The sequence below is a fragment of the Hevea brasiliensis genome, chromosome 16 (assembly GCF_030052815.1).
Source record: "Hevea brasiliensis isolate MT/VB/25A 57/8 chromosome 16, ASM3005281v1, whole genome shotgun sequence".
Classification (NCBI taxonomy): domain Eukaryota; kingdom Viridiplantae; phylum Streptophyta; class Magnoliopsida; order Malpighiales; family Euphorbiaceae; genus Hevea; species Hevea brasiliensis.
Window position 1 is genome coordinate 64,852,495 of NC_079508.1, and position 144,179 is coordinate 64,996,673.

The following is a 144,179-nucleotide window of genomic DNA, read 5'->3' on the forward strand; positions in this document are numbered from 1 at the left end:
AGATGGGAAGAAGGGTTCATGCATTACTGGAAGAGTGTTAAGGCTACTGCTACTCCAAGCCTCAAATCCGGACATGATCAAGGATAATAATTCAAATGTTATCTGATATATCTATTAGTTCAAATGTTTGAATTTTTATTACCTTGTTTGTAGGATTTTGTAACTGATCACATACTATGTATTTATTAATATCATCAATGAACAAAAGAAAGGTAAGGTTTTCAGTTCTAAATTTTCTCCTATTATCAAAGCTTTTCATGGTATCAGAGCTTGATCCATAATCATCAATTTTTCTTCTATTTTCTGCAAACCTATGGCTTTATCCAGTACTAGTAACATCACCCATACCTCTGGTAAATCTTTGGTTGCAATCAATGGAACTCAACTTCCATTGAAGTTTTCAGCTCAAAATTACTCTACATGGCATGCTCAGATCACTCCACTTCTTCAAGGACACAACCTCCTGGGTTATGTCACTGGCACTATCACTTCTCCTCCCACTCATTTTGAGAAAAATGGTACTCACATTTCTAATCCATATTATGAGTTTTGGGAATGCCAAGATCAGTTAATCCTGGCTGCTATCATTGCTTCGGTTTCCTTCTCGTTTATGAACACCATTGCAGATTCTAAAACCTCAGCGGAGGCATGGAACAAACTTCAGGTAGCCTTTGCAAATAAATGGGCTGCACGAATTCTTTCTTTGCTAGAAAAGCTATCACGAACCAAACGTGATTCTCGCCCAGTTGCTGAATATCTTCAACTTATCAAATCCATTGCGGAAGAACTCTTCCTGTGTGGCAGTCCCGTAAATGATGTTGATCTTATCGTTCATGTCCTGGGTGGAATTGGCTTAGAGTTCCATGACATTACAGCGGCAATCCATGCCAGAGATACTGTCATTTCATTTGACGAACTTCAAGATAAGTTGCTTGCCCATGAATTATATCTCAAACAGATTGATCCCAATTTCGATCCCACCCCTGTAACAGCAAATCATGTTCGCAAGGCAAATTCTAGCAGGCCATCCTATCAACGACAAGGTAATTCCTATAAACCATCCAATCCAATTCAGTCTGCTAACAATAGTTCTCAGTTTTTAGAGAACTCTTCGAGCCTCGTCAACTCTGCATCATACCATCAGTCATCTATGTCATCCTTACAATCTCGAAATTCCAGCTCCCAAGCCAAAGTGCAGTGTTAGTTTTGTGACAAATATGGTCACCATGTGAAGAAGTGTTTTCAGGCTAGAGATTATTTCAGGGATCTGTTTTCGCAAAATCCACAGGCTCACCACTCCACAACCAACTCTAATTCAAATTCTCAGTGGCTTCTAGATACTGGAGCTTCTCATCAAATCACCAATGACTTGAGGAATCTCTCTCTCCACGCACCATATGATGGGAATGATGAGCTACATCTCACAAATGGTTCAGGTTTGTCTTTATCACATGTTGGTTCTGGTATTGTGTCTTTACCATCCAAAAAGTGTCATCTATCCAATGTTCTTTGTGTCCCATCTGCAAACCTTATTTTTGTATCTCAATTTTGTGATTCCAATCAAGTGTCTATTGAATTCTTTTCTGACTCTTTTCTTATCAAGGATCAATTCATGGGGGAGATTCTGTCCAAAGGCAAAATTGATCAATCTCTTTACAAGCTCAAATCCTCACTTGCACCAACTTGCTTCAATGTTCGCCATTCCTCAACCGCCTGGCATCAACGTCTTGGACACCCAAACTCCAAAGTTTTTAATTTTCTTTTATCTAAATTTGATTTGCCTGTTTCTTCTGTCAAGGAGGACGTTTGCCATCCGTGCAAGTGCAATAAAAGTCAACGTTTATCTTTTGGTACTTCAACTCTTTCCAGTTCTAGACCTCTTAAACTTTTGTATTCCGATTTATGGGGTCCAGCCCCAATGCAATCAATAAATGGTTTTCTTTATAGCATAATTTTTGTGGATCATTTTACTAAATATATATGGCTTTACCCGTTAAAGGCAAAATCTGATGTTTACAGCGTTTTTTCAGCATTCCAAAAATTGGTTGAAAATACTATCAATGCTACAATTCACTCCATTTACACTGATGGGAGAGCGGAATACATTGCCCTTAAAAGATACTTTCAATCTTGTGGCATTAATCACCTTCAAACACCTCTGCACACTCCCCAACATAATGACACCTCTGCACACTCCCCAACAAAATGGGGCTGCTGAGCGTCGCCATCGACATTTGGTAGAAACGGGTCTCACTTTATTACACGCTGCTTCACTTCCATCATCTTTTTGGTCCTTTGCATTCCAAACAGCAGCTTACTTAATTAACCGATTAGCCACACCCCTTCTCAAAATTTCCTCACCTTACCAAAAATTATTTAACTCATCTCCCAATTACAATTCCTTAAAAGTATTTGGGTGTCTCTGTTATCCGTGCCTAGACCATATGCAAAATCAAAGTTTGATCTCAAATCACTCCCCTGCGTGTTTCTTGGATATTCTCTTAATCAAAGTGCGTATATTTGTTATGATTTCTAATCTCAAAAATTCCTTTTATCTCATCATGTTATATTTATTGAAAATAGTTTTCCTTTTCAATCTCAATCACCTACAGAGTCCTTATCTTCCTCCACTTGGTTTGATATTCCTTCAGCTAATCCACAACGCATTCTCATTCCTTTTCATTCTCCATCTATCATGCAAACCTCATCTCCTATTTTAACTCCATCCATTCAGTCCACTTCCCAAGAAGAGTCAGCTTCCCAACTTATGTCTCCTTCTCACCCTCCATCTTTAACATCATCCACTTCAACCCAAAATCACCGTCACATGGTCACTTGGTCCAAAAATAATATATTTAAACCCAAAATCGTTCATCAAGTCACCAAACATCCCTTACCTGAAATACCAGAACCAACTAATGTCACTCAAGCTCTCTCTCACTCCCAATGGCGGTCTGCAATGTCAGAGGAATTTAATGCTTTACTTAAGAATGGCACTTGGGTTCTTGTTCCTCATGAATCCCACCAAAATTTAGTTGGTTGTAAGTGGATTTTCAGGATTAAAAGACATGCAGATGGCTCTGTTCAGCGACACAAGGCTCGTTTATTTGCAAAGGGGTACAATCAGAGGCCAGGCATTGATTTTGGTGACACATTCAGTCCTGTAGTGAAACCAGTGACAATTCGGGTTGTAAGTGGATTTTCAGGATTAAAAGACATGCAGATGGCTCTGTTCAGCGACACAAGGCTCGTTTAGTTGCAAAGGGGTACAATCAGAGACCGGTGTCACCCCACAAATTTTTACTCCCGTAGAGGTCCAATTTTTTCGCAAGGTGGCCTGCAGAGTGAGGTTCAGTGGGCGTAAGTCCTTGCGAGGCAAAGGGGTGGTACGCATTGTGTGGCAGGCAATGCGGGCGGAAAATGAGGTTTTTCTGCTAAACAGGCCCATCAGGTGAGCTGGAGAGCAATTCGGCAAGTGCTGGCCGAAATGAGGTTCAAGCTGCCAAGCTGGGACCAAAATGAGGTTCACTGCGGGCTGGAGGCCTACTGGCGCCTGCGGAGCGTGCTGGGGAGCTACGCAGGCCAAAACGAGGTTCAGGAGGCCTAGCGCGGGCCCGAAGGCCAATCGTGCATGTGACAGCAACCTACGGGCGAGACAGGCCCAAAACGAGGTTCAGCAGGTGAGGCGCGGGCCCGAGGCCCAGACGAGCGCGCGGGAACAGGCGCGCGGGAAAGGCGCGCGGGCAAATGAGGTTCAAACTGGCGCGGGAAGGCAGGGCGTGCGCGCAGGCGAGGTTCAAATCGTGTACGGGAGCTGCGAGGCGCACGCGGGACGCCAGGCGAGGTTCAAATCGCGCGCGGGAGCTGCGAGGCGCGCACGGGAAGCGCTGGGCACGCGCGGGCTGGGCGCTAGCCCGCCCAAACGAGGTTCCTATCAGCGCAGCAGCCCGCCAAAACGAGGTTAACGCGCCAGAAATCTGCAGCCCGCCCATTTTCGAATTTTGGCCGCCAAAGGGAGTTCCAACTCGGCCAAAACACTATAAATAGGGGTCCCAAGGCATATTTTCATGCATAGAGAGTTCCACAAACCTCCTTGTACACTTAGCCAAATTTTAGCTCACTTGTGAAGTTTTAGGCTTGTAAAGCTACTTTTCTTGAGTTATAAAATTACCTTCCTTTTGCCCAAATTCTTCCCACTGTTATCTTTGTTCTTTTTGTACCTTCTCACTTTGGCATACTTTTGCCACCCTTATTAGTCTATTATATAGACTAAGTGTGTTGGAAGGCTGACTTAGTCTTAGGGGGAAGACTAAGGCCGCACGGGTTGCTTGAGTTTGGGGTTGATCAACTCTCAGTCCGTGACAAGTGGTATCAGAGCTTTGGTTGCTCTAAGGGGTGATCATGTCAGATCCGAGTGAGATCGTTCCAGGTACAAGTGTTGCTCCTACGGTTGTGGAGCAAGGCAGCAGGAGAAGGAGGGGCAAGTCCAGAGATCCCAGCCGAGCCAGGGAGGAGCTTGGGGACCTTGAGACACGGCTTGCCAAGATAGAGCTCCACTTGATCGATGGAGATGAGAAAGTTGAGGAGTTGGACACCCGCATAGAGGAACTCGACAGAGGGATGGAAGAGTTCCGAGAAGAGATGCAAGGGGCCCTCAACCGAGCCGTCGACAAGATAATGGGAGAAGGTGAGTCTCTCAAAATTTCCTTCTCTAATGAGGTTGCTGCTTTAAGGGAAGAAAATAGGTTCCTGCGGGAGGAACTTGATAGGGTGATGGGGAAGGTCAAGGACATGGAGGAGCAAATGTCCTTGGTCCGAATGGCTATACTGCAAGGTAGTGTTGTGGGTGCTGCCACTACCTCAATTGCTCCCACGGCTAGGGTGGAGGTACCTAAGCCGAATGCGTTCCATGGAGGAAGGAATGCAAAGGAGATTGATAATTTCCTGTGGAGTTTGGAGCAATACTTTAGGGCGCTTGGGATTACGGAGGATGCCAGGAAGATCGACCATGCCCCACTATACCTGGCAGACACCGCAATGGTCTGGTGGCGCAGGAGGCTACTAGACATTGAAAGAGGTACGTGCACTATCTCCACCTGGGATGATTTCAAGAGAGAGTTAAAGAGACAGTTTTATCCGGAGAATGCTGCACACGAGGCAAGAGCCAAACTGAGGCGTCTATCACACAAGGGCAGTATTCGGGAGTATGTGAAGGAGTTCATGGAGACCCTATTGGAGATCCCGGACTACCCAGATACGGAAGCTCTCTTTGCCTTCACTGATGGCCTGCAGAATTGGGCAAGGTTGGAGATTGAGCGGCGTGGAGCACGAGACTTGGCCACTGCTGTCTCCATTGCTGAGTCCCTCATAGAGCTCCATAGGCGTGAAAGGAACCCAAGTCCACGGAAGGAGAGGAACGAGGGAAGCTCCAGCCATGGCAAAGATGGAAGCTATAGACCGTACAAGCCGAAGGAAGGGCACAACAAGGTTCAGAAGGAAGACCAAGGTATGCAACGCCCTCCTCTTTCGTGCTTTCTTTGTGATGGACCCCATAGAGCCCGGGAGTGCCCAAAGAAGAGCAGACTCTCGGCATTGATTGAGGAGAGGGAGGAGGCCCCTTTCCCACAAAGAGAGGCAACCATAGGCTCTTTGCAGTTATGCGCCTTGAAGGTAGAAGGGCAGAGAACCAAGGAAGCCAGCAAGGGGCTGCCTTTTGTCCAGATAGAGCTGGGAGGACAGGAGGTGCTGGCACTGATGGACACAGGGGCGTCTAACAACTTCCTGAAGGAAGAAGAAGCCAAGAGGTTGGGTATCCCATATGAGAGAGAGATGGGATGGTTGAAGGCGGTCAACTCCACACCCAACTTGGTGCATGGCCTAGCCCGAAATGTCAAGGTACGCATCGGTGACTGGAAAGGTACCTTAGACTTCTTTGTTGTGTCCATGGATGAGTATCAGTGCGTGCTTGGGGTCGAGTTCATAGATCGGGTCAAGGCGATCCCAATGCTGTTTGCCAATAGCATATGTATCACAGAGGGAGGTGGTACATATATGGTTCCTGTGTTGCGGGGGAAGCCCTCACCGTCGAAGACCCTTGCAACCATGCACATGGAGGTGCAGAAGCCATCATCAACCACAACTGCTGTCGTCCAGGGGAAGGAGCAGCATGGAAAGGGAGGAGGTACTCCCAAGAGTGGACCAAAGGAGTGTAAGGAGGGAAACACTCCTAAGTTGCTAAAGGGGCATCCACCAAGGAGGAAGGTGGACTGTGCACAAGGGAAGTCAGTAGCCAAGAGTCCAAGGGATGTGGCATCGCCAAGGCAGGAGAGTCCGAGGCAAAATCGCTCATGGAGGAGCAGACGGAGGTGCAAAGCCAAGGGGAGAGCTGGTGCACCAAGCCACAAGGACGAGGGAGGCACTGAAGCACAGTTGGAGCAAGCCCGAGGCAACCAAGTCGAGCATGGACGGAGACATGGGAGGAGGTCCAAACGACGAGGGCGTCGTTGGGATTGAGTGGGGGAGAATGTCACCCCACAAATTTTCACTCCCGTAGAGGTCCAATTTTTTTCGCAAGGTGGCCTACAGAGGGAGGTTCAGTGGGCGTAAGTCCTTGCGGGGCAAAGGGGTGGTACGCATTGTGTGGCAGGCAATGCGGGCGGAAATTGAGGTTTTTCGGCTAAACAGGCTCATCGGGTGAGCTGGGGAGCAATTTGGCAAGTGCAGGCCGAAATGAGGTTCAAGCTGCCAAGCCGGGCCCAAAATGAGGTTCACTGCGGGCTGGAGGCCTACTGGCGCCTGCGGAGCGTGCTGGGGAGCTACGCGGGCCAAAACGAGGTTCAGGAGGCCTAGCGCGGGCCCGAAGGCCAATCGGGCGTGAGGCAGCGACCTGCGGGCGAGACAGGCCCAAAACGAGGTTCAGCGGGCGAGGCGCGGGCCCGAGGCCCAGACGAGCGCGCGGGAACGGGCGCGCGGAGTGCTGGGCGCGCGCGGGAAAGGCGCGCGGGCAAATGAGGTTCAAACTGGCGCGGGAAGGCAGGGCGCGCGCGCGGGCGAGGTTCAAATCGCGCGCGGGAGCTGCGAGGCGCGCGCGGGACGCCAGGCGAGGTTCAAATCGCACACGGGAGCTGCGAGGCACGCGCGGGAAGCGCTGGGCGCGCGCGGGCTGCCAGCCCGCCCAAACGAGGTTCTTTCCGCCCAGCAGCCCGCCAAAACGAGGTTAACGCGCCAGAAATCTGCAGCCCGCCCATTTTCGAATTTTGGCCGCCAAAGGAGGTTCCAACTCGGCCAAACCACTATAAATAGGGGTCTTGAGGTGCATTTTGAGGCATAGAGAGTTCCACAAACATCCTTGTACACTTAGCCAAATTTTAGCTCACTTGTGAAGTTTTAGGCTTGTAAAGCTACTTTTCTTGAGTTATAAAATTACCTTCCTTTTGCCCAAATTCTTCCCACTGTTATCTTTGTTCTTTTTGTACCTACTCACTTTGGGCATACTTTTGCCACCCTTGTTAGTCTATTAAATAGACTAAGTGTGTTGGAAGGCTGACTTAGTCTTAGGGGGAAGACTAAGGCCGCACGGGTTGCTTGAGTTTGGGGTTGATCAACTCTCAGTCCGTGACACCAGGCATTGATTTTGGTGACACATTCAGTCTTGTAGTGAAACCAGTGACAATTCGGGTTGTACTCACATTGGCTGTCACTAATTCAAGGCCATTGCTTGAGCTTGACATCAACAATGCTTTTTTACACGATTCTCTACAAGAAGATGTGTATATGAAGTAGCCTCCGGGTTTTGTGGATCCCACCAGGCCTACTCATGTTTGCAAGTTAGTTAAGGCTCTCTATGGCCTCAAACAGGCACCCCAGGCCTGGTACCCAGCCTTGAAATCATTCACTTTAAAATATGGATTTCAAGCGTCTCGCAGTGATCACTCACTTTTTATATTTCGGAAAGGTTTATTTTCTGGCATATGTTGATGATTTAATTGTGACAGGCAACAATTCAGCATTTATTTCCCGGTTTCTCCAAGATCTTGGAGCTCAATTTTCCTTAAAAGATCCAACAGATTTGTCCCTTTTTCTTGGCATTGACGTGTAGAAAACATCAACAAGAATTTTTCTATCTCAACACCATTACGTTCGCAAGCTTCTTCAACTTGCTCACATGGACGGTGCTAAGGAGGTCACCACACCTATGGCTACTGCCTCCCATCTAGTTAAGTCTTCTAATAATGCACAGGCAATTGATCCTACTGAGTATCATCAACTGGTTGGAGGGTTACAGTATCTAAATCTAACTAAACCTGACGTGGCCTTCTCCGTCAACAAACTGTCTCAGTTTATGCATTGTCCGAGCAATTCTCACTGGCAAGCTCGCAAGAGATTGTTGCGATACCTCAAGTCCACAATCAATTTCGGTATCCATATCACACCTCAAAGTCATCCTGTTTTTCATGCCTATTCTGATGCCTATTGGGCGGGTGATCCATGAGATAGGACTTCTACTTCTGGATATTTGTTATATTTTGGTCAGATTCCAATCAGTTGGAGCTATAAGAAGCAAAGAACAGTTGCACGTTCCTCTACCGAGGCTGAATATAGGGCGGTTGCATCGACAGCTGCAGAGGTACAATGGGCTAAGTCTCTTCTTTGTGAATTTGGGTATTCGGTTCCCATGCCAACCATCTATTGTGATAATATCTCAACCATATATACCTGTCAAAATCCAGTACTTCACTCCAAAATGAAGCATCTGGAAATTGATGTGCACTTTGTGCGAGATTTAGTTCAACGTGGGGATCTTCGTGTGTCGCATATTTCATCAAAAGACCAGCTTGCTGACCTGCTTACAAAGACTTTGTCCAAGCAACAATTCATCTTAAATCGATCCAAGATTGGCATCGAAGATGGATCCTCAATCTTGTGGGGGAGTGTTAAGGCTATTGCTATTCCAAGCCTCAAATCCGGACATAATCAAGGATAATAATTCAAATGTTATCTGATATATCTATTAGTTCAAATGTTTGAATTTGTATTACCTTGTTTGTAGGATCTTGTAACTGATCTCATACTTTGTATTTATTAATATCATCAATGAACAAAAGAAAGGTAAGGTTTTCAGTTCCAAATTTTCTCCTATTATCAAAGCTTTTCAAAGAGAAGGGTTTGGGTAAGAAAAAAGCGGTGAGGAATGCATTGGTTGATATGTATGTAGCATGGCTAAAGCAATGTTGTTTTTTGATAGGATGGATGAAAAGGATGTGACCAGTTGGACTTCCATGATTAATGGGTACATTTTGAATGGTGATGTGAGAAGTGCCTTGACGCTCTATAGGATCATCAGACTGAAGGAATAAGACCAAATTCAGTGACAATAGGCTCACTTCTTTCGGCTAGTACTAATTTGAGGGATGGTTGTAGTTTTCACAGGTGGACAACAGGCATGATTAATGGGTACATTTTGAATGGTGATGTGAGAAGTGCCTTGACGCTCTATAGGATCATCAGACTGAAGGAATAAGACCAAATTCAGTGACAATAGGCTCACTTCTTTCGGCTAGTACTAATTTGAGGGATGGTTGTTGTTTTCACAGGTGGACAATAGGCAAAATCTTGATTTGGATGTTATTGTAGTAACCTCATTGATTGACATGTATGCAAAATGCAATCATGTGGACCTTTAGCTTTGGAGTTTTTACAAGAAGTCAACAATAGAACAGTTCTATGGAATGCAGTGCTCTCTTGGTGCATTCATAATGGTCTTGCAAATGAGTAATAGGACTTTTCAAGCAAATGATAGTGAAAAGGAGTTGAATCAGATGGTGCAAGCCAACAATGAACCGTCTACTTCCAGCATATCCCATTCTTGCTGATTTGCAGCCATCGAAGAATGTACGTTACAAGATCTGGGTTTCTTTCAGGAATAGAAGTTGCTACATGTCTGATTGACATATATTCCATGTGTGGAAGTCTAGAATACACTCACAAGATTTTAAACGCTATCCCCATTGATGTCAGGACATTTTTTCTTCGGAGTGTAATAATAGCTGGTTATGGAAGGCATGGCCATGGTGAGACTGCTGTCTCACTTTTCAGACAAATAGTTCAATCTGGGTGGGACCGTGGGACCGTGGGACCAAATGAAGTTTCTTTTACTTCTGTATTGCGTGCTTGCAGTCATGCTGGTCTGGTGGATGGTGGTTTGTGTTTGTTTGCATTCATGCTCAAAGACCACGAGATATATCCTTATGATGATAACTACACTTGCATTGTTGATCTGCCTGGTCGTGCAGGCCGATTAGATGAAGCATATGATCTTATTAGGATGATGCCTTTTGTACCTAGCCATTCCGTTGGGAGTGCATTGCTTGTTGCTTTTTGCTTGTGTAGTGCATGGTAATGTTGAAGTGGGAGTGGTTGCAGCAGAGCAGTTTTTAAAGCATGAGCCAAAGAACACTGGAAATTACATAATGCTGGCAAAACTTTATGCTGAAGTGGAAAGATCCAGAAAATGTGAGACATATAGAGTGGCACAGGATTAAGAAAAGCGCCAGACTAAAGTCTCATTGATGCCATAAATATATGAAATCTAAACATTTTGTTCAAATCAAATGGTAAAAATCATCAGCTTGGTATGGTGCATATGTAAAAATGAATACTCCATACAATGAGCCAAAGCCAGGGTGAACACCCATACTGAAGGGCGTATGATAACAAAGTTGCTAATCATTGTATATGAAAGGCTCATTTGATTGAACCAAAGTAATTTACTTGGAAGTGGATTCAGTAACCTTAAAATTCATGTGAGAGTAGTAATGCTTTCCTACATAACTTATGATTGTGAGAATCAGATATTTCAATGATGCACCATTGCAAGTGTTGTAGCAATTCTTTGGTCAAACAAATTTTGCAACGTTTCGCAAAAATTGTTTTGTGGTTACCTTTTCTTGAACTATGTTTAACGCCTGGATTGTTCTGGTCCAAGGGGAAGCATGATTGATGTTATGGAATGTTTAGATAGCCTGTCTTGGCAAGTATGATACACCTGTCGAGCAGGATTGGCTCATTACATGGCCATGTCAGATCTATGGGGATTAGCTGTGGAGATATGCTGAGGTGGTTCATACTAAATATAGAGCGAGAGTTGGTGTGAAGCACAATGCAGGTTTTAATTTATTGATTTGATTTTATTTGTGTTGCATCACCACTGCCTTCTAGTATATTGATTGTTAAAGACTTCTGGAATTGAAATGTATGTCAACTTGCCAAGTATTATTCTTATAATCGCTCTACTTGTGAATCTATTTTCCCTTTATTTGACAAATAAATGTGTCTTTTTCCCTAAAAGAGAAAACAAGTGTGCATGTCTTCGTATCATGCATATACTTGGCAAAATGTAATCGCACCCCCAAGAAAGTATGCTTATCTTGTAGTTGTTTACTAGAAACAAAGATTGCTATTGGGAATTACACGTTGGAGATGAAGATGTTGGGATTTAAACCAAAAGTAGCTGTTGACCACTTAAAAGGATGGTTTTGCTGACCTAATTGGTGTGATGGTTAGGCAAGAAGATGCTTAGTTTGACATTCTCTTTTAATATGATAATCTTGTTTTCAACATCAGTTAGTTGAATTAACTAAGTCAAATGAAAATGCCAATGGTAGGCATGCTCTGAAGCTCTCAATCCATGGTGAATTAAATCCAAACAAAAATTTCTGCTTGTCAAGATGACTTAAAATCAATGGATGGCACAAGTCAAATAAATAAAACTTATATGTGTCTTGCTTATAGTGTGGCATTCCAATGGGAAAAGGCCACTATTAATTCATAGAGCTAAAGATGAAGTTTATGCAATCTTGTTTTAAATTAGATTACAAGCTATTTCATTTATGCAATTTACCCTTCCTCTCAATACATATGGTAACTTCCATGGTGCAGGACCACATGTATTGTGTAAGAGTGCTCTTGAGGCAGACAAATGACAAGGAAATTGAAATTTTGAGAGAGAAAACAAATAGAGTTGGACAAATAAAGAGGATTTAGACAAATAAGAGGAGTTGGCTGCATAGAACACAAAGGGTGGTTTTTGTTTAATTTATATTTTATTGCTATAATGTGATAATATTATAGGCATATCACATTTAATTTAACTAAAATAAATTATGCAAACAAAAATTAAAAGAATTTCAAGAAGAAATTTTCTTTTTAACTTTGTCTTAAAAGCCATGACTAAGAAAATTAGTTAGAACTTTTAATTGTGGATTTGGATTATAATAATTTTTTTTTTCCATCAAGGAGTGAGGTCTCATGTCTGGACTTTCAAGGGTTGGTGTCATAATTTTAATTTGGGTATTTTTTTAGTAAAAAATTAAAAAAAAAATATTTAATCTGAATTTATCAAGCCAATGACTTGTCTTTCATTATTTGAATAAGTCATATTATTGATTTGGCATAATTAAAAACATGAAATTGTCTACATAACTATTTAAATCTTTTAATTTCATACATCACATAACATGCAATTAATATGATATTTTTATTTATTTTTTTAATTGTGAAGTCTTAGTCATCCACTATTATATGAATTAGTTCAATAACTGATTGGGTCCAATTATTTTTTTATATTTTAATATTTTTTTTTCGAATATAATTTTTTATATTTATAAATATTTTACCAAACCGATTCATTAAAATAAAGCAAATTATCAATATCTTTATTTATCAATTCGTCCGATTATAAAAATATATATGAAAATGATTGAGCTAATCAATTCATTGTAATTGAAATTTTTTATTATTGAAATTCCTAATATTAATAGGATGAGAATAAAGATAGGGTATTATTCCGCATGTCAATATCTACTATTAAAAAAATTTATGATAAGAAGACAATTTGTCAATGTCATTTGTTTATATAATTTATTTATTATTTATATAATTTTTTTATTTATATATTATTATTTTCATTATTTTTATTTATTATATTTTAATTTTATTGAAAATTATCTATTACATTTAAAAAAATTAGATAGTATTAATTATTTTTTTTAATTTTATTCTTTATATCTACTAATTATAATAAATATTTATATATTTTTTTAAGTGAGATAAAGGATAACTTAATCAATTACTAATATGTTTTCATAAACATAAGATTATTTAGTCAATTCTTTAATTATCATGTAAAATCTAATATTTTCAAATTTTTTTTATGTTTTTATTTATTTTTTTAGAAAAATTAAGGAAACATTATGAGGAGCTTAAATCACACTCATAATCCTCAAAACGGATAAATAAACATTTGGAAGCTTAGCTCTCTCCATCCACAAAAATAAATATCATATATACCTAAGTAATCTCCTATAATTAAGTTTACAACTCTATAAAATTCAGTTATTACAACCCCATATAAAAAATAATACATCTACTGGTACATGCGAAGTTTTAGAATTGAACCAAAAATAATAAAAGTAAAACTAAACTCTTCTGATTTGACCTATGAGAAAATAAAGCAGATTATTTTCAATAAGTCCACCTGTCAAGGAAAAAAATAATTGAACAGGGTTAAGCATTCAGCTGATAGAGTAAGATATTAATTTTAAATATAATTTCTATAACTATCTAAGCCTAATGTATTCTTATGTATGAAATGCAATATATTCACATAGTTTCAAATAATATTTCAACAAAAAATAATCTGAAGCATTTATATAGCTCTCTTAATTCTAATACCTGCCAACGAGATCAATTCAAGCTGGATTTTCTTTTAATAATCCAAGTGCGGAGGTTAACCAGATTGACTCAAAACCATACACACCCCGACTTATCCATATATAAGGATCGGGTCCTAGCGATTCAAGCTCCAGTCGCGACTACCCAACTTAAGTCCACATCTATACCATACACACACCAACACACGTGTACAGCTCCAAATTACCTTAAGGCGACATCCACAAATAAATTTAATAAAGTATGCAACAAAAGAGCGTGCCTAGCGTTTAACTAAATATATACATGCACATATGTAAATACATGAACATACATTGAATATAAATTATTAATATTGAAATTATAAATAAAATCAATATCTACTCACAAATTAACTGAAATTCACTGAGGCGACAAGGAAGAAGAGGAGAGTTAACTCGGATTACTTATGTCAATTCTGACACTTGGAACACATATGGGGGTCTACTATAATATTAACTCACTTCCGAAGTGAGTCCGACAACCCGTGTATCTAATCTGAAAAATATAATCCCGATCGTAAGTGAAATTTTCTGGAAATAAAAATACCTACGCAAAATTCACAACACCAGAAATTAGGATATAATTTTTATTTAAAATTTTGAGACGTTGTAATAAAAGTTAAAAAAAATAATGATTAAATGTTACCCTTTTAAATTTTAACATATAAAGAGAATAGAAGATTAATGAGAATAAAAGCGGATTAAAAATTATAGAAGTAATAATTACCGATTGTCATAATAAAAAAAAATAATGTTTGAATATTTTTAAAACAATTTTTGAGTAATGAAATTAAGTTTTTTTCTATGAGTAATTTTAGAGGCACACTTCTCTACGCTAGTACCATATATTCAAAATAAATAATTTAAAAAAATTCTTCAACATAATTAAATTTTGATTAATCTCATAATTATTAATTAAATTAATCTTTTAATTAAGTATTGAGATGATTGAAACAAGACTAAAACATTGCAACAAAAGATTACTAATTCGAGTGGTAGGTTTTGATGAACCAAACATTATTCAAAAAATTAATTTGGGTATGGTTATACGTTTCAATTGGACCTAGACTAAAATTAAAGGGTAAAAATCCTAAGAGAAGTTAAATGGTTTAAGAAAAAAATAATAAAAATTATTGATAATTTCTAATTTAATGATATTAAAATTGTCATTAGATTATAAGATATTAAATTTAAATTTTAATTAAAATTAAATGGAAATATAATTAAAAAGTATACTTTTTCTCAATAAAACTATCCTAGTTAGTACAACTTTGCCTCCCAATTCACAACATGAAAACAAATCCATTTTAATTTTATGTTTTGTGTAGAGAAGATGGAAAGCTTAACTAAAATTAAGAATATATTGTGTCAACATAATGACCTATCAAAGCAGATGCTTGCCCATAAACATAGGAGACATCCAAATTTAGTTCTCTGAGACATCCAAATTTAGTTCTCTGAGATCACACTGTAAGGTCAAACTTTCTCTCTCTACAACCCCAGTTTTTCTTCCTCTAAACCCAAACGCGGTTTTGACTATGATTATAATTATTTTTAATTATTGAGTTTAATTATATTTAATTTTTTATAATTTTGAAAGATAGGGTAATTAGATCGCACGATCCACCAATCAAAGAAAAGAAAGCAAGGAAAAGCGAGCAAGAAGGGAAAGAAAATCAAAAACAAAGAAAAAAAAAAAAACCTTTTTTTTTCTCTCTGCTCCTTTCTCTGGTTTCTGCTTCTCTTTCTTCCTTTGATCCATGGTGTGGTATGGTTTGAGGAAAAAAGAGAAAACCCATTTGCCCCATATTGATTGTAATCTATTCTTTAATTAAAATCTTTGGTTTCTTGGAGGGTATTGAAAAAAATACCCATATTGCTGTTTGCCAAATCTCCAATGCAGTCTTTGAGAAAATCACAAAGACGAGAAAATAGCATCAGTAGGAAGACAACCCAGGAAAGAAATAGTAGTGGTGGATCTCAGAAAGAAATAGAAAGATTGGATAACAACGGCCGTGGATCTGATGGTGGCTGGGGCATTATTGGGATTGGAAGGAGTCAAGCAGCTGATAATTTGTTGTTGTGGAAGTGGTGCTGCTAGGGTAGTGGAGGTGTCGCTGCATAGGAGAGGAATATGCAGCTTCACATCTCGCCTAGCATGAGAAGCATCACGATATCGAGCAGCAGCAGCAATGGGTTTATTGACTTGATGAAGATCAAGGTCGCAGCTCGCCACATCTCTTATCGAACCCTTTTCCATACCATCCTCATTCTCGCTTTCCTGTTGCCTTTTGTCTTCATTCTCACCGCTCTTGTCACCCTTGAAGGTGTCAACAAGTGCTCTTCATTTGGTACCTCTTTTTTTTTTTCTTTATCCTTCTTCATTATTATTTTTATTCTTATTATTCTTTTCTTATCTTTCCTTGGTTGATTTTTCTCTTTATGCATGCTTGTACTCATTTATTTTTAAATCATATGTAATTGTATGCCATGAATAAATGGACGGATCTTGATTGATTTGAGTTTGTGATTAGTATCCTCATATGAAGAGAGTTCTTTGTCCTGTATTAGTCTTCAATTCCGATTTCCTTATTTCTCATTGTTCGTCTATGAATATCTATGCTGTCTATGCAACTACATATTTTTTTTGTGATTGTTATCTGATGAATGGATCCTAGTTTGATTTGATTTGTCTTTCATACGACATTTACTGTGTTATGTCATATTTTATTGCACTCTTGCACATCCAAGGATCGTAATAGATCACAGGTTATGGTTGTTATGTCCATGTAATGGTTTGGCATGGTATGTCTAAAACCTTATTCTGTAATCCCGATAGGTTGTTTTATTTGCTATTACATATGCAGAAACGCATATACATGACCTGTATTCATTTGATTTTGATTTGATTTAGGTAATATGTTATACCCTACACTATTTGTTGCTGCAGCAATGTTCTCTAGATGACCGTATTCATTTGATTTGTAAATTGGATTTGGATTCTTGTGTTTGGCATGATTAATTTATAGCTGAATCTCAATTTATTCATTTGATTTTTTGTGCATGTGCTGCATCTTTTGTTTTTAACCAATGGGGCTTTGCCATGGTAAATGATTTGTGATGGGTTTCAAATTCCCTTAATATCAAAATGCTGGGAGATTAGGCTCCAATTGTTATGGCAGAGATGAAAGTTTGTTTGATGGATTTTGCTTGTGTTATTTTTTATGTTGGACAGTTTATCATGGAATTATGGGGGGATTTGGTCCTTGCATGACAACTAGATTTAGTTAATGGGGGGATTCAAGCCCTAATTTACAATATTCAGAAAAAAGTTCTAAATGGAGTTTCAACCCTTAACCACATTTTATAAAAATTGCTTTTCATTCTTCTGGATTCCTTTCAAATTTCTTCCAGAAATTCCTTCGTTGATGAGGGTTCTTTTTCTGGTTTCCAATGCACATTATTGGAAATTTCTGTTACTGTGCATCTGTATTTTTTATGGTCTGTTTCCTGGACCAGGATCTAGAATTCTCTTTCATTGTGCTTCTACTGTGTCTTTGGTGGACCAATTGTGCTTGTTCTTAGTAGACTTCTTTGATTCAGATTGTTTAGGTAGGCGACTGGGACCAAGGCTTCTGGGTAGAGTGGATGATTCAGGGGTAAATAACTTTTTCCCTTTATTTTCTATTGTTCTTTCAAATGACATCAAACTCATATTTTTGGATAATTTCCTGGCCCCTAGTTTGTTAATCTAGTTAAGATAGCTGAATTCTTTTACTGGTGGTGATGATGCAGCAGAGGCTGGTTAAAGACTTTTACAAGATTCTCAATCAAGTGAACAAAGAGGAAATCCCAGATGGTCTAAAGCTCCCAGATTCTTATAACCAACTTGTGTCTGAAATAAAGAGCAACCAGTATGATGCAAAAACATTTGCTTTCATGCTGAGGGCTATGGTATGTTTCACGTTTTATGGTGTAGACTTATATGCTCAAGTGTTTATTTTCTTTGCTTTGGAATTTCTTGAAGGGGAATAGGGTGGAATACTGATGTAGTGTCATTTTTATGAACTTCTGCTAACTGCACTTTTAATATGTTGTTTTGAACGGGCATTATTATGGATTGAGGTCCTAATTGACTGCACAGGCTAGACGGAAATTAGAAGGAACTTTTTCTTTCTAAACTTTAGGTTTGTGCCTTTTGGTGATCATGGTCTTTGTACTGTGGGAATGATACTTGGGAAACATCTACATTTTGGTGACACACTTAGTAGCATTGGTGATTATACTTTTCGTTTGCAAAACCAAGAAGGGAAGATGGAGTGTAGATTCCTAGAAGATACTCAAAGTTTTCCCCTTTATATGCCTTCGTGTCATGACTTTCCTGATGGGATCAGATCAAAATTGTTTGCTTGGGCCATTTTGGTTTATCAATGACCCAAGTATTGCAAAAGGAGTGATTTACTGGTGAATATGATACATTTGAAGATTTAGATGTCTACACATTAATTGATAAGATCCATTTCTCTATATCTATCTCTTTTTTAGTGTTGAAAGTGTTTTTGGCTGGAAAAGTTTGAAGTTCATGTACAAGCTCTGTGATAAGCATCACAATATAGTTGGTTGAACTTGCTCACATGCCATATGTATTTAATATTTGATATCTTAATTTTTATGCCCTTTATTGTGTCCTGCATGGTGATGCACTGCATTTTCTTTCCACTGAGTTATGTGCGAGGCATATTTATTCATGTATATAGAATTATTAAGCTAGTCTGAATGAATGCCTGATTCATGGGTTTGTAGATAATGATATCAGTTAAGATATCTTTAACTAAGTCGGGCACCTTAACTTTTTGCTGGTTTCTTAAGGAAGTACTCTCACAATTTGTTTTCTGGGTGAATAGCAAATTTTGTTAATTTTTTTCTTTTTATTTTAACTTTTTTTTTTGGGTAAAATATATGTATATGTTTTTTATTTCTTGAGATTTAACAAAGTTTGTAGGTGCAACTCCTATGAAGTTCTACTTCGTGACCCCACAATACCCCAAACTAAACAAGTCCATAATATTTTTAAATGAATCTTCACTCTTCAATACAAAATTTATTTCTTTTACTTTGTTGGAGCATGATTGGTATAGTCATGAGTGCTACTACTGGTGGATAACTGAATATTTAGCATTAGATCTTTTACTGCAATATGTTTGTGATACTTCATATGGTTGGAATGGGGAGAGGTGAGATGTAAAAGAAGTGTCAATGGAGTGTTAACAGCATGATTTCCAACTAATGGCTTTCTTTTCTGGCACAGTTGGAGAAATTTGAAAAGGAAATCAGGGAATCTAAATTTGCAGAGCTGATGAATAAACACTTTGCTGCAAGTTCCATTCCGAAAGGCATCCACTGTCTCTCGCTACGTTTGACTGACGAATATTCCTCCAATGCTCTTGCACGCAAACAATTGCCATCTCCAGAGTTGCTTCCTTTGCTTTCTGACAATTCTTACCATCACTTTGTTCTATCCACTGATAACATTTTAGCTGCTTCAGTTGTTGTCACTTCTACTGTACAGTCGTCTCTAAAACCTGAAAAGATAGTCTTTCATGTCATTACTGACAAGAAAACTTATGCGGGTATGCATTCATGGTTTGCACTAAATTCAGTCTCCCCTGCTATTGTTGAAGTGAAAGGTGTTCACCAGTTTGACTGGTTAACGAGGGAGAATGTTCCGGTGCTTGAAGCTGTAGAGAACTCTAACGGTATCAGGAATTACTACCATGGGAATCACATTGCAGGGGCCAATCTCAGTACTACAACTCCACGAATGTTTGCTTCAAAATTGCAGGCTAGAAGTCCGAAGTACATATCCTTGCTCAACCATCTCCGCATATATTTACCTGAGGTAATCAGATAGTGAAACATTTCATTTGACTTTTCCAGGGGCATTGTATTTACTATGGCTGCCATAATGAACTGCAGACTGAAAGGGGAAAAACTACAAAGGAAAAACTAAACTGGGAAAAAAGACTTGTGATGCTTGATACAAGACTGTGCCTTTGAGTAGTTACTCTGTCTGCATGGATTTATAGTTTGCCATTAATGAGGATTAAGATATGTCAATAAAGATGGGTTTCTGAGAATTCCAGTTTATAATTCGGAAAAATATGTTTGGTACACTGCTTAAAGCGCCTGGGATTGCTATGGGAACATACTTGAATTTGTATAGAGAGGGGTAATGTTAATAGACTGAAATTGCCTTGTTCAAATTAAATTTATACTAATAAAGTGATGTTTTTCAGCTAAACTAGGTGGTGTATGGATAAGATGTGAAATATAGGGTGATTTATCAAGAAAAGAAAAGCTAAATTTGATGATTTTGTTCATAAGAATATTTGACTGTTTGTTGATACATTGAAGGACATTGGTTTTTGGTTCCTAAAAATTGGGTATTATAATCTGTTACACCAAGGAGGGTGGCCATGGGTGTATTAGATTTTTTTTTTTTTGGGGATACTATTTCATTCATTTTTTATTTCTTTCATCTTTGCTCCAAAATCATTATTCTGATTATGTATATTCAACAGCTCTTTCCAAACCTTGACAAGGTGGTCTTCTTAGATGATGATATTGTCATCCAGCGTGATTTGTCTCCACTATGGGAAATTGATCTTGAGGGAAAGGTTAATGGAGCTGTTGAAACTTGTAAAGGAGAAGATGAGTGGGTAATGTCCAAGCATTTCAAAAACTACTTCAACTTTTCTCATCCCCTCATTGCAAAGAATTTGAACCCTGATGAATGTGCATGGGCCTATGGAATGAATATATTTGATCTTCGTGCTTGGAGGAAAACAAATATAAGAGAAACCTACCATTCCTGGCTGAAGCAGGTAAGGACTTAACTATTCTTTTCCTGCTCATTTCATTTGTATTATTCTTTTTGCCTTCTTTATGCTTCTCTTCATGTGTTTATATAGAAGATTAAGACTAGACTCCAGAGCTGAAAATTCACCTTGTAGCAAATGATTTATCATTGGCTTGATCTGGAGAATCCATGGCACTTTCTGCATGAAAATGAATCCCAAAATTCCCAATATTCATCTATTACTATTAATTCTTTTCTCTATCTACTTGACCAAGGACCATGCCATGCATATGCTGGAAGTTATTTTGTTGGTTCTGTTACTTGTAATTAATTATGCAAGAAGTGTATCACTTTGTGTTGTTTTTATCAGAAATGTTTCAAAATGTTGCACTTTTCCAAGTCTTGCATCGTTTCTTGGTAGGTTGATAGAATATTATAAAAATATGCAACTGGAATACATGGTCCAGTAATCCTCAAATGTTTAGTATTTGCTTTGTTTTGGATTGTCTTTATCAATGCCTATTTATTGTTGATAATAAATTGCATATCATTGGTATTTCTTTGCAGAACTTGAAGTCAAACCTGACTATGTGGAAACTTGGTACCCTACCACCAGCTTTAATTGCATTTAAAGGTCATGTCCACCCAATTGACCCATCTTGGCATATGCTTGGCTTGGGTTATCAGAATAATACCGATATTGAGAATGTGAAAAGGGCTGCTGTCATTCACTATAATGGCCAGTCAAAACCGTGGCTGCAGATTGGCTTTGAGCATCTACGACCGTTTTGGACCAAGTATGTCAATTACTCCAATGATTTTTTAAGGAACTGCCACATCTTGGAGTCATAGTTGATCAATCATAGGTCCATAGTTGCTAGAAACTAGAGGTGGAACAGGAAATGGCACAAGTGATTTTTGGTCACATCAGTTATTTCATGGCATGGAATTTTGTTGAGACCTATTTGAGAAGGCAAGCAGAATTTTGTCAAGGGCAGTGTTTCAGTTCTGAATTCACTGTCATCCTTCACCATTGCATGAAAAGGCCTGCACCATTAGCACAGGCATAAGACAGGCATGAGATTCATTCTTTCAATTTTGTAACATAGCAATCCGTCATAATTTTTTGGTTGGTAAAGGATTTACTGCAGGAAGTCTAGCTTGATTTCTTGGCTCATATATTTTCGAATAAAGTGATATACACAGTGCATATGTCAATACATCATTGGTGCAAGGAAGAGGAAGCCTGGGATGGATCTTTTGTGAGGGCTGCTGCTTAGCCCGAAAATGTTGTCTTCCCTCGTTTTTTTGGTTCACCTGTTGTTTCATTTTTGTTAGCGTGTCCCATTTTTTTGCTTACTCTGATATCATGATGGTGAAATTTAGGAGTAGGTAATGGAGATTGCTTTGTTACAGGTCCCATTGAATGGGGGAACTATTTTTAGGTTACATCAGTATTTGTTATGTACGATTCACGAGATACATCTAAAATGTGCAGATAATTCTTTTTCCAAACTTCTTATGATGTCTTCAGTAATGTTGTGAAATCACCAAACCCCCTTTCTATTTCGTCTTCCAGTATACTGGACATTAAGAAATGGCTTTTAAGCTCACCTTCCATTACTTTTTGTACGGGCACAAACATGAGAAACAAGTGGGAGGACAGGTTTTTTACAACACAAATTTTATTCTGCTGCTATTGGGGTTCGAACTCATCCCCACTTTTGATCCAAATGTATAAACAACGATTAAAATGTATAATCAATTATTTTCATATGCAAACAAGTAATATTAATATATGCCTTGGCAGCCCATGTTTTGCTCACAGATTCTGACTCATGAATTGGATGTGCACCAAGGGAGCCTTGTCCGTTATGATATTCTTGACAAGCATGGATTTTGTTTTTGCTCCAACGTAGAGATAGAGTTTGATTACAATGTCGTTAGCGACAACAAAAGTTATTCTTTTTCTTGGAATTTCCTATGTTGATGATGACAAGAAATCCTTTAACTATAATTGTCTTTCTTTAAGCATCAACATCCCATTTTGGTGATTCTGAATATCTGATCTTTCAAGGTGGAGGATTTCTCGTGTAATTGTCTTAAAATACCCCCACATTTGATTGGACCTTCTCTTTGTATTTGTGCTTTTCTTATTGTTAAACAGTAAATTAACCAAATAATTAGGATTGGACAATATTAGTTGATTCTCACAAAGTTCAAATCAAATGGAAGTATCTGAAAGGTTCTTTGACAATACAACTACCTACTCTTTTTAAATGAATGAATATACATTAGCACATGAAAATCACCTCCAACCCACCATCCAGAAAACAAAAAGCTTTCGTCATCAGTATTCAGTACAGGGAAAGCAGGCAGCACCTGCTAAAGGATTTGCAATTTTATTTGACATTGTCTTCTGATGAGGTGGTTCTGCCTTGACGGGTCCCATGAATTCTTGGTCAGAGTTCACATGATATGAAAGCTCCCCTTCTATATTGAGAAATTCTCCTAAGCTTGGCTGCCTTCAGTTCTGACCATTCTAAATTGATACCTTGAATGGGCCCAATATCTGTCATGATAATTTGTATTGCAGGCAATCACCAAAATGTCTCTAATTGGTGATTGCTATCCCATCTAATCCTCTAGCTGCATTCTTATAACCAGTTGCTATGCTCTAGTAGTATCCGATCTATACTAATTTGCATTCAAAATCAACTACCATCAATAAAAAGCTAATATATATATATATATACACACACACACACTCACGTGATTAAAGTAACTTTAAACTAATTTTGATAAGGAAGTAGAACTCCGTTCTTATCAACCAATTAGACTAATCCTATTAGAAATTTTTTTCCCTATAATATTATGGTGTGGGGTTCAAAAGATAACATTAATCTATTTCATTTTTATTTTGTTAAATTTTAAATTTAATTCTATTAATAAATTATTAATCTAATGATTTTTTTTTCTTCATTATTAATCTAATATTTTAGTAATACATCTTAAAGCCCATGTTGTATAACATCATACATTCAATAAATGCGTATAATATTCATCCATTTCTGTTAATCATTTTACACTATATTGGGCGAAGATCCAAATTACTGGAAACAAATATAAAAATTTGTGACTTTGGCTTGTATAAAAAGGGAAAAGGCAGTGGATCTTGATCAATGGCTAGGATGGTGGACACACAAAATTTATGTGAAACACGATAGTGTGGTCTGATTTTAACATTGGGTGACATGGTGCATGGTGGGAAGCTGGCCAAAATGGTCTGTCTATGTTTTCAAAAGAGAGAAATCTGTCTATTTCCATGGTCTTAGGAGATTGCTAGGAGAAGCAAGAATGGAAGCATTGACCATAGATTTGGAAGACTTTGAAAACTCCGAAACAGCCTCCTTTCTGGGGAGTTATTTGATCTCTTCATCTCCATTTACCATTCTCCATTGATATACAAATCACTTTTCTTCTCCTTCTTCTTCTTCTTCTAAAGCCCGGATTTTTAGCCAAAAAGAGATTGACCCAGATCAGCTTTGCAGCCAAGTAAGCTAACCGATTAAGGAGTTTCAATTCTTTTGAGTATTTGTTTTTGATTGGTTTGGGGATGACCGAGTTTAGGATTTGAGTTGACTTGTGTGTCCTAGAGGGTATCCAACTGGTGAATTGTTGGCGTTTTTTGTTTGAATTGATTTGGAGTAGACCCATTTCTGGACTATACGAGGTTTTGTGATTTTTTGGCGACTCGTTGGAGTTTAGAATTTCTACTCTGCCTGTGGGTAAATGTGCTACTTTGTGTGCTTTTCTTTCTTCTTTTCCTCTCTTTCTTAGGCATGATTGGTTACGAGAATATGTTTCTGTCTCTGGATAGACTCAACAGGTCATGTTTGGTTTGCAGGGAAATCCCAATTTACAGCTAAATCTTTTATGGCGTTTCCCTTTTGCCTCATAGTTTCCAATTCCATACTTCTTTGGCTTATATGTATTTAGGGATTGAAAGACCACTTCTCCTAATTCTGTTTCTGTTTTTAATTTAGCAGGGGTAAACGATTCAGAATTTTGGTTAAATCTTTGTCTTCGTGAGGAGCAGGTTTAGGTGGCTATCGAATTCAGATAGAAAATTTCACTGAGATTTGTGGATAGTTTAGGTCGGAAGTTGGTGATTCTCTAAAGATGGCTGGGGTGCAAGATCAGTTAGAGATCAAGTTTCGATTGACTGATGGATCTGATATTGGTCCCAAAACCTTTCCTGCTGCCACAAGTGTTGCAACCTTGAAGGAGAGTATTCTCTCTCAATGGCCTAAAGGTGAGTTGAGTTCTTGTTTCTTTTTGAATAATTTCAAAATCATTATTTTTAATAACATGTGGTCTAGAGTAGAACAACACATACTGGTGGGAGTTCAGAAGCGAAAATCATTCTTTTCCTACTTCTTTCTGTTTGCTGCTGAAAGTTCAGAAGCAAGAACTTTGCATATGTCATAATTCTCACACTTTGCAGTGAATCGTATATGGCACTAATCCAACCTTTGGAATGAACTCCATACAATATTATAAGACGATCAAATTAGTGATAGCCTTATTGAATTAGAATACTTGATGAAATTCTTGATTTCTGGTTTGTCCTTTGAAGGCAACTACTTGAAGTCACTATCCTTGGAAAGGCATGGATGCTTTGGAGAGAGGAAGAGCTTGGGGGCCAAGACCCCTTTTTGCTTTGCCTTCTTTCCATATTTCTTTTGGCACCTTGATTGTGGACAGAAAAAAAAAATACATATTATGAAATCTATGAAAATAGATTGTAGGCTTCTTTGAATTTTAGATAACCATCCAAGTAGACCATAAAAGCATGTTATGGTGCTTATCTGATGGATTATTGTTTGGGTGCATTTGCATTTCTGACCTGTTAATGATTATGATGCAGTCTGCTTTTCATGAAAATATTTGTGTTTTGGTAGCAATTTTGGGAATATATGAACTGTATGCAATTGAATTCTTACATATTGAAGATCTGTAATGAATTTCCGTACTGCTATAATCAATCAAGCAAGCCAACAAAAAAGTATTGTTGCTTTACTTGTTTTGTCATTTCCTCTTTCTGGATCAAAGTTTCAGCTTTTGCGTTCTTGTTATTTCTGGAGTGATAGTTTAGAAATCTGTACTGCATAGAATAGCACCATGGAGAGACCAAAAGTGAGCATGTTGGTTTTAGGTCCATTTGTAGCCCAGTGAGATGACCTTTTAATTTTCAGCTAATTGAGAACTGGGAAACCTGAAATGGCAAATATGAATATATAATTTCAGATTTCTCGGCCCATTGGTGCTAGATCAAAAATTTCTGGTCTCTCTTTTATCACTGCTCTTGTTGTCTAGTAAACCAAGATTTCCCTTCATTAACTTTGATGCTTTGTCTAATATTGAGTATTTTCCGCCTTCTATGATTAAAGAAATTTAAACCTGTTAATATATGCTTGACCAGAGAAGGAGAATAGTCCAAGGACAGTGAAAGATCTCAAGTTAATAAGTGCGGGAAAAATACTGGAGAACAACATAACTGTGGGGGAATGCCGGAGCCCCCTGTGTGATATCCCTGGTGGCGTTACAACCATGCATGTAGTTGTTCAACCATCTTCCTTGGATAAAGGTACGAATAATCTCTGTAACCTTCCTAAAACCATGGCCAAGAGTTTTATGTTATTTATCTTTTTCCCTGGCTTTTTCTGGGATCCTCAGCCTCTTGCATATAATTTTCCCCTTTTGTTTTGAATAACTCCAATGGGCATTTTTTTAAACAAAATTTAAAAAAAAAAGGAAAGAAAAAGCTAATCTTATGGTTTTAAGAATGGCAATCCAATCAATTCTTTCTTGTGCTTTCTAATTTATGTTGAATGATGGCTTCATTTCTGTGGTCCCATTTAGGCATTTACAAATCTATTAAGGGCTAGGGACAGCAGGTTGACATTATTATAGTAGCGTGTCCACCAAAATCCTTCTTTAATACAATAATATATGTTAACTCATGCTATCAGTGATCATCTTATAGGGGAAAGTTCTAACTGTTGCCAACTCTGTATCCTATAATTGCATTGGCTGTTTCTCATTTTCCAATTTTTTTTTTGAATGGATTTTTCTACTAGTTTCCTTTTAAATTGTGTTTAGCTGAATTGTTATAATAATTATTTAAATTCTTCCTTATTTGAATTGGTCTCTTTTTGTTGGAGCAGAAAAGAAATCAATCAGCCAATCAAAGCAGAACAAATGTGTTTGTGTTATATTATAACTACAGCTCCCTGAGCAAGGATGACATCAAGGTAAATTTAGTTTCATGATATCCCTTTCACTATCAATGAAGGTATTTTCCTCTTGAAGTTAATTTTCTAATTTTTTTTTTCCTGTTTCTTATTATACAGGTAAAGAGTTTGGAGCTGGTTTAGATAACAAAGCTGGTGAATTGCTTATTGGTGATAGGCAATGGCATTTTGCACACTTATCATAGGTCATCTTTTTGTACCATTCTTTGCCTTCATCATATAGCCGTGTTTCAATCCATTTGGTATACTGTGATTAATGTTAAGTTTGAATTTGCCTCAGCTTGTATGCAACTAGATCTCAGATTTATATGTTGAAAGTTACCGATAGATGAATATTTTCATATTTTTCATTTCAAATTCATGTCATGTTGTCTTGTATCATTCATAGTTGCACAATTCAACTGTACTTCAACTAATGTCCATGGTCATTATTTTACCAAGTTGAAAGTTGAAGCACTGAAAGCTCCAAACAGAGTGGTGGCATGCAATAAAATTCTTGGCTTGTCCTGGACAAATATATTCATATGCATTTGAACATTGAGGGAAATTTAGTTTGAATAGTCCTTGATTAGTTTATATGGTTCTTCATTAGCTACCTTTAACCACATCTTGTGTTCTTGTGATGTTCTGAACACATTTGATTGATCTCTTTCACAGTTGAAATGTCTTCATGCTACAACTTGTGTGTCAGAACCTATATAAAACATGAAAATTCTTTTTCTCAACTCCATGACGATTGAAACATCCTTTGATCCTTTCCATATTTACACTTTTCCTGAATAAGAAATGATGTAACCTGATTCTGTCAGTATAAAAACTATAATAAATGATGACATGTTCTCTACCAAATACCCAAATAAACAAGTCAAATTTTGCTACTTTCTTGCCAAATTTGATTGGTATCGTCATGTGCCTCCTTCCACCCTGGAATTTCAAATGCATTATTTCTAGATGTTTTGTGGCAGTAGCTCTTAAATGTTAATTTTAATGCGTCAAATGCAGATAAGGACCCTGTGAATTATATTAATCCTTCAGTGTTTGTATCATAATGTAAAAAATTACAGATTTAAAATTATTAATTTAAAATTTCATAATTTCTTTTATATACTTTTGGAAATATAAAAATATCTATCCTCTCAAAGTCATCTAATATTTTATTTGGAGATAAGGAAATCATTTAAACTCAATGGAAATCATTAAATTTGAATTCAAATTCATTTCATTTCAATCCGGATCTTTGAATTTAAAATTAAAATTGATTTTATACTTTTTATTGAAAATATAATTTTAAAATTATTTTTATTTTAAAAAAGCATACTATTCAAATGAAATATCTTATTCATTTATAAATTTTTAAAAAAATTTCACAGAATTTAATTAATTATCATTTTAAATTGATTAAATTCTTATTGAGACTAATTTTTTTAATCTATAAATACATAAAAAAATAAAATTAGCCTCACAATTTAAGTTTAATAATTAAATAAGTGTTTAATATTTTTTTTTTATCGTCCATAATCTGTGGATTTCTAACGGATGCGTAACTCTATTGGAGTTTGGGTCGATTGGGGCTGAAATTAAGATTTTGGATTTGAACATGTGGGCTGTGGCCCAATGTTGTAATATAATCTTTTTAATTTAGCCAACAAAATTTACCCCATATATATATATGGGGTAAGCATTTAAAATTCTTCTATAAGAATGTGCCATCTATATTAAGAAGAGTGCTTAAAAAATTACCACATGGCAAATTAATATATTATATTAAAAATCAAATTTTTAAATATTTTCAACTTTCAAATACTAACAACTTATCTCATCAAAAAATAATTATCTAAAATTCCTTTAATTATGTCTTAAAAAAATTTTAAGATTTCTAAGTTTACAATGCTCAAAATCTTATATATTTTTAAAAATCAATCATTTTTAATTATATTTTTTATTATATAAAATATAAATTATTATTTTAAAATTATTCAAATAATAATATATATTTTATATTTTAATAATTAATATTTCAAAATTATCATATATCATGTATAATTTTTTTATTTTGTTTATAATTTTATTGGATATATATTAATTAATTAATTAAAAATAATAAAAAATGTGCTAAGAACTTATTTATTTATTAATATTTAAAACAAAATTATAATTAATTAAAAATTTTTCATCAATTAAATTTTAGAATATGATTATAAAAATATAAAATATAAAAAATATTTTAAAATATATTATAAAATAAAATATAATAAATAATATGAGTACGCTAGCATAGTAAAAAACCATATCCGGTAGAATCTTCTATCGCATTCCAGAATCCAGAAGCCAACAACACCCCTTTCTCTGTCATAGGGCGAAACACAGAGGCGCCACGTGTTTACACATGGTGAACAAGGCGAGAACCGTAAAGCGCCATCACTGCACATCCCAGCAAAGCAGCGAGCTTTCACGAACACTCCATAACACTAGCTCTTTATTCTGATTTCTTGCTCTTTAACATCAAAATTCAAATTCCTCTCTTTCTTTAATTTCCTTCTTTCCCACGCCAAATCCTTTCCCTTTCTCTTTAATTACTTGTAACTCCTAGCTTTCTTTTGTGTTTATTCGTCTTTCGATTTCGTCAAGCAATCCTTCCTTCTGCCCGCTGCTCCCGAAATGGCTGCGACAACTACGGCGTCGTTTAGTGGAATAAGTCTTTGTCCTCCGTTTCCACATCAGAGTATTAGGAACGCGTTGTTTTTGCAGTCTTTAAGCTTCCCTGCAAAACGGAATTCTCTCAAGCGTCTTTCGTTGAAGAGGACTGGCTTTGGTTATGAGAGGATTTCGAGGAATCGAAGGTCCTTCGTCGTTAGATGTGATGCCTCTAATGGAAGGGTAAGTGTCTGGTGCTTTTCTTGCTTTGATGAGGATTAGTGTATTGTTGTTAAATCCTTGGTGTTGGGATTTGGGATTTACATGAGCACGAGTGATGTGTTTGTTTTGCTGACTTTGGTATTCTGGGGCTTAAACAGATTACTCAGCAAGAATTTACGGAAATGGCATGGCAAGGAATTGTTTCTTCTCCTGATGTAGCCAAAGAGAACAAGCATCAGATAGTGGAGACAGAGCATTTGATGAAAGCTCTATTGGAGCAGAAAAATGGGCTTGCTCGTCGGATCTTTTCAAAAGCTGGGGTTGATAATACTCGTCTTTTAGAAGCTACTGATAAGTTTATCCAACGGCAACCGAAGGTATTTCTTAAGTTTATATACATTTTGCGAGATATTCCAACGAGGACTACGCTAGTTTACAATTTTTAAATCTTTAACATTTCATGTCACAGAATTTTATTACAATAATTTGATTGCTTTAACTGTCTGTCTGTCCAATTACACAAGGTTCTTGGTGAATCTGCTGGTTCAATGTTAGGACGTGACTTGGAGGCTTTGATACAGCGAGCTAGGGAATACAAGAAAGACTACCGGGATTCATTTGTTTCTGTCGAGCATTTAGTTCTTGCTTTCACTCAGGATCAACGATTCGGGAAGCAGTTGTTTAGGGATTTTCAGATCTCTCTTCAGACACTGAGATCTGCAATAGAATCAATAAGGGGACGCCAATCAGTTATAGACCAAGGTAGAAATTTTTTTCTTTTTAAGCTTGTTAAATGCATGTGTGGATGCACACATACATCCTCGCATGCACAAGCCTGCGTATGCATGTATCTGATCGTGCTTGTGTTGCATGTATGCGAAATTTGTTTTCTAGTCCTTTGTTGTTGTTGCTGTTGCTTTTTTTTTTTTAATTCATTATGCATTGCTTAGTTAGTTCAAAGTTATGATTGTGTCAAGCTATTGGCCAATTGAAGCTTTTCTATTTTCCAAATTGAACTGTAACTGGTTTTAAACTATAATCATTAAGCTTGAACCATCCACTATTATTTATTTACAATTGGGGCAAGGATTTTTGGCAAATAAAACTCATATAGTTGCTTATAAAAAATTGGAGATAGTTGCTTTTAAGAAAAAAGGCTTTCATTCACCTGTATTATTCAGTTGTTTATTTATTGATATGTGTCGCATCATTTTGTATGTTGGTGTTTGTTACATTCAAGGTGTTGGATTCTTGATAACGTAAGCAAGTCTCACGTTTGTTAGTTGTACAGATCCTGAAGGGAAGTATGAAGCACTTGAGAAATATGGAAAAGATTTGACAGCTATGGCAAAAGCAGGAAAGCTTGACCCTGTCATCGGAAGGGATGATGAGATACGTAGATGTATTCAGATTCTCTCTAGGAGAACAAAGAACAATCCTGTGCTGATTGGTGAACCAGGTGTTGGGAAAACTGCAATTTCTGAAGGGTAAGAACTAAGCAAGTGTTTGCATGTTTGTAGAGGGCATTGTTATAACAGTTGAAAATCTAGTCTTTTTGAGATAAATGGGGTTCTTGACTTCTTGTTCTTTTGTGTTTATGGCTTATTTTTTGTGTAATTTAACCAGCCGTTACTTGTTTGACATAGTGCTGACACTGTTAATATCTCAAATTTTTCTCAACTTTGGAGTTTAATGTCCTACATATGCTAGAATAAATGCTTATGTGCTGAGTCCTGATTGCTTGCTTGCTTGTTATGGATTTGGTTTGAAGTTGTGGATTTAGTGCAAGTTCTAAGGACAATGAATTATTTTGGTCCGCTACTCCATGCTACTCAAGATTCCTTACTTTGGCGGTGTTTATTTCTGCATTCTGTGGATTAATCTAACTGTATCTCTTGGACAGACTGGCCCAGAGAATTGTGCAAGGGGATGTACCTCAAGCTCTGATGAACAGGAAGGTATGTTCTTAATGTGCTAGTTCAATTCTGTTAACAGACTAGTCACTTCCTCTGTTGGCTCCCCCCTCCTCTCTCTCCCGGCGACTCTCTTGCCTCTTGAAGGGTAGGGTTGTGGAGATACCTCCGAGAGGAGTGATATTACTGCATTGGCTGTATTCCATCCTGTCTATTTAAATTTGTTGCTGATATTGTCCACTTCTGCTTTACAGCTAATATCACTTGACATGGGTGCACTCATTGCTGGGGCAAAATATCGGGGAGAATTTGAAGATAGACTGAAGGCTGTACTTAAGGAAGTTACAGAGTCAGATGGTCAGATTATCCTTTTTATTGATGAGATACACACAGTTGTCGGGGCAGGTAATATGCATGTCAATTATCAGATTTTTCTCTTTCTTCATTGAGTTCCTTTATTGATCTCTTAAATCAAAGATTAATCGTTAATGAAATTTTGACTGCATTGTGACACGAATGTAAAATTTAAAGGGCAGGTAGCATGGTACTACCATAGTAGCTGTCCCTAGCTTATAAAATTGAGGTTTATTGAAAAAGTGGTCGTGATAATTTGGATAACTATGAATAATATATTATTATCTGTTTCAGGTGCTACAAATGGTGCAATGGATGCGGGCAATCTCTTGAAGCCAATGCTTGGTCGGGGAGAGTTAAGGTGTATTGGTGCAACAACACTGGATGAATATCGAAAATATATTGAGAAGGACCCAGCCTTGGAGCGTCGTTTCCAGCAAGTTTATGTTGATCAACCTTCAGTGGAGGATACAATTTCCATTCTTCGGGGACTACGTGAAAGATATGAGCTGCATCATGGAGTTCGCATTTCTGACAGTGCACTTGTGGAAGCTGCAATTCTCTCTGACCGTTACATTAGTGGAAGATTTTTACCTGACAAAGGTACAACCAAAGCATTGAGATGAATTACAGCCTGAAGTGTTGGTGGCTGTGTTCCATCATTTTTCCTATGGATGCTGGCATGCGAATTGCTATAATCGTGCTCTGTTAGCAAAAGCAAGCGGAAGTGCAAAAAAAAATTTCTGCACCATTTTCTGATTCTACTGAAACTTTTATTGGATTTAATAGGCAAGTCAAAGTATCATAAGGAGGGGTATTCAAAATCTTTTTTTTTTTTTTTTTAAGTTTGTTTTCATTTGCATCACTTTTGTGAATTTGCTGCAAAATTTCCAGGTTTGAGACGTAATATTTGTTTCCAGCTGCATGTCATCAACTCAAAATTTCTACAAAATTCATTTTAAGCACCTATTAGTCTGATGGAGTTCTAATGTGTTTTTCAAATTGCAGCTATTGATCTAGTTGATGAAGCAGCAGCAAAACTGAAAATGGAGATCACTTCGAAGCCTACTGCTCTTGATGAAATTGACCGTTCAGTATTGAAATTGGAGATGGAGAAGCTATCTCTTACAAATGATACAGATAGAGCTTCAAAAGATCGGTTGAGCCGTCTTGAGGCTGAATTGTCCCTGTTGAAAAAGAAACAAGCGGAGCTGACAGAGCAATGGGAGCACGAGAAGACAGTCATGACTCGCATTCAGTCAATTAAGGAAGAGGTATTACTTTTTATTACTACTAAGTTGTTGTTGACTTAATATCTTCTAATAATAATTCTTCATAGGAATTGTCTTTCTCAACAGTCTCTGGTTTAAAGAGTCTAAAGTCAGTCAACAAAGTTAACAAAATGAGTTTTGAAAACAGGAAACTGGCATGACTATGCTGGCTTCTGAAAATCCTCAAGGACATTCACCTCAAATTATAAACTAGTGAAATACAAGCATTGCAGATCTAACTTTTTTCCCTTCCTGTTTTATGCAGATAGACAGGGTAAATCTTGAGATTCAGCAGGCTGAGCGTGAGTATGATCTTAATCGTGCTGCTGAACTGAAGTATGGCAGCCTGAACTCTTTGCAACGCCAGCTTGAAAGTGCTGAGAAAGAGTTGGATGAGTATATGAAATCTGGAAAGTCCATGCTTAGAGAAGAAGTTACAGGAGACGATATTGCTGAAGTTGTTAGCAAATGGACTGGCATCCCTGTTTCAAAGCTCAAACAATCAGAGAAAGAGAAGCTTCTACATTTGGAGGAAGAGCTGCACAAACGTGTGGTGGGTCAGGATCCTGCAGTGAAATCAGTAGCTGAGGCAATTCAAAGATCTCGTGCTGGTCTTTCAGATCCTCGGCGTCCAATAGCTAGCTTTATGTTCATGGGTCCTACTGGTGTTGGAAAAACAGAACTAGCTAAAGCACTAGCTTCCTATATGTTCAATACTGAAGAAGCCCTTGTGCGAATTGACATGAGTGAATACATGGAAAAGCATGCAGTTTCACGGTTGATAGGTGCCCCACCTGGTTATGTAGGATATGAGGAGGGGGGACAGTTGACAGAGACAATTCGAAGGAGGCCATATGCAGTTATTCTCTTTGATGAGATAGAGAAGGCCCATTCTGATGTGTTCAATGTCTTCCTTCAGATTTTGGATGATGGGAGGGTGACGGATTCGCAGGGTCGCACTGTTAGTTTCACTAACACAGTCATCGTCATGACTTCCAATGTGGGTTCACAATACATACTTGACACAGATGATGACTTGCCAAAGGAGGTAGCTTACGAAACTATCAAGCAAAGGGTGTTGGAAGCTGCAAGATCAGTCTTTCGACCTGAATTCATGAACAGGGTGGATGAGTACATAGTTTTCCAGCCGCTGGATCGCAATCAGATAAACAGCATTGTCAGATTACAGGTAATTTGCTTTGCTTTGAAGTATGCATGGTGAGGGTCATCTTAATTCTGTTATTTAGTTTTCATTGTCTTGAAATTTTTGATATAAAACATCAGCCGAGCATCCGAAATCTATTGACCAATCAAATATTTCGTATATCATTTATGTTCGTAATTGTCTTTGTAATCAGGACAATGGGCCAGTTGATTAATTGCAACCATCTTTAAGTCTCATAGATTAGGATCGATGCTTTTGTAGATTTTGAGACATGTTTTAGTGCACATGTGAGGTAGATAGGATATTCCACCCACAACATTATATGAGGCTGAAGAATATAATTTTTGTTCTCTGAAGTCACTGGTGTTCGATCTGGATTTTTTGGTGTTGTCCTCAGCATGAGATGATTCTCAATTTTGTATTTTCAGATACTTAAGTCGTGTTTATGTGTGCATTGCAGTTGGAACGCGTGCAGCAGAGGATTGCAGACAGGAAGATGAGGATGCAGGTCAGTGAGGCAGCTGTCGAGCTTTTAGGGAGTCTTGGATATGACCCCAACTATGGAGCTAGGCCAGTCAAGCGGGTGATTCAGCAGTATGTTGAAAATGAACTTGCCAAGGGCATCTTAAGAGGGGAATTTAAGGAAGAGGACACTATATTAGCAGATACAGAGGTTACAGCATTTTCCAATGGCCAGCTTCCCCAGCAAAAGCTAGTCTTCAAGCGGCTAGAAATTGATGCATATGCTTCAGCTGCAGAAAACCAAGCCGTTTCACAGACTCTTTGAGCGTCTCGGTTTCTCAAAAACTATAGCACCATTATGAAGGGGTTAAAGGAACTTTTTTGGTACAATGTTTTCCTACAGAAATTATAAAGCGTCAAGGTGTATTTACTCCGTTTTGGAAGTACGTTACTGGTTGATTGCTTGGCTTCCTAATATTTTTGTAGCCCCCTTTCATTTGGAGGTCATTAATGTCAAGCCTTGGAGGTCGTTTATGACTGCATGATATACCATAAGTAGGGTGGGTTAGGTGATACAATGTAATAAAATCTAATCGTCAATTTCAGAAATAAGAGCAACGAATTATGGAGTATTTCAATAGCGAATAGCTTAGATACCAATATACAATGTTTTACTTTATTATGTCATGATATACAACTGCGAAAATGAAATTGGATAATCCTACAATTGCTGGTCAGCTCAGTAACAGGGAGATATTTGATAAAACAGACTACCTCCGCCTTTTAGTTGAAACCTTTCGCAGGTTCTGAAGCATCAAAGCTCGTGTTTTGCCATCAGGTTTGAGACCGCTTCTACGCATTTCCATATACAGCTTCTTAGCAGATTCGATCTTGCCTCTTAAACACATTCCATGAATCACAGCATTGTAGAGAGACACATCTGGTGCAACTTGCTGTAAACACAAAATAAAGCAAGTTACTGAAATGCTAAGGACATGACGGAATTGAAATAGCTCTTCTAGAGAGGATAAAACGTTCAAGCATACAATCCATCGACGATAAGGAACTGAATATCCAGATGGAATTTAACTCTGAAATTTATAGATGTAGGGTCAGTTGGACATCCAATTCACAAAATTTATTTGCTCCACTGGTAAGTTGATTATGACTATCACTCGGATAAAAGATGGAATAGGCACTCTAGTGCAAGAAGCCCAAGCATGCATGCATGTTTGGGTGAAGGAAAAATGTTGTAATGCATCATTTTCTTTTGATCTAGAAAATATGGCGTTCAAGGATAGGAAACGTTAGCAGGCATGGGTAGCTAACTAAAACATTTAGTTCGAAAAATGTGAAGAAGCGGATGAAGAGTGAATTCAGGAAAAGCACAAAGATGAAGAGTGGATGATTACAAGCCACACAAATCTAAGCATCCGATTTTTATTTTTTTATTTTTTATAAAGCACTATAGGATAAAATTTATTCAAAGAAGTTTCGCATATAATGCTAAAAGATGAACTTACATTTAGAATTTCATCCACTTCACTCCAAAGAGATGCCCATATGCAACTTCTTATTAGAGACAAATAAGTAAAAGTGTCTGGAGTGCAATTCTGGTGGACCATGTGCTCGTAAACTTGCAATGCAACTTTTGGCTTTCTTGCAATCTCACATGCACCAATAACAAGATTGTAAGATGTAGTTGAGACAGACAGTTCGGAAGCTTCCAATTGCCACAATAGCTGAAGAGCTTTATCCCATAAACCAAGCTTCTGGCATGACATTAAAGCAGTGTTGTACAAATGCTCATTGATTTGAGAACTTTTTTCTCTTTTGATGCTCTCAAACAGTTGAAGAGCATCAGCAAGTCGATTTGCCCTGTATAGTCCATTAAGCAATGCGTTCCATGTATATGCATCAGGTGTATGACCCAAAGATTTAGCTATTTCAAAGACCTTGAATGCTTGTTTGAGTTCTCCAGCTTTTCCAAGTGAATTTATCAATGCATTGCTTGCAATAAGATTTGGCTTCAGCCCATGATTCAACATATTCTGGAAAACATTTAGAGCTAAATCCCACTTTCCCTCTTTTGTGCATGCCCCAATTACAGCCTGCAGTGCATCATCTCTTGGTTTAATACCATTTTGAATCATCTCACTGTATGCAGCAAGAGCCAGCTCATTCTGGCCACAACGCACAAAAATGCTAACCAACAGTGAGAATGTAATTTGTGTTCCATTAATACCTTTTTGTTTCATGCTTTTCCATACTCTCTCCGTCTCAACCCAATTGTTCACTCTTCCACAGACAGATATCACTGTGTTATAAACAATGACATCAAAATCATTCCTGTCCCCGGAAAACCCTCCTAATTCTCTAAACATATTAAGGGAGCAATCACATCCCTCATAATCTGCAACTGCTTTTAGTATTAAGGCATATGTATGGCTTGTTGTGATCTCATTTCTCTTCATGAACTCAAAGACACTCAATGCATGGTCAAGAAGTTTTTTTCTTAAGAGACAAGAGATAAGAGAATTACAAGCATGTCCATTGGGTTGTAGACCTGAGAACTCCATGGACCTGAACAATTCTAGTGCACTTCTAAACTTATTGGATCTGCTAAGCATCAAGATCTTTCTTGATAACTCTTCTTCATCTGTTTCCTCTAAAAGTTGTACCCTAATTTCATTAACAGTGATCATATCTCTTGACAGCATTGAATGCTGAGCGGTACTTTCAGAATCCATATCTGATCTGTGGTGAGTTATCAAATTTCCCCAAGGAGGCAAATATTGTCCAAAATAATCTGTCTGAAATTCATCTTTTCTTTTTTGAATAAATTCATTGTCTTCATTTTCTTCAGAAACCAACCCAGGTTCATCACTAGCAACAAAATTTGATACACCAAAAAAATTAGTCATTTTAGTGGATCCAATTAATGAACTCAATTGGGGTATCTTCCGTTGTGCACATCCAAACCATGCATACCCCTCCATTGGCATGGAAAAAATAATGAGCTCGGATATTCCCACGGGACCTCCATTCATTTTCATAAGCGAACTACCGTACAAGCTACAATTATAACTCCTCCATACCCTATATTCACAATTACTTGGAATATACAAGCTATTTTGGCAAGCAAACCTATTCCATTTCAAATTAACTGAAATTGAAGTCCCCCACATTTCTCCCATAACAAGAACCAAAATAGAGCAACAAACAGATGAATACAGTTATTCACTTCAATACAAGTCCTTTGAAACCAAAATCTGCAAAATCCAGCTTAGGACCTCGAATATGGACAGCAAAGGTTTTTGTTTGATAAAACTAAAGCACTGCCACTAGAAACAACTGTTCTTTAGACTAGTAGGATGAATAAAAACAAAACATCTGACCCATAAAAGTTTTATGCGGAGACTGCAAAATCGAGCATGATAATGGAGAGCGGACTCCTTTGCATATGACTATAGTAAACATTTACCTGGAGAGAGGTTGGATGCTGGAGAAGAGAGAGAGAGCGAGAGAGAGAGAGAGAGAAGAAGAGGGTAGGGGGTTGGGGGTTGGGCTGGGATGATACAGACTGCAGAGAAGATTTTGTCATTTTAGAGGGCAGAGATTGCAGCAAAACGGCATTGTTTTATCCAAGAAACGGTACCGTTTTATTCCAGGAACTTCCAAATCTCACATTGTAGCCAACTTTCCGCTGATTGTACACCCTCGTAGACCACGCACCCTTTTCCGGATTCCCTCTCAGCCACTGTTATTCAACTGGGCTCCGAATTCGGCTCGGCGGGGGAATCGAATCGATGAATGGGTTAATAAAAAAAATAATTAAATATATATAAATTTATTAAAAATTAATTATAACATTTATCAATATAAAATTAATTAATTAAGTTTTAATTATTTAAAATTAAAGTTTTAATATTTATTAAATTATTTTGATAAGAAAATATTTATTAAAAGTGTTTTCAAATTTTTTATATAGACAGGCCTACGTTAATGTCAATATTTAGGAAAACCTTTGAAACGTAATTCTTGGTGAGCTAAAGAGGCTCATATTCATGGATTTGTTATACGTCTAAAAGTAAGGAGAAGTTATATACAGAAAGGTTATCGAGTTACAGCATTATTTGACATATTGATTGTTTGAAGTGCCTTGCAGCAGATGAGGTTGGACTTCGAAGCAGATGATGTGATCTGATGAATTTAGTTCCAATGCTATACTACTTTTGGAGTATTTTCTGTTAAGGTGGTGAAATCTTTAAGAAGTAATGCACTTTTTATCAATTTTTTGAAACCGCTATTAACAAAATTTTTCATTTGTATTGTTAAGTGAATAAAAATTATGAACAGTGATTACACAGAGTATTATAGAAATAAAAACTATAAATTGAAATTTTAATTAAATCCGCCAGTGTCTATCACAATAACTAGTATGTGCCAACTCCATCCATCCCTGGAACTCATGTTAATAATCCATCTGCCAAAAGCACGTACGGTTCTAAATTGCACTAAAATTTGCAACAAGCAAACTGAATTGTGAAGCAACTGAATCATAAACAGAGGTGCGAATTATTGCAGATACAATCAGCTATCTGGATATATATATATATATATATATATATATATATATATATATATGGGGACACTCATAACATGTACACAGTACTACATGCTCACAGTAATTAATAGATGATTAAAACAAGATGGTCAGAAACAGCCTCCAACCATTCACTACGAATCATTTAGCCAGGGTAAGACTGGGAAGCAGCGTAGTTGAAAGTTCAGATGAGATTGTAATGGTTTCAGCCTCCAGACAGCTTATCAAATATCTCGTCCACATTTGTCAATTCCATGAGAAGTAAAATCCATGGCAACAATGACTAAATTCCAAAGAAAAGGATAAAATCTTGTCAGTTACAACTTTTCAAGGAAAGAAATCAAATAAAATTACTCTGCGGACTATTCCGTCATACTAGAATATGATAAGGATTATGCAGTGCCAGAAAAATTATCATTTCCTTCCACTAGGAACTAATACACGCTACTCCATTCTTTATGGCACAAATACAAGACATCTCTTATTGCCATAATCAAAAGTCACGTCCTCTATTCTTCTAATTCAGTATTAATTCATTCATCTTTTTCGCATAATTGCTTAAAATGTAACAAATCAACCAGCAGAATAATTTGCTCGGACTATTAAAGGTAAGAGTGAATGGCTCAAATTCTTTGACAAGTCCAAGACAGTCAAAAAGCTGAAAACCAGCCTTTTCTGCCAACTTCCATGACAAGAGTCTGTTTTACTTGAACAGCTTACCAATTACCATTTTCAAAAGCCCCCGAAAGTTTTACCTCATTTGGATTCAAGTTCAACAAAAACAAAAATGCTTGGTGGAGGTACCTGATTACTATGCCAACTATCACTCCAACTCGGATGCCTCTTCTGAATCTGACAAGGGTAAAAGGGTGCAGATTCCAAGCACATGTCCATTGAGGCACACATAATACTCAACACAATCTTCATAGGCACCCAACCTACAGCTGGCACTCTGTGGTATCATTTTGGCTTGCAGCATGCTCCACAGCTTTGCCTTGCAATAAGGGCACACCTCTGTTGGATGAAGCAGGGCTTTCCTTTTAATCAGCATCTTCCTAACCTTTGACATTGAGAATGACTTGAAAATTCCACGGAAAAATCCAACATCACCTTCTTCCCCTTGATCAAGATGTTCACAAGGGTCAGAGACATACAAAACATCTGTTCTGCATTGTGGCAAAAGAAAACTTTTCCCTGAAGTTCTAGAAAACCGAGTCCTGTAAACAAAATGACCAGGGATATGAATGCTATTGAACAGGCCACCCTTGCTACATCCTGAGCAGTAAATAAGCAATTTTCCAAGTGCTCTCCAATTGCCATCAACACTATGACTTCCGCTAGATTGCAGATCAAGCATCATTTTTGGAGCCCTTGCTCGGCAAAACTCTTTCCATAACACTCGCTTGGCCAAATCATCAAACCATTTGCATACACATGACAGGGTGGCAATCAATTTAGGGTTCCAGTTCAGCTGTTGAAACACTAAAAAAATTGCATCTTCACTTAGATGCCCTTTTGTGCATTGACAGCTTGATGAGTGTATACAACGATATTGCTTTGTTAAAATCATGGTCTCCACCTGGTACAAACAAAAGAAACAAGGATACTAAGCCTTTGTTAAAGATTCCCACAACGATAAACAATCTTCAATTACAGTTCTGGCATTCCATATTTGCCAATCAAATTTCTCAACCAAACAATAGGATCCTATTTATAAGCCCAGTGGTAACATTACAGTTGAACTATGAAATCAAATGATTAAGAAGCCCATGACAAAATATAACAATAGGTCCACAAGTTTCTTAGAATCCATGTAACACAAGGAACGACTAAGGTTCTTATGCAGTTACATCTTACAAGTGAAATGCAAAACATATACTAGTTTTATTTTAGTAAAATCAATCACCTATAATCTAATTCAATGACAAATTAATCCATGTAATAGGGAAAAAACTGAATAAAGTCAACCTTCGAACCAGCAGACTTACAAGCTAGTGCTGAGAATACACACAGCCAACTAAGAGACTAAGAAATGGCAATGTTAAGCAAGATCATAAACTGTCATACAATTTACAGTTGTATAAGGTCAACAGGTGATCTAACAACGAATTCATTATGCTCTGCATTCGCAGCTGAACTTAAAAGCATTATTCTAAAATGAAGACATTGACATAACTTTTTGCTAGAAACTTATACCCCATTCATTTTTCACTTCATTACTTTGTTTGGGGCAAAACAAGTAAAAAGGGGGGAAAAAGGTGGCAGCTTCAAGTTAAAAATGAACAAAACATGTACAGCAGAGCAGTACTAATAGCATTTAGTATCCATTCAATGCATTGAAATTTTCTCTAAATTCCAGCATCCACAGCAACCCAATCACAAAAAACGTTTGAAAGGCTTTTCACTGCATGTCAGTTACTGCCTAAACTTCAGATCCACAAACCCCCTATATCAAACTTCAAGGCATTTTGGCAAAACCCATTACAAATTCAATACAATCACTTAATCCAAAACAGACCCACTCAACGAATTCACCAGTTTGCACAAAATCAGTTTGAAAATGAAGAGCCGACAAAAACCTAGCCCACATCAAAATCAACTGAAAAAAAAAACAAGAAAAAAGAAACTAAGACTAGGCTGGATCATAATTTCTTTGAAATCAAGACCCAATCTCTCACCTCAGAAAAAGAAGTATCCTCTCCCCATGACCTCAAAAACCTTTAAAAAGAAAAACATCTATATGAAAGGAAAAATTAAAAAAAAAAAAAAAAAGATTAGAATTTTATCAAGTAGGAAAAAAATCCAAAAGAAAAAATCAAAGATATATACTTACATGCCAAAAAGGTAGATAATTTTGCTACCACAGAAGGGTATTTCCGTCCAAAAAGAATAAATAATACACTTCAGATAGATACAGAGCAAACGCAGAGAGATGGGAGTTTGAGGAAGAGCAGAGAAGGGCTTCGGCCTTGGGGTTCCATATGGAAGAAGAAATATTATAATAAGGCAAATACTTGAACTTACAGAGTTACAGCCTTACTAATTCTTTAAAGCAAGGACAAATTGTAATACGCCACGCCATCCCACGACAACTAAGAAAATGAGGTGTCGCTCGCATGGATGATGATGAGGACCAGTTAGTATGATGTGTCAGAAAATAGTTGGGGGAAATTTTAGCGAAAATGAGATTGAGGTAATTTAAATGTTGCCGCTGGTTTTACTGTTGATATTTAAAAATTTAGTGCCGTAAAGGCAAAATGCCAAAGCAGTATACCATCATCCGCAAAAAGATTCTAAATCCCTAATGTTTGTCCACGTTTCGGGCCTATAATTTTTTATGGGTTCCATCATTGGATTGTTACTGCTTTGCCGATGGCATCCTCTGATTGGTTGGCTCCTTATTTCCTATTTGTCTTTAGACTTTCCTAAAAGAGTAATGCTACTTACACCGCATATTATAAAGATACTAAATTAAATCAAATAAAATCATTAATATAGTACGAGTCATGATTTTGAAGAAAACTCTTGAGGGTTTCATCACATCTGAAAATCTAGAACTTGTGGCTGCAAAATTTAACGCTAATACACCTTTTCTATTCAAATATGAACATGCAATACAATGATGACCCATCAAACTCTGGATATAAAAATATGTTTAAATTTAAGGTGGTGAAACTTCTGTTGTTGAATTAACTGTCAGGCTACTCTTTTCCGTCCTGAGACAGTCTTCTTTACAGCTCCTACTGAGACTAAAAATTGATCGAGGGATGATAAGGTCTTCATGTCATCAGGTGGGAAGTAATTGGCGGCCTTCCCATAAGTGATGTGAATAGAAGAGAGAGTGAAGGCCAGGTAAAATAACGTTCCCCCAAAAGGTCATCAAGGACAGCAAATGCAGCTAAGAAATCAGACCTGCCTGCATTTATTGGAGCAGCAAAATGAGCAGGGATAATTCTCTTGAATCTCCAGTCCCGAGCAATTCTATCAATCCAATCCCTGACCTGAGGATTTGACAATATTAGAAGAATGTTAACCATACTAAAATTTAAATCACTTATAGACTCAATATAGCAGGGATGGAAACAATACAAACAAAATTCACCACATTTCTTTGTTTTGATCAATTACCACTCGTAGCATATATCTATAGACAGAGTTGGCAGTACAATAATTGTCGTGTTTGTACAATATCCAAACCATAATAAACCCACTAAAAGGAAGTTTGCATCATAATCATTTCATTACCTTATCAGGAAATTTGCTGAAGACTAGAGTCTTCACAATGGGGGATACAATCAACTTTTGTGACATTTGAGCAAAACTAGCATTAGGTTCCAACAGGTTGGATGGGCCAAGAAACAAGATCTGGAGAACCATTCTTTCCCACCCTGCACAGAATACTATATTTCTGCAATTTCTTCATGACAAAACAAGTTCGCTATCAAATTGCACTCACAGCATCCTTGGTTCTATTGGACTTGGAACTGAAGAACTGACCTTTTTGACGGTTCATCTGATTGTCAACAACCGGTTCCTCAGGGACTTCTTTTCCTTTACTCAGAAGTTTTGCCAAGCCATTCTTTGCTGATGCTAACAAGGATTCCTTACTAATACATTCTGTTGTGAAAATCACACTTTAAAGAACACAAAATTTAACATAGTTCGTCATAAACCTACTCCACCAATAAATCCACTATCAAGAAAAAATAATTACAAAACTAATTAGTTTTCTCACCCTCAAAATCACTCAAATAAAACTCACGGAATTCAACACACCTCTCCACTTCGTAAGCTCTCTACAATATATTCCATATAATGGTTAACCAACTACACATATATATAAGCTATCAAAATCTAGTCCTTTTAGAACTCTAATTATTAAACTTTATAATTTAAATTATATTAAACTTCTTAAACTAATTATACTTCCTAATTCCAATTGGACTTGAACTCTAACAATCTCCACCTCCAAGTCAAATGGAATTAGTCTTCACAATTTTTGCAAAAGTCAGTTTTCTCTTGGTACTTTCTTGCACTATTGATTGTTGATATTGCCTCTTGCTTCCACTTACATTCTTCCAATCAATGTGCTTCCTTCCAATCAATGTGCTTCCTTCCAATCTGTAGAGATTCTTTATACTAATTTTCTCACCTTTCATGATCACAAAAGCAAGGCTAACTCTCATGATTTCACCATGAATTGAACACCCATAACCCAAAAAATCCAACTTATCCAAGGAAATTAAGTTTCTTTCAAATTTAGGAACGTATATCACTTCATCGAACACTTTTACACGATCACCATGCAGTTTGATCTTCACTCTTCCAATACTTTCAACTTTTATCTTGTTCCCATTAGCTGGCTTCACTCTTTCTCCTTCAATTACATTAAACTACTCATTCTTTGAGCAAATATGGAATGGGTAAACATAATTCATTAACCACTCATCTTGTAATGAATCTTTTGCTTTTTCCTTATCATCATCTACATTCAAACATTCACCGTCAACACCATACTCAACTCAACTCAACAAGCCTTTATCCCAAAAATTTGGGTTTAGCTATGTGGATTCGCTTTCTCCACTCTAAACGATTTTGGGTTAAATCCTCAGACGTGTGTAATGCTTTTAGGTCATGTTGTACTATTCTCCTTTAAGTTAATTTAGGTCTACCGCTTTTTTTCTTTCTATCCTCTAACCTAATGTGCTCTACTTGTCTAACTGGAGCCTCCGTATGTCTACGCTTCACATGACCAAACCACCTCAATCTCCCTTCTCTCAACTTATCCTCAATTGGCACCACTCCTACCTTTTCTCTAATACTCTCATTACGGACTTTATCTAGTCTAGTATTACCACTCATCCACCTTAACATTCTCATCTCCGCAACTATTATCTTAGACGCATACGACTCCTTCAGTGTCCAACACTCACTACCATATAACATAGCCGGTCGTATGGCTGTACGGTCAAATTTTCCTTTCAACTTATTGGAAATCTTGCGATCACATAAAACTCCCGTGGCACGTCTCCACTTCAACCATCCGGCTTTAATCCTATGACTCACATCCTCCTCACATCCCCCGTCTACTTGAAGGACTGAGCTGAGATATTTAAAGTGATTACTTTGGAACAGTACCACTCCATCCAAACTAACTCATTCCCTATCACCAGTTTGGCCTTCACTGAACTTGCAATGCATGTATTCTGTCTACATTCTACTTAACTTAAAGCCCTTTGAATCTAGAGTACTTCTCCAAAGCTCTAGCTTTCTATTGACTCCTTATCACGTCTCATCTATCATAACAATATCATCCGCAAACATCATGCACCAAGGAATACTCTCTTATATATGTTTCGTCAATTCATCTAAAACTAATGTAAAAAGGTAAGGGCTTATAGTTGATCCTTGGTGTAATCCAATTGAGATAGGAAAATCTCTTGTGTCCCCTCCCACTGTGCGCACAATAGTAGTTGCTCCTTCATACATATCTTTCAACACTTGTATGTACCTAATAGATACCCTCTTTTATTCTAACACACTGCATAAGACATCTCTTGGAACACTATCATAAGCCTTCTCCAAATCAATAAAAATCATGTGTAGATCTTTCTTCACATCTCTATATTTCTCCATCAAACTTCTAATGAAAAAGATCGCTTCCATAGTTGAACGATCGGGTATGAGACTAAATTGATTGAGAGAGATAGAAGTATCATGACGTAGTCGATGCTCCACAACTCTCTCCCACAACTTTATAGTATGGCTTATAAGTTTAATTCCTCTATAGTTTGAGCAACTCTGTATGTCTCCCTTATTTTTAAAAATCGATATTAAAATACTCCTCCTCCATTCATCAGGCATTTTCTTTGAATTTAGAATCTTATTAAATAATTTAGTTAATCATACCACTCTCATATCTCCCAAACACTTACACACTTCAATTGGTATTCCATTGGATCCACAGGCTTTACTAACTTTCATTCTCTTAAGTGCTTCCTTTACTTTTAAAGATCTAATCCTTTTAGAATAATTCACATTCTTTTCTATTGTTCTATAGTCTATATTCACGCTATTACCATTTTGACTATTATTAAAGAGATCATTAAAATAATTTCTCCATCTTTCTTTAATGTCCTCATCTTTTACCAACATTTTTCCTTCTTTATCCTTAATGCACCTAACTTGATTGAGATCTTAACATTTCCTTTCTCTCCTCCTTATTAATCTATAAATATCTTTCTCTCATTCTTTAGTTCCAAGTTTCTCATATAACTTTTCAAAGGCCTGTACTCTTGTTTGACTAACTGCCTTTTTTGCCTCTTTCTTTACTATCTTGTACTGTTCATATGCCTCATTATTATCACATTTAGGTAATTTCTTATACCATTCCCTTTTTCTCTTCACTGCCTTTTGTACTTCCTCATTCCACCACCATCTCTCTTTTGAGGGTGGTCCATGTCTTTTAGACTCTCCAAGTACTTTTCTAGCTACTTCTCTAATCTTTGATGCCATCTGTATCCACATATCATTGGCCTCCATATCAAACTTCCATGCTTCGGACTCGAAAAGCTCATTTTTGAACTTTACTTGCTTTACTCCTTTGAACTCCCACCACTTTGTTCAAGCTACACTATTTCTTCTGACCTTACTTGAATTGTTCCTAAACTTGACATCCAAGACCACTAACCGATGTTGACTTGTTAAAGCCTCTCCTGAAATGACCTTGCAATCCTTACATAGAGTTCTATTTGTCTTCCTGGTTAAGAGGAAGTCGATTTGGCTTGTATGTTGCCCACTTTTGAAAGTCACTAAATATGACTCTCTTTTTATAAAGTAGGTATTTGCTAGTATTAGGTCGTATGCTATAGCAAAATCTAGAATGTTTTTTCCCTCCTCATTTCGACTGCCAAAATCAAAACCTCTGTGAACATTCTCATAATCTTGCCTATCACTTCCTACATGTTCATTCAAATCTCCACCAATGAAAACATTCTCTTCATTTGGTATGCTTTGCATTAAATTATCCATATCTTCGCAAAACATTTGTTTACTATCACTATCTAGTCTTATTTGTGGGGCATAAGCACTAACTACATTTATTGTTTCTCCTTATAGTATTAGTTTTACTAGTATAATTCTATCTCCTACTTTTTTCACAGCTATTACAGCATCTTTCAATATCCTGTCTATGATTATGCCCACTCCGTTCTTATTTCTCCCATTTCCGGTAAACCACAGTTTGTACCCTGAATTACCCACTTTCTTGCTTTTTTCTCCTACCCATTTAGTCTCCTGAATGCAAGCAATATTCACCCTTCTCCTTTCCAAGATATCCACAAGCTCCATTAATTTCCTGTAAGTGATCCAACATTCCAAGTACCAATCATGATCCTCCTTCTATCCTGTCCCTTCCTAATTGGTCTCCTTCTATGATATCTTCTATTGTTTTCTATGTCAATCTTGTGTTATGTTCCACTATCTGTTCTACTATTTGTCTTATGGACTAACTTTTTACCCACACCCGTCCATGATGTGGGAACCCTCACTTAACACCACACCCAGGCGCCGGCATAGGGCACTGCTTTCGGTGAACGCCCTACACCCTTGCATATTTCTCGCTACACTCAGGCTCCGATGTAGCGTGTCGTAAGTAGAGGACGCCCAACGTTTATATCATTTGAATTCATATCATAAGGTGTGACGAAATTTTTACGCTGGTTGTCACTTACCGTAACCCTCCTCATTTATCTGGGCTTGGAACCGGCTAAGCGCAAATTACTTAGGCGGAGTTATTCACCATCAACACCATCATCTATTATAATTGCAGTAGTTCCTTCTTTTTCTTTTCTCCTACTCTTCTTGAATTATTTAAATTCTACAAGATCTTCCTTCATTTTTATACAATGGTATTGAATATGAACCTTCTCATGACAATAGAAACATTCTCTATTTTCATGGTCTACTCATGATCTCGAACTCGATCTACTATTCCTTCTCCAATTGTTTCCACATGGATTGCTTCTATCATGATTAGAACCAACAACTAAAGCTCCAACTTCATTGCTACTACCTGTCTTCTTAAACTTCTCATCATCCAAGATAACTACAATAACCTCTTCCACCTTCAAAGTCTCATTCCCAACTGTTAGGGCTGTCATCAAGCTTTTATGAGATTGTGGGAGAGAGGTTAGAAGCAAGAGGGCTTTATCTTCATCATCTACCTTCACACCAACACTAACCAATTGGGTAATTAATTTATTAAATACATTAAGGTGATCTCTCACATCAGTACTTTCATTTATTTTGAGTTAGTACAACTCATTCAAGTACAAACGATTTGTGAGTGACTTTGATATGTGCAAAATCTCTAATTTTTTCCACAGAACAATTGGCGAAGTCTCCTTTAAGACATTATACTTCACATCCGAGGCTAACGTCAATCTAATCGTACTTACAACGCTTTGTTGAAGCTCCTCCCAATCATCATCTTTTATAGTCATCAGTTGCTTCTCGTTCAATGCTTTAATTAATCCTTGTAGTACAAGGACATCCTTCACGGTGCTTTGCCATAAACTGAAATTATTTTTCCCATCAAATGGCTCTGCCTCAAATTTTGTGCTCGCTAACTTTGACATCTCGAACCATAGCTCTGATACCAATTGTTGTGAAAATTACACCCACAGATTAAAGAACACAAAATTTAATGTGGTTTAGCGTAAGCCTACTTCACCAATAAATACACTACCAAGAAAAAATAGTTACAATACTAATTAGTTTTCTTACCCTCAAAATCATTCAAACAAAACTCACGGAATTCAATACACCTCTTCACTTCGTGAGCTCTCTACAATACATTCCATATAATGACCAATAAACTATACACGTATATAGGTCACTAAAACCTAATCCTTTTAGGACTCTAATTATTAAACTTCATAATTTAACTTTTACTAAACTTCCTAAACTAATTATACTTTCTAATTCCAATTGGACTTGGTCTTTAATACATTCAGAGGGCTTTCTTGGGACAAAAATTATAGCATCCATTACGAGTAGTGTTCTTGAACGCTTATGATAGAAAGCTACTTCTACATATGGTCCAATCCTTGAAACAACCGACAAGAAAATTTGTTGGCAACATTATTCATCCAAATTAAGTTTGATTTAGTGTGCAAGTAATTTGCATTACCAACTTCTGGCAAGCTTAAAACTTTTTGTTCAATCTCATCAGCCCATGGTGTAGACAAATCTTCATCTTTTAAGGTTTTGGCATGAGAAATCCCAAAAAATTCAAGTGGCAAATTCAATGGCCAACTCCATTGCCTTGGTGCTACTCATATTTGGGCCCGTGGAAACTTTCTTGAAAATAGGCCAACAAAAATTTTATGCTCATAAGCAAATGTAGGCAGGACAATGTATTCTACTGGAGCCCCCAACTCCTTCACAAACTGGCAAGAAAATCACTTGTTAAAGTGTCACCCAAATTTGCAGAAGTGCAGACCGTGCAGAATTTAATAGAGATGAAAAACTAAAGTAATAAAAAAGGCTATAAATATGATACAGAAAATTCTGCTAATCACAGATAATCAACTTCTATAAATACTGGCTGGTGTTTCTCTCAGGTCATCCTCAGGCAACTAACACTTCAGGGGCTATTGGACTCTCATTTCATAGTTTTTGGCCTTTAAGAGGGAAAACATAGGTTATATTCTGATTAAAAGTAGGTACTTTCATTCAGTAATCCAAGTTTAGAAAAGATCAGGTATATAAGATGGCTTCACATGTTGTGGAAACAAAGTCAAAATTCATGTGCTCAAGTTCCAAATAATACAGCTAAATTGACTATTTAGTATCCTAGCTAAAAGGGGAAATTTAGAGAACAAGATAGAACCTGAAAACACTTCTTGGTTGGAGCAATGGGTGCATGGATCCATAATCCTCTAGATTTGAGTTTGATAACTGTCATTCGAATGTTTGTTGACACACTGCTTAAGCCTAATGCTTGCTCTTGTTCAAATAGCCATATGGAACCTTTCACTACCTACAAAGTACATTAACAGAAGAAAAAGAGAAAACTCCATCAAATGAACTAAGAAAAACAGAACTAGTTACTATTTATATATATATACATTAACAGAAGAAAAAGAGAAAACTCCATCATATGAACTAAGAAAAACAGAACTAGTTACTATATATATATATATATATATATATATATATATATATATATATATATATGTCCTTTACTTAATTATCTCAGTCAATCAAATGGGAACTCTTTCTTTTCTGAGTCACTAACAAGTCAACTTACTATTTGGCTACATATTCAATCACGTAGAAATTGAAAAAACATATTATCCTCTTACAAGTCCTATAAATTAGGCTAACTTCTTGGGTATAGTTGTTATTCGTATATCCCATAGATGTCTAGTACTCAGCCGTTCTGCAGTCTAGATTAAATAAGCCAATATGTCATTTGTTTCCACTTCAAAGACAGAACTTGGAAATGTGGATGATAACATAAAGCCACTGTGTCAGTCAAGAACTTTGGCTCATAAGGGAAAAAAAGTGCTTGCAAAGAGCATCCTGTTTAAAATGATTTGCCTCTCTCCTGTTCTTCCCGCGTATTCAAAATACAGCAATTTGTAAGTTTGAGCAAATGGCATACAAAAATAGCATCCCAGAATTATAATAAGGAAAAAGCTTTCTTCACAAAGCATCAAATTAAATAGTTGAAAACAGCTATTAGATAAGAGACTTTTCAAAACAAAAAAGATAAGAGACTTCAAAAATTTAAAGTGCTACCCACCCCTTCCCCCTTCGCCTCTGCCCAATTCAAGCCGGTTAATATAAGACATAAAAGTGACAGCAGTTGAATTACAGGAAAAAGACACGCCAGAATGTAAGCTCAACACAAAAATTTTAACAACAACCATACGTGCAAAATTAATGAAGCCCATCTAATTAACATGAAAAAAATACCAACTTGCATATAGGGAAATAAAGAACAGAAAGACGGATCAATTCACCAATACAGCATACAGTCACAATTTCTCTTTCTAATTTTGTAAATTTCAATAAAACTTGAAGATAAAATAAAGATACTGACCTCAGTCTTCATAGTACGTCTATTGAGGAAAGGACCAAGAGGGAACGGAAACCCTGTAATGTTAAGATAAAACCTGCCGCGACTGGTGCTGTTGGTGCTAGTTGTGGAGGGGTACTGATTTTTTCAGCCACCAAACTGATGTTATCTCTTCTCTTATTTCAGGGTTTTAACGGTAATGAAAGACCCTTGAAGGAACCACCGAGAAAACTAGAATTTGGCTCTTTTAGGGAGATTGGATTCTCTAAGATTGCGGGTTTTGGAGAAGAAATGGTGATGCCTGCCACCATAGCTTGAAACTGGTTTTGTTTTTACAATAAAGTAAGTGGGGTGAGTATGAAATTTAACAGGATCTGTAATTGCAACTTTCAAGGCTGTGTTTGTGACACGTGGATACTGTCTGTGTTGGATTTTCCTACATGGACCTTTTTACTTGGGAAAATTATTTTGATTTGTGGACGGCGAGTGAGTATACAGGGACAGAGAGAATGGATTGAAAATGAATAGCATTGAACTGGAACCATAAATCAAATTCAATTTCTGGAACAGACCAGCAAAATTTTGAACCCTAATATCAGGGTTCAGAATTCGTTATTAGTTTGGCTAAGTTCAAAAAGAAAGAAAATTGTCGAGATGAATCCACTCACCAATCAATCAGCTGACCCAAATGTGGTTTCTTGCGTACATGTAATTGCTTTGACATTTCTGTCCTAACAAGCTTTGAAAGAAAGGCCACTATATTATGTCTCGTTTAACGGATTGACGAGAAGATTGCAGTATATGATTTTGCAATATTCTGAAATTACCGTATAAACATTCGGTTATACAAGCATACCATATTACCAATTATCAGAAACTCCAGGGCAACATTAGATAGCTCAGCGGTTGAAATTCAATGGTAGCATTGTTATTGGTGAATAACTTTTTCCCCATTCCCTTTCTATCCATCCTCTTTCTCCTCTTCATCCTCTCCCTAATACTAGGAGAAAACAATTCTTTCTCTCTCTCTCTCTCTCTCTCTCTCTCATATAACCAAGATTGCAAAAATTTTTCCTGTTTAGCTTACATCTGCAAAGCAAAACAGCAACGTGAAGAATGTGCAAGCCCTCATTGTTTACTTCCATAAACACCAACTCCACATTTGCATAACACAGTAAAGCGTTGGACAGATCACATAAGCAAATCGGTGGCAACTTGATGCATACACTTTGCATAGTTATTTAGGTCTAATTTCATAATCATTTTATTTTATTATTAGTTATTTTTAGCTAATTTCATTAGTTATTTAGTTAGTTTTTCATAATTGTCAATTTTGGATTAATTTGTAATTTTTATTTCATTTTGTAGGAAAAATAGTGTTTGTGAATGACTGAAAAGAAATTTTGCCATTGAGGAGTGACTTCCACAGCCAAAGATGTCAAAAACAAGTTTTCAAGCTGAAATATGCATTGACCAAAATTGTGCATAACTTGCCGCATAAGCTATGCGGATCTGCATAAGGAGAAAAATCACTGTTCCAATACCTGCCGAAATGTGCATAAGGAGACTGCATAGCTTATGCACATTCACGCCTCCCTTATGCACTTTCACGGAATTGTGCATAACCTATGCACCAAGTCATGCAGTTTCGCATAAGTGAACCAGAAACCAGCCAAAAACTGCGTAAGGGACTGCATGACTTATGCAGTCCACTTATACAGTCTCATAAAGAGTTCATTAATGAGCTGGCAGAAGATTCCCTCAGAAAATCCCTCCTCAAACACACCATTTTAGGGCTCCATGTCAGAAAATGCTATAAATAGTCTCATTTCCCATTTCCCATTTTAGAAGGGACAAGAAGGAGGAGAGCAGAAAAAGGAAGAGATGTAGGCAGCAGCTAAAGAGTCACTTTCACCTTCCACACCACTTTCAACCAAGATTTGCATATTTCTTTACTTTCTTACATTCTTCCTACATTTCTAGTGTTTAGTTTATTGTTTCCTAGCTTATATTAAAGTTTTATTTCCATACAAACTAAGAATTTCTTGTAAACATTATGGGTAGTGAGTAGTTTTATTTTGATTCTGGAGTATGGGCTGTAATATTTGAGATATTTTGTGGATTTTGATTGGGTAATCCATATTTTGTGGTCTTAATGAGTTTTATTCATTTCTTGTGTGCTTAATGACATGCTTAGTGTAGGATCCCATTAAGTGATGTTCTTAATCCATGGTTAGGCACCGAAAGGAGAAGGCCTTGTGATAGATAATCAAGAAATTGGACTTAATTAACTTAGATCTAGAAATAGACTAAGGATTAAGAGGATTCACATATTAATTAAAGAACCTAATGGGCCTTAATTAACTCTAACTCCACGAAAGTAGGATTAGATTGATTAATGCACTCTTTGTCTCACTCGAAAGGGTATTCAAAGGATTTAAGAATTAATCTCCTTAAAACCCGTAAGTTCCGCAAGATTTGATAACCAATTCAAAATCCCAAAATAGCTCGAATATGAAATCCCGAACTCCGGAATCGCCTTTTTATCATTGTCAATTTCTAATTGAATTTTATTACTTGCCATTTTAAATATTGCCATATTTGAACTTGCTTATTTCAATTTGATGCAATTTTAGTTTAATTAATACATTTTTGGGTAGATTTTTGATTTTGCACATATAGATTTCATACTCAAATACCCATCAATTTGTTACTTTAATTTCAAAGATAGTTCAATTTAGTCAATTTTTTATATCAAAAATTCAATCATTAACACGACTCCTCGTGGGAACGATATTTTTTTTTCTATACTACTTGTACGACCCGTGCACTTGCGGTTGGGCCACATCAAGTTTTTGGCGCCGTTGCCGGGGAGTTGTTTGTTTAAGATTGAGTTCTTGATTATTTTAGTTGTTTATAGTTTTATTTTTGTTATCTTTTCATTTTGTGTTTGTTTGTTCTTTTTCAGGTACTTTTAATCTTTTATGAGAAGAGCTAGAAGCACAAGTGACACATCCTTATTATTCAATCCTGAAATTGAGAAATTTTGTAAAGCCAACAAGAAAGAAATCAGAAAAAGAAAAGAACCTCTGAGAGAAACTGAATTAGAAGAAGTCATGGCTGATGAAAGAATTAGAATTGGTGGTAATGCTGGAAATGATCGAAACAATGAAAATGTAGCCCAAGGAGAAGAGGTTGTAAATGCTAATGTGCCTAGGGGAAGTATGATGGATCATGCTTTTCCTCGTTTTGATGACTTGAGAGAGAGCATAGCAAGACCAAGAATTGATGCAAATAGTTACAAGATGGATTTTGGAGTTCTTCAAATGATTCAAAATTCTCAATTCGGAGGACATCCTTCTGAAAATCCACACACACATCTGAAGAAGTTTGCTATGATCTGTGACATGCAAAAACAACCTGGAGTATCTGATGATGCAGCAAGATTGAAGCTATTCCCATTCTCTTTGAAAGATAGAGCATTGGATTGGCTTGATTCTTTACCTCACAACTCCATTACAAATTGGGAGCAGCTCACTGATGCATTTCTTGCACAATATTTTCCACCTGGAAAAACTCAAGAATTGAGGAACCAAATGACAGCTTTTAGACCAAGAGAAGATGAAACTCTCTATGAGTCATGGATGAGATGGAAGGAATTAGAGAGACAATGCCCACATCATGCCATTCCGAAATGGATGATAAATCAGAATTTTTACACCAATGTTACTCCTGCAATCAGAGGGATTATTGATGCTCAAACAGGAGGAGAATTTATTATGAAGCATGAAGATGAAGCTTATGAGCTATTGGAGAAAATTGCAAAGAATACTCATATTTGGAGTAGTCCAAGAGGACCAGCTCCAACTCAAAAAAGGCAAGCTGCTGGAATATATGATCTTGATCCATTCAAAATGATTAATGCAAAGTTTGATGCACTTACAAATGTCTTGGCTAAGAAGATGGAAGATTTGAGTATGTTGGTTAGTTCAACATTATCATCTGGAAGTTCACAACAAGTGGCTTATACAGAAGGAACTACCAGCTGTGGAGTAGACTATGGAGAGCAAGCAGCATATGTTGGTAATTATGGAAACAAGCAAATGGGGAATCCTTACTCTCAAACTTATAATCCAACTTGGAGGAATCATCCCAACTTTTCATGGGGAAATCAGCAAAGTCAAGTTTCAAATCAGAATTTTCAGCCACAACAGCAACAAGGAATTCCATATCAGCAAAATAGGCAACCATTGCCTAATTTTCAGCAGAAAACTATGAATCCTCCACCAAAACAGCAAGAACAAAGTTCCAACACTGAAGCTTTATTACAACAGATTCTTGCTAACCAAACTAAGCATGATGAGGAGATGAGAGAGATGAAAGCAAGGCTAGAACAGATGCAAACACATAATGAATCTTTGGAAAATCAGATTGCACAACAAGCATCTTCCTCAAGTACCAAGTCTTTTGGAAAGCTTCCAAGTTAACCAGAAAACCCAAGAGAGCAGTGTCAAGCTATTACTTTAAGAAGTGGGAAAGTTGTAAATAATGAGAAGAGTGAAAAAAATGAAAAAAGTGAAAATAGTGAGAGGAGAGAAAATGAGAAAGAAATTGATGAGAATGAAAAACAAGAGAGTGAAAAACAAGAGAGTGCAGAAAAATGTAAAGAGAAAATTGAAGAGAAGGAAGAGAAGTATATACCTCCAGAGCCCTACAAGCCACAACTTCCCTTTCCACAAAGATTTCAAAAAGCCAAGCTTGATAAGCAATTTGAGAAGTTTTTAGAGGTTTTGAAGAAGCTATACATAAATGTGCCTTTTATTGATGCTCTTTCACAAATGCCCTCTTATGCAAAATTCTTAAAAGAAATTCTCTCAAACAAGAGGAGAATTGAAGACCATGAAACTGTAGCTTTGACAGAAGAATGTAGTGCTATCCTCCAAAGGAAACTTCCTCCAAAGCTCAAGGATCCAGGGAGTTTTTCAATTTCATGCCACATTGGGGAATCATGTTCTACAAAAGCTTTATGTGATTTAGGGGCTAGTGTTAGCCTTATGCCCCTCTCCATCTATGAGAAGCTCAATATGGGAGATCTTAAGCCAACTCACATTTCTCTTCAGTTAGCTGATAGATCAATTAAGTATCCTGAAGGGATTTTGGAGAATGTGCCTCTGAAGGTTGGGAAGTTCTATATACCTGTTGACTTTGTCATCTTGGACATGGAGGAGGATTCTAATATTCTAATTATCTTGGGAAGACCCTTTCTAGTTACAGCAGGAGCATTGATTGATGTTAAGGGAGAAAATTTGACTCTTAGAGTTGGTGAAGATCAATTGGTTTTCAATATTAATAACACTATGAAGAAGCATCATTCTGAAGCTGATACTTGCTTGAGAATTGATATCATTGATGAGCTGGTTGAAGAACACTTCAGAAAGAGATATCTGGAAGATCCACTTGAAAATTGTTTGGTTCATGGAGGAGGCATAGACTATGACAACCCTCATGTGGCTGTATATGCTCAACATTTAGAGGGTAGTCCACCATTCATTTCTGTTCCAGTTTTTCAACTCACACAAAAGGAAAAAGCAGAATCTAAGCAACCATCATTCAAGGAAGAAGATGCACCTAAGGTAGAACTTAAGCAACTTCCTTCTCAGCTCAGGAGGATGCCATTTGGGTTGTGTAATGCACCAGCCACTTTTCAAAGGTGCATGATGGCAATTTTCTCATATTTCATTGAAGACATAATGGAGGTTTTTATGGACGATTTTTCTGTTTATGGATCTTCATTTGACATATGATTGGCTAACCTTTCTAAAGTTTTGCAGCAATGTGCAGATACTGATCTTGTGTTAAACTGGGAAAAGTGTCATTTTATGGTTCAGGAAGGGATAGTGCTTGGACATCTGGTGTCTAATAGAGAAATAGAGGTTGATAAAGCCAAAGTTGAAGTGATAGAGAAGATGGCTCCTCCTACCAATGTCAAGGGAATTCGAAGTTTCCTAGGACATGCCGGGTTCTACAGACGCTTTATCAAGGATTTTTCTAAAATAGCCAAACCTTTGTCTAATTTGTTAAGTAATGACATACCATTTGTATTTGACCAAGAGTGTTTGGATGCCTTTTGTAGGTTGAAGCAAGCTCTTATCACTGCACCAATCATGCAACCTCCCGATTGGAGTCTACCTTTTGAAATTATGTGTGATGCTAGCAACTATGCAATTGGAGCTGTTCTTGGTCAAAGAAAAGACAAAAAGGCTTATGCTATTTATTATGCTAGTAGAACACTAGATGAGGCTCAAACAAATTATACAATAACTGAAAAGGAATTTTTAGCAATTGTCTTTGCATTGGAAAAGTTCAGACCTTACATTATTGACTCAAAGGTGGTTATATTTTCAGATCATGCAGCCATCAGGTATTTACTCCGTAAAAAGGAGGCTAAACCAAGGCTCATTAGGTGGATTCTGATGCTACAAGAGTTTGATTTGGAGATTAGAGATAAGAAGGGAGCTGAAAATGTAGTTGCAGATAATCTTAGTAGGCTGAAATTGGATGATGAAGAAATGGATGAAGTCCCTATTGATGAGTTTTTCTTGGATGAACAACTTTTCTCTCTTGTTGCTACACTACCTTGGTATGCAGACTTTGTGAATTATCTATCTTGTGGAGTTTTACCTCTAGGTATGACATGGCAACAAAAGAAAAAGTTTTTGCATGAGGTAAAATTTTATAGATGGGATGATTCTTTACTCTTTAGGAGATGCTGTGATGGTTTAATAAGGAGATATATTCCTGATGAGGAGACACAGAGTATTATGCATCATTGCCATGCTTCTGATTATGGAGGACATTTTGGAATCTCTAAAACAGCTAGCAAAATTTTGCAAGCTGGTTTCTTTTGGCCAAATCTTTTTAAGGATGTGAGGAAATTTGTGTTGGAATGTGATAAATGTCAAAGGAGTGGAAATTTGTCAAAAAGAGATCAAATGCCCCTAAATGGTATTCTTGAAGTAGAATTATTTGATGTCTCAGGAATAGATTTTATGGAGCCATTTCCTCCTTCATTTGATAATAAATACATTCTAGTTGGAGTTGACTATGTGTCAAAGTGGGTGGAAGCTATTGCAACTCCAACTAATGATGCTAGAGTGGTAGTGAAATTCTTAAAGAAATTTGTTTTGAGTAGATTCGGAGCTCCTAGGGCTATAATTAGTGATGGTAGTTCACATTTTTGTAATAAATAATTTGAGAGCTTAATGAGGAAGTATGGTGTAGTGCACAAGATAGCTACCCCATACCACCCTCAAACTTCAGGACAAGTTGAAGTTTCTAACAGAGAGCTCAAACATATCTTGGAGAAAACAGTGAACAATTCTCGGAAAGATTGGTCTATCAAACTAGATGATGATTTATGGGCATATAGGACTGCTTACAAAACCCCTATAGGAACTACTTCCTTTAGGTTGGTGTATGATAAGTCTTGTCATTTACCTATGGAGCTAAAACATAGAGCATATTGGGCCATTCAGACCTTGAATTTTGATCTTAAGCAAGCTGGTGAAAAGAGACTATTGCAACTTAATGAGCTTGAAGAACTGAGGATGGATGCTTATGAAAGTGCCCGTATATACAAAGAAAGAACCAAAGTTTGGCATGATAAGCATCTTAGAAAAAAGGAATTCAAAGAGGGTGATTCAGTTTTATTTTTCAACTCAAGATTGAAATTGTTCCCTGGAAAACTCAAATCAAAGTGGACTGGTCCATATATAGTTTCTAAGGTTTTCCCTTATGGAGCAATTGAAATTTAGAGTGAAAAATCTGAGAATTTTAAGGTCAATGGGCATAGATTGAAACATTACATAACTGGAGACCCAATAAAGGGAGCAAGCTGTTATAAGCTCTCCAATCCCTCACCTCTTTTCACTGAAATGCATGAAAAGTCCAACTAATGACTATAAATTAGCCCTCTTGGGAGGCATCCCAAGTCCTTTTATTTTGCTTTTGCTGATTTACTTTTACTTTCACTGCTTTTGTTTTTTTTTATCTTAAATCTCCCCAAATTCCATTTTTGACATTGTTGAATCTTGTCCCTTGTAGATGTATTTCAATGGAGGAAGGTTGGTGAACTGCTGGGGAGTGATTCTTAACTTGAAAATTTTGTCCTTCAAACTCTCCCAAAAACTGATTGGTTTTTGCTGCATAACCTGTGCAGGGGCTGCTATCTAGTTTATGCAGAGAGGAAGAAGAAATTCTGCAGCAAAGAAGGGTCTGCAGCAGATTACTTATGTTCTTGGTGAGGTTGGGTGTGTAACTTTTTAATATTTGTGCTTATAAGGTTAATATGGTGGTAAGTGAGTCATTTTTGCAGTTTTGAACTTATTTGGATTGTGGGATTCAAAGTGGATATATTGCATTTTCTTGGCAAAACTTGGAGAGTTCATTTCATCATTTGTGGGTAGATGCAACTTTATGCAGATTTTATTGAGTTTTAATGTGCTAGATGTTGATTTGCAGAATTTGAGTCAAAATGGCATGGGTAACAAATGCCTTTTATGCAGGATTCACTTTTACAAGCATGTGTGATATAATTTTGTTGGATTTTGTATATATTGATGTGTTTTTGGTGATAATTTCTCATGATTTATGCTTAATAGAATTATATTTCTTCATTCTAGGGTATTTTTCACACTTGCAAATCATTTTCCATTGCAATCTCAATCTTGTTGAATTGTGCATAAGCAACTGCATAGCTTATGCAATCCTGCATAACCACAATTCTTGCCATTTTTATCTCTGTTGCAAACTGCATAAGATAGTGCATAGCTTATGCAACTCTACATAGCCACATTTTGTCAAATTTCAAACTTGCCGGATGGTGCATAAGCAAGGTGCATAACTTATGCACATTTGCATGACTTCAAATCCTGCATTTTCTCTCTCTGCCGAAGTCTGCATAAGGAGGGTGCATGACTTATGCACTTCCGCATAACCAGAAACTCTGAAATCCAAAATCTGCCGAGAGGTGCATAAGCAGAGTGCATGACTTATGCACTTCTGCATGACCACCAACCCCAAAACCCAAAACCCACCGAAAAGTGCATAAGCAGAGTGCATAGCTTATGCACTTCCGCATGACCACTCTCCCTGAAAGTCAAAACTTGCCGAACAGTGCATAAGGACAGTGCATAACTTATACACTTTTGCATGAGCTATTTCTCTGAAGTCCAAAACAAGTCGAAACATGCATAAGCAGGGTGCATAAGTTATGCACACCCATTAATCCCCTTATGCAGTCTTACACATCCAAATCCAAAAATTTTCTTCGACTCCCATTTTTCCCACCTCCCGACTTTTCTGTTCACTACCGTCCGTTCACTCCCATTTATTCCGGCATTACCTCTTTCCCTTCTTCTCCACGCTTATTTCCGCCGCCTTAACCCTAATCTCTTCTTGCATTTTTCTTTTCTTCCTCACCTTCTCCATCTTCACCATCGGGAACTATGGAGTCGCCTCCTCATTCCCCTCTAGCTTCTCCTCTTGAGGTCTCGCCATTGTCAATGCGACCTCCTAACCCTAATTCCCCTCCACAAGAGACACCCCCGCCACCCTCCACAGCCACGTATAAACGAAAAATCAGGTCGAAATCTACCCGACCCATGGCCTCTGCACCTCCTCTCTCAAAACGCAAAGAACCACCCACCACCCCAAGGTCAGAGCCTCCACCCAAAAAGCCAAAAACTTCAACCTCCACACCCTCTTCCAGCAAAAAGCAATTGTCAGCAACCTCACAGGTCTCAAAACTACCTTGGTCCCTTCCTGATGCAACTCACAAAGCAACATTTAAACGACTTAAGGAAAGGAAGGTGCAACCCACTAGGTATATTTCTGTGGACTCTCTCCAGTCACTTGGTTTATTTGACAATGTAGTTGCCTATCTTGATGGTATGGGTTGGATGGAATTTATGTACAAGCAAGAAATTGTTTACCCAGCTTTAGTTTTGGAATTTATTTCCTCATTCTCTGCCACCCTGAAATTGCATGATGTAGATTTTAAGCCAACTATGAAATTTAGATGTTTGGGGCAAAATAGAGAGTTATCATTAGATCAATTTCATAGCATTCTTGGTTTTGCAATTGATGGGCTATTTAGAGTGCCATATACAGGGGTAGAGGTAGCAAACAAGGGTATTTGGAATGCTGCTCAATTTTGGAGAATTATCACAAACCAACCTCAGACTTTTTCTGCTGGCATATCAAAAACCTCTCAAATACTTGACCACACTTAGGTTTTTTCATAGGTGATTGCTAGCACTATTTTGGGCAGAGGGACTAGTTACAGTCTTTGTGGGGAAATCTGAATTATTCATGTTATGGTGTGCTTTTCACAAGGTCAAGGTTTCTCCTGGTTATTTCTTTTGTGAGCATGTGTTGCATATTGCCACAAAATCCATAGGTGACATTGTCTTGGGTGGGCTCATAACTGTTATAGCCAAGCATTTTGGTTTTAATCCTGAAGAGCACCCAATACCAAAGACTTGTGGACACCTTATATTTTGATCTCGCACACCTATCCAAAACAGGGTTCAGTTTGCCACATTCTGACATTGCACAACCAGCAGCAGAAACTGAACCCACTGCACAACCAGAAGCCCAACCTGTCCCATCAGTCCCACAGCACTCTACTGAACCTACCCCACCCCCTCAATCTGCACAGGACACCCCAGCAGCTTCTGCTCAGCCCACACCTCCTACAGCTGAACCCTCCTCATCCACAGCCCCTCCTGCATTCAACACTAAAGCCTTATTCACCTATCTTGAAAGGCTTAGTGATGATATATACTTTGTGGATAGGAAGCTTGACACTGGTCTTGATACCCTCAAGGATCGTCATGATCACCTATTTGACCTTGTCATGGAAACCAGGGACAAGCAAAAAGAATTGAAGGAGATGATGAAGAAACTCATGATTTTTCTGGGAATGCCACCTCCACCTCCATCACCTCCTCCAGCACCATCATTTCGACAGCAGCCAGATGCAACCAGCCCCTTAGCAACATCTATCGACAAGGGCAAAACAATAGAACTAGACTAGTTTTTGTTTTACATTTGTTCAAACTTGTCGGACTTTTTCTTTGTACATATGTTCAAACAATTATAGTTTGTTTTGAATTCTGTTAGTTTGTTTTGAATTAGTTTGTTTTGAATTAGTTTGTTTCTTAAAGTTCTATTGGATGGCCATTACATTAGTTTTCCATTGATTTTCACTGCCTTTACTGCCCTTTTGTGCATAATTGTCCATATATTGTATATTCTGTTTTGTATATTGTGGTTGCACATTTTTCCTTGCTAATCATCATGCAGCAGCTTTTGAATATACTACACAGGCTGTGAATTCCCTTATGCAATTATTTTGCATAGCCTGTGCAGCCCTTATTGCTACTTATGCAGAACCGCACGGCTTATGCACCCTACTTATGCACCTGTTCTGGACAGCACTTTATTCTGCATAACCTGTGCAGCTACTTATGCATTCCCATTATCTCTTGAATTCTCATCTGCTTTATACCAGGTAACCTTTTCTTTTTGCTCTTAACATTTCACAATTTCTGGTAATTACTATTTGCTTTGAGTTTTGATAATACATTGCTTGAGACATTGAGGACAATGTCTAATTTTGAGTTTGGGGGTGTGCATTTTGATTTTTGCTTCAGTTTTCACATTTTGAGTATAAGAGCATTTCATCCCATTCCATTTACATATACTGTAAATATTTTATACATACATCCATACATACATATACATTACACATTTACACACACATTATACATCACTTAGAAATTGTACATATTGCACACAAATAGATTCCCTCCATTTAGTTAATGCATTACTCATTTTTAGGAATCATGCATCATGCATTAAAATCTTTTGCCAAATCCCTTGAGTATTGAAAAGCTACCTATGAGAGTGATTTGACTTACCTTTAGTTGGGTTTGTGGATTGAAAGTTTCCTAAGAGACGCAAGGTTTTGAAGTGTCTATCCCTTGCCTATATCTTCTTAGCCAAAAAGCCACCCAACTAGTAATTTGGAGATGGAAGTGTTTAGAGAGAGTTATCGGATATAAGGTAGTCAAATGATGTCTCACCAATCCTAGAACAAATTTTCTAAACCTTTAAAGGCGAAATACCAACTTGTACTTGAAAAGAGAGATGATTAGGCATTCTTTGATTTAAATCTCTTCATTTTAAACCTTTGGCCCTTTTCCTAATTAAAATTGACCATTGCAAACCCCTTTGAGCCTTTTTGTCCCTAATTTTTCTTGAAACCCTTATTACTACCTAGCCAATGAACCAAACACTCCAACCCTTTTCATGAGAATAATTATTTACAACATTAGGTACATATTTAAAAATAAAAAATAAAAATAAAAAAAATAAAAAAAAATAAAAAAAAAAAGAGAAAAGAAAAAAATGCAATAAAATGGAAAAGAAATGCTTGTCACCTTGTAAAAGTGCTAGTATATGTGCTTTTCACCATTGTCATTCGAAATGAAAGAAATCCACCCAAAGTATTAAAAGAAATGAGTTTGAGGGTGGCAAATTTTAGGGACAATCATCAAAAGAAAATGCAAAATACAAGTTTAAAGAATCAAATGTCCCTCCATTTTTATGTGTTTTGTAAACTATGCCAGCACTTGACAATCCTCATTGTGTATTTCTCTCCCCCGTATAGAAAAATATATAATAAAATAAGAAATGTACCTTATGTTGTCAAAAATTGAAAATATTCTCATGCTTTGAATCCTTTTTACCCATCTTTCTTCTTAGCCTCATTTTAAACCCCATGGCCCCATTACACCCCTAAAAAGACATTTGATCTCTTGATAGTACTTGTCACATTAGTGGAGATAGGAGTAGGGAATTTGCCTATGGGATTGGAGAAATTATCTATTCATTCATTTAATTCCATCATTCTATATAGAGACACTTTGCCTATTGATTGTCCTAGAATTCCTTTTGAGCATAACTTTCTCTTTTGATTGGTTGATTTGGGGATTTTGAATGATAATTGACTTGATGGCTAAGCGGTGAAAGCTTGGATAAGCATTAGATTCTTTGCATTTTGAAGGATGGTATATGGATTGTTGGTGTGGCTAAAGGTGTGTTATGTTACTTTAATAGTTGATTTTCATAGCTCTTTGGATAAGGCACCCCTAAAAAAATTTGCATTGCAATTTTAAGTTTGCTTGAGGACAAGCAAAAGCTTGAGTTTAGGGGTATTTGATGCATACATTTTGCATAGTCATTTAGGTCTAATTTCATAGCCATTTTATTTTATTATTAGTTATTTTTAGCTAATTTCATTAGTTATTTAGTTAGTTTTTCATAATTGTCAATTTTGGATTAATTTGTAATTTTTACTTTGTTTTGTAGGAAAAATAGTGTTTGTGAAGGACTGAAAAGAAATTTTGCCATTGAGGAGTGACTTCCACAGCCAAAGATGTCAAAAACAAGTTTTCAAGCTGAAATATGCATTGACCAAAATTGTGCATAACTTACCGCATAAGCTATGCGGATCTGCATAAGGAGAAAAATCACTGTTCCAATATCTGCCGAAATGTGCATAAGGAGACTGCATAGCTTATGCACATTCACACCTCCCTTATGCACTTTCACGGAATTGTGCATAACCTATGTACCAAGTCATGCAGTTTCGCATAAGTGAACCAGAAACCAGCCGAAAACTGCATAAGGGACTGCATGACTTATGCAGTCCACTTATGCAGTCCCATAAAGAGTTCATTAATGAGCTGGCAGAAGATTCCCTCAGAAAATCTCTCCTCAAACACACCATTTTAGGGCTCCATGTCAGAAAATGCTATAAATAGTCACATTTCCCATTTCCCATTTTAGAAGGGACAAGAAGGAGGAGAGCAGAAAAAGGAAGAGATGTAGGCAGCAGCTAAAGAGTCACTTTCACCTTCCACACCACTTTCAACCAAGATTTACAGATTTCTTTCCTTTCTTACATTCTTCCTACATTTCTAGTGTTTAGTTTATTGTTTTCTAGCTTAGATTAAAGCTTTATTTCCATACAAACTAAGAATTTCTTGTAAACATTATGGGTAGTGAGTAGTTTTATTTTGATTCTGGAGTAAGGGTTGTAATATTTGAGATATTTTGTGGATTTTGATTGGGTAATCCATATTTTGTGGTCTTAATGAGTTTTATTCATTTCTTGTGTGCTTAATGACATGCTTAGTGTAGGATCCCATTAAGTGATGTTCTTAATCCATGGTTGAGGCACCAAAAGGAGAAGGCCTTGTGATAGATAATCAAGAAATTGAACTTAATTAACTTAGATCTAGAAATAGACTAAGGATTAAGAGGATTCACAGATTAATTAAAGAACCTAATGGGCCTTAATTAACTCTAACTCCACGAAAGTAGAATTAGATTGATTAAGGCACTCTTTGTCTCACTCGAAAGGGTATTCAAAGGATTTAAGAATTAATCTCCTTAAAACCCGTAAGTTCCGCAAGATTGGATAACCAATTCAAAATTCCAAAATAGTTCGAATATGAAATCCCGAACTCCAGAATCGCCTTTTTATCATTTTCAATTTCTAATTGAATTTTATTACTTGCCATTTTAAATATTGCCATATTTGAACTTGCTTATTTCAATTTGATGTAATTTTAGTTTAATTAATACATTTTTGAATAGATTTTTGATTTTGCACATATAGATTTCATACTCAAATACCCATCAATTTGTTACTTTAATTTCAAAGATAGTTCAATTTAGTCAACTTTTTATATCAAAAATTCAATCATTAACACAACTCCTCGTGGAAACGATATTTTTTTTCTATACTACTTGTACGACCCGTGCACTTGCGGTTGGGCCACATCACAACTATTGTTTGGAATAATATTTGTATATAAATAGGCATATGTACAAAGTCATTGATACATAATGGCACTTGGGACAGATAGAGCTTCCTTGTTGAGGGTAAATACATCTGATACAAAACAAGAAAACACAATGGAATTACAGCCATTTAAAATTGAAGTTCCACTCGTTATTCAGCAGTTCAGAAAATATCTGGTTGCAATAGTTTAGAACATTGAAGACTCATTAAAATACAGCACCAGCACTGCTATTTCTTTTGGTTTTCCTTTCAGAATCCATCAGAACTCATACACAGAAAATTATACACATGGGGAGCAGAACTACAACATAGATTCAATAAACATGGGTCTCCATACAAAGAAGAAATCAAGCTAGTTAGTAAAAGCCCTCACACTACTAAACTATGTTGTACACTTACAATAGCTTTGCTAATCCGCAAATCAACCCTAAATTGGCAGGTGAGGTTTCCATGGGTCGGGCCTTCATTGTCTCCAAAAATTCCAGACTACACACACCCTTGATCCCAGCCAAATTATACAGAAGCTGATGTGCATCTAAACATGTACGATTTTAAGAATGTGTACGTAACAGCCTGGAAGCCAAAAAAATTGAGGCAGCCTTGGAAACTGGAAAGTCGTCAAATTACATAGGCTAGGAATCTAAATAAAAAAGAAGCCACTTTCTATGTGCAAACTTCTATTCACAAAGATAACAGACTAAGAAGCTAATCGCCTATCAAGTGAAGATTTCTCTGACAAGCCAATCCAAACTAGGATAAGCAAAGTACAGTATTAAAAATGACGGGATAGCAAACAGAACTGTAATAAGAATGTACAGGGCCAAAATGGCTGCACTAACAGGTATGGCATATAAAATGATCAAAAGGAATATAATGACCAAAGGAAACTTAGCTGTCAGATGAATGAAGAAAACCAGTGACTTCTGAAGGGAAGAATTTATTCTTCCAAAATTGAGGATAGCATTGCCCTGATTATGGTCATGGTTTGTTCTTGATGGTTCTAGAATATGTCCCCTTCTGATGTTACTGTGACTCGACTCATTTCTGGGGGCTAAATTGCTGTCTGGTGACCATTGGGGTTGATGATCTTCACAGAAGGTATTACAGGACTTACGTCCATCATCATTCTTACTTTCAACCATCCAAAGTAGAAAGTAGTTCTTGCGAGGAAACTTCAAGTGACCTCTATAGACAAGACGGAAGGATAAGAGATTGCACCACGGACAGGAAATAAAGAGGGGAAGTTGAATTGGTAATGTCGGGAATTTCACAACTGCCCATTGAAGTCCTAGTACGCAATTTTTACACAGCGTATGACCGCACCATAAAACATAAGGAACATTTTCCACAATATTGAAGGACTCCCAACATATTGGGCACTCTAGGCCTTCTTCTCTGCTAACAAGAGAAGACACCTCATCATCTGAGCAATCTGATTCTGATGCATCTTGAGTTAGCTTTGAAGTACTGCTCAAACCAACATTTCCTGCTATGCAGTTGGATGCAAAACTCCACATTTTTATATCAAGGACAAGTATCTTGAGAAAGCAGAATCACATGTTATGCCTATAGCAACTGAACCTAACAATGGTCATCAATAATCATAAACTTATACCAAGAAGGTCTCCCCTTGCTAATTATTAGCACCATTAACCATTTTGTCAAGCTCACCTGGAACAAGATAGAAGTAAGAATGAGAATCAAACAAGTTTCCTCATTATTCAAGGCAGAGTTCAGTTGGGCATCCATTTCCAATTTTTCATTGCAATGTGACAAATTGCCAATGAGTAACGTATTATAATGACAGCCCAGTTAGGTGCTCAATGCTATCAGTACTCAGTAGCAAACAATCTCATTGAATCAATGCATAATCACCAAAAGAAAATTGGAGAATTAAATCAATTGATTAGAAAGAATAAGAATAAGATGACCAAAAGGCCTCAATAACCAAGACTGAACAAAAAATATGCAAAAAAATTTAACCTAATGATGAAGTGATCCACATAGCTAAACCCAACTAGTTTGGGATTAAGACTTGGTAGTTGTTCTTGTTATTTGATGAATGGACCTATCCAGTTTTCAGCCAAACCAGATACCATTGCTTCTAACCCCAAAGCACAATGAGAAATCCATGGCAACAAGGCATATTCATCACTAACTATAAGATTAGAGTGATCTTTTGATTAAACACACGGCTCTTACATTATTTACATTCTAGTCACATAAATTCATGTACATAAGTTGTATCCCTAGAAGATTCACAATGCCCACATGCTAAGCTAGCTAGCAGAAAAAATGCAGAGAATAAACCTACATCCAAGCACAATAGATAATAATGATGATATTGACAATGAAGAATAACTAATTGATCACCTTATTATATTAGAATGCAGATAGAGATGGATGTGAATATAAAAAAACGCCATTTGAAGATTTCTTGTGAAACATGCACAGAATCAGACTATAAAAAAGGTTCAGTAGACAAAATAATCCATGAGGCAGAGATCAATAACCTGATTGGAATGTCAAATACATCTAGTCATTGGCATACAGTTGCAAATTCTAATAATCCCGACAAAAATAGTTACCGCAGCTATGGTTTTTTTTTAAAAAAAAAATTAAAATAGTTAATGAACTACGCTTAAAGCAGTCCCCAATCCATAGACCCATACCTTTATGGCACAGCAAACTTTTATTCTTTGTTTGGCAAATTGGTTTTCTATTATGTGGATTTAAGAGTTTTTCTTTTCAATTTTTGTAAAGAAAAAGGTCCCAAATCCACGCAACTCCAAATCAGTGCACCAACTACATCTTTATCAAAAGAGAATCGTCCCTCATCACATATGCCAATATAAATAGTATTTAAAAAAATCTCATTTCCACAATTACTGCTTGCAGCAATCCTAATAACCACTGCAAAGTTCACAGTTAACATGAACCTCAATAACAGTGGAAACGAGATAAAATAGCATTTATGATCACCTTAAGAAATACCCATTTCAATATAATCCAAACCCAACCTTTCCTTTAGCTTCTCTTAGCTTACATTTAAATCTCAGATATGAGAAACAAGATTATAAAAACTCAAGCAGCAAATACACAACTAATAAAATAAAATAACTAACCATTTCTATCTTTATAAGGAAAAAAAAAATCTCAAAACCAAGATCCAGACATAAAAGAAGGGACAGAAGATTGAAACTAAAAACAATCAATCCATGTAGATCTGAGCTTGACGAACAAAGGGAAGAACTTGAAATATGAATAAAAACAAGATAGAGTGATACTGCATGATCTTACCGATGATACATGATTTGATCGGAGAAGGAAAAATCGAAATAAAAAAAAAAAAAGTGATTCAAATAAAATCCTCTACTCTTCTCCCTCTGCAATTAAAAGAATGGACAAATTGTTAGTTTTGGGGGTTTTGGAATCTTGTGCAACCGATTAAACGCCGAGGGATGAGAAGGTTATTTAAGTGGTCCACGTGGCTTCCGTTGATTGGGGGTAAGAGTTATTGTTGTCGTTCTTTAAGAGCTTTTGTATGAATTTGAGAACATAAAATTTTTGTGCAATTCAATTTCATATTAAAGTGTTTAGTGTAAAAATATTAGAATTAAATTTAAAAAATTAATTATAACTAAAATTAATTTTTATCAAATTTGATAAAATTTAAAATAAATTTTATAAAATTTACATAATAATACTGTTTAGTCTGCAATGCTCTTATTAACAAATTTTCTCCCAATTAAATCTTATTGACTAAAAAAAATAAAATCACAAATTAATTTTTTATCTATTTATTATTAATATGTTTGAAAAAATATATAAGTATTTTATTTTTTTAAATTATTTTATATTTAAATTTATTATGCATTAAATAATAACATTATTTATATTGTTATACAAATCTCTTATATTATAAGGCATGTGAATTTAATTTATATTTATTATTAAATTGTTAATTAGTTTACATATTTATTAATTGCTATAAATTTATTAGGTATAAAAATTTTTTAAATTATGTAAAATATTATAATTTTTAATTTTACTTTGGAGAGTAATTTTGAAAATAATGATAAATAAATTTTAATTTTAAAATTATATTAATTATAAATTATATAAAATTTAATTTAATTTTACAATTTAAATTGTATCATATTAAACAACAAAATTTACATAAATTCTAATTAAAATTCATTTTAAATGATTTGCTGTTGAATCAAATAATACATAAGGAAATTGATAATGACCTTATGTCTGATTTTTTTGGCCCAAAAAATTCTACACATGTATCTATTTAATATCAGAAATATATATATATTTTTTATTTTTAATATCACGTTAAAGTTTATTAATTTTATTTTATAATTTTTTATGTGCAACGATTATATACAATTAATAATATTTAATTTAGTAATTAGACATATTACTCTTTTAATTGAGTTAGTGTAACACCCCTAATTTTTAAATTTATTATTTTATGGGTAAATATTAATATTTTATTTTATTTAAATTTTAGAAAATTATTTGAAATTTTTAGGATTTTAGAAATCAGGTTCGATTTTCCAAAAATATAAAACTTTGATGATTTTTAAAAATTAATTTAAAGACCACATGGCAAAACTAAAAATATATTTGTACTCTACGAATTTTTTTGAGTTTTCTAAAATTTTTTCGGAATTTTTGAGCCTCGTTTTTTGTCCCAAGGCAGAGTAAAAAAAATTTAAAATTTTATATTATGAATCAAACCGACCGAATCGAACCGGACCGTATCTAACCGATCAAATCAGACCGGCCATTTCTTTTTCTTCTTCCTTCCTAGCGCGCGTGCCCGACACTCCCTCCCTCTCTCCTGTTTTCTCTCTCCTCTCTCCTCCTCTAGCCTCGCCGCTGCCTCCCCAGCTTTCCCAGCTCGCCGGAGCGCCGCCCCAGCCCGTCCCTCTCGCTGGCAGTCGCCTGAGGAGCAGGGAAAATGCTCCCGAAGACACCCCAATGCGCAGCGTGACGTTTCGCCTTCCCAGCCAAAATCCGGCTACCGATCGGATCGGGTCTTGTGTCAAAACTCTTCTACACCTCGAGAGCTTTTCATATATACCAAGAACACCAAAATCTATCCAGCGGTTTGCCCAATTTTTGTTTAGGAAGTTTTAGCCCATTTCGACTTTTGGACTAAATTTCTCGCAAACCGTGAACTCCATGAGAAAACCTAGAGTACCGGAGTGCTCCACTCATCGAGAGCTTCGCGGCAATACCAATTTCAAAATTTTTCGACACCATTTTTTGGTGGGTCCCGCGAAACTTCATAGTGTTTTTTCAAGCACTAAATAAGCTAGAAAATTTCGTAAAAATTATATACTAACTCCCGTGTTGTGGCCTTCGTGTAGGTACCTTCAATTCGCGGAAATTCAACGGTTACCCGAGTTTGTAAATTTCAGACCGGACAGACAGGCTATCAAAAAAGTCTTGGAAATGGGTTGAGATTTTGGCTACTCCACTGTTTTCAGACGTCTCAAGCGCGTTCCCGAGGTCGAAATCGGCATAGGTAAACTTGAACTCCATATTACTAAATTTTTGCCTTATACTGGGTTAGAATAAAATTTATAAAAAATTCATGGATGATAAGAAAAATTACGATTCCTATTGCAATAGCCCTATAATATTGTTAAGGACCGCGGGGCAGGTTTATAGAATTTTTAAAGTTAGTTTGGATAGTTTTTGAAAAATATTAGTTTTGAAGTATTATAATTGAGTTGTCTGATGTTGTGATTATTGCTTGGTTTGGAGGGCCCAGGAGGGGCCATATAATGATGATGAGATATGGGTTGAGTTTAGAAGTGTTATTTGAATCATTTTGCAGGCTGGATAGGTCATAGGTATAGGGGAGACTCTGCCGGATTTTCAGCACAACTTAGGGTGTTTTTGGTCTTTCTAAACTTGTATTGAGTCAAATATATTAAATAATTATAATGAAATTGTCAGGTAAGCCGGGACAGCCTTCCTCCTCTGTTCAGCTGCCGCAGTGACCTCGGTTCAAGTTTATGAGTAAAATATTAATTTTAATTATAATTTCGATATTATTATATGTTCAAGCATGCCCATGCATCACTTATAAATATGTATCTATGTAGTTAAACACTAGGCACGTTTTATATTTCATTCTTAATTGTTGAAGTGTCATGGATGTTGTTTGTGGTAATTTGGAGCAGTGTGTGTGCGTGGCGTGCGTGTGGTGTGGTATTGGATATGGACAGGATGGGTAGACACGGCTTGAGAGACACTCACTGGGACCCCGCATTTGATTTATTAAGCGAAAGTCCGGCTTGAGAGACACTCGCTGGCAAAGGTTGGATTAAGAGGGTTGTATAGGGGATCAGCTCTCATATATATATTGTTTGACAGTGTTGGGTGTGTGAGTGCTCCAAATTGCCTTTTTGCTAATTGTGATATGAATTATATGAAAAATTTATGAGGATGTTGCATATCACTCTACAGGGTGCATTAGCTTTAGATAGCTATAGAGATTATAATTAAAATTGGTATTTTACTCTCTGAGTCGAATGCTCACTCCTGTTCATCTATTTTTTCAGCCTACAGGAGGATTATTTATTGTGGCTAACCTGCTCTTCTTCTTCACAGGTCCATTGATAGTATTTAATGTATTTTGTATAATTGAGTTAAATTTTTAGACTCTGCATGTGTTAGAAGCACTTATTTTATTTGGGCCTGTATTATAAAAATTATGTTGGACCAGTAAGATTATTAACTGTATACATGATGGGATTTGATGAGGGAGCTGAGCTCCCATTTGAGTTATGACCTTTTGATTATGTGGAGGGTGAGCTGAGCTCCCCAATTTCTTATATATTGTGTTTACAGGTCTGATGAGTAAAAAACTTTCTATTAAATGGTCCATTTTATAGCCGGATTCTGTCCGGTTAAATTCTTGAAATTGGGCCCAAATGGGCTTTAGAGTTGGGTTGAGGAATAGTTAGGCTTATTATGGGCCTCGGAGGCTTTAGGCTGGCCCAGGTCCTAGTGCCGGTCCAGCCCATAGGTTGGGTCGTGACAAATGTGGTTTCAAAGCTTAGGCTTTAGATTCATGGAAAAGTGTGCACCTAGAGCTATCACATGCGAAGTATAGGATTCTGTTTCATCTTTTTTTTTTTGTAATTCTTCATTTCTAGATTCTGTGTTATTCCTCGGTTAATATAGGAGTGCTTCAATTTAGCACCTTAGTTTTGTGAAGTACATAGAAGTGTGAAATAGAGTTAGCAGACATGTTGAGGTCTATCATGGAAATACGTTCTCCAAGAAACACTATATTTCTATCAGTATGAGTCTAAGTGTTGTGCCTATCTGGTGCTAGGCACGAGTACATAAAGGTGAGTTTTAATAGTATAATTGCACTAGATAAGGGTAAGGATGCCACTGTTGGCAGTCATCAGTGGATGACCCAGTCAGAGTAAGTTTATGATAATAGTAGATTCAAGAGAGATAAGAGATTAGGAGACCTAGTCTGTCAGGACGTATCGTAGTAACTATACAATGTTCTTGATGTCTGCTCTGTAAGCTGTAAATTACAGTACCGACATGAGATTATTATGTAGAGCTGCGTGCATCCCCGTGGTGCTCCATAATGAGAGTGTTTGCGGATGGCCTCTGTTTTGGTACAATTATGCTAGAACAGAGTTCTATATCTGCAGAGGAGTTGGGAACTCCTGGTTAGGGATCTAGAGCTATAATATCGAAAGGTCACAGTCGGGTGGTAACTAGAGTCAGTAACTTGGTTACCTTAGCATGAGCTTGAGTTACATCAAGAGTTGCCATCAAACCAGAGGTTGCGGATTAGTTGCAAAGTAAAGGTAACATCTATAGAGTGAGACCATCTGGTCTTTGTTATGGAATTTTGGATGGTTTTTGCAATATAACAAACGTTTTGCTTAGAGCTTAGTAAGAATAGTATACCTTGTGTGTATCAGTAAGGTGTAAAGTACAACCCTACTACATAGAGAAGTTCGAAACTATGAATTGATGATTTACAGAGCTATGATATGATAAGAGAGTTATTAATTAGAAATGGTTTTGGCAAGGGGGTAAATGTAGTACCTTTGTTGCAGTAAGTTAGGGTATAGTCTTATCTTTTTCGAAGGGATAGAAGGTTATTACTGATAATGATGACTTATGGAATAGTGTCCCACATGGGACTATTGCGTGAGATATAGAGTTGTTAGCTTAGGTGTTCTGGAGAGGATACAAGTTCCATTATATGAACCATAAATGATCAGATCATGATGGATGTAAAGCCTTTAAATTGAATGATGGGTTTGGGTGCCCAGTATCTTAAATTTTGGCTTATTAAGTAAACATGGAAAAAAAACAAACAAATAAATAAAATTTCTGCAGAATTAGTTCTCAAGGTAGTAAGGGTATTATGTAGGCTAAAGGATAAGAATATAGATCACATAATAAATGTATAACTATAATTTTCTGAGTTCTTTTTTGAATTCATATCATTCAAAACAATAGTATAATCTAATTATAATAGTGTTAAGAGTAATAAATTAAAGAAGATAAATCACAGAAGGCCAATGGATGGAGAAAGTGCAGAATAAAAGTTTGGACAATTGATTGCAGATGCAATATAATCTAAATGCTAGTGGAAGTACTAGCTAGAATGGTCAAAGGACCAAATCTGAGTAGCATAGATATGTGATAACGCGGTAGAGACTCTAAAAGATATAGTTAGCAAGTACAGCTATCATGTTAGGAAGAAGAATGGAACCAGGGATAGAATAATCAAGTTCTATTTTGGGTAAGACAAAGGAAATAAATGAAAGGACAACCTAAAGGGCCCATAATAAAAGAAACAAAGTTAAGATATAGGGTAGGCTAAGTTTTATTCTTGGCAAGGTGAATGATAAGGATGGAGAACCCAAAATGGGACCACATTAGTGAGAATAGTGATGGAAGTATGGAATCTAGTAATGTGATACTCATAGCATGATGTAGTTGAGGTAGTGCCAAGGGCTAAAATATAGAGCTTGGAGTTGCATGATTGGATCTTACTCTATCTCTTCCCTATTCCTAAAGTGAAGTGGATAGCAATGGGGCAAGATTCTTTTAACTTGTTAACAGTATCAAGAAAATTAGGCGAGGAATACAATAATAATGAGCAAAAGCTATAAGGTGTGCGATGGTATTGCAGACTATCTAATTAGGCAGAGAAAAAGAAGTTAGTAAGTAGTAAGTTGAATAAAAGTCAATCTAAGGGATCAAATAGGTATGATGAGAGGAAAAGAATGATAGATAATGACACATAGGCTTTAGCTTAGACTTTTGAGATAGTGAGAAGATAGTTAGATGTTCGTTATAAATGTCAGGTAAACATTTTTAGTGTGATCAACAGAATCACTTTGCAGTGAAGCAATAACAACAGAACAACGGTAGGGGTAGAATGAAAAGTGACAAGTATGGGTGGTTATAAATCACTAGAAAGTTCAAGGATCAAATTAATGACCATAGATAAGGGTGGAATTATTGCTTGGAAGAATCTATTAGTGAGAGAAATCTTTCAGAATTCAACAAAAGTTAAGGGTATAATATAAATGATGATAGATATGAATCATAGATCGAGTATAAGTAAAGTTAATAAATTATAAAATATTATGTCAAGAAGGATAATGGTACAATAAAGGGTTCATGCGAATGATACCTTATAGGTAGAGTACAATTGTGCTAGGAGATTATGAAGTTTGAAGAGAAAGACCAAGAAACATAGGTTAAACGTTATTATATGGACAATCGGGCGTAGTTGAATATAAGAGGATATTTTTCTTTCTTTTCAAGTTTAGCTCATGCTTTTGGTTCGAGAGGGTTATATAAGGAACAGAGACTGAATCAAGGAGACCTAGTTATTTGAGAGTTTGGTAAGCACCAATTCATACATAATTTCCTGATATGAGAATTACAATAAGTGCATACCTAATGTTAAGTATGAAAGGATGATCAGAGTAGTGACAGGAGTTAAATTGAGTTAGCTACTAAGGCTTGCAATTGTTTTAAACTATGAGCTAGAGGAAGTAATATTTGTGGATAAGTTTCAATATATGAAATTGTTGCTCATGGGAAAAGTTGAGGCTGAAGTTTGGAAAGCTATGGGCAGTATATGTAATTATATTAAGGAGAATGAATACGTGAAGTATCTTGTTTGGAATTAAGGCATGGCACACATTTCCCACAGCCATGTTAGTTTAGATGAAACTCATAGTTTCTAGGGCTCCTATCCATCTAGGATGAGCAATTTCCTACTAAGGCTGGTAGGGAATGATAATGTTCTGATAGGTAAGTTGGGATAGGGGATACAAAAAGAATTTTCTATGGTTAATTACAAGTGTTACGTAATGTGAAGAATGTGCTGGTAGGAGTCAATCGTAAAGTTAGAATTCTCGAAGTAATGAAACTAGTAATCAAGATAAGACTAAGAAAAAAAAAGTTGATGATGGGATGGACATCCTTAAAGGAAAAGGTGTAAGGATGAGATAGGACTAAGATTAAGGAATAAGTACAACATGTTGAAAAGATATCAACAATAGCAGGAATAGGAAAAGAAAGTGGATAAGATCCAAAGGACAGGAAGAAAGCTCGGTAGAGCTAGTTATAATGATGAGTATAAGAAGGAATAGGTATGCTAGGAACACACTAAGAGATGTTTGAAACAAGTTATTATGAGATGATAGATTAAAGGAGTAGTAGAGCTTCGATCTGAGTGCCAATGTGTCAGAAGTAGGCCACATACTAAGAAGCTTTAGGAAGAAGTCTAGATATTTCCATTCTAGAGAAAGAGTGGGAAACGATAAAGTTGCATTAACTAGGTTGTCAAGGAATACAAATACATTTGTCCTATAAGAGAAGAGACCTAGTTCACTTTTCAATATTGATAAGTGGTGTAGGGTACGCTTGACACTTGGTGTCACACCTTACCCCTCTGTAAGGCATAACATGATCCTGTAGACTATCTAATGAACTACCGAACTTCACCTACCTAGAACTCATTAAGTACCCTACAAGGGATTTTAAAATAATTTTTCTTACATTTTGGAAGTGGTGAGCATTTTGGTAGGAATTAAAATCATTTATTCAAAGTTTAAATACTAGTAAAAATTTTTGTCCATTTTAATTTTTCTATAAATTTTATAAAAATTTTGACAGAGTCTCGTTTGTATTTGGAGAAAATAGTTCTTCAAATACCTGAGAAAAACACTTCCAAAAATTTTTCACAACTCCCAACCACCAATTAATTTCAAGTCAACTCAATTTAATCCACTTCAAAAATAATTCCACAATCCAATCAAAGTTTATCATCTCAAAATATTTAATAACTTCATTCACAGTGCATAATGTATGAAATTCACAAACTACAAATATTAATTTATAAAAAGAAGTTTCAAAAATAATATTATTACAATTTATTATACAACTGCTCACTTTACATTGATACTTATGAAATTACAGTATTTACATCAAAATAACTACAAGGGTATAAAATAATACCCATACAAAAAAGGTCAATGAAGTCTTCAATATCGATAGCAGCTCACTCTGCTGCTTTCTCCTTGCCCTTATCTGCAACAGCAAAACAAGCTATCGCTGAGTATAAAAATACTCAGTGGTGCACAATAAAAATTTGAAATACAATACATAAATCATTCATTGCCAAAACACAATTTAAATATTTCTCAATCACATTTCACAAATTATCAAAGCTCATAATAACACAATTTAGTCAAATAATTTAAGAACACAGTGTTGCCAATTCATACACAACTTAAGCCATGACACAAAATTTCCGATCAATGCCTCGTTGTACACCACGACAAAGAAATCTACAACCCCACTAATCGAAATCAATGAGGAAGGTGGCTAGCTAGCTAATGAGTACCCATCCGATCTACAACCTCAACTGGTAAACCAGAGAGAGAGGAAAATAATCGATCTCACCCCATAAATGGAGGAGGAATAATAAGGTACTGTTATGCTAAGTGTGAATCAAAAATCAATTTCAAACATTTTATTCAAATGATTCATGAGAAATCTAATAACTTTCCAAAGTCATAATTTCATTCACAAGGTGGCAACACAATTCATAATTAACTTCAAATTTTCATAAATCACACTAAATCAATTTTTTTATGACAAAATGCTCAAATAAGGTTTATTGTGCACAAACCCAATGTGAGTCGCCTCAAGGCCTTGACTCAGTCTCTCAGAGCTTCCAAGTCTTTTTCAGTTGAAACACACAGTTTCACAGTGTTTCAGTACCATAACTTAGCATAAATCCAAAAATAAATTGAACTTCACTTATACTTAGCTCTAATGTGCTAAACTCGACATTCTTGAAATTTTTGTATTTCGAGTTACTATTCACTATACTATTCAAGTCAAATTGTTGATTTTCTAAGGCTTAATAGGTATGGAAATTCCAACTTAACCCACATACTACATTTTGGTCACTAAACTTGTTGGTTTTGATCATTTTCTCAACACTTAAGTCTTTTAGGCAAAATTGTCAATTTTCAGTTTTTGGTGTCTAGGTTGCACTGTTCCATTGGTCACTTTTCTGTTGGAATTTGGCAAAACTTCCTTCATAGAAAATGTTCCCTATTGTCTTAAGTTTATTCTCCTTTTTGAATCACTCCAATTGGAGTTTTGTAGCTCAAGTTATATCCAAATTATAGTTACTGTTCATGCTGTAAAATTTAGTTCTACAGATTTATTGATCCAAATTCGTTCAGCAATTTGATCAAGTTAAGTCCATAATTTGGTCTAATTTTCTTCATATGAAATGTTCTATTATGTCTTAGGTTTCCATCGGTTTAAGAATCATCTAAATCGGAGTTTTCTAGAGAGAGTTATAGCCATTGAAACTTTACTGTTCATATGGTAAATCTGCAGTTCTGCAGGTTCAGTGATTCAAATTTGCTCAGTAATTTGATTGGGTTAATGGCATAATTTGGGTTTGTGTTCTTCACAAAAGTTTTAGATTTATATGTCATCTAACCACTGGTAAAATTTCAGATCATTTTGACTGCCTAGCTCGAGTTATGACTAAATGAACAAACACTGTTCATTTAGTCAGTTTGTGCAGGGCAGCCTGCAATTTTTCAACTTTGGTCAATTTGTTCACTAAGTTTTAGTCACTTTTTGGGCATGCTTCCTAAATGAAAATTGTGTCATTTAGTGCCTATTTTCATCCCCAATTGGTCCCATATCAATTGGACTTGTAAAATTTTATTTTTGATCCTTCAAAGTTGACTTGGTCATGCTGCAGCAGCATGACTACACTCCCTCCGAATTTGACTTTAATTCCAACACTTCTAACACACTTAATTAGGTCACAAATGACCATTTCTCACTTCACATCAGGTCAAAGACACCATTTACAAGTTTTTCACATTTTTTGTCTCTAAACCCTAATGTCCAAAACCCTAAGTTTATCCAATCTTCACAATTCATGTAATCTAAATATACAATTCACATATATAACATCTATTCACCAAGATTTCATGTTTAACCTAACTAAATACCATCAAAACCTTAGGGTTCCATGGCTGCCACATTCTCACTCCCATTATTCAAGCATAGTTTTATTTATTTCTAATGAAATTTCATCACATTTAAACTTAAATTCATGCATTTGATAAAAATCTAAGCTTAAAGTTACACTTACCTCAATTTGTGAATTTCCCTAATTCTTCAATTCTTCACTTTCCTCTTCCTTTTTGTTCACAAGATGCTTGTCAAGATCCAAGAACAAGATTTACTTAAAGGAGTTAGGGAGTTTATAAAATAAAATCAAGCTTTGAAAGCTTGAGATGGGTGTTAATGGTGGAAAGGAAATGAAAGAATTGAGAGAGAAAGGGGTGACGGGAAAAATGGAAGAAGAAGAAGTAAAAATGTTTTTTTTTGTGTTTCTTTATTTTGGATATTTATCTCTTAATTGACTTAGTCAAATTATCTAGTAAATAAAAATTATTTATGACTTCATATTTGATGTCACCATGATGATGTCATTAACTTTTTAACTTTTCTTTTTCTTCTTTTTTTTTTCTATTTATTTTTCTATTAGTTCTTTAATTTAATTTCTAACTCTGAAATTTTCTTTTCTCCAATTTTATTTGACAGTTATGTCAAGAGTCAGCTCTCGGGGTCAATTGACCAAATTGCCCCTCGTCGGTTCAACCCGGTTTGCAAATAATTTAATATTTCTTTCGACTCCCTAACCTAATTATTTGACTGGCTTAACAGTTCTTTTTTGTGATTTTCTTTTTTTCACTGTGTTCGTAATGGTCCTAAGGACCGCAGTGTCACATTTTATGGTTCGAAATTTGAGTTTAAAATGATTTGTGATCGTTCAGAAAGGTCACCCATCATTTGTGACTCTCGGCTCGTTTAACTTCTTATGTTCTATTTTTCTTATTTATACTTAACTAATTGGCAATTACTAATTATTTTTGTTTATAGGTTATCTAGTTGTCTTAGATGTGGTTCTAATCTCCTTAATTGTCCAGAACGATACCGGTCACCGGAACAGTAAAATATACCAGGCTATACAAATAGGGGTGTTACACTTGGATGGAGCTCTACATAACTAGTTGCATAAGATGGACAAGAGCTGGTCTAAGGACCTTAGTAATGACACAAAAGAGATTGAAAATTTGAAGTATCATGGGAGTGAGAAGATTTATAGGTATTGACCATTGAGGTCATAAGACAAGTAAGGGTTTTGACCGAGATATATATGATAGGTGCTACAGGAAAGCATTTCATATGATACTATAGGGTAAGGAATGAGGACTGAAGTCACCAAGAGACACATTAGGGCGTAATAAAAGTGAGGTAAGCACCAAAGTTGATTAAAGTTATCAGATATCAAGTCGAGAGTAGTAGAGTTGACAAAAAAAAAAGAAAGGTAAATGAGTAGTCAGATGTGATGTTTTAGACTCAGAAGGAGGATGATAGCTGGCATACTATGACAGGGGCAGATAGACATAAAAATTTTTAACCATCCATGCAGATCCAAGGTGCAAAGATGTAAAATTTATAATGGGTGACCGTGTTCTTTAAGGTTTTTCCTATAAAAAGGGTTATAAGATTTGGAAAGAAAAGGCAAATTGGCACTCCGTTATATAGGACCTTTTAAGATCATGGACAGAGTGGGAGCAATTGCCTATCAGTTAGAGTTGCCACCAAACCTTTCTCATATCCACCTAGTATTCCACATTTTCATGCTTAGAAAGTATGTTCCCTATCCTTCTCATGTGCTGCGACCAGACACAATGGAGTTAAATGAGAATTTGATATTTAAGGAGCAACCTATAGCCATAGTGGACTACCAAGTGAGGTAGGTAAGATCAAAATAGATCCCTATGGTTAAGGTTTTGTGGAGGAGCCAGTCAGTGGAAGAGTGCACCTAGGAGTCAGAGCGGGACATGCATAGCAAGTACCCTTATTTATTCAATGTTTAATTTTATACTTTATTTTGCCTTGTGTAAAAATTCGAGGACGAATTTTCTGTAAGGGGGGAAGAATGTAACACCCTTAAGTTTTAAATTTATTATTTTATGGGTAAATATTAATATTTTATTTTATTTAAATTTTAGAAAATTATTTGAAATTTTTTGAATTTAGAAATCAGGTTCGATTTTCTGAAAATATAAAACTTTGATAATTTTTAAAAATTAATTGAAAGACCACATGATAAAACTAAAAATATATTTGGACTCTACGAATTTTTTTGAGTTTTCTAGAATTTTTTCAAAATTTTTGGGCCTCATTTTCGGTTCTAAGGCAGAGTAAAAAAAATTCAAAAATTTGTATCCTGAATCAGATCGATCGAATCGAACCGAACCTGATCGGACCGATCGAATTGGACCGGTAATTTCTGTTTCTTCTTCCTTTCGCGCACGTGCCCGACACTCCCTCTCTCTCTCTCTCTCTCTCTCTCTCCTGTTTTCTCTCTCCTCTCTCCTCCTCTAGCCACTTCGCCGTCGCCGCCCCAGCTTTCCTAGCTCACCGGCGTGCCGCCCCAGCCCGTCCCCCTCGCTGGTCGTCGCCTAAGGCGTCAGAAAAATGTGCCTGAAGATGCCCCAATGCGCAAGGCGTTGTTCCGCCTTCCCGGCTAAAATTTGGCCACCGATCGGACTGGGTCTTGTGTCAAAACTCTTCTACACCTCGAGAGCTTTCCATAGACACCAAGAACACCAAAATCCGTCAAGTAGGTTTGCCTAATTTTTGTCCACAAAGTTTTAGCCCATTTCGATTTTTGGGCTAAATTTCTCCCAAATCGTGAACCCCACGAGAAAACCGAGAGTACCGGAGTGCTCCACTCATCGAGAACTTCGTGGTAATACCAATTTTAAAATTTTCTGACACTGTTTTTCGATGGGTCCTACAAAACTTTGTAGTGTTTTTCCGAGTACTAAATGAGTTTAGAAAATTTCGTAAAAATTATATACTAACCCCCATGTTGTGGGCTTCGTGTAGGTACCTTTAATTCGTAGAAATTCAACGGTTGCCTGAATCTGTAAATATCGGGCCGAACAGACAGGCTACGGAAAAAATCTTAAAACTGGGTCGAGAATTTAGCTACCCCACCATTGTCTAACGTCCCGAGCACGTTCCCGAGGTTGAAATCGGCGTAGGTAAACTCGAACTCTATATTACTAAATTTTTGCCTTATACTGAGTTAGAATAAAATTTATAAAATATTCATGGATGTCGCAAGGTATTTTGCGGTCGCCTGGACGAACACTCACCGAAGTGGAAAAGAGTGAGGAGTCGCCACTTTAATTTTGAGGGAAATTAAAGAAAACCATTTGTGAAAATAAATTAAAATGAAACCACTTCGAAAACAGAGATTCTAGGTTCGGGGTCCGTATACGGGCGGGAAAGGTGTTAGGCACCCCGCTTTGTTCCTCTATGAGGGCAAACAGATTTAACATTATGCTCTTTACAAGTTAAAATCGATAGTTAGGGGGTTTAGAATGAAGATGTTAATCCCTTTGATAAAAGGGAATATTTAATTTTTCATTGTTTCGGGTTACCCAAATACATAAGTACATGAGACGACCCTTAGTGAGTTGGTGTTGCATATCAGTTTTTGTTTAGGGGGTTACTTTGCATATTGTGCTATTTTAGTTTGGATTTGAGAAAATCCGGGTAAAGGCTTTTCCCGATCTCTGGGGATAATTTATTTAAAGTTTGAAGGAAGGATCTCAGATAAGAACTCTCCTTCGATCTCCACATATTTATTAAAATTTTGGTTGAGAATCGGATAAGAACTCTCCTCCGATCTCTTTTTAATATTTCCTAAAATTTGATTGAGAATCGGATAAGAACTCTCCTCTGATCTCTTTTAATATTTATTAAAATTTTAATTGAGAATCGGATAAGAACTCTCCTTCGATCTCTTTATTTATTAAAATTTTGGTTGAGAATTGGATAAGAACTCTCTTCCGATCTTTTTTAATATTTATTAAAATTTTGGTTGAGACTCGGATAAGAACTCTCCTTTCATCTCTTTTAATATTTATTAAAAATTTTGATTGAAGATAGGATAAGAACTCTCCTCCGATCTCTTTAAATGTTCATTAAAATTTTTTATTGAGAATCAGATAAGAACTCTTCTCCGATCTCTTTAAATGTTTATTAAAATTTTTTATTGAGAATCGGATAAGAACTTTCTTCCGATCTCTTTAAATGTTTATTAAAAATTTTGATTGAGAATCGGTTAAGAACTCTTCTCTGATCTCTTGAGATTTAATTGCGATCGTATATCGTAAAGACCTTAGACTAAAGGTTCTGGCATCCGCAGATGCTGAGAACCCGAATAAGTTTTTTCTTAACCCGTTGGTACCTTATAACTAGGTAGGGGATACGGACTGAATTTTTACTGATCTCCTATGTGGTTGCCTTACCAATACCTTTTGACAGGCAACATTCAATCTCTTCCGCTTACTAGTCTGGGATCCGATCTTACCTCGGTCCCCCACTATACCAGGCTATCTCCAGAACGTGTTTAGTAGTTCGACTTCATAATTTTTCCTCCGATTTATTTTCCAAACTTTAATTATTTTAAGAAAACTCTCATGTTAAGATATAGCTACCAACGTTTTATCAAACTACCTACATGTTACCCATAACCAGAACGCCTATATTATGAGCTAATAAAGACTAAGAACAAATAAATAGCATGAACTGATGTATCAAAAGATAAACTCAAGAGAATAACCACCTACGTAGGAGCTTTTTAATATAAGATAAACTTGACGAAAATTACGAGCATGAAAATAAAAAAAATAAAAACAAACACTGGATAGGGCAACGGTTCAGACACTCACCTGTAGGGAGTTGAACCTATTGAACTAACTATGGAGTCACGAATGTTGTAGAGTTGCATGCTAATAGTCTGGGGACTAATGCTTGCTTTGAAATGAAGAATACCAAGTTAGAGTGTAGTCGAGCCGGAATGACTATAACCAGGTTCGAATGAGATTGAGCTTGGAAAATAAAAGTGGATATAAAAGTGATGACAACGGAACTGAAACTAAGAGGGGGGGAGGGTTATCACAGAGCAATGAACAAACTGAAAATAAAGAGTTCCAGTGTCCAATACTCCTTCAGAGAAAATACTTTATAAAAGTGGTTTCTGAAGTTCTTTTCTATGTTGAAAGATTAAAAATAGCAGAGTAGCAAAACTGAATCGATTTTCAGAGCCTTTCCACTATAATCACCACCCTCCTTTTTTTCAACAGTTTTCATGCAGGTATTTATAGGAAACAGGTGCTGTCAATGAAGGGTCAGGATTTTCTTTGAGGGAGATGGAAGGTTTGGATTTTAAAGGACATGATCTGATGCTTGGGAATTAAAGAGAATCAAAATGAACGGCTGAGATCCTTTTCAAAATAGTTATCCTTTCTCTTTTCTAATCTGACGGCTCAAAATTTTCTTGTCAAGAGCGATCCGAGGGCTGGGAATAAAAAGCGCCGGTCTTGTCGTCTTCTTCTTTGATTTAAGGGCTCAGAACTTGTCCTTACAAGTAAGATCAACGGTGGAGATCGAGATGTACAGGACTGCCATGACACGTCCTGGCACCTATCAGTAATGTGGGCGATTCTGCAAAGGAGGCGTGCGGTGGAGATTTGATCTCGTCTGCAACGCTTTAACTACCTCGGCTCTGATTATGACGACAGTTATTGGAAGTTGTCTTATTCTCTCCTTGCTTTTCGATCTCCCATTCCTTCTGACCTTCCTAATACGATCTTTTTCCGATCTCTCATGCTAGCCCCCCTCTCCCGATCTCTCCCATTCCTGAGTCTTCTCCTTTATCCAGGCCAATTCAGTCAAAGCATTTATTCTTTTGGTTTCCGAGGCGTCCGCTTCGTTTTCTGCTAGCAATAAATGCTCAGACCTTCTCTATATATACCTTTAATGGGAAATCCTTCCGCATTTCATTTTCTCCTCTTTCTTTCTCACTTTTCCTGTTATAGTCGCTCCGGCCACAATCCGGCCATGGTAGCTGTTTTTGATCTTTTTTCGACTGTTCCCTTTGTTTATCGACTGAAAATTTACGACCTCGGTGATCAGAAAATCACGATGGCCACCTCTGATGAAAGAGAGAGAACCGGATTAATTTACCGATCCAGATCGAGAATGTCGATCGTATTGATCTCGAGTCGGTTGATCGATCTAATTGGCGAACCGATTTTGGGCGAGAAGACTGCTAATTTCCCTCTTATCATTGGTGACTGCCCTTCAAAGTTCACTTGGCTCCTCACCACATCGGGTGTCCCGACTGTGGCTCGGTTTCGAGCGATAACATTGACAATGACCTCTCTTATCCTCATGAGAGTCATAGTCACCCCATCTGAGCTGTACATCTATCCGATATCGATGGCTAGTTTCCTGATCAAACACGTCTCTTGATTCAGCCATGAAACTAGGCTTTGACATAGGTCTTTACTAGGTAGGATGTACCGCTGATCTCTAGAGATCGCCCAAATGATGTAATCTGACTTTTAATGTAATCCGATCTTTAGAGATCGCCCAAATAATGTGATCTGACCTTTAATGTAATCCGATCTCTTGAAATCGCCCAAATAATATAATCCGACCTTTTGGAAATGAAATCTTATTTTGACAATTATCATTTTATTATTATTGCATTGGTTATTTTTTCGATCTCTGATGTGCTTATCTGATCCGATTCCTAACTGAATAGCCCTTAGCCAATCTGTGATTCTAAACATCTACCTTAATCTGCCAGTCTTTAACTAGCCGATCTCTCCTTATTTAATTATGGAGTTTCCGGAATATTCGTGAGACGTGTCAGAAAAAGCTGGTGAATCCCGTTAACCGATGTGCCGCTTAGGGCACTGTGAGCATTAAATGCTCAGACTGGTATAAATAGGGGATGAGTCAGCTAGTTGCTCTCTTATGTCATTTTCAGCATCTCGTGAGCGATTCCAAAATTCTCTCATTTTTTCAAGTTCTTTCGACACCGATCACACTCTGGTAAGGGTTTTGATCTTTCTTTTAGTTAAATTTTCTCTTTTCTTTGAAAATGAGCGGTGCCGAGGGTCAGAGAGCAGCGAGCCCCCCTTCCGTTCATGTCTCGTGGTCGTCATATGAAGTTGAGGTGGTCGGACCAAGTGAGCGATCTGAACCTCCTACATCGAACGCATCCCTCAGGGAGAGAAAACCTTCCCGTGGATGAGTTACCGTCAATCCTTCAAGAAACCGATCTGCAAACGTTTAGCCAAGAATATAACCTTCGGCCCAATTCATACGAACTTATCAGGTGTCATGGTGACCTCCGAGCCGATCACTTCTTCGAAGAAAATGATATGATCATGGTATACGAAGAGCAATTAAAAGCCGGGCTGCGGTTTCCCCTTGATGACTTCTTCAAGGAAGTTCTGAAATTCCATCAAGTATGTATAGCCCAAGTACATCCGAACTCATGGCGGATCCTAGTAGCCTTCAGAGGCCTCTGCCGAGCTAAGGGACTCACTCCAACAGTGAAGGTGTTCGCCGAGCTACATAGGCTAACTCGTCGAAAGGACGATGAGTATTGGTTCTTTCAGGCGAAGCCGCATTGCGGCCTTTTTACCAATCTGCCTTCCTCACTGAAGAATTGGAAGAATCGCTTCTTTATTCTGAGGAGCAAGATTCCGAACGGTTTTGAGGGTTTCCCACGTAGCTGGCTGCATCTGGGCCCTTCACTTTCGAATCGCATCACCCTGAATAGGGAAGAGGGCATAATGGTGATGGAGTTGAAAGATCAGGCGGCGACTCAGAAGTTCTCCTATTTAGATGCGGTGACGGCCGAGCTGCATCATTGGACAATGCAGCTGATTACCGGCGAAGAACGCGGGCTTCAGCTCTCTGACCTCGGCCTCGGTACTTTCTATATCTCTGATCTTTGGGCCTTAGCGAACTCACTGACTTTTTCTTTGTGCAGGCATGGCGAGCGGTGAGGCTTCCAAGGAGAGCCGAAAGCGAAAGAGAGAGGTTTCCAGAAAAGTGCGAGAGATGAAGCGCGCCGAGGCCTCTTAGATGCCAAGGCACGATCCAGGGGAGATGCAGGGAGGTTCGTCCCGACCCTCGGGACAGCCGATCCCTGAAGTAGAAGTGGTTCGGTCTCCTCCTCGACAAGAAGAGTCGCCACCACCTCCTCCAGTTGCTTCAAGTGCGGAAGGGGGTCCTTCCCAACCCACTTCGAGGACACTCTCCCGCGGCGCTCAGGTCTTAATTCACTCATTGGAGAAGAACCGAACTATTCGAGAGAATCCGAGTTTGGCTAAGGTTTTGGGGGCCTCCATCTGCCTTCAGGAAGATCAGAATAGGCTGACCCCGAACAATCTCGATGATATCCTGACCCAGACTATGAGCCTGAGCTTGGAGAGTTTGGTGAACCAACATATCGTCCGGGAAAAGGCTCATCATTTAAAGCAGGAGATCCAAAAGGTGGGTCAGGAAGCGGCTTCTGCCCGAGCTCAACTTTCATTCGCCTGAGAATATATAGCTGAAATTGAGGGGCGGATGAAATTCTATGAGGATAAATTGGCTGAGCAGGCTCATGTTCTTGAAGAAGCTCAGGCACTCCGAGCTGCTGATGTCGCTAGCCTCACTGCAGAACTTAGAGTGAAAGAAGAAGGGGCAGTGATGAGGGAGGCCGGTGCTTATGTGAACGCCCACGGGGACCTTTTGGCCGAGCTCAAGAAGCGTTATCCCGAGGAGGACTTTTCCTGGATGGTGGACCTGGCTCCCCAAGACGAAGAGGATAGCGAGGAGGAGGCTGAGGGTGATAGAGAGGGTGAACAAAATGTAGAACAGGCTGGGGGTGATCCTCTAGCCGAATGACTTGTATTTTTATTTTGAAATGAAACGAAGTTCTTTCTTTTGTTCAATGACTTGATGAGATCGGAACGAATCTAAATTGTACAAGCGCCTGACTGTCTGAACCAATTAGAACATCAAACTGAAAAGTGATTATTAATCCAAGTATAAGAGATCGAAAAAACATTGTAAGCATGAGATCGGCTGAAAACGAACACCGAACGGGACTTAAGCTTATTAAAATTGGAAACCTGATTTGAACACTTAAGATCGGAAGCATCATTAAACCGGATTAAAACCTTAACTTTATTAAACGATTATCCATAAAATTTTAAAATGGAGATCGAAAATAAAACTGGATGGCACGAAGACCTAATGTTGGTTTGATTTCGTTTGACGAGAGATCGAAAATGTGATTAACTGGCCAAGAGACTTAATAATTGGTTTAAGAGATCGGTAGGGATTTGAGCGATTCGGAAACTTGGTATTGGTTCGGTTTCTTTAGAGAGAGATCAGAAATGTGATCGTCTGGCAAGGAGACTTAGTGTCGGTTTAGATCCCTATGAAGAGAGATCGAAAACGAATGGAGACTTGGTAATGCGGATAGATTTCAAAGTTTATTGATTTCGAGGATCGACCAAAATATGGTGTCGACAATGGATGGTAAGAAAATTATGATTCCTATTGCAATAGTCTTATAATATTGTTAAGGACCGCGGGGCAGGTTTATAGAATTTTTAAAGTTAGTTTGGATAGTTTTTGAAAAATATTAGTTTTGAAGTCTTATAATTGAGTTGTCTAATGTTGTGATTATTGCTTGGTTTTGAGGGCCCAGGAGGGGCCATATAATGATGATGAGATATGGGTTGAGCTTAGAAGTGTTATTTGAATCATTTTGCAGGTTGGGTAGGTCATAGGTATAGGGGAGCCTCTGCCGGATTTTCAGCACAACTTAGGGTATTTTTGGTCTTTTCTAAACTTGTATTGAGTCAAATATATTAAATAATTATAATAAAATTGTCAGGTGAGCCGGGACAGTCTTTCTCCTCCGTCCAGCCGCCGCAGTGACCTCGGTTCAAGTTTGTGAGTAAAATATTAATTTTAATTATAATTTCGATATTATTATATATTCAAGCATGCCCATGGATCACTTATAAATATGTATCTATGTAGTTAAATACTAGACACGTTTTATATTGCATTCTTAATTGTTGAAGTGTCATGGATGTTATTTGTGGTAATTTGGAGCAGTGTGTGTGCGTGGCGTGCATGTGGTGTGGTATTGGATATGGACAGGATGGATAGACACGGCTTGAGAGACACTCGCTGGGACCCCGCATTTGGTTTATTAAGCGAAAGTCCGGCTTGAGAGACACTCGCTGGCAAAGGTTGGATTAAGAGGGCTGTATAGGGGATCAGCTCTCATATATATATATTGTTTGACAGTGTTAGGTGTGTGAGTGCTCCAAATTGCCTTTTTGCTAATTGTGATATGAATTACATGAAAAATTTATGAGGATGTTGCATATCACTCTACAGGATGTATTAGTTTTAGATAGCTATAGAGATTATGATTAAAATTGGTATTTTACTCTCTGAGTCAAATACTCACTCCTATTTATCTATTTTTCCAGGCTACAGGAGGATTATTTGTTGTGGCTAACCTGCTCTTCTTCTTTGCAGGTCCATTGATAGTATTTAATATATTTTGTATAATTGAGTTAAAAACTCCGCCTAAGTAGTTTGCGCTTAGCCAGTCCCAAGCCCGGATAAAGGAGGAGGGTTGCGGTAGGTGACAACCAACGTAAAAATTTCGTCACACCCTATGATATGAATTCAAATGATATAAACGTTGGGGCGTCCTCTACTAACAACGCGCTACATCGGAGCCCGGGTGTAGTGATAAATATGCAAGGGTGTAGGGCATTCACCGAAAGCGACGCGCCATGCCGGCGCCCGGGTGTGGTGTTAAGTGAGCAAGGGTTCCCACATCATGGACGGGTGTGGGTAAAGAAGTTAGTCCATAGGACAGATAATAGAACAAATAGTGGAACAGAACACAAGATAGATATAGAAAACAATAGAAGATATCATAGAAGGAGACCAATTAGGAAGGAGCAGGATAGGAGGAGGATCAGGGTTGGTACTTGGAATGTTGGATCACTTACAGGAAAATTGATGGAGCTTGTGGATACCTTGGAAAGGAGAAGGGTGAATATTGCTTGCATTCAGGAGACTAAATGGGTAGGAGAGAAAAGTAAGGAAGTGGGTAATTCAGGGTACAAACTGTGGTTTACCGGAAAGGAGAGAAATGAGAACGGAGTGGGTATAATCATAGACAGAACATTGAAAGACGCAGTAGTAGCTGTGAAAAGAGTAGGAGATAGAATTATACTAGTAAAGCTAGTACTAGAAGGAGAAACAATAAATATAGTTAGTGCTTATGCCCCACAAATAGGACTAGACAGTGAGAGTAAACAAAGGTTTTGGGAAGATATGGATGATTTAATGCAAAGCATACCGAATGAAGAGAATGTTTTCATTGGTGGAGATTTGAATGGACATGTAGGAAGTGATAGGCAAGGTTATGAGAATGTTCATAGAGGTTTTGGTTTTGTGATCAAAATGAGGAGGAAAAAGCATCCTGGATTTTGCTATGGCATACGACCTAATACTAGCAAATACCTACTTTATAAAAAGAGAGTCACATTTAGTGACTTTCAAAAGTGGGCAACATAGAAGCCAAATCGACTTCCTCTTAATAGGAAGACAAATAGAGCTCTATGCAAGGATTGTAAGGTCATTCCAGGAGAGGCTTTAACAAGTCAACATAGGTTGGTGGTCTTGGATGTCAAGTTTAGGAACAATTCAAGTAAGGTTAGAAGAAATAGTGTAGCTCGAACAAAGTGGTGGGAGTTCAAAGGAGTAAAGCAAGTGAAGTTCAAAAATGAGCTTCTCGAGTCCGAAGTATGGAAGCTAGATATGGAGGCCAATGATATGTGGATACAGATGGCATCAAAGATTAGAGAAGTAGCTAGAAAAGTACTTGGAGAGTCTAAAGGACATGGACCACCCTCAAAAGAGAGATGGTGGTGGAATGAGGAAGTACAAAAGGCAGTGAAGAGAAAGAGGAAATGATATAAGAAATTACCTAAGTGTGATAATAATGAGACATATGAATAGTACAAGATAGCAAAAAAAGAGATAAAAAAAAGCAGTTAGTCAGGCAAGAGCACAGGCCTTTGAAAAGTTATATAAGAAACTTGAAACTAAAGAAGGGGAGAAAGATATTTATAGATTAGCAAGGAGGAGAGAAAAGAAATGTCAAGATCTCAATCAAGTTAGGTGCATTAAGGATAAAGAAGGAAAAGTGTTGGTAAAAGATGAGGACATTAAAGAAAGATGGAGAAATTATTTTAATGATCTCTTTAATAATAGTCAAAATGGTAATAGCGTGAATATAGATTATAGAACAATAGAAAAGAATGTAAATTATACGGAAGGATTCGATCTTTAGAAGTAAAGGAAGCACTTAAGAGAATGAAAGTGGGTAAAGCACATGGACAGATGAAATACCAATTGAAGTGTGAAAGTATTTGGGAGATATGGGAGTGGCATGGTTAACTAAATTATTTAATAAGATTCTAAACCCAAAGAAAATGCATGATGAATGGAGGAAGAGTATTTTAGTACTTATTTTTAAAAATAAGGGAGACATACAGAGTTGCTCAAACTATAGGGGAATTAAACTCATGAGCCATACTATGAAGTTGTGGGAGAGAGTTGTGGAGCATCGACTACGTCATGATACTTCTATCTCTCTCAATCAATTTGGTTTCATGCCCAGTCGTTCAACTATGGAAGCGATCTTTCTCATTAGAAGCTTGATGGAGAAATATAGAGATGTGAAGAAAGATCTACACATGGTTTTATTGATTTGGAGAAGGCTTATGATAGTGTTCCAAGAGAGGTCTTATGGAATGTGTTAGAACAAAAGAGGGTATCTATTAGGTACATACAAGTATTGAAAGATATGTATGAAGGAGCAACTACTATTGTGCGCACAGTGGGAGGGGACACAAGTGATTTTCCGATCTCAATTGGATTACACCAAGGATCAGCCATAAGCCCTTACCTTTTTACATTAGTTTTAGATGAACTGACGAAACATATACAAGAGAGTATTCCTTGGTGCATGATGTTTGCGGATGATATTGTTCTGATAGATGAGACACGAGAAGGAGTCAATAGGAAGCTAGAACTTTGGAGAAGTACTCTAGAGTCAAAGGGTTTTAAGTTAAGTAGAACGAAGACAGAATACATGCATTGCAAGTTCAGTGAAGGCGAAGGGTGATAGGGAAGGAGTTAGTTTGAATGGAGTGGTACTGTCCCAAAGTAATCACTTTAAATATCTAGGCTCAGTCCTTCAAGTAGATGGGGGATGTGAGGAGGATGTTAGTCATAGGATTAAAGCCGGATGGTTGAAGTGGAGACGTGCCACGGGAGTTTTATGTGATCGTAAGATTCCCAATAAATTAAAAGGAAAATTTTACCGTACAGCCATACGACCGGCTATGTTATATGGTAGTGAGTGTTGGGCACTGAAAGAGTCATATGCATCTAAGATAAGAGTTGCAGATATGAGAATGTTAAGGTGGATGAGTGGCCATACTAGACTAGATAAAGTCCGTAATGAGAGTATTAGAGAAAAGGTAGGAGTGGTGCCAATTGAAGATAAGTTGAGAGAAGGGAGATTGAGGTGGTTTGGTCATGTGAAGCGTAGACATACGGAGGCTCCAGTTAGACAAGTAGAGCACATTAGGTTAGAGGATAGAAAGAAAAAAAGGGGTAGACCTAAATTAACTTGGAGGAGAGTAGTACAACATGACTTAGAAGCATTAAACATTTCTGAGGATTTAACCCAAAATCGTTCAGAGTGGAAAAAGTGAATCCATATAACCGACCCCAAATTTTTGGGATAAAGGCTTAGTTGAGTTGAGTTGAGTTGTTGAGTTAAATTTTTAGACTCCATATGTGTTAGAAGCACTTATTTTATTTGGGCCTGTATTATAAAAATTATGTTAGACCTGTATGATTATTAACTGTATGCATGATGGGATTGGATGAGGGAGCTGAGCTCCCCAATTTCTTATATATTGTGTTTATAAGTCGGGCGAGTCAAAAACTCCCTGTTAAATTGTCCATTTTATAGCTGGACTCTGTCCGGTTGAATTCTTGAAATTAGGCTTAAATGGGCCTTAGAGTTGGGTTAAGGAACAGTTAGGCTTACTACGAACCTCGGGGGCTTTAGGCGGGCCTAGATCCTAGTGCCAGTCCGGCCCATAGGTTGGGTCGTGACAGTTAGATTCAAATTTTTACTCTTTTAATCTTTTTTATTGAAAAAATAATGATATTCATTTTGCATGTAATTATTTTTTATGCATGTAATTATTTTTTTAAAACTTTAATGTTTAAAAAAATCCAAGCCAAACATTATTTATGACATAAGAAAATATCTTATGTACCATTGATTTTCTTTTCCTTTCAAATAATTTAAGGATATGGTGCTGAAGTGGTTTGTGATGGTATCTAGCATTAGAATGTTAGGTAAGATATAATATTGGAAAATAAGAGAAGATCCAATAATGGAGGATGATGCAAACAACAAGCATTCAACCAAAGCATAGGCTTTGAAGATGATCTTGGCTAATTAATTTATAAGCAGCCAAAGAGCAGGCATTTATACATTTTATTTTTCAAGTTCAGATATTATTATGAGTTCCATGATTTTCATGGAAAAATAAGATTTCAAAGAAACTAGAAGATTTTTTTTGTTAGTTATTTGTTTGGTAATATTGCCGGGACGGACCGACAAAGGGTACACTTTCATTTATTCAAGGTGGTCATGTGGCCTGAGTGACATGAACATTGCAGCATACCGTCGAAGCAGATTCTCAATGTTCCCATTTAACACTACAGGAAGCACTAGACCTCTAGTTCTCATTCTGTATCGTCGCCAAGCAAATTGTATGTTCACAGCTGCCCATGTTCGCCAATTAGATGAGTTATATCTCAATGTTCGCTTGAGTCTTTGGCTAGCAAACGTGTACCTGAAGTGATCAGTGATATACCTGAGATGGTTTGCATCAAGACCAAATGCTTCTGTTGAATCCAGACAATAAAACGTTGCAGATGAGGCTGGAAGTCGGTCTATAAATGGACGGCGAAGGCACCAGGAGAGCAATTCATCACCTAAGAAGCCTCCAGGCTCAAGCACACTTGTGGCTACCATGCCTTTACTAAGTCCTTGGCTACGCTTCACACGTCCACGCACTATAAAATACATCCTTGGCACAGGATCTCCTTCTCTAATTATCTGTCTCACAGGGAAGATCAAGATGTTAAACAAATTCAGTATAGTTCATCGATAAGTAACAAAATCCCTCGTGAACTGTGATTTCGCACCTTTTCGCCTTTGCTGTAGATAAGGGGCTTGACCCGATCACAAATGTTGTCAAGAATAAGATCATCCAAATTGTGAAACAGAGGTGCCTGAGCAACAGAAATTGCGATTAGAACATATTAATAAGATTTCTGTCATGTAGATCACATATTTTTCATCGACATTCTTCACAAGCTCATTGGGAGATAGTTCAGTTAATTACCTTTCTGATGAGGTCTACGCAGAGATGGCGCTTGATATCTCTTCGGAGGCCCTCAGGCAACTCTTCCATCCACTTAATCTCATCTTCTCCTCCCATGACTGCCCATCTCTGATTTTCAAAATGCCGAACTCTTCGTCTTAAATCAGGTGGCAATTGTCTTCTACTCATCCACCATTCTATGTCTCGACGCTTCAGCTGCATGTTTTTGTTTTTTGCCAAGATCACAGACAAAAATACCTATAAAACAATAGCAAGTTATCAACTCCTTATTTTTGAAATGTGCTTCTATGTCAATGTAAAATTAAACAAGGAAACTTTATCACCTGGATGTTCCCAACCATTAAAGTGAAGAGAGTAAAGCCAAACAGCACAATGAATATACTGAACACGACTTCTATCAAGTTACTTGTTGGATCGAGCGCATTGCCGAAAGAGCTGTCATAAAAGCAAGATATCAAAAGAAAGAAAAAAAAAAAAAAAAAACAGATGAGATGATGTAAAGCAAGTTCAAAATATATTACCTGAGATTCAACAGGCCCCAAAATATGGGATAAAGTACCCTGACTGCAAGTGAATTGCTGGTAACAACTAGAAGCCCCTCTGTGTAGATCCCATGATTGAATGGTCCTTCATCATCCAAGCACAATGGTTTTGCAATCATTTTTGAGTTATTGCCACATTGGTTTCCAAATTTATCTTCAGGATACATAAATTGATAACAAACATCCATTGAGCATGACAAAGAGAGGTTGCAGTTGCTATTTCTTTCGCACTGTTCCTTGAGGCATGACATTACATGCTGAGTAGCAAGCACATACCAGCATCCTCCAATAACCTGCATCAAGCAGGTTGTTACTGTACTGAAAATGAACCGATTATAAGTATTTATTAACGGCTAAAAGGAAAAAATTAAGTAGACTAACATGAGAGGCAATCAGGTAGGCAATGAGATTAAGGCCAAAACCCCACCAAATGGTGCCAAAAATGTAGCCTGTGACCTTTCGCATTCTGCTCATCAAGCAAAAGCTATGGTAGAGCTTAGGGAGGAATTGAAACAAGAAGGTTAGCAATACTATTGTTAATACCAGCTCAATCTTCTCCTGTACCACCAATTTTGGCACCAACAACCAAAATATTGCCTGCCAACGAAAGAAACCAGAAGAGTGAACCAACTTGTTAACAATAACATTGACATCAAACTATTAAGCTTGGTGTTAAAAAAGAAGAGCGTCCAGCCACTGCTGTAGATGCCCAATGCTCAAGTGCTTACACGGTCCAGAAAATCAAGAGCTCAATTCTTGAGAATCTCCTCTTTAAAATGTTTCCAAAATACTAATAATCAAGGTAATTACTAATATTCATGGCTTTTTTTTTTATTTTTCTAATCAACTTCTATAAAGAAGTCGTGACAACCGATCCAAACTAGCCCAATTTTAATTTAAAGAATCGAGGTTAAAATTTATAAAATAATATTTAATTTTTTAACATTTTACTAAACATATAATTAATTTTATAAGGGTTGAACCTTATTCTATTCAATTAAATGCACTCTTAATTTCAATTCGATTTGATATGATATCAAATCAAATTAAGATAATTTAATTTGATTGTTTGATGAATAAAAATTATATTTAATAACTTTAATTGAAATAATTTTTGAAATAAAATTAACATGTTTTAGTATGAAAAACTTTCATTTTTTTTAACTAAAGATATTTAACCACTTGAAAAGCTGAAATAACCATCTTCTGTATTTGAATGGACCAACCTGAGGAAATGGGAGTATGACAAAGGCATCCAACCAGAATCCCTTCAGCGACCTTACGTAATGGGAAGCGATGGCACGTGCGTCCCACACGAGTTTGCCACAGCCAAAAACAAGAGACTCCCTTGACACGTAGGCCAACCTGAATTGCAACCACAAATGCCAGAGGTGCACAGCGTCCAGGCACGTGCGAGCAACGGTAACGAAAGCCGCTACCCCATCGTCCACGTACAAACACGGGGCCCCACCTTTCCCTAATGATAAACTCAAGGCGTAAAAGAAAAGCGGATCAACAGCCAAAGATATTGCACGTGCTAACAAGAACACCCGGTTCCACCACTGGACCCACTGGCTACGTGGGTCCAGGATGGGCCCAAAAGGGCCAGTGAGAGCATGGGTCGGGTTAGACTTGGGTAAAGAAGCACGTATTGGAACGAGGGAAGAACCGGCGGAGGCTTGCCAATGGGGGTGGTGGGCAGTGGAGCTGTCACAGCTGGTGGAGTGGAAGACGGGGACGCCAACCTGGGTACAAGCATAACACTCGGTGGAGCCCAAAACGGCGTCGTAATTACCTCCATTGCAATGATCGGTAAGTTTGTTTGTGAGTCTTGCAAGATTGAGCCACCTGAGATGATAAAATGAGCATCAATGGATAGAAAACGAGCAATTAATTAATCGATTAGATAAATAAAAACAGGAGTCAAAAGTTGACCTGAAAGACGACATGATTGAATGAAGAGGAGAAGGAGGACGGATCACAAAGGGATTGTGTCTTGAAGTGCATGAAAGAGATGCAAATGTAATGGGTGACACTGTGACAGAGATGAGAGGAAGATTACAGAGAGTACAAAGATGGTGGGGTTGGTGTTCAGTGACGACGAACTAAAGAGTGAGAGTCATGTGAACTTTTTTCTTTCCTTTTTTTTTGCTTTCTGAATTATATGATCAGCTTTTGCAAGCAACTTTCGAAGTTTGATTCTGATACTTTGCTTTTCATTTCTCACCCCAAAATAGGCTTTTTCTTTTTGTTTCTTTTGGAAAATAAAAGTATTATTTGAACATGGATGATGCAATTTGGATTTTGTTTATATAATCTCAGATTTTTCTTTTTGTTGCTACTTTCACATTTGAAACTCTGTTCAAGAATCCCACTTTTCTTATAAGTAGAATTATCTCCTTGTTCTAACAACTATTTTTTTAATTGTAAAAAATAAGTTTTTTAAATATGACAGTCATAATATTTTAGTTCTGAAATCTAACATCAATCAGACTATTGACTGACGTCTTTTATTTAATTTAATCTTATGAGAAAGAATTTATCATCAAATTGAACAATCACCATTAATTTTTATTACACTTTTAAATAAATATAATATTTAATTATCATACCATACGTGAATTCAACCCACGGAAACAAAGACTATCGTACTAGGTTCACTGGGTTAACTAACTGCTAGGCTACCAGCTCTTGTTCTAACATTTCCCATTATGGCAGAGATGCATTTCATAATTAATAATGATAAGCCTAAGAAATTGATAAACACACTCTAACGAGAAATTCTAATACATTTTGCCCTCATCATATATATGTGAAATTTTTTATAAATTATAAAATATAAATTTCATATTTATTTTGATAAATCAATTTTAATATATCTAATAATTTTTCAACACAGTCAACTTAACTTTAAGAAATTAAGATTAATTTTAATTTTGTATACATGTTTCCCAATTTTTTTAAAGTTATATATAATAGAGGCCTAAAACTATTATTTAAACCCTCGTTTATAAAGGTTGAACTATTTTTTGACATGATGTCAAAGTTTCCCAGATAAAAATTTCAAAATTCAAATGGAATAGTTACTTGATAATATATTGTATAAAAAAAAATTTCTATTCCTAAACTCCTATATATAAGACAAATAATTAATAATTACACTTTGCTATTAGAATGTTTCAGCTGTGTATAGGTTTCTGCAATTTCCACCTTACATCTATCAAAATGATAAGCAACTCTGTGATTGTGGAAATATATACTTTTATTTTTAATATTTGAAATCACAAATTCTTTTTCATATATAATGAATAGTACTGAAAAATATATGATAAATTATAATAAAATGATTTAAAGACTTAAATATAATTAAAATATTAAATTTCACAAATTAAAATATGATAAAGAAATTTAAATAAAATGTACAGCATCACCAAATAATATATATATACTCAACCAAATTCCGAGAGATGTTAATAATTTACCCACCATGGCTGCGAAATTTAACATGGGCTGCTGCTTTTTTTGAACAGGAAGACAGGAACCAATTCTTTAAAACATAAACGACAACTCAAATCTCTCAAAATAAGAGCATGAAAATATGAAAAGGGAATGATATATTGCAGTGATGATTTGGTTAGTTTTGTTTACGAACTTGTCTATCTTAATATACATGATTAGCATGTATAATTACTTTGCAATGATTTTGGTAACCTCTAGAAGCTTAATTAATTGATTATAAATTTCTTTTCTTGCTGGCTAAAGATGAAAGAAAAAGAAATCAAACAATCTAAAAGATTATCCAAATTTAGACATACCAATATCCAATTACTCTACTATAAGGCATCCTTTTTGAAGCAGATATAGCTGTAGACCATATATATATCCAACCCCAGCAGCTGGTGGCTAGCTAGCTCTCCTGCAAACCTGATTTCAATCTCATCAGCTTCAATAGCAGATCATTAATTAAAAATGAAAAATATTCTAATTAAACATGTAATCAGAAACCGATGACAATCATCCTCCTGGTTATCTATTTTCTTCCTGCCACATGCGCTAAAACCAGCAATATTACCAGAACAGAAGAAAGACAAGACTTGGTGACTTTGCGGGTAATCACATTCACACGTTTCTTTTACCTTCCCGGCATATGCACACATCTTACATGAAATGACGGTTGGTTAATTTCTAGTAGTGTATGTACCTGAAGCTGCTGCTAGGGTTGCATATATACTATACTCCACTGAAAAATAAGAGCAAGCCCTCTACAATTTCTTTAACGAGAATTGAGAACCTTTAGCATTCGATCAACTTCTTGAAGCCGAAATAAAGATTGCATTACTGAAAACAAGCATATAAAATAATATATGGATTAATCTGAATATGCTTTCTGAGATTTTCGGCCCACCAGAGCGCCATAAGGTTGGAGATACGCCTTGGAAATCTGAAAATTGCCGGTTTCTTCCACTGTTTCTTCGTTCTTTCTCTTTCTTTCTCTTTTTCTTTTTGTATTATATCACCTAATAATGGTCCCCTCGCGGTATGCTAATTAGTAACATGGTTTAGGTTTATAACATGTGAATCAAGTTTGTTGGGATGATCAAGGGTTAATCTTGATTAACACGCTGCCTTAATCCATAATATATACACATCATCGTGTAACGAAAGATCGACAGAAAAAAAGAGAGTGAAAAACACAAGAATTATTAGGAAAATGAACAGCAAGCAAGCGAGTTTCTCATTTTGCTGCTCTTTGTAATATATATTCCAAAAGGATAGAAGTTTCTTTGCTCTTTCCTTTAATATTCTTATAAATATTCATTGTTTATTGGCAATTAATTGGTCACTGCTGGTTTTGCCAGAAATGAAAGTTCCTGGCTAGCTTGTTTGCTATGGTGATCCCCCAGAATATGTCCTTCTAGGATAAGCATGCCTGGCTAAAAGCGAAAGCTATACGTATGCTTTGATTTTTCGAGTAATAATTAATAGATAAGATTCGGATGCATATTCATTCTCTTGTACATACATATAAATGAGTTTTTATAACACGTGAAGAAACAGGTGTGTTAATAAGCGGAGGGAGGGGGCCGGGGTGGCGAGCGGCCGGTGGGTGTACTGCGTTTCATCTTCTTGAATCTGTCAGCTTCTGATACCTACCTTTTTTTTTTTTTTAATCTCCCTCGCCCTCATTATGCACTGCTTGGCCAAAAAATTATTCCACCAAATCTTGAAGAAAAATATCATCTTCTTGTGGATGAAAGACAACCAAAAAGTGAAACAAATACACTCATACATCTATATTATTATAATTAATTTGCTGAAATTGATGGGATACATGCATATATAATATTTGTGTGGAAGGCGACCTGCATCTAGTACACGTCGGATCTTGATGTGTTCCTTTATCTCTTTGAACGTAAGAGGAAGGTTCCTCGAGGACTCGGAGGCAACTGTGCTGCAAATCCATGATTAACAAGAATCCAAGATAAAGAATAGTGGCTGTGGATGGAATCAAGACTTTTTAAAAAAATGTAAATTTGGAAAAGCATATGTCAAGTGCAATGGGTCCTAGGGAATGTGTTGGATTATTCTTGGACAATAAAGTATTTGTTCGAAGCTTTTAGAATTCGATATCAATTTTTTAAGAAAGATAAGCATATAATGCATAGGATAAATAATTAATCATAAGGAAAGATAATATAAAAAAATACTCAAATAATATTATAGAAATAGGATTTTTTAATTAAATACTCGCCTATAAAATAATACTTCATCCTTTACAGAAAAATTGACTCTCTTTATAATATAGAGTATAAGTCTTATATAATTATGAAAAATACTACATATACACCGAATACACTTAATAAGCTCTCACTCAGATTTATCTAAAAGTTTTACATTTATTTATACTCATCTATCTTGTATACTTAATCATATTTCTTCGTATAGATCTTTTACTCATGATTCGCATATGCTTGCCAATCATGTCTTCAATCACAATTTTAACCACAAAACTAAGAAAATAATCTGGACTCCATTTTGCACATAAAATCACTTTCTAATAGCAAATTTAGCTTTTCAAACTCTCGAATATTGTTATACTTTAATCTTCTCAAATTTAGCAAATTTCTTCTCAACTTTACTAATTTTTGAAAATCTTCTTTACTTAGCTTCTCTCTTGGAAAATCTTCATTCCCTTCTTTCTTTTTTCAATGGGTTGTCTTTTTTCTCACAAACTTCTCTTTTTTCACTTCACTTCCACCTCTAATTCCCAAAATTAAGTCAGTAATACAATATAAAATAATTACCTAAAAAAATTACCCTTAATTAAAGAATATACTCCACCATAAACTATTTTCTATAGTATGCTATTATTTACTTTCCCTATAAATATGGCTAGGTAAGAGTTTAAAGAGGTTCCTTGTCCTCTCTTCCTCTTCCTCTATTCTCTTTTTACCCTACCGTTATCAAAGAATACTACTTGATGCTGTCGTGAGCTTCAAGAGTCCAGTTCTATTGCCACGTAGACTTGTAAAACAAAGAAAGAGTAAGGTTGGCAGCCAGCCACTTCGACGCTCAAACTAGCAATATTGATCTCAAAGATAAAATGATAGAACAGAATAGTTTTGATATTTATTTGGGTAGAATGTGTGTGTACCTGCTCCTTGATTCTTCTTTGATATTTATAGGCTTTTAGGAAAAAACAGTTGTTGCCTTCATTATGGAAATAATCTTAAATCTAACAAACCGAGAATGCCTGCAAAAAATCTGACTATATCCTTATTTGATTCTTCTGTTCAGTATAGGTTTTGCTCAACTTGTTTTAATCAAGCGATGATGTTGCTTCCTTCATTATTGCCCGGTCTAGGCCTAGACTTAATTATCTCTTCTTTGGTTTGAGACTGCTCGGTTTAGATGGTTAAGCAATCTCTCACTCGACTTTGACTCTTTGAATGGGTGTTGACATTTTGACTCCACGTTGAATATTTTATCTCAAATAATGACTGTTTAACTTTGTTTTGGGGGAGTAATATCACCACCCCTCAAACTTAGGCGTTGAAAAGTCTTCATCAAAAACCTTCTCGATGGATCTCTGACCATTTATCTTTTATTTTACAGATTCTCTTAATTAAGACAACAAGAAATAATATCTATATTGCAGAAACAATAGTTTCATATTTCATCATGATCTAATAACTTCATCACGCTCTAATATAACTTTATCAAAAACGTTTAAAATTTAATACTTGTTAGAAGGCAAAGGAATAACACAAAAGATAAATATTGAATAAGAAGAAAATAATATAAAAACACGTTAATATTATAAAAATATTTAATTCATCTCATTCTACATAATAAATAAGAAATATCTAAATATATTATTCATGAATCAATAATTTTAATTAAATAACTTATATAAGTTTTAAAGAAATTAATATTTATCTATTCTCATCTGTCTTAAATATTTGAATATTCATAATCTCTAGATGCATATGTCGAGTTAAGATAGAGTGATTAATTTTATTACGATGGAGAGAGCTATTAATACTGTCCATACCGTGACCGTATTCCATTTCATAATGCCTTTAGATTTTTAATTAAATTTAATATTCCTGGTGGATCTCACCAAACATGATGCTACTGACAGATCTGACTCCATGATTGGATGCCTTTGTCAACAAACTAAAGCAACGTATTAACTAACTTTGAGGAATTCGATTGCAGTAGAAAAAGGTTCTGTCCCAATTTTTAGATAAAATTTTCCGGTGAGTGGTGAATGGCTTGACAAAGTGAAACAGCTAATTAAGGCAATTGAAGAGCTTATTGTCTTCTTCTCTACAGTAAGTGAAACAGCTAATAAGAGATTAATTACAATGCATCTAAAAGACAATATATTTTTAGAATTGATTTTAAATTTGTTCATTCAATTTGATTCACTTCATTTTAATTTGAATCTAATTCGATTCTTGGTTCAATATGATTTAAATTTTAATAAAAAATAAAATTTGAATTAAAATAATAACAAATTTAATTTGGTTGGTTGTAATTCGTAGTGTCAATTCTTTTTTTAATTTTAATGTTAATTTTAAACTTTGAGTTTGCACACAATACTTGGTGTTTATTGAATGATTGGCTAACAGTTCTATGGTTGGTTTAATGTTTGTTTTGGAGTTGATTTCATTCATAATCTCTCAATTTAGGTGATTATATTAGTATTGTCATTCAACTTCAATTCGTATCGTAAAAATCTTCTTCAAATTTCAATATCACTAAAATCTCTGTAACCTATTATTATAGATTTCTAAGTTAGTTTATAGCTAAGTTTCCCTCATCTTCCCTTAACTTAAATAGGTTTATCATAGTTATCCTTAAACAATCCCTAAATTTTATAGTCAATTTAAGATTTTAAATCTTCATTTATTTTCGATTTATTTAAAATAAAATCATACTTTTAGAAAAACAGTTTAATATTAATTAGTTAATTTATCATATAAAAATCTTATTTTTTACATATATTATTTTTAATTTGATTTAAGATTAACATCAAAAAGATTTATATCTAATTTTTCTTAATTCCTTTGATTTATTTTAATATAAGAAAAAAAATTAATAACATATAATTATTTTACTTTATTTTGAAAATATTTAAACCTTAATTAAGTATGAATGATTTAATTTTTTATATAGGTTGATTTTATATATATATATATATATATATATATATAGTTTTTGTCATTATTTATTAAATTAGAAAAATAATGTATACAATCTTAATTATTATTTAGTAAATTTTATATTAAAATTTATTTATATGTTAAATTAAAGTTAAAAAATTTGTGTGAGATAAATTAAAGTTGAGAAATATATATATATATATATATATATATATATATATATATATATATATATAATATTTATTGAGTTGAGGAATGATAAGTGAAATTTAAGTATAAATTAATCAAGAAACCTGAAATAGCAGGTCACATGAATTTCAAGGATACTCAAATTAAACTTCAAAGATTTATATGATACAAATTAAAGTTAAGAAATATTACTGATACAATTCACTAATTGAGGGATTATTAGTAAAATTAGATATAGTCTATCATAAACCTAAGAAACATTATGTATGGAGAGATTTATTTATTAAATACATGAGTTATTTTATATTGTGTTTTGAGTTTATAATAAATCGGGTCTATTTAATAATTTTTCAGTAATTAAAGACCTTAAAATTAAAGATTCAAACTTATTTTTTAGAAAAAAATAAAGAAAAATTTGGATATATCATTATCAGAAGAAAAAGCAATGCTATAATTATTAATCAGACTATTACACAATTCCCTCCACGAAAAACGATTCAATTTTAAATTGAATAAGGGTATCCTCTAACTAAATTACAAGCACAAGGAGACCAAGCTATCTCTTCGCTCTTTCCAGATCACTAGAAAAGTTACTTGCATCAAAGAAAAATGAAATGGCGTAAAAAGAAAGCAATAATTTACAAAAAGAAAGGATTGTTGTCTTATCATTGCCTAGCACCACAAACGAAAGGCACGATTCAATTGCATTTCTCCTTATTATTATTTTTCAATCTTCCTTAGGGCCGCAGCAACTCCAGTTTGACAAATGCAGCCTTCACTTATTACACACATCTCTTAATTTAATAAAGCGATATTTTTATCTGGATGTGGTCCATCATGGCATAAATTATAAATATGTGAGATTTATGTATTTAATAAGTAAATTTTACTATTTATTTTATATGTTAAACTCATGATAAATGGGATCTAATTAAGAAATTTTTTTTTTAATAAAATCAAATTCAAAATATCTCTTATATATGTATATGTGTGTATAAATTAAACAAAATTGTTGGGCATAAGGGGCAATACAAATTGAGAAGAAAATAATACAGTGCAACTCTTCCATTCAGAAAAAAGGCAAACTAATTATGGTTAATTTTGTAGAAATTTCATTTTGTTTCATGCATAGGGAAAATATTATGTTGAGCAGTTGTAGCTATGGATAAAGTCAGTGATCTCCATTAGCGCAATTACTATTTTCTCTTCTTTTTGTGGGAATCACAGTCCCTTTCTTTCTTTCTTGTTGCATCTTTTTCTATAAAACTTGGTGATAAGATATACTAGCTAGCTATCAATATACACCCACAAATTTAAAGCTAGCTAGCTATCAATATACACCCACAAATTTAAAGCTATTCATTAAGATATGGCCGAAAATTATTGTGAGATTTAAGAAAAGATTTATTCTTATTGGGTTTCTTTTGTTTCATAAAAAATAATTTGTATATGAAAAATATTTTTCATGATGAAAATAATTTTTATTATTTGGTTGTAATATTAAATTAATTATATGTATTTATTTTATTTATGTATAAGTATTTTTACATTTTAATAAGATTATCAAAGTTTACGAAACAGAAAAGAACTTTCTCTTTTAAAAAATAAAAGTCATTTTTAAGAAAAATGACTTAGTTTTCTCTTTAATCACAAAAATATTTTTCGTTAACTAATTTTCTTGAGTGCCTAAAATGCCAAAAAATACGAAAAATATTTTTCAGGAAAATATTTTCTGTAAAATAAACAGAGCATTAGAATGTAAAAAATATTCCTCAATTAAATGTTTAAAATAAGACTCCAATTAAGAGAGTATTTATCTTAATTAATAATTAATTGCTCAAATCAACTTATAAACTTTAAAAATAAATTTATTTGTTTATTTGTAACTTTTTTAGACTTGTAAGTTAAAATAAAAAAAAAAAAAAAAGAAACCAGTTTTTCATTTTAGTGTTTATAAACTAGTTTGACTAAATATTTTATCATATTATTCTTATTTAATTTTTAAAATTTACCACAAATCTTATTTAATATATTTTTAAGTTATTTTAATAATAGATATACTTATAAACTATTTTTTTTTACCAAATACAATAATTATTTATTAGTTACGTATAAATTATTTAACCAAACACATAACTGTTAAAAATTTTAAATATTTATAAATTTAAATTAACTTATAAACACCTAATACTTATAAGCTGATTTTCATAAGTCCAGCTAAATATCCTCTAAATTTAATCTTATTTGAGTGAAATTCTTATCGCAATCATAATTGATGACAAGGAAAAATATTATAAATAAAAAAAATTAAAAAGAGCATAAAATTCAAAAGAAATTGACTCTTATCATTCAAGCTCATGAATGGTGGTATCGTTAAAATAATAAATAATACTTAGTTATGTTTAAAGGAGAATAAAAGATAAAATTAATATATTTATTATTATTGTATTTATTTAACTTATTCTTATGAACTTAGCACTTCCATACTAACAAATATAGTGGATTTGCTACTAACACCTTTCAATGGAAAACTTGTTAACTATATATCCAATAATTACTTGGGGTAGAAACCATCTCATGATGCTGAATTCTACGAGCGCGCGCGCATACATATTCTCTTGCAAATGATCTCATCATGGCATATAATTATGTTCAATAATTTGAGTATATAATTAAGACGTAAGTTCTTATCAACCGAATAAATTAAGCGTCGGATTTAGATCAGTGATTGATTGATAACTAATTTTTCCTATTTTTGAGCTTTCATTCAAGGGATTTTTGATATATTTGATAAACAAGATGGTTCCAGTAGTATTCTTAAATTTAGTAATTTAAAACTATAATTAAAAAAAAATTTAAATTTAACATTTTTAATTGTTGATTTTAAATTTGGGTTTTCAATTACTAATTGTGAATCACTAACATTTAACTATTAATGACAAGGGAAATTTTTATTTAGATCTGATTTATTATGGATCAAAGATACAAATATGTAGAATTTATATATTTAATAAATAGATCCTATTATACATATTGTGTTTTAAGTCCAGGTCTAGACAAAAAAAATCTTAGTAACAGAGAAATTTTTGCCTATACTTGATTTACCAGGCACTTAAACACAAAATAAAAAGCGAATTTTAATGAGAACATCAAAAAAATAATGGAGACATTCAACTTCTGTGTGTTTATATATATATACTATATTTTTGCTAATTAAAGGGTAGCCTGATTAATTTTTTTACATCTTAAATCTTAAAAATACAGAGAGTGGAGAGATTTCAAATTTAAATCTGTCATTTATTTATTTTAAAATTATTCACTATTATAGGAAGGAAGTAAAGGGTTTACCTATTGCTCTATAATCCATCAATTATAATTCAGGCATTTGTGTTTTTATTGAAGTAAAAAATATATGTTTATTACAAAAGCATAGAGTCATTATGATAACACAATAATTATATAAGTATCAAAACTCCACTTTATTCGAATTTGTCAACAAATTAAAGGTGCCAAAATAATGTTCATGCAATATAATATTGGGTCGTGAATTTGTGCAAATATGAAATATGCAAACATTTTGGACAGGATCCTCTTCTACTTTAATCTTTGTACCAACAATTAATTAAGATACTTCCAAAATCATATTGATCACAAAATATGACATGTCTCTTACACAAAATCATCATCATCATCATAATTGTTTGCGGGTTCCGATTAACCTCAAATGAACAATTATATTCTCTCGACAACATATATTTGAAATTTGAAAAAAAAAAAAAAAAAGGAGAGCTTATCATTATCAATCACTTTAAATTAGGACCCACTAATTTGGATTTTAGAAGGTGAAAAAAGAGAAAGAAAAATGAAGACAAAAAAATACCAGACACCAATACTGACATAATCTTCTCAAATAATTGAGCAAATGGTGGGTCTTTTTGTACAGGAGTGTGGTCATTTTCTTCATACCATTCCGTAAAAATCATGCTAAGAGTTGAGCTGAAGCCATAGACCAAAGGAAGCAACCAAAGAAACATTGTGTCCTGTTTTTCAAAGATCGGAAATATCCTAGAAGATCAAACCTTAGGCTCCATTCTACATGCATCCATTTATTAAAAAAATTGTACTTTAATTAGTTAATTAACAACCTGTTTCATTCTAATTAGAAATTTATTTACCCATTTATGCTTCGTTTATTTTACAAAAAAAAAATTAAAAAAAATTCTTATTTATCCATTTAGACTTCATTTGTTTAGTTATATAATGCCTCTTCTGGCTCACTGGATAGTATTGTCTACTTTGACCCATTAAATCTCATGGCTTTATCCCTTGAACTCATTCTTTAAGGTTAAAATATGCGTTATTCAGATTAGAAGGCTTGCCACTTATATGGACCTTCACTTTCTTATTCTTTTTTGATGTGGAACTCGGTTCATTCCTGCCTTTTGCCCTGGACCTCAAACAATGCTCAATCCTTTACTACAACATTCTTTACGTGGCCACTGTCATCCCAAAAAGATGGGTTGTTACAAGTTAAATAACAAAATAAATACAAGCAGGCAATGAATTAAATAGAATATAATGCATAATATCTTTCTTAAGTCACTATCATATACGGACGTCTGTACCTTATATTTTTACATATTTTATGTTCACATTCATTGAATTGACTCACTCAAAAAAATAAAATAAACCAAAGCAAGGCAAGATTTAGGTTGAGATTATATACAAAGAGAGTGATAGAGAAAGTGATATTTTTTAACAACTGTTATGGCTATCAAAGAAAATGGGGTCCAAATGTCCAATCCTTTAGTTTTCATTGTCTTCCAAATTGAATTCATCATTCTACTTATTAATTAAGCACTTAAACAACAACAATTATAATAATAATAATAATAATAATAATAATAATAATAATAATAATAATAATAATAATAATAATAAACATTTAAATGAAATTAATCATTAAAGTTATAGTTTAGTAGGTATAAATGATTCGATTTTTCATCAAGCATTAAATCTATTTTAAACATGTGAAATTATATATAATTATTGCTTTTTTTTAAGTAATTTTCCTATTGGAGAATATATTGATGTTACTGATTTTAGCAAGAGGACAAGGAAAATAATAGAGGTAGGGGGGAAGAAATTTTGAGGCGGATATAATAATAATATTCCTTAGTATTAATTATGAGTTGCTGACCACACCATCATAAGACAATATTAACGTGTGTGTGTGTTTTTTTTTATTATTTTTGAGTTTAGAAATAAATATTAAAAATATTTAATTAAATGACAGAAAATAATATTTTAAAATTACGTTTCATAAAAGGAATTAAAAAAAAATGTTTATATATTCATTAAGTAATTTATTTTTTTTCTAAAAATGAGAACCAGATTCATGGAAGGACAATCATCAGATGGACAAACATCCCCTTTAACAACGAGGAATTTGGGATCTGAAAATTGAGAGAATTGAATTCGATCTCTCGTTGTAACAAAAACATAGAATATTTCTTCTCCCATCTTAGCCTTGTCTCGTTGCAATTTTAGATATTATAACAAATTATAGCTATTTTGGAGAGGCCACATTTATGCAAGTTGTCAAACTATAGGTCAATATTTCAATCGCCAGCACTTAGAAATTATTTTATTATTTTTATATTTAAAATTTATCAATTTTATTTTTAAAATTTTTTAATACTATTTAATTGATATATTTAAAAAATTCATTTTCTCAATTGCAGGTGAGCAACTCTAACAATAAGGCGAGGCAAACCCTTAATCTTTACCCATATAAGTTCATTAAGTTAATAATCTTAATTTCATAGAATAATTACTAATAATGAATTGATTTTAAAATTCAACAGAAAAACCTACATTTTGATAGAATTAAATTCTAGGAACAAAATAATTTATTTTTTACAATGTAAATTATTAATAATAATAACATTTTAAAATTAAATAGTAAATTACCCTTTTAATTGGAATAATTAACCATTATTTATTTTCATTTTAAATTTAATAAAAGCACTTGTAAATTGAGTACAACCGATTGTTTACACAACAGGAAGATAATCACCTTCCTTTTCCATCATAAAAGACACTTGAACTTGAAACTTTCCACTTATTTCCTATACTTAATCACTTTATATATCATGCAAATATTTGCGTATATCTCTTCACGTTAATTACATTCTTCTCAATATACAATAATATTATATACTTTGTGCTATGGAGAAAACCTTACCACAAATATAATTCAAATCGGCATAGGCATGGCCACTAGCCTAGTGGCCACTGGCCATGGAACCCTTAGAGTTCAGATTCCGAATCCTCATATTATTAAAAAAAAAAAAAAAACAAAAAAATTATAAGGTGTTATATATAATTAACTATTCGTACACGTAACCCCTTTTTTTTCACTAAGATGTGCATGATTTTCATCAAACAATGATTTATGCCAACTTTTGTTTTTCTTATACTAATAAATTTGATGAGTATCTTAATTATGTTGTTTGGAAGGCCAACCTGAGTGTTGATTGACAGAGATGGGAGGATGATATGGGAAATGGAGCGGATCTTGGTGCATGCAGACCCCATATGCTTTTCACCTAAAATGAATGCAACATGGAACTAACCTACAAATCTCCATAATTGAAATACATTGTCCATTTGAACACCTTTTCTTAACGTCTTTTGTATTATCCTAACTAGACTTGAAGCTAATCACATGGGTGCAATCTGCTATAATCCCTATTTGTTGAACTCAGTTATACTATACGATATATTCAAGTTGTATATGAGAATTTTACATTATGAAGTAAAAGTTAACAAATTTTTTTTAATAAATAGAAATATTGAATATCAAATAAACTATATTAAAAAATACATAATCTTTCCTATATATAGCTAGAAAAAAAATACATAATCTTGATTTTTTGATAATCTTGATTTCCTAAATATAGCTATATTGAATATAGCTGGAAAAATACATAATCTTTCCTATATATAGATATGATTTAACATTTGATGTTTCAAGTATAAAACTGTTGGGTAATTTTATCTTTTTTCTCGAGGAAGAAGACAACAGACTTTTTAGTGATAATCTAAAACTTATATATATCTACAAAGCAAATTATTGTATATTCTCGCAATAACATGCATCTATCTAGCAATTCTGGAGTTGTTATTTAATATTTGTCTATGAAATTTTTATTTAATAAAATCGATATACATATAACAATTTTATTAAGTAAGACTCACATGAAACAGTAATTTTTAGTTCTTATACAAAATAAAATTTATGTCTAGACATACCCAATCAATCAATCATGCATAATAAAACCTTACCAATTTCAATTGGAAGGCATATTTAACTATCAATTAAAAAAATTTGGAAGCCCTATTATTAATTCCTAATGTCTAATATCTAGTGTTACTTCAATTTAGGCTCAAATTTTATGGTAATTAACAAAAGAAAATGGAGAGCCCTCATTTTGCATTTCAAAAAAAAAAAAAAAAAATTGACATGCAAGTGGAACGCAGTGAAAAGGATAAGCCGGTGAGGGGGCTTTTTTATTAAAAGGGTGCAAAAAAAAAAAAATTATCATAACTCAAAAAGGTGATTATATTGAGTTAAAAAAGAAAAGAGAGAGTGGGATGCTAATGTAAATAGCTTCCCACATCCCACTATTAAAAAAATATTAAAATAATAAAATTTTTAAAAGTAAAAATATAAAAAAGTTATTACACATTATTTAAAATAGCATTTAACTAATTTAATAATTTTTTTTTTATCATTTTCATCGCTTTCACACTCATACTATAATTATCTCACTTGTACTTACACTTATATAGTCAAATTATTGACTAACTAATAATGTAATATAAAAAATATTAATAATTACAAAAGGTAAAAAAAAAATTAAAATTATAAATATTATTTATAAGTAAAATTTATCATAGAAAATTAATAAAATTATTATGGTGAATAAAAAATATTAAATATTTTATAAATAATTGAAAATTGTTATTATTCTATTATTTAGTATTTATTAATTAAATGCATAGTAATGTAAAAGTCTCAAGTTGACTGTAAAACTTCGCTTAATAGTCTGTTTTTTACAGAGTCTATAATAATTATTATTTTCATATCACATTATTAGTTTAGCCAATAACTGAGATAATTATGGTGTGTGTGAGTGTAATAGAGAGAGTAAAAAAAAAAAATATTAAAATAGCCAAACAAACATTATTTTAAGTAGCATGCAGCTGCTCTTTTTATTTTTTTAATTTTTAGAGATTTTATTATTTTATTATTTTTTAACAATAAGAGCTATTTATGTTATCCTCCAGCTTTTTCTCACCTCTGACTCATCATAATCACCCCTTTTTTTTTTTTTTTTTGGTTACAATAATCACCCCTTTTTAATTGGTAAGTCTAAACTCAACCATACGGTAATTTTCTTTTTGGTTTGCACCCTTTCGAGCAAGAAGCTCTCAGCGAGGTATCTACATTCTACGGTTTATGCTTGAGAGGATACTTCCATTGGCCTCTACTGGTTTACTGCCTTGCAGTCAGAAAGCAATTGCCTAATACAGGAGGCTGGGGCATGTGTGGTCCAAACTGCAGTGACATGGAGTGGTCACTGTATGTGTTACCTTATTCGTCATTTGAAGGTGGTGGACCCAGCGCCGTGGTTCACCAGACACATCAACTCCAACACCCCATGTTTCGTATGCGATTGGCTTTCCACCTCCTGCAGCTCTTCATGTGCTACGTGACAGACTTCTTCTATTATAATCCCTCCAAAATCCGCCCCTCTTCACGTTCTCTCCATTACCGTCTTCTAGCAACTCAACACCCTCCTACCTCTTTCTCTCTGAACTCATCCTTTCTTCCCTTCTTTTCCTCTTCACCACCTTCTCTCTCCCATGGTTCCACTCTTCCAATCATGCCTTCTCAGCCCAACTTCCACTTCTCTCTCCCAAGGTATATATAACCACACTACTCCCTTCTTAACACATATATAATATTTTTTAAATAAATTATTTGGTCGAACGAAAGTATATATGTGATATTAAAAATAATTCAATGCGTACTGCAGGTGGATTGGACTGCTTTGCCACGGAAACCGCCATAGTGACAGTAGCGGGAGTAGTGGCGACAACAGCAGCAACAGCAACAACATCAACATCGATGACAATACCGTCTCTAACTCCATAGAATGCTATGCCTGTACCCAGGTTGGCGTTCCTGTCTTCCACTCCACCAGCTGCGACCATGCCCACCAGCCCGAATGGGTGGCCTCTGCCGGCTCATCTCTTGTCCCTATTCAAAACCTGCCCGGCCCCAAGAAGATTCCCCCATCTCGAGCCCAATCACGCTTACCCAAAGGCCCCTTCGAAACCATCCTCGACCCGCGTAGCAAGCGCGTCCAGAAGTGGAACCGCGCGTTCCTTCTGGCACGTGGCATGGCTCTAGCCATTGATCCATTGTTCTTCTATGCGTTATTAATCGGGAGAGGTGGGGCTCCGTGCCTGTACATGGATGGTGGGTTAGCAGCAATTGTGACTGTTCTTCGCACGTGCGTGGACGCAGTGCATTTGTGCCACTTGTGGTTGCAGTTTAGGTTAGCGTACGTGTCGCGGGAATCGCTGGTTGTAGGGTGTGGGAAACTCGTATGGGACGCACGTGCCATCGCCTCCCACTACGTGCGGTCGTTGAAGGGGTTCTGGTTCGATGCGTTCGTGATACTGCCAGTCCCACAGGTGAGTCAAGTTAGAACAGCTAAGTTTGTTTCTCGAACGTTTCTTCTTAACTAAACTTGTCCAATCACCTGTTGCCACGTCAGAAAAACTTTACTGGAACTAACGGCCGAGTTGGGTTATCGAGGTGATGTTATGATATTAAAAAAAGTGTGGGGTACTGGTTTTGGTGATAAGGGTAGCTGTCTGCTCTGATGCATGGTGATCATGTTATGTGTTGGTTTTGTTTGGTTCTAGGTTTCTATATGCTTCTTTGCCACCAAGCTTCGTGAGAGACTTGTAACTTGTGTACTTCCTAGCCAGCAAGATGGTTACCGATTCTCGAAATTCAAGACTTCAAATTTTGGTTATAAAAAAAAAAAAAATAGCATTAGTTTTGATATAATTAAGTGCGATGGCACGATCAATCATGAGGAGAGTATGAAATAATATATAATTTATTCAGTAAATTATATAGTTCACTAGAAAATCAGTTACACAAAAATCAATTAAGTCATGAACAAAGTGATACCCAATCATTTGTTTTATCACTGCCAAATCTTATTTTTGTTTGCTTTCATGGCAACCTGGTAATTACTGTGGGTTGTCAAAATATAAGGAGCGTAATTAAGGTAATAATTAGAGTTTTCTTTGATCATACTGGTTTTGCAGGCTGTATTTTGGTTAGTTCTTCCCAAATTGATAAGAGAAGAGCAGATTAAGCTGATAATGTCAATACTTCTATTGATCTTCATGTTCCAATTTCTCCCTAAAGTGTACCACTGCATTTACTTGATGAGAAAAATGCAGAAGGTTACAGGTTACATCTTCGGTACTATTTGGTGGGGTTTTGGACTTAATCTCATTGCCTACTTCATTGCATCTCATGTATGTAAATTGATCTTCCTTCCTTTTCTTTTCTTTTTTCTTTTTTGACAATATTAAGCTTCATACGACAAATTATGGGAGTGAAAATGAAATGTTTTGTCTACAGGTTGCTGGAGGATGTTGGTATGTTCTTGCTATTCAACGCGCTGCTTCTTGCCTCAGGCAGCAGTGTCAAAGAAGACCAAAGTGTGACCTCTCTCTGTCCTGCTCAGAGGAGATCTGTTATCAGTTTTTGATACCTGCAAGCACAATTGGAAATCCATGCGGTGGTAACTTTACTACCACTGTCAAAAAGCCAATGTGCTTAGATATTACAGGGCCATTCAAGTATGGCATTTATAAAACTGCTCTTCCTGTCATTTCTAGCAATTCTCTGGCTGTCAAGATCCTTTATCCCATATTTTGGGGTTTAATGACTCTCAGGTATTTCATACAAGAAAACTGAAATCATTTCTAGCAATTATTGCCCTCTGAACACTAATATTCATATATATGTGTGTGTGTGTGTGTGTGTGTGTGTGTGTGTGTGTGTGTGTGTGTGTGTTGTTGCGTTTCTATTTATTAATTTGCAGTACCTTTGGCAATGATCTGGAACCCACGAGCAATTGGCTAGAAGTAATGTTCAGTATATGCATAGTGCTCAGTGGTTTAATGCTTTTCACTTTATTGATTGGGAATATCCAGGTGGGTTTCATTCATTGATGTGTTAAAAATTTTTAACTGATTATGATGAATGAAGACTAATAGATGAATGCCATGTATGAAGTTGTTTCTGCATGCTGTCATGGCAAAGAAGAGGAAAATGCAGCTGAGATGCAGAGATATGGAATGGTGGATGAGGCGGAGACAGTTGCCGTCTCGTTTGAGGCAGAGAGTTCGCCATTTTGAACGACAAAGATGGGCAGCCATGGGAGGAGATGATGAGATGGAATTAATCAAGGATTTACCTGAAGGACTCCGAAGAGATATCAAGCGCTACCTTTGCCTAGACCTCATCAAGAAGGTAAAAGACATGACCATTCCCAATGAAATCTTTTGCCCTCTTTGTCAATCTTGTTAATCTACGTTTACCACAACCTGAATTTCTCATCAGGTACCTCTGTTCCACAACTTGGATGATCTTATACTCGACAACATCTGCGACCGGGTTAGGCCCCTTGTATTCTCTAAAGATGAAAAGGTGAAAAACCCAGTTCAGGTTAAATCATTTCACCGCCTTATTAGTAATAGAATGAATTGACAAATTTTCATGGCCCTATGAAGCAGATAATTAGAGAAGGAGACCCTGTGCACAGGGTGGTGTTCATCATTCGCGGGCGTATAAAGAGAAGCCAAAGCCTCAGCAAAGGCATGGTAGCAACAAGTGTTCTTGAATCAGGAGGGTTTCTGGGTGATGAGCTGCTCTCTTGGTGCCTTCGCCGCCCATTTATAGACCGGCTTCCAGCCTCATCTGCTACATTTGTCTGTGTAGAATCCACAGAAGCATTTGGTCTTGATGCAAACCATCTTCGTTACATCACAGATCATTTCCGCTACAAATTTGCCAACGAAAGGCTAAAGCGAACTGCGAGATATTACTCATCGAATTGGCGAACATGGGCAGCAGTGAACATACAATTTGCTTGGCGGCGCTACAGGACGAGGACTAGAGGTCCGGTGAGTCCTCTTGCAGAAAATGGAGACTCTGACCGTCGACTACTTCAGTATGCTGCTATGTTCATGTCAATTAGGCCACATGACCACCTCGAATAAGACCATGTTTAGTTAATCTTCATTTCTCTTTGTTGCTTAATAAAATATTGTTCCTTTCTTAGGGGCAAAATTAGATTTTTTTTTTTTTGTACGATGTGAGCAATTTGAGCATTGGAAAATAGACTCATTCTTCCCAAGTTAATAAAAAGTTTATTTTAGTTTCTTTCACTTTTGCAAGGTGATGGAATCTTCTTCTTTCAAAAATATGAAAAAGGAATCTAAATTTCAGTTAAATTCCCACCTTCCTATGATAACTACTTTTTCTTGGTGAGGGTAAAGAGAGAGATACAAAAAGATAAGGTCTTGATTTCTATGAGAGGTCGATCCCCATTTCCCTCAATATTAGGGGCTGAAAATTTAGGGGACAAAAGCTCCCTCCAATTTTAGCATACAATATCCAAATTCTATACAATTTCTCATAATTTTGGATTTGCACCAAGGCAAAGAAGAAATAACATGGGGCATGTCGTCATCTCCTGGCCCCCGTGAACACGTTTCCCTCAAATTCCATTTTGCAACAGCTATTTCCAGGGCTTCAACATAGCTTCTCTAGACCTGCATGTCCTAGAAATCGCTTCAATTCATTGAATTAGTAACTCGCGCTTAAGTGAGGTATATATACACATCTATTTAAGCTTTTTTGTTTTGGTTCTGTATGCATACATAGAAGCAATTAATTTTAGCTTTGCATGTACCTTTTCCATTTATTTTCAGGCAGGAATCTTAACATTGAAAAGCTAAATGGGTTCGAAGCTTGCAAAGCAGGGGCTAGGAAGGGCTGGGACCTCAAACTTACAACATGCTCAATATTCACTCATCAATTACCTCACCAAGAGTATATATCTTCGTAACTTGGTATCAAAGCATCGAAGGCGAATGTTCGTTGCTGGATATGATCTTGACATGTCATACATCACAGATAAAATATTGGCTATGTCATTCCCTGCCGAACGTATGCGAGCAATGTACCGTAATCCTCTCTGGCAGGTGAAATCTGTGCTGGACATGAGGCATCCGGAGCACTACAAGGTGTTTGATTATAGTGTAATGTTGCTCATTCATGAAGGTTGAAAATGAAATATAATGGTTTTATTTTTATCCTGTACACTCTGCAGGTCTATAATTTATGCATTGAGGAATCTTATGATCCAGCACATTTTCATGGTCGTGTTGAGACATATCCTTTTGATGACAACCATGTCCCACCTCTGGAAATGGTCAAGCAATTTTGTGAAAGTGTTAATTCATGGTTATTACAAGACCCTAAAAATATTGCGGTTGTGCACTGCATGGTAAGAGACTCTTGCAGATACATATATATATATATATATATATATATATATATATATATATATATATATATATATATATATATATATATATATGTATATTTTACATTTGGCTGCAACTTTCCTTTATCTAGTTAAATGGTTTAACCTTGCAGGCAGGTAAAGGTAGAACAGGCTTAATGGTGTGTGCCTACCTTGTTTACAGTGGCATGACAGCAGAGGAGGCTCTTCAATTGTATGCAAATAAACGGACGACAAACAATGAAGGAGTAAGAACAATCAATTATAAGTCCTTTTATAGTTTTATTCACCAATTTTGATACAAATTCTTAAGCTGAACAAAAATTGAAGACCAATCACTTGTTTTCTGCTGACAGGTCTCCATACCAAGCCAACGCCGTTATGTGGGGTATTGGGCAAGTGTACTTTCTTTTCCTAAGGGAATTGGTGATGGACCTCCTAAAGCAAACTTGCCTCAACCTTGTAGCAGAGAACTGCGCCGAATTCGTCTTTATGACATGGTTAACACTGACTCAATCTTCTTTGTGGTCTCAGAGTTGGAAGAGGTAATTAACTGATTAATTTAAGTCGCAGTGTCCCATCCTCACTTTCAATAGCATCAGGTCTCGATACTGATTCTTATTTGACAGGTTCCCAGCCAGGTATACCGTCCGTCAGAGGAAGTTGCTAAAGGTTGCTGCAGACCTATTACGAAAGGATATCAGAGAAATAATAGTCCTCGCTACTATATCTCTTTCATTGAAGGTGATGAAGAAGAGAAGAAGTGCGAAGTAGAAGAACCACACGTTGTTGTTCAAATGGACACAGAACGTGCCATCATCGATCAGGAGAACTGTCTAGAATACTACTTCAATAAACCTGTAGAGGTTAAAGGAGATGTGCGTGTTATATTCTACCAGAAAATGATCGGAGGCCGGCTTTTCTACGTCTGCTTCAACACAGCTTTCATCAAGAATAGCTTGCTACAGGTAAATTTTACTGTTCCTGAACTTTAATTACAGGCTTGTGCACACCAATATGCAATATTAATATGCTCAAGAACTTGCAGTTCTCAGTGAGAGATTTGGATAAACTTGGGAAGAAGGGTAAATCAATATGTGGGTCTGCCTTCTGCTTGGAGCTGCTATTTGGTCCAGCTAATTCAAAGCCTGCACGCTTTCCTTCATCTTCTGATGAGAATGAAGATAGTCCAAGTGACGATTGTTTCTGAAATCTTTTTCAAAATGAATACAGTTAATTAGACATCCTCCTCTATCAAGATGTATCATCAGACGTTGTCTTGCTGTCTAGTTTTTCATGGACGGCATGTCCAAACAAGAAGAGGAAGTTTTGTATCTTAGGTTTCTGCTGAGGGCATTTTGCAAAAGATCAAATGTGCTTCGTTTTTCTGTTTATATATACATATATATAAAATCATGCGGATGTCTAAATTACATTTCTTTTTGGTGGTTCTGTTTGTATTGCCAATGCCATTGCCCATTTATTTTGTTTTGATTTGAAAGAGTTGGCTTAGTTCTAGCTCATCCTTGTAAAAGAATTTTGTGCAGGAAAGGACGAACTGTTACAACCCTTCACCATTCTTCCATATAATCTATTAAATTGAATTAAACCAAAGTACATATAAATATATTTATTTATATATTTTAATAAATATTAATGAGAAGCGGGCACTAAGATATGAATACCATCAATTATAATTTTTTTCTCTAATACTTAAAAATAATATTCTAATAAATAACTATTAATTTTTACAATAATACTTTTTATTAACAAAAATTTTCAATACAGTATTTTACATTAATTACACAATCTCACATGCAACCAAAAATTTAGTATATTAAATTTATTAACCTCTGAAGCACGTGAAGAAATGAAATATAATATTAAAATACATATAATTTATTATTATAAATATATTGCATATTTAACTATATTAAAATTATACAATTTATCTAAAAAATATAACAACTAAATATATAAAAAAATTTTTTGCCGCATTCTTTATTTAGTAAATTTGATACAATTATTTGCTCAATTATTTTTAAAACTCAAAATCATATTAAGGTAGTAAAATAAATTCATATCTATGTAATTTGATTTTTATGATATTGATTTTGTTGAATTATAATTTTTCTGTAACACCCCTGATTTTTTTATATATTATTATTGGGCTTCGTGTAGGTATCCTCAATTCGCGGAAATTCGACAGTTGTCCGGATCTGTGAATTTCCGGCCAGACAGACCAGCTACCGGAAAAGTCTCCGAATTGGATCTAGGTTTTGGCTACCCCACCATTGTCAGGCATCCCGAGCGTTCGAAGTCGGAATCGGCAAAGGTAAACCCGAACCTTGCTTTTTCGTAATTTTCTAGTGCTTGAATAGGATTAAAAATCCATAAAATATTCGTGGTAGCTTAGAAAATTACGATTCTTTTTGCAATAGCTTAGTAATATTGCTAAGGACCGCGGGGCAAAGTTTTATAATTTTTAGAGCTTGTTTGGGCAGTTTTTGCAAAAATGAACAATAATAAGGACTAAATTGAAAGTTTGCGTATTGTGATGGATGATTGATTTGATGGGCCGGGAGGGCTGTGTGATATGATTGAGCGGTTGATATATGGATTGTGAATATAGAAGTGCGTTTTTAGCCCTTTGCGAGTTGGGTAGGTCCTAGGTATAGGGAGATTCTGCGGATTTTGTACGACTTAGGGCGTACTTGATCTTTTTCTTTGTTTGTATTGAGTCAAATTTATTAAATAGATGTAATGTAATTGTCAGGTGAGCCGGGACAACCTTCTTCCTCCGCCCAGCCGCCACAGTAATTTGTCGTCAAGTTTGTGAGTAAAATATTAATTTTAATTGTAATTTCGATATTATTATATGTTCAGCATGCCCATGCATCACTTATATGCATATATTTATGTAGTTAAACTCTAGGCACGATTTATGTTGCATTCATAGCATTAATGTGCCATGAGTGTTGTTGTGGTAATTTGGAGCAGCGGTGTCGTGCGTTGGCGTGCGTGTGATGTGGTGTGGACTATGGATAGGGCGGGGTAGTCACGGCTTGAGTTCTTGTTGGGACCCGTTCCTTCGAGGGGTAGTCACGGCAGAGTTCTTATTTGGGACCCTCGATTTGGTTTATTAAGCGAAAGTCGGCTTGAGTTCTTGGGCACGAGGTTGGATTTAAGAGAGTCGTATAGGGATCGGCTCCCAATATATTATGATTGATGCTACGAGTGCGTGAGTGCTCCAAATTACCTTTTGATGCTATGATGTGAATATGATGTTGATGTTGCATTTCACTCTACAGTGCATTAGTTCTGAGATAGTTATAGATATTATGGTTAAAATTGATATTTTACTCTCTGAGTCGAACGCTCACTCCTGTTCAAAAATTTTTACAGGCCGCAGGAGGATATTTTATTCTGGGTTAACATGCTTTTATACTTCGCAGGTTGTTTATCGATATTTGTGTAATTTTATGTACTCCTAGAATTTCCGCATGTATTAGCAGTAATTATTTGAATTTGGTCTGTAATATTATTATCATGTTGGACCTGTAAACTTAATATTCTATGTCGGTTTGATGGATTGGATGAGGGAGTTGAGCTCCCATTTATTATTATGTTGATGAGTATGTGGAGGGTGAGCTGAGCTCCCCAATTGACTATATATTGTGTTTACAGGTCGGGTGAGTCGAAAACTCCCCGTTGGTAAGTCCATTTTATGGCCGGACTCTGTCCGTTTGTTTTCTTGATATTGGGCCCAAATGGGTCTTAGAGTTGGGTTAATGAACAGTTAGGCTTACTACGGGCCTCGGGGCTTTAAGGTGGCCAGTCCTAGTCTTGGGTCCGGCCCATAGGTTGGGTCGTGACAAATGTGGTATCAGAGCTTAGGCTCCAGATTCTTAGGGAAAAGTTGTCTAAGTGTTGGGAAGAGTCTACTAGGAGTCACATGCGGAGTATAGGATTCTGTTTCGTCTTTTCCTGTAATTCTTTGTTTCTAGATTCTACGTTATACCTCGGAAATATAAGATTACCTCGGTTAGTGTCTTGATTTTAGTGGAGTAAACAGAAATGTGAAATAGATTTAGTAGACATGTGAGATCTATCATGAGGATACGTACTCCAAGAAATGTTATATTTTTGTCAGTATGGGTTGAAATGGTGTGCCCATTTCCTGTAAGACACGAGTACATAAAAGTGAGTCTTAAAAATCTGATTGCCTAGATAAGGATGAGGATACCACTCTTGGCGGTCATCGGTAGATGACCCGATCGAGAATAAGTTTGTGATAATAGAAGATTCGGAGAGATAAGAAATTAGGAGACCTAGTGCATCGGGGCGTATCGTAGTAACTATACAATGTTCTCGATGTCCGCTCTGTAGTCTGCAGTCTGATCAGACATGAGATTATTGTGTAGAGCTGCGTGCATCCCGTGGTGCTCCATAATGAGGGTGTTTGAGATGGCTTCTGTTTTGGTACGATTATGCGAGCAGAGTTCTATATTTGCAGAGGAGTTGGGAACTCTGGCTAAGAGTCTAGAGTTAGAATATTGAAAGGTCACGGTTGGGTGATAACTAGAGTCGGTGACTCGATTACTGACATGAGCTAGAGTTACATCAAGAGTTGCCATCAGACCAGAGGTTTCGGACTAGTTGCAAAGTAAAGGTGACACTTATAGAGTGAGAATAGTATACCTTGTGTGTATCAGTATGGAATAAAGTACAACTCTACTACCTAGAGAAGGTCGAAACTATGAATTGATGATTTATAGAGCTATGATATGATAAAAGAGTCATTAACTTGACATGGTTCTGGCAAGGTGGTAGATGTAGTACCTTTGTTGCGACAAGTTAGGATATAGTCCTATCTTTTGGAATGGATCGAAGGTTATTACGATAATGATGACTTATGGAATAGTGTCCCGGATGGGATGTAGAGTGTGGTAGAGAGTAGTTGGCTCGGGTATCCTGGAGAGGATACAAGTTCCATTATAGGAATCATATATAATCAGATCACGATGGATGTAAATCCTTTGAATTGGATGACGGGTTTGGGTGCCCGGAATCTTAAGTTTTGGCTAATTGAATAAATATAGAAAATAATAATAATAATAATGATAATGATAACAACAAATAAATAAAATTACTGCAGAATCGGTTCGAGGTAGTAAGGATATTATGTAAGCTAAAGGATAAGAATAGAGATCATACGATAAAGGTATGATTGTCATTTCCTGAGTTCTTTTGTAACTTCATATTGTTCAAAACAATAGTATAATCTAATTATAATAGTGTTAAGAGTAATAAATTAGCGAAGATAAATCACAGAAGGCCATTGAATAGAGAAAGTGCAGAATGAAAGTTTGGACAATTGATTGCAGATGCAATATAATTTAAATGCCAGTGGAAGTACTAGCTAGAGTGGTCAAATGACCAAATCTGAGTATACAGACATATGATAACGCCAGAGACTCGAAGATATAGTCGACAAAATGCAATTTGTCATGTTAGGAAGAAGAATGGAACCAGGGATAGAATAGTTAAGTTCTATTTTGGATAAGAAAAAGGAAATAAATGAAAGGACAACCTAAAGGGCGCGTAACAAAAGGAACAAAGTTAAGATATAGGGTAGGCTAAGTGTTATTCTTGGCAAGGAGAATGACAATGATGCAAAACCAAAAATGGGACCACATTAGTAAGAAACGATGATGGAGGTATGTAATACAATAATAATGAGTAAAAGCTAGAAGGTGTGCGATGATATTGTGGACTATCTAATTAGGCAGAGAAGAAGAAGTTAGTAAGTAGTAAGTTTAATAAAAGTTAATCTAAGGGATCAAAAAGGTATGATGAGAGGAAAAGAATGATAGATAATGACACAGAGGCTTTAAGTTAGACTTTTGAGATAGTGACAAGGTAGTTAGAGGTTCATTATGAATGTCAGGCAAACATTTTTAGTGTGATCAACAGAATCACTTTGTAGTAAAGCAATAACGACATGACAACAGTAGGGGTAGAACGAGAAGTGACAAGTCTGGGTGGTTATAAATCACTAGAAAGTTCAAGGATCAAACTAATGACCATAGATAAGATTAGAATTAGTGTTGGAAGAATTTATTAGTGAGAGAAATCTTTCAGGAATCAACAAAAGTTAAGAGCACAATATAAACGATGATAGATATGAATCATTGGTCGAGTATAAGTAAAGTTAATAAATTATAAAATATTATGTCAGGAAGGACAATGGTTCGGTAAAGAGTTCATGCAGATGACATCTTATAGGTAGAGCACAATTGTGCTAGGAGATGATGAAATTTGAAGAGAAAGACCAAGAAACATAGGTTAAACATTATTATATGGACAATCGAGCGTAGTTGAGTATAAGAGGATATTTTCTTTCTTTTCAAGTTTAGCTTGTGCTTTTGGTTCTAGAAGGTTATATAAGGAACAGAAACTGAGTCAAGGAGACCTAGTTATTGAGAGTTTAGTAGGCACAAATTCATACATAATTTCCTGATATGAGAATGACAGTAAGTGCATACCTAGTATTAAGTATGAAAGGACGAAAAGAGTAATGACAGGAGTTAAATTGAGTTAGCTACTAAGGCTTGCAACTGTTTTAAACTATGAAATTTGGAGGAAGTACTATTTATGGTTGAGATTCAATAGATGAAATTGTTGCTGATGGGTAATTTGAGGTTGAAGTTTAGAAAGCTATGAGCAGTATATATGATTATATTAAGGAGAATGAACACGTGAAGTATCTTGTTTGGAATTAAGGCATGACACATATTTCCTAAAGCCGTGTTAGTTCAGATGGAACTTATAGTTTATGGGGCTCATATTCATCCAGGATAAGCAATTTCCTACTAAGGCTGATAGGGAATGATAATGTTCTGATAGTTAAGTTGGAAAAAAGGGGATACAAGAAAAAAAAAAATTTTCTATGGGTAATTATAAGTGTTACATAAGGTGAAGAATGTGCTGGTAGGAGTAAATCATAGGGTTAGAATTCTTGAAGTAATGAAACTAGTATTCAAGATAAGACTAAGAAATAAAAAGAAAGTTAAAGTTGATGATGGGATAGACATCTTTGAAGGAAAAGGTGTAAGGATGAGATAGGACTAAAATTAAGGAATAAGTACAGCAGGTTAAAATGATACCAACAATACCAAAAATAGGAAAAGGGAAGTGGATAAGATGCAAAGGACAGGAAGAGAGCTCGATAGAGTCAGTTATAATGATGAGGATAAGGAGTGTCTAACCACTGCCCCTGTGTTAACACTACCTATGAGCGGTGAAGGATACACCGTGTCTTGTGACGCCTCGAGTTGGCCTAGGGTGTGTTTTGATGCGGAATGGAAAAGTAGTGGCTTATGCTTCAAGGCGGTGAAGAGGCATGAGCAGAACTATCCCACCCATGATTTGGAAATGGCGGCTGTAGTCTTTGCACTAAAAATCTGGAGACACTACCTGTATGGTGAAGTGTGCGAGATATACACCGACCATAAGAGTTTGAAGTACATCTTCCAACAGAGGGATTTAAACTTGAGACAGAGGAGATGGATGGAGCTTCTGGAAGACTATGATTGCCCCATCCAGTACCACCCTGGGAAGGCCAATGTAGTAGCAGATGCTTTAAGTAGAAAATCTTACGCGGTTTGGCGCACATTTGTGAGAGAAGAGACCGTTGATTCAGGAAGTACATGAGTTGATGGATCAAGGTTTAATCCTAGATCTTTCAGATGAGGAGGTCTTGTTGGCTCATTTTTCAGTGAGGCCAGACTTGCGAGATAGAGTTAGAGTTTCCCAATACAGAGACCAACAATTAATGAAGATCATAGAAAGAGTACAGCAAGGTGAAGGTGCTGAGTTTGGATTTGCCAATGATGGTGCCCTAGTGCAAGGTTCTAGGATATGTGTGCCCGATGTGGACAATCTCAGAGATGAAATCATGCGAGAGGCACACTATAAACTGTACAATGTCCACGAGTTCCACCAAAATGTACCATGATGTGAAAGATAGCTCTTTGGTGGAATGGCATGAAGAGAGACATAGCAGACTTTGTGTCCAAGTGCTTGACTTGTCAGAAGGTGAAGTTTCAACATCAGAGACCGTCAGGGAAGTTGCAAGAGCTCCCTATCCCAGAATGGAAGTGGGAAATGATCACTATGGATTTTGTGACTGGGTTGCCTCGTACCACGCGAGGATATGATTCGATATGGGTGATTGTAGACCGTTTAACCAAATCAGCTCACTTCTTGCCTGTAAAGACTACATACTCTGTGGCACAGTACGCCGGGATCTACATTCGAGAAATAGTCAGATTGCATGGAGTTTCGGCTTCCATAATATCTGACAGAGGGCCCCAGTTCACTTCTCGGTTTTGGAGAAAATTGCAGGAGGCACTTGGCACACAGTTGAACTTCAGTACGGCTTTCCACCCTCAGACAGACGGACAGTCCGAAAGGACAATCCAAACACTGGAAGACATGCTTCGCATGAGTGTTTTGGATTTTGGAGGTCGATGGGATGATCAACTAGCTTTGGTGGAGTTTGCCTACAACAACCGTTATCACTCCAGCATAGGGATGCCACCCTATGAGGCACTATATGGAAGAAAGTGTAGGTCTCCTCTGTGTTGGACGAAAATGGGGGAAGCGAAGGTGCATGATGTAGACCTAGTGCAGTACACTTCAGAGATAGTTCCTTTAATCAGGGAACGATTGAAAACAGCTTTGTGAGCGAGAAGAGTTATGCACGGACCCAGACGGAGGATGTGGAGTTTGCGATGGCGACTATGTATTCTGAAGGTTTCTCCAATGAAGGAGTCGTGATATTTGGAAAGAAGGGCAAGTTTGCACCTCGGTATATTGGACCTTTTGAGGTTCTTGATAGAGTTGGAGCGATTGTCTACGGTTGGAACTACCACCCAACCTTTCTCACGTTCATCCCGTATTTCACATCTCCATGCTCAGGAAGTACATCCCAGATCCTCCCCATATACTACGGCAGGATGTAATAGAGCTAAAAGAGAACTTGACCTTTGAGGAGCAACCTGTAGCCATAGTGGACTACCAAGTGAGACAGCTAAGATCAAAACAGATCCCTATGGTTAAGGTTTTGTGGAGGAGTCAATCAGTGGAAGAGTGCACTTGGGAGTTAGAACGGGACATGCGTAGCAAGTACCCTTATCTGTTCAATGTATAATCATGTGCTTTATTCTGCCTTGTGTAAAATTCGAGGACGAATTTTCTGTAAGGGGGGAAGAATGTAACACCCCTGATTTTTTTATATATTATTATTGGGCTTCGTGTAGGTATCCTCAATTCGCGGAAATTCGACAGTTGTGGGATGCGTGAATTTCCGGCGAACAGACCAGACTCTGAAAAAGTCTCCGAATTGGATCTATTTTGGCTACCCCACCATTGTCAGGCATCCCGAGCGCGTTCCCGAAGTCGGAATCGGCAAAGGTAAACCCGAACCTTGCTTTTTCGTAATTTTCTAGTGCTTGAATAGGATTAAAAATCCATAAAATATTCGTGGTAGCTTAGAAAATTACTATTCTTTTGCAATAGCTTAGTAATATTGCTAAGGACCATGAGGCAAAGTTTTATAATTTTTAGAGCTTGTTTGGGCAGTTTTTGCAAAAATGAACAATAATAAGGACTAAATTGAAAGTTTGCGTATTGTGATGGATGATTGATTTGATGGGCCCAGGAGGGGCTGTGTGATATGATTGAACGGTTGATATATGGATTGTGAATATAGAAGTGCGTTTTTAGCCCTTTTGCAGGTTGGGTAGGTCCTAGGTATAGGGGAGATTCTGCCGGATTTTCTACGACTTAGGGCGTGCTTGATCTTTTCTTTGTTTGTATTGAGTCAAATTTATTAAATAGATGTAATGTAATTGTCAGGTGAGCCGGGACAGCCTTCTTCCTCCGCCCAGCCGCCACAGTAATTTGTCGTCAAGTTTGTGAGTAAAATATTAATTTTAATTGTAATTTCGATATTATTATATGTTCAGCATGCCCATGCATCACTTATATGCATATATTTATGTAGTTAAACTCTAGGCACGATTTATGTTGCATTCATAACTGTTAATGTGCCATGAGTGTTGTTGTGGTAATTTGGAGCAGTGTGCGTGCGTTGGCGTGCGTGTGATGTGGTGTGGACTATGGACAGGACGGGGTAGTCACGGCTTGAGTTCTTCGCTGGGACCCGTTCCTTCGAGGGGTAGTCACGGCTTGAGTTCTTCGCTGGGACCCTCGATTTGGTTTATTAAGCGAAAGTCCGGCTTGAGTTCTTCGCTGGCACCAGGTTGGATTTAAGAGAGCTGTATAGGGGATCAGCTCCCAATATATTATGATTGATGCTACAGGGTGCGTGAGTGCTCCAAATTACCTTTTTGATGCTATGATGTGAATATGATGTTGATGTTGCATTTCACTCTACATAGTGCATTAGTTCTGAGATAGTTATAGAGATTATGGTTAAAATTGATATTTTACTCTCGAGTCGACGCTCACTCCTGTTCAAAAATTTTTACAGGCCGCAGGAGGATATTTTATTCTGGGTTAACCTGCTTTTATACTTCGCAGGTTGTTTATCGATATTTGTGTAATTTTATGTACTCCTAGAATTTCCGCATGTGTTAGCAGTAATTATTTGAATTTGGTCTGTAATATTATTATCATGTTGGACCTGTAAACTTAATATTCTATGTCTGTTTGATGGATTGGATGAGGGAGCTGAGCTCCCATTTATTATTATGTTGATGAGTATGTGGAGGGTGAGCTGAGCTCCCCAATTGACTATATATTGTGTTTACAGGTCGGGTGAGTCGAAAACTCCCCGTTGGTAAGTCCATTTTATGGCCGGACTCTGTCCGTTTGTTTTCTTGATATTGGGCCCAAATGGGTCTTAGAGTTGGGTTAATGAACAGTTAGGCTTACTACGGGCCTCGGGGGCTTTAAGCTGGCCCAGGTCCTAGTGCCGGTCCGGCCCATAGGTTGGGTCGTGACATTTTCGATATAGCTTATTTTTTTAAGATATCAATTTTTTTAAAACTAAAATTTTATTAACATCAATTTTATTTAAAACAACATTTTTAATATACATAAAAAGAAACTTTTTATTCGATTACTATTTTTAAATTTTAATATAGTTAAATAAGATGTGAGTTTCGTTATATAAAAATTTTTTATTACGATTTTTACTTTTTATGTAACACCCCTATTGGTATAGCCTGGTATATTTCACTGTTCCGGTGACCGGTGTTGGTCCGGACAAATAAAGAGATTAGAGCCACACTTAAGACAACATGAAAAGCCATAAACACAAATAATTAGTAATGTTTAATTAGTTAACTACAAATAAGAAAAACAGAACATAAGAGGTTAAACGAGCCGAGAGTCACAGCGATGAGTGACCTCCTGAACGCATCGCAAGTCGTTTTAAACTCAAATTTCGAACCGTAAAAAGTGACGCTGCGGTCCTTAGGACCCTTATGGACACAGTGGAAAAGAGAAAATCACGAAAAAGAACTGTTAAGTCAGTCAAATAATTAGGTCAGGGAGCCGGAAGAAATATTGGATTATTTGCAAACCGGGATGAACCGGCGAGGGGCAATTTGGTCAATTGACCCCGAGAGCTGACTCCTGACCTAACTGTCAAATAAAATCGGAGAAAAGAAAATTTCGGAATCGATAATTAAATTAAAGAACTAATAGAAAAATATAAAAAAAAAGAGAGAGGAAAATGAAAAAGGTGATGACATCATGCATGACCTCATGCATGATGCCATAAAAAAATTAATTAATTGAATTATTAAATTAGATTTTTATGGTCTTCCATAAGCCAAAATTTATAAAAGAAAAAGAAAAGAAAAAAAAAATAAAACACAAGTCTTCTTCTTCTCCAAAAACGTCACTCACTCTCTCCCTCACCCTCTCCCTCACTTAAACCACTTAAACCACCATTAAAGCTCATTTTTGAGCTTGAAGAACCAAAATCCAACCATAACTAGACTTTGTTTGGGCAACTAGGAAAGAAGATTCAAGGAAAAGAAAGAAGAAAAATTTGAAGAAAAGGGAGAAGAAAATTCTGCACACAAGGTTAGTATGTTAAACCCTTCATTTATCCATTCAAATGCATATGTGAGGGTTGGAAGTGAGCTTAGAAGTTATGAAATGAAATAAAAACATGGGAGAAGGACCAAACTGAAATTTGGGCAGCTTGAGAGGAGTATGATTTACATGAATTTGATGCATTAGAATAAGTTTAAAAGCTTTGATTAGTGAATGGTTAAGGTTAAGTGCACTAGTTGTGATTTAATGCATGAGAGGGAAGAGCTAGGGTTTGAATGTTAGGGTTTTGAGGCAAAATTTTGGAGAAATGCATAAATAGCATGTTTAACCTATTGTGAAATGAAATAATGGTCAATTATGACCAAATAATTTGTGTGGGAATTGTTGGAATAAAAATCAAATTCGTAGGTCAATGGTCATGCTGCTGGCAGCATGACCAAACCCACTTTGAAGGACCAAAACTCAAATTTTACAAGTCCAATTGATATGCCACCAATTGGAGATGAAAATAGACATAAAAGAGCACAATTTTCATTAAGGAACCATTGCCAAAAACTGACCAAAACTTGGTGAAACAATTGACCAAAGTGAGTTGATAGCAGGCTGCCACTGCACAAAACTGACCAAATGAACAGTAACTGTTCATTTGGTCATAACTCGAGCTAGGTAGGTCAAATTGACCTGAAATTTTTCCAGCAATTAGATATGATATAGACCTAAAACTTTCATGAAGAACACCAACCCAAATTAGGCCATTAACTCATTCAAATCATTGAGCAAAGTTAAAATTACTGTACTGAAATTCTGCAGAATTTTCATTGAGCAGCAATGTTTGGAGGGCTATAACTCTCTCCAGAAAACTCGGATTTAGGCGATTCTTGAATCGATGGAAACCTAAGACATAGTACAACATTTCATATGAAGAAAGTGAGACCGAATTATGAACTTAACTTGATCAAACAATTGACCAAAGTTGGACCAAAAATCTGCCAGCACCTAAATTGCAGTATGAACAGTGCACGTGAACAGTAAACTTATTTTGGCCATAACTTGAGCTACAAAACTCCGATTGAGGTGATCCAAAAATGAGAATACACTTAAGACAATAAGGAACATTTTCTATGAAGGAAGTTTTGTCAAATTCCAACAGTAGATCGACCAATGGAATAGTGCAACTTCGGAAAACCAAAACCGAAAATTTGCAATTTTGCCAAAATGACCTAAGCTTTAAACAAATGACCAAAACCAACAAGTTTGGTGACCAAAATGTGGTATGTGGGTGAAGTTGGAGTTCCCATACCCATTAAGCCTTAGAAAGTCAATAATTTGACTTGAATAGTGCAGTGAATAGTAACACGAAACACAAAATTTCGAGAACGTCGAATTTAACACGTTAGAGCTAGCTAAATGTGAAGTTAAGTTTATTTTGGATTTATTTTAAGTTCTAGTACTGAAACATTGTAAAATTGTGTGTTTCAGTTGAAAAGAATATCGGGAAGGAACCCGAGGAACCGAGTCGAGGCTAAAGGACGACTCGTTTGAGGTTTGTGCACAACATATACTTTTATAATCATCTTTTGCATATCGTTTTAAATAATGTGAAATATTGGATTATGACATTCTTATGATGTTGATCTAAATTGTTGAAAGTTATTATGTATATTTGAAAAGAAAATGTTTAGCAAATTGTTAAGATAAGTTTTGAAACCACAGTGTCATGACTACATATTTGAACACCTCACTAGCACGACTAGTGGGGGTAATTAGTTTCGAATTTTGATTCCTTCTCTGGAGAAGTGTTGAGGTGTGCCAGTAGAAGAGGATGTGAATGGATATCCATATATTTGAGCTAGCTAGCCTTGTGATGTGATTTCTCTTTAGCCTCTGGCTATTGAGATTCTATTTGTTTCGAATGGCATGATTTAACTGTGGGTTTTATGAAATGTGTTTTGATACTTTGAAATAAACTTGGTTTACATGTAAAATCTTACAATGCATGATTGTATTTAATTTTCATGTTTAATCAAATTTTTGAATGAATGTGCTTTAAGTTTTGCATAAAGATTATTTTAGTATATTGTGCACCACTGAGTCTTAGTACTCAGCGATAGCTTTTATTCTTTATCAGATCTGAGAGATTAGAGGAGCAGCAGACTGAGCTGCTGAGGTGTGTGAAGTCATCAGTTTGAAGCCTTCGGGTATAATTTATACCCTAACTGTAAATACTTCTTTTGATGTATATATTGCACATAAATGTATGGACATGTAAAAATGGGTCTTGAGCAGCTTGTACACAAATTTGTATGAAGTTTGTAATAAAGTTTAGTTTGTGTTTCTTTTGATATAAATTTGTAAGGTTATGTATAAATTATTTTGTTTTTAATGAAATATGAATGATATTGATTGACAGTATTTTGAGAATTATTGAACTTGTGAATTTTGATAAATTGATTGAGTTTGATTGTGAAACCGAAGTAGTGGTTGAGAAAATCTTTTAGAAGTGCTTTTTACAGGTATTCGAAGAACGGTTTTCTCAAAATACAGAGGAAACTCTGTCAAAATTTTTATCAAATTTGCGGAAAACTAAAATGGCCAAAAATATTAATTAGTTTTAATTTCAACTAAATGTTTTAAATACTCATTAGAAATGCTCACCACTTGTCAAAGATAAGAAAATTGTTTTAAAATCCCTTGTAGGGTACTTAATGAGTTATCGGTAGGTGAAGTTCGGTAGTTCATTAGGTATTCTACGGGATCATGTTATGCCTTACAGAGGGGTAAGGTGTGACATGTTTTAGTGGTATCAGAGCAAAATTTTTGAATTATGTTTTAAATTGTGAATTTGTGTTTTTCTTTGTTAAGTACAACTGCTCAATGTCCATAATTGTTACATACAGTGCATTACATCATGAATATGACCTAACGGAGGGAAATCTCCTTGTGTTATTTGTTCAGGAGATACCCTAACTTCAGACTAAAATGGAAGAAGGAGATCGCTCAGTTGAGCAGTCTGTTGAAGCTGAGGCACAAGGGGAAGCCCCAGCTTTACCGAATGTCAGTGGGTCAGCAGCACCAGCCCCACAAATGCCGCAAATTCCTGCACGATTCGCACGAATGCGGCGGCAATGTTTCAACAAATGGTGAGGTATGCTGCTCAAGCTCCACCCCAACCACTGTGGCACAACCACCGCCTCCTCGGCCAGAAGTTTGATAAATTGCTAAAGTATGGGGCTGCAGAATTTAAAGTCTGATGGACCCTTTAGAGGCAGAGCAATGGCTTGAAAGAATGGACAGAGTGTTTAAGAAACTGTACTGCCAAGATGAGCTGAAGTTGGAATATTCTGTGTCGCTACTGCAAGGGGATGCGTATGATTGGTGGAAGACCATCCCCACGGCTTAATTTGAACCACGATCTTGACACAGGATGACTTCATCAGAGAGTTCAGACAGAAATACATCCCAGATGCAGATGTTGATCAAAAACTGCATGAATTTTTGAGTTTGAAACTAGGGAACCAAACTGTGGCAGAGTATGAAAGAGATTTCTCAAGGCTAAGCCACTATCTTTGGAAGCTTAGTCTCCACCCTGCAGACAGATGCAAGAGGTTTGAGTCAGGGCTAAGGCAGTGCGAGAATGCAAGTTGTGGGTTTCAAACATCAGAATTTTTACGAATTGATCTCACAAGCCTTGGAATTAGAAAGGATAGAATCGAAGAGCGGTGAGGAAGGGTTCACAAGAGAAATCGAGAGAAAAGATAAGGGGAAAAATTAGTTGAGCAGAGTTACGGTGCTACCTCTGGAAAAAAGAAAGAAGTTTAGTGGACCCAGAGGGGTCGGGGTGGAAGATTTAGTAGAGGCAGATTTTAGGACAAAGACCCCTAGGTGCAGCCGGCGATCAGCGAGGGTTCACGACCGCCGCCTGTGAGACTTGTGGCAAGATTCATGGGGGAGAGTGTTATTGGGCCACTGGAGCCTGTTTTTAGCTGCGAGGCAAGGGTCATTTAGCAAGAGGCGTACTAGTGCTCGAGATATGGTCCAGCTCCTACTCTGCCGAGGATCTATTCGAGTCCTGCTCCCAGGTTCACGATCGGTTAGCGAGAGGAAGAGGCAGAGGTAGAGGCCTTTGCCAGCGATCGAGCACAATTGGTCGATCGGGACAAGGAAGTGCTTCAACGGAATCTACGCAATGAAACAATGAGAAGAGGTGAGACTTCGATGTGGTAGTGGTACATTCTCTATCTCGATCAAGAAGTATTTGTATTATTTGATCGGGTTCAACCCATTCATATGTTAGTGCTAGCATAGTTTGTTCACTTATTTGTTCCATGTGTGCAAATGGGTTTTGAAGTGCTAGTAACTAGTCCGTTAGGACAAGAGGTCCGGTCAACAGAATCTATAGAGACTGTCCTTTGGTGATCCAAGGACATGTTTTCTGTCGATTTGATTGAAATGCCCTTTAGAGAGTATGATATCATCTTGGGCATGGATTGGTTAGCCGAGCATCATGCTATGATTGGTATGGCGAAGACAGTCACTTTTGGTCTCCCTTTATGCGGTGATGTGGTAATACACGGGAGAGGCATTTCTGCCATCAAACATCATTTAATGCACTAGCTAGAAGGATGATTAAAAGGGTGTGAAGCATACTTGGCACATGTGATAGACACCCAAGTGGGGAGTCCAGCACTGAGGGACATCCCTACGGTATGTGACTTCTGGATGTGTTTACTGATGAATCGCAGGATTACCTCGAGAGAGGTGCGATTTGAGATTAATGTTATGCACAGTGTGGACCCAATCTCCATAACGCCATATAGAATGGCACTGCAGAATTGAAAGAGTTGAAAGTGCGATTGCAAGAATTGCTTGACAAGGGCTTTATCCGCGATGTGTCACCTTGGGAGCACGGTGTTATTTGTAAAGAAGAAAGATGGCACTCTCGCTTGTGTATTGATTATCGGCGGTTGAATAAGGTGACAATAAAGAATAGATATCCATTGCCCGCATTGATGACTTGTTTGATCGGTTGAGGGGTGCGGTATGTTCTCCAAAATTGACACGAGATCGAGTTATTATCGGTGAAAGTACAAGAGCAAAGTATTTCTAAAGCGCCTTGAACCCGCTATGGCCATTATGAGTTCTTGGTCATGCCATTCGGGTTAACTAATGCTCCGGCTGCTTTTATGGATCTCATGAACACTATTTTCAGACCATACCTCGACGAGGTTGTGGTGGTATTCATAGATGATATATTGGACTATTCGAGGAATGCGAGAAGAGCATGATAGACATCTGCGGATTATGCTGCAGACTTTGAGGAGAAAGCGACTATATGCCAAATTGTCGAAGTGTGAATTTTGGTGAAAGAAATATCTTTTTGGGGCATGTAGTGTCGAAGAGGGCATTAAGTTAGATACAAGTAAGATTGAAGCTGTCCTTAATTGGAGGACACCCAGAAATGTCTCAAAGATTCGAAGTTTTCTGGGTTTATATGGATACTACCGTAGATTTGTGAAGTTATTCTCCATGTTGGCATCTCCATTGACCAATTGCTTAGAAAAGATGTAAAATTTCAGTGGACGGATAAATGCCAGTGAGTTTTGATGAATTGAAGAGATGTTTGATGAAGCTCAGTCTAACTTTACCCACGGGTAAAGAATATCTGATTCTGATGATGCTTCTCACAGCAGGTTAGGTTGTGTGTTGATGCAAGATCGAAATGTCATTGCCTATGCATCACGCCAACTAAAACCGCATGAGAGGAATTATCCGACACATGATTTGGAGCTTGCATCCATTTTGTTTGATATTTAGATATCGAGTCATTTTTTGTTTGTGGAGAAATGTTACATCTACACAGATCATAAGAGTTTGAAGTATTTGGGCACCCAGAAAGAGCTGAATTTGAGACAGAGGAGATGGTTAGAGTTGATAAAAGACTATGATTGTCTGATAGACTATCAGCCAGGGAAAGCTAATGTTGTGGCTGATGCCTTAAGTCGCAAGACTATGGCAAGTCTACGGGTTACTCCTTTGTCTTTGGTACATGAGTTAAGATCATTGCATGCCAGCTTAGAGATTAATGATGAGGGGCAGACAGCAGTTGCATGGCATGTACAGCCAGTGTTGATTGATCAGATTAGAATGGTCGCTCGAATGATCGAAGTATCGAAGTCGATGGAAGAAGCCAGGCAAGAAACCAGAATTCTCACTCAGAGATGATGGTCTATTGCTACACCAGGGCAGAATGTGTGTTCCTAATGATGTTGAATTGAGGAGGATCATTTTAAAGGAAGCACATGAGTCTCCTTTTGCCATGCACCCTGGTGGTACAAAAATGTATAGAGGGCTAAAGGAGCATTCCTGGTGGATGGGTATGAAGAGAGATGTGGCGAGTTTGTATCCAAATGCCTAACTTGTCGACAAGTGAAGGCAGAGCATCAAGTACCATTGGGTTGTTACATCCACTACCCGATGCAGTGGAAATGGGAGAGAATAACGATGGATTTTGTGATGGGACTTAGAGGACACAAAAGAGTCATGATGCGATTTGGGTCATTGTTGTGATCGACTAAATCTACTCATTTTACGCGATTCGGATGGACTACAATTTGGACAGATTGGCGGGTTGTACATCGATGAGATTGTGAGATTGCATGGAGTGCAGTATCTATTGTATCAGACAAGAGATCCTAGGTTCACTTCTAGATTAGGGTAGTCTTGAGAGCCCTAGGAACTAGATTGAACTTGATCTGACATTCCACCCACGCAGATGGCCAATCTGAGAGGGTAATGGATCTTGGAGGATATGCTACGGGCTTGTGTTATTGAGTTTGAGGGTAGTTGGGATACACACTTGCCTTTGATTGAGTTTGCTTACAACAACGGCTACCAATCAAGCATTGGGATGCCTCCATATGAAGCTTTGTATGGCGAGAAAATGTAGAACCCGTTGTGTTGGGATGACGTGGGTGAAAGAAAGATGATTGGACCCGAAATTGTTCAACAAACTGAAGAGAAAATCAAGGTGATCCGAGATCGACTTAAGACTGCATCAGACCGTCAGAAGTCCTACATTGATTTGAAGAGAAGGGATATTGAGTATGCAGTGGGTGAGAAAGTTTTCCTCAAGGTTTCTCCTTGGAAGAGGATTATGAGATTCGCGAGAAAGGAAAGCGAGTCCTCGTTTTATCGGGCCATATGAGGTTCTGGAAAGAGTGGGTCCTTTGGCATATCATTTGGCACTACCTCCAGAGTTGGAGAAGATACATAATGTCTTCCATGTGTCTATGTTGAGGAGGTATCGATCAGACCCATCTCATGTACTACCAGTAGAGGAAATAGAAGTGAATCCAGACCTCACATATGAAGAAGAACCCATAAAGATTCTGGCTTATGAGGTGAAGCAGCTACGGAATAGCAGAATCCGTTGGTAAAAGTCTTTGTGGAACCATCATTCGGGACAAGATGCTTCTTGTGAACGAGAGGAGGACATGTGGAGACAACACCCACATCTGTTCAGAGATTGATACCAGGTAAAATTTCGAGACGAAATTTATTTAAGGGGGGGAGAATTGTAACACCCCTATTGGTATAGCCTGGTATATTTCACTGTTCCGGTGACCGGTGTTGGTCCGGACAAATAAAGAGATTAGAGCCACACTTAAGACAACATGAAAAGCCATAAACACAAATAATTAGTAATGTTTAATTAGTTAACTACAAATAAGAAAAACAGAACATAAGAGGTTAAGCAGTAGAGTCACGGCGATGAGTGACCTCCTGAGAGCAGCTGAAGTCGTTTTAAACTCAAATTTCGAACCGTAAAAAGTAGCCTGCGGTCCTTAGGACCCTTATGGAACCTGATGGAAAAGAAAATCACGAAAAGAAGCGTTAAGTCGGTCAAATAATTAGGTCGAGAGCGGAAGAAATATTGGATTATTTGCAAACGGGATGAGCCGGCGAGGGCAATTTGGTCAATTGACCGAGAGCTGACTCCTGACCTAACTGTCAAATAAAATCGGAGAAAAGAAAATTTCGGAATCGATAATTAAATTAAAGAACTAATAGAAAAATATAAAAAAAAAGAGAGAGGAAAATGAAAAAGGTGATGACATCATGCATGACCTCATGCATGATGCCATAAAAAAAATTAATTAATTGAATTATTAAATTAGATTTTTATGGTCTTCCATAAGCCAAAATTTATAAAAGAAAAGAAAAGAAAAAAATAAAACACAAGTCTTCTTCTTCTCCAAAAACGTCACTCACTCTCTCCTCACCCTCTCCTCACTTAAACCACTTAAACCACCATTAAAGCTCATTTTTGAGCTTGAAGAACCAAAATCCAACCATAGAAAATTGTCCTACCATAACTAGACTTTGTTTGGGCAACTAGGAAAGAAGATTCAAGGAAAAGAAAGAAGAAAAATTTGAAGAAAAGGGAGAAGAAAATTCTGCACACAAGGTTAGTATGTTAAACCCTTCATTTATCCATTCAAATGCATATGTGAGGGTTGGAAGTGAGCTTAGAAGTTATGAAATGAAATAAAAACATGGGAGAAGGACCAAACTGAAATTTGGGCAGCTTGAGAGGAGTATGATTTACATGAATTTGATGCATTAGAATAAGTTTAAAAGCTTTGATTAGTGAATGGTTAAGGTTAAGTGCACTAGTTGTGATTTAATGCATGAGAGGGAAGCGCTAGGGTTTGAATGTTATGGTTTTGAGGCAAAATTTTGGAGAAATGCATAAATAGCATGTTTAACCTATTGTGAAATGAAATAATGGTCAATTATGACCAAATAATTTGTGTGGGAATTGTTGGAATAAAAATCAAATTCGTAGGTCAATGGTCATGCTGCTGGCAGCATGACCAAACCCACTGAAGGACCAAAACTCAATTTTACAAGTCCAAGTGATATGCCACCAATTGGAGATGAAAATAGACATAAAAGAGCACAATTTTCATTAAGGAACCATTGCCAAAAACTGACCAAAACTTGGTGAAACAATTGACCAAAGTGAGTTGATAGCAGGCTGCCACTGCACAAAACTGACCAAATGAACAGTAACTGTTCATTTGGTCATAACTCGAGCTAGGTAGGTCAAATTGACCTGAAATTTTTCCAGCAATTAGATATGATATAGACCTAAAACTTTCATGAAGAACACCAACCCAAATTAGGCCATTAACTCATTCAAATCATTGAGCAAAGTTAAAATTACTGTACTGAAATTCTGCAGAATTTTCATTGAGCAGCAATGTTTGGAGGGCTATAACTCTCTCCAGAAAACTCGGATTTAGGCGATTCTTGAATCGATGGAAACCTAAGACATAGTACAACATTTCATATGAAGAAAGTGAGACCGAATTATGAACTTAACTTGATCAAACAATTGACCAAAGTTGGACCAAAATCTGCCAGAACCCAAATTGCAGTATGAACAGTGCACGTGAACAGTAAACTTATTTTGGCCATAACTTGAGCTACAAAACTCCGATTGAGGTGATCCAAAAATGAGAATACACTTAAGACAATAAGGAACATTTTCTATGAAGGAAGTTTTGTCAAATTCCAACAGTAGATCGACCAATGGAATAGTGCAACCGGAAAACCAAAACCGAAAATTGGCAATTTTGCCAAAATGACCTAAGCTTTAAACAAATGACCAAAACCAACAAGTTTGGTGACCAAAATGTGGTATGTGGGTGAAGTTGGAGTTCCCATACCCATTAAGCCTTAGAAAGTCAATAATTTGACTTGAATAGTGCAGTGAATAGTAACCCAAAACACAAAATTTCGAGAACGTCGAATTTAACACGTTAGAGCTAGCTAAATGTGAAGTTAAGTTTATTTTGGATTTATTTTAAGTTCTAGTACTGAAACATTGTAAAATTGTGTGTTTCAGTTGAAAAGAATATCGGGAAGGAACCCGAGGAACCGAGTCGAGGCTAAAGGACGACTCGTTTGAGGTTTGTGCACAACATATACTTTTATAATCATCTTTTGCATATCGTTTTAAATAATGTGAAATATTGGATTATGACATTCTTATGATGTTGATCTAAATTGTTGAAAGTTATTATGTATATTTGAAAAGAAAATGTTTAGCAAATTGTTAAGATAAGTTTTGAAACCACGTGTCATGACTACATATTTGAACACCTCACTAGCACGACTAGTGGGGGTAATTAGTTTCAATTTTGATTCCTTCTCCGGAGAAGTGTTGAGGTGTGCCAAGAAGAGGATGTGAATGGATATCCATATATTTGAGCTAGCTAGCCTTGTGATGTGATTTCTCTTTAGCCTCGGCTATTGAGATTCTATTTGTTTGAATGGCATGATTTAACGTGGGTTTTATGAAATGTGTTTTGATACTTTGAAATAAACTTGGTTTACATGTAAAATCTTACAATGCATGATTGTATTTAATTTTCATGTTTAATCAAATTTTTGAATGAATGTGCTTTAAGAATTGCATAAAGATTATTTTAGTATATTGTGCACCATCGAGTCTTAGTACTCGTGATAGCTTTATTTTGCCGCAGATACAGAGATTAGAGGAGCAGCAGATCTTGAGGTGTGTGAAGTCATCAGTTTGAAGCCTTGGGTATAATTTATACCCTAACGTAAATACTTCTTTTGATGTATATATTGCACATAAATGTATGGACATGTAAAAATGGGTCTTGAGGCTTGTACACAAATTTGTATGAAGTTTGTAATAAAGTTTAGTTTGTGTTTCTTTTGATATAAATTTGTAAGGTTATGTATAAATTATTTTGTTTTTAATGAAATATGAATGATATTGATTGACAGATTTTGAGAATTCTGAACTTGTGAATTTTGATAAATTGATTGAGTTTGATTGTGAAACCAAGTAGTGGTTGAGAAAATCTTTTAGAAGTGCTTTTACAGTATTCAAGAACGGTTTTCTCAAAATACAGAGGAAACTCTGTCAAAATTTTTATCAAATTTGCGGAAAACTAAAATGGCCAAAAATATTAATTAGTTTTAATTTCAACTAAATGTTTTAAATACTCATTAGAAATGCTCACCACTTGTCAAAGATAAGAAAATTGTTTTAAAATCCCTTGTAGGGTACTTAATGAGTTATCGGTAGGTGAAGTTCGGTAGTTCATTAGGTATTCTACGGGATCATGTTATGCCTTACAGAGGGGTAAGGTGTGACATTTTATGCGTTTAATTTTATTTATTTAATTAATATATTAATGTACCTCTCCCTTACCATGTAACAAAAGTGATCATCGAATTTTCTTATAGAAGACCATGTTAGTTTCACTTTAATTTAAGTTTTTAATTTTTTATTTTAATTAGTTATTATTAATTTTTAATTATCTTCTTATTAAATTAATTTTTTAAAATTTTATTTGATAAGATTTTTATATTAATTAATTAATTAATTAATTGTAACACCCTTACTTTTCAAATAATTATTTTATATTTAAATATAAATATTTTAGTCTAATATCTGGTGTTATGAGTTTTGTGTAGGTAATTTAGTTTCGTAGTAATTCGACCGTCGCACGGATCTATAATTTTAGGTCGAGTAGATAAATTACCTGAATCACTTCAGAACCGGGTCAAAGTTATATGCTACCCCATCATTTTCAGACACTCCGGACGTGTTTCAAGCGTCAGAATTGACATAAATAAACCCGAACTCTGAGTTTCTTTAATTTTATAGTACAGAGTTTAGAATAAAATTCTATAAAATATTTATGGGTAACTAAAAAATTATAATTTTTTTTTGCGTTAGCTCTATAATATTGTTAAGGACTGCGGGACAAAATTTTAAAACTTTTAGAGCTAGCTATAATGACTTTTGCAAAATATCCGTTTTAAGTCTTACAATTGAATTGTTGGATTATGTGAGATTTGCTTGAGTTGGAGGGCTCAGGAGGGGCTATATGTTGTTATTGAGATAATGTGTGGTTTAGAAGTATGATTTGAACTACTTTGCAGGTTTGGTAAGTCTAAGGTACTGGGAAGACTGCTGGATTTTAGGCATAAATTAGAGTATCCTTATTTCTTTAAAATTTTGATTTGGGTTAGCATTAATAAATTTATAAGATAATTATTTAGGTGATCAAGGTCATCCATCCTTCTCTCCTCAGCCACCGCAGCAGTTTCTGATCAATCAGTGAGTAGATATTTATTTTATTTATAATTTCAATATTATTATATTTCTGGCATGCTCATGTATCACTTATACTTATATTTATATAATTAAATATTAAGCATACCTTGTTTTGCATTTATACATGATGATATTATTTTGGTTGTTGTGTTTTGATAATCTAAAGCTGAGTGTGTGAGTTGGTGTGCATGTGGAGTATATGGATATGGGTAAGACAGGTAGACGCGACTAGAGCTTGACTCGCTGGGACCCGATCCTTATTATGGATAAGTTGGGGTAGGCACGGTTTTGAGTTGATCTCGCTGGCCCCCACATATGGATTATTAAGAGAAAGTCCGGCTCGAGTTGATCTCGCTGGCAGGTCTTGGATTAAAGAGAGCTGGGTAGGGGGATCAGCTCCCCATATATGTACGCGTGAGTATGGACTTGACACGGGTGCGTGAGTGCTCCAGATTATCCTTGATGTGATTTAATGTGATTTGTTTGACTTCTATGAAAATGATGCATTTCATTTCTGATGATGCATTAGAATTGGATAGTTATAGAAATTGTATGCAAAATAAATTTTTACTTTCTAAGTCAAACGCTCACTCCTGTTCACTATTTTTTCAGGTTAGAGGAGAGCTTTTTTCTTGAGTTTAACTTGCTTTCATTCCTCGCAGGTCCCCTTGCTATTAATTTTATGTTTTATACTGTTAAGTATAAATTCTAGTCCTCTATTTGTGTAGAAATATATAATTTAGTTTGGGACTGTAATATTTATCAATTTGGGATTGTAATGTATAAATTTTAGATATGTGTAATTATGTGGTTGAATACTTATGATGGATGAGGGAGCTAAACTCCCATTGATTTTATTTTGAATTATGGATGATTGATGGGTGAGCTAAGCTCCCCAAATGTATTTTTATTGAGAGTACAGGTCGGGTGAGTTAATAACTTCTCGTAGAATAGTCCCTTTTATGGTTGGACTCTATCCGCTTGATTTCTTGAAATTGGGCTCAATATGGGCTTACTGATGGGTTAGGGTTGTAACACCCCCTATATACATAGCCTGGTATATTACACTATTCCGATGACCGGTGTCAGTCCGAATAATTAAGGGGATTAGAACCACATTTAAGACATCTAGGAAAACCCTGAATGAAAATAAATAGTGATTGCCATATAG

The 144,179-nt window shown here is 36.2% G+C and overlaps 9 protein-coding genes, 1 long non-coding RNA gene, 1 other non-coding gene and 1 pseudogene across 26 annotated transcripts; 6 read left to right on the top strand and 6 right to left on the bottom strand.

Annotated features, from left to right (window-relative positions):
• Positions 1-15,363: 15,363 nt before the first annotated feature.
• On the top strand, positions 15,364-22,122 carry LOC110657712 (probable galacturonosyltransferase 13). 4 transcript variants are annotated; one of them, XM_021815043.2, is made up of 6 exons: positions 15,364-16,099; positions 17,352-17,407; positions 17,544-17,702; positions 19,057-19,647; positions 20,330-20,632; positions 21,175-22,122. In XM_021815043.2, the coding sequence occupies exons 1-6, from the start codon at positions 15,883-15,885 to the stop codon at positions 21,457-21,459; spliced, it is 1,611 nt and encodes a 536-aa protein (XP_021670735.1). In that variant the 5' UTR covers positions 15,364-15,882; the 3' UTR covers positions 21,460-22,122. The 4 variants fall into 4 exon arrangements, with proteins under 4 accessions (XP_021670735.1, XP_021670736.1, XP_021670737.1 ...); XM_021815044.2 differs by having other exon boundaries at positions 17,547-17,702; XM_021815045.2 differs by having other exon boundaries at positions 15,364-16,075.
• A 1,596-nt stretch (positions 22,123-23,718) lies between these two features.
• Positions 23,719-27,281, top strand: LOC110657711 (membrane-anchored ubiquitin-fold protein 2). 6 transcript variants are annotated; one of them, XM_021815041.2, is made up of 5 exons: positions 23,719-24,162; positions 24,654-24,922; positions 26,093-26,257; positions 26,838-26,924; positions 27,024-27,281. In XM_021815041.2, the coding sequence occupies exons 2-4, from the start codon at positions 24,790-24,792 to the stop codon at positions 26,891-26,893; spliced, it is 354 nt and encodes a 117-aa protein (XP_021670733.1). In that variant the 5' UTR covers positions 23,719-24,162; positions 24,654-24,789; the 3' UTR covers positions 26,894-26,924; positions 27,024-27,281. The 6 variants fall into 6 exon arrangements, with proteins under 6 accessions (XP_021670733.1, XP_021670729.1, XP_021670731.1 ...); XM_021815037.2 differs by having other exon boundaries at positions 24,657-24,922; XM_021815039.2 differs by lacking the exon at positions 23,719-24,162 and adding an exon at positions 24,169-24,395.
• Positions 27,282-29,216: 1,935 nt separating this feature from the next.
• Positions 29,217-35,577, top strand: LOC110657709 (chaperone protein ClpB3, chloroplastic). The gene is made up of 10 exons (XM_021815034.2): positions 29,217-29,801; positions 29,939-30,157; positions 30,305-30,542; positions 31,072-31,267; positions 31,684-31,738; positions 31,948-32,098; positions 32,342-32,650; positions 33,056-33,321; positions 33,584-34,507; positions 34,944-35,577. The coding sequence occupies exons 1-10, from the start codon at positions 29,583-29,585 to the stop codon at positions 35,268-35,270; spliced, it is 2,904 nt and encodes a 967-aa protein (XP_021670726.2). The 5' UTR covers positions 29,217-29,582; the 3' UTR covers positions 35,271-35,577.
• On the bottom strand, positions 35,526-38,528 carry LOC110657710 (pentatricopeptide repeat-containing protein At3g29290). The gene is made up of 2 exons (XM_021815035.2): positions 36,469-38,528; positions 35,526-35,898 (listed from the first exon to the last, which is right to left on the bottom strand). The coding sequence occupies exons 1-2, from the start codon at positions 38,140-38,142 to the stop codon at positions 35,716-35,718; spliced, it is 1,857 nt and encodes a 618-aa protein (XP_021670727.2). The 5' UTR covers positions 38,143-38,528; the 3' UTR covers positions 35,526-35,715.
• A 940-nt stretch (positions 38,529-39,468) lies between these two features.
• Positions 39,469-42,549, bottom strand: LOC110657707 (EID1-like F-box protein 2). 3 transcript variants are annotated; one of them, XM_058138789.1, is made up of 4 exons: positions 42,385-42,549; positions 42,230-42,287; positions 40,356-41,130; positions 39,469-39,834 (listed from the first exon to the last, which is right to left on the bottom strand). In XM_058138789.1, exon 3 carries the CDS (start codon positions 41,119-41,121, stop codon positions 40,375-40,377), a length of 747 nt encoding a protein of 248 aa, XP_057994772.1. In that variant the 5' UTR covers positions 41,122-41,130; positions 42,230-42,287; positions 42,385-42,549; the 3' UTR covers positions 39,469-39,834; positions 40,356-40,374. The 3 variants fall into 3 exon arrangements, with proteins under 3 accessions (XP_057994772.1, XP_021670723.1, XP_021670725.1); XM_021815031.2 differs by lacking the exon at positions 42,230-42,287 and having other exon boundaries at positions 39,469-39,838; XM_021815033.2 differs by lacking the exon at positions 42,230-42,287 and having other exon boundaries at positions 42,385-42,548.
• Positions 42,550-43,022: 473 nt separating this feature from the next.
• LOC110657708 (uncharacterized) lies at positions 43,023-51,786 on the bottom strand (annotated as a pseudogene).
• A 3,434-nt stretch (positions 51,787-55,220) lies between these two features.
• On the bottom strand, positions 55,221-55,327 carry LOC131175101 (small nucleolar RNA R71). Its single transcript, XR_009145262.1, has one exon. It is a non-coding gene; the product is annotated as a small nucleolar RNA R71 (small nucleolar RNA).
• Positions 55,328-66,705: 11,378 nt separating this feature from the next.
• On the bottom strand, positions 66,706-70,015 carry LOC110657706 (uncharacterized). The gene is made up of 2 exons (XM_058137885.1): positions 69,878-70,015; positions 66,706-68,248 (listed from the first exon to the last, which is right to left on the bottom strand). The coding sequence occupies exon 2, from the start codon at positions 68,092-68,094 to the stop codon at positions 67,294-67,296; it is 801 nt and encodes a 266-aa protein (XP_057993868.1). The 5' UTR covers positions 68,095-68,248; positions 69,878-70,015; the 3' UTR covers positions 66,706-67,293.
• Positions 70,016-94,624: 24,609 nt separating this feature from the next.
• LOC110666187 (cyclic nucleotide-gated ion channel 2) lies at positions 94,625-101,416 on the bottom strand. 6 transcript variants are annotated; one of them, XM_021826602.2, is made up of 10 exons: positions 100,387-101,416; positions 100,001-100,109; positions 97,412-98,033; positions 96,567-96,782; positions 96,165-96,478; positions 95,967-96,078; positions 95,644-95,880; positions 95,444-95,530; positions 95,110-95,354; positions 94,625-95,017 (listed from the first exon to the last, which is right to left on the bottom strand). In XM_021826602.2, the coding sequence occupies exons 2-10, from the start codon at positions 100,027-100,029 to the stop codon at positions 94,972-94,974; spliced, it is 1,908 nt and encodes a 635-aa protein (XP_021682294.2). In that variant the 5' UTR covers positions 100,030-100,109; positions 100,387-101,416; the 3' UTR covers positions 94,625-94,971. The 6 variants fall into 6 exon arrangements, with proteins under 6 accessions (XP_021682294.2, XP_021682292.2, XP_021682289.2 ...); XM_021826600.2 differs by adding an exon at positions 98,121-98,220 and having other exon boundaries at positions 94,625-95,354; positions 100,387-101,410; XM_021826597.2 differs by having other exon boundaries at positions 94,625-95,354; positions 100,001-100,101; positions 100,387-101,411.
• Positions 101,417-113,667: 12,251 nt separating this feature from the next.
• Positions 113,668-117,601, top strand: LOC110666186 (cyclic nucleotide-gated ion channel 2). Its single transcript, XM_021826596.2, has 8 exons — positions 113,668-114,038; positions 114,154-114,817; positions 115,466-115,681; positions 115,788-116,104; positions 116,254-116,365; positions 116,448-116,684; positions 116,775-116,861; positions 116,948-117,601. The coding sequence occupies exons 1-8, from the start codon at positions 113,683-113,685 to the stop codon at positions 117,431-117,433; spliced, it is 2,475 nt and encodes an 824-aa protein (XP_021682288.2). The 5' UTR covers positions 113,668-113,682; the 3' UTR covers positions 117,434-117,601.
• A 134-nt stretch (positions 117,602-117,735) lies between these two features.
• LOC110666213 (phosphatidylinositol 3,4,5-trisphosphate 3-phosphatase and protein-tyrosine-phosphatase PTEN1) lies at positions 117,736-120,292 on the top strand. Its single transcript, XM_021826629.2, has 7 exons — positions 117,736-118,045; positions 118,148-118,462; positions 118,549-118,725; positions 118,878-118,991; positions 119,100-119,288; positions 119,373-119,711; positions 119,792-120,292. The coding sequence occupies exons 2-7, from the start codon at positions 118,175-118,177 to the stop codon at positions 119,951-119,953; spliced, it is 1,269 nt and encodes a 422-aa protein (XP_021682321.1). The 5' UTR covers positions 117,736-118,045; positions 118,148-118,174; the 3' UTR covers positions 119,954-120,292.
• Positions 120,293-128,665: 8,373 nt separating this feature from the next.
• LOC131174532 (uncharacterized) lies at positions 128,666-129,525 on the top strand. The gene is made up of 2 exons (XR_009144884.1): positions 128,666-128,726; positions 129,305-129,525. It is a non-coding gene; the product is annotated as an uncharacterized LOC131174532 (long non-coding RNA).
• Positions 129,526-144,179: the final 14,654 nt, after the last annotated feature.

Coding starts and splice junctions, on each gene's coding strand:
- LOC110657707 (XM_021815031.2), bottom strand. CDS start 41,121: ATGATTTTAACAAAGCAATATCGTTGTATACACTCATCAAGCTGTCAA.
- LOC110657709 (XM_021815034.2), top strand. CDS start 29,583: ATGGCTGCGACAACTACGGCGTCGTTTAGTGGAATAAGTCTTTGTCCT. Junction 30,158..30,304: donor TTATCCAACGGCAACCGAAG/GTATTTCTTAAG, acceptor CAATTACACAAG/GTTCTTGGTGAATCTGCTGG. Junction 31,268..31,683: donor AAAACTGCAATTTCTGAAGG/GTAAGAACTAAG, acceptor TCTCTTGGACAG/ACTGGCCCAGAGAATTGTGC.
- LOC110657710 (XM_021815035.2), bottom strand. CDS start 38,142: ATGGGAGAAATGTGGGGGACTTCAATTTCAGTTAATTTGAAATGGAAT. Junction 35,899..36,468: donor AAGTGGATGAAATTCTAAAT/GTAAGTTCATCT, acceptor TTGTGTTTACAG/CAAGTTGCACCAGATGTGTC.
- LOC110657712 (XM_021815043.2), top strand. CDS start 15,883: ATGCAGCTTCACATCTCGCCTAGCATGAGAAGCATCACGATATCGAGC. Junction 16,100..17,351: donor CAACAAGTGCTCTTCATTTG/GTACCTCTTTTT, acceptor TCTTTGATTCAG/ATTGTTTAGGTAGGCGACTG. Junction 17,408..17,543: donor GTAGAGTGGATGATTCAGGG/GTAAATAACTTT, acceptor GTGATGATGCAG/CAGAGGCTGGTTAAAGACTT.
- LOC110666187 (XM_021826597.2), bottom strand. CDS start 100,029: ATGCCTTATAGTAGAGTAATTGGATATTG. Junction 96,783..97,411: donor TCATACTCCCATTTCCTCAG/GTTGGTCCATTC, acceptor TTTCGTTGGCAG/GCAATATTTTGGTTGTTGGT. Junction 95,531..95,643: donor GCGTAGACCTCATCAGAAAG/GTAATTAACTGA, acceptor TCTGTTGCTCAG/GCACCTCTGTTTCACAATTT.
- LOC110657711 (XM_021815041.2), top strand. CDS start 24,790: ATGGCTGGGGTGCAAGATCAGTTAGAGATCAAGTTTCGATTGACTGAT. Junction 24,923..26,092: donor TCTCTCTCAATGGCCTAAAG/GTGAGTTGAGTT, acceptor ATGCTTGACCAG/AGAAGGAGAATAGTCCAAGG. Junction 26,258..26,837: donor ACCATCTTCCTTGGATAAAG/GTACGAATAATC, acceptor TTGTTGGAGCAG/AAAAGAAATCAATCAGCCAA.
- LOC110666213 (XM_021826629.2), top strand. CDS start 118,175: ATGGGTTCGAAGCTTGCAAAGCAGGGGCTAGGAAGGGCTGGGACCTCA. Junction 118,726..118,877: donor TTGCGGTTGTGCACTGCATG/GTAAGAGACTCT, acceptor TTAACCTTGCAG/GCAGGTAAAGGTAGAACAGG. Junction 119,289..119,372: donor TGGTCTCAGAGTTGGAAGAG/GTAATTAACTGA, acceptor CTTATTTGACAG/GTTCCCAGCCAGGTATACCG.
- LOC110657706 (XM_058137885.1), bottom strand. CDS start 68,094: ATGTGGAGTTTTGCATCCAACTGCATAGCAGGAAATGTTGGTTTGAGC.
- LOC110666186 (XM_021826596.2), top strand. CDS start 113,683: ATGGAGTGGTCACTGTATGTGTTACCTTATTCGTCATTTGAAGGTGGT. Junction 114,818..115,465: donor TGATACTGCCAGTCCCACAG/GTGAGTCAAGTT, acceptor CTGGTTTTGCAG/GCTGTATTTTGGTTAGTTCT. Junction 115,682..115,787: donor CCTACTTCATTGCATCTCAT/GTATGTAAATTG, acceptor TTTTGTCTACAG/GTTGCTGGAGGATGTTGGTA.